At 40.7% G+C, this 144,179-nt stretch overlaps 1 protein-coding gene across 1 annotated transcript; it reads left to right on the forward strand.

Annotated features, from left to right (window-relative positions):
• The first annotated feature begins 8,063 nt into the window (after positions 1–8,063).
• TGFB2 (transforming growth factor beta 2) lies at positions 8,064–77,804 on the forward strand. Its single transcript, XM_032185834.1, is given in 9 exon segments — positions 8,064–8,797; positions 53,924–54,087; positions 71,216–71,273; positions 71,276–71,299; positions 71,302–71,346; positions 71,462–71,572; positions 74,792–74,966; positions 75,550–75,703; positions 77,568–77,804. Coding segments are annotated over 9 exon segments (1,233 nt in total). The 5' UTR covers positions 8,064–8,454; the 3' UTR covers positions 77,727–77,804.
• Positions 77,805–144,179: the final 66,375 nt, after the last annotated feature.

The raw sequence follows: 144,179 nt of genomic DNA on the forward strand, positions 1-144,179 counted from the left end.
GTGGGTGTTACTTCATGACAGAGAGACAACGAAGATTTTTCAGAACCTTCAGGCAAGATTATCCGTTTCAGGGCTCCTTACTCTGCCAGACAATGTATTAGACCTAAGTATAAATACACTTCCAGTAAAACAATTGAACAAACAAATCCAGCTCATGGGGATAATACATTGCCATTCATTGTGCAGATTTTGTTAGCAAAGGGACTCGGCCTTGCAAGACATTGAACGCCTTTCTGACATTGTCTCAGTGCAACCAGGTTAGGCCAAGACCGCCAGTACCACTGCTGTTTTCTGTTCATTAATTTTATTTTTTTTTAATTGCTGGAGCAATTACTACAATCTTGTGTGTTATTGTCTAGAATTAAAGTGAAAGTGAAATAACTTTTATGTAAAAAAGATAGTTTAAGTAAAAAGGGAAATGAGTTACCTCTGTGTCTTCCTGTAACATCAATACTGCACTTAACCAGAGACAGACCATTGTCTTTGTTTCTCATTCACTTCAGTTACTGTTGGAGCATAATGCTAGACCATCTGCCTTATGACAAATTGTTTTTTGTTTGTTTGTTTGTTTGTTTTGTACTACAGAACTAAGTTTGGTTTCTTATTCCATCAGTGCTTTGCATGCTGTCTCTGTATGCTGCTGTGTTAAGATAGTTGTCACAAAAAGTTGCCACCATTATTTGAGGTTAGTAATCAAGATGACCTGCCAAACTAGTGATAAATTTGTATGAAAGTAGTATATAATTCCTTCCCTCCTTATGCATCGTGCTGTCTACATACAGACAACTTGCAGGTGACCCACTGGATTTGGCCTCTGAAGGTCAAAGACAGGGAGCCTGTTTGAAGCCTTGGTAGTTCAGGAAGCAATGTAACGAACCATGATGCAATGAGGAGTGGCTGTGAGGGTCACCTGTGGATATGGCCTTGTGAACCAAGTGAAATGTACTGAAGTAATGTACGTACCTGCTCTGGGTGTCTTTCTGTATTCCCTTGTACATGTCACTGACTTTATACGCTTGTTATTCATGAAGGAAATTTGGCTAAAACAGTTACGGCATTTATCCATAATAACAGAGAACTTAGTGCCCCAAACTTGCTAAAGTTATAAGTGGAAAAGAGCCTTCTGTTTCATGCTTTATTCCTAATGGTTCTTCTCAATACTGGTAGGACAGTAATTGGTTAAGAGCACAATTAGTCAGAGTCCTTTATTCGAGTTGTTACTGGATCTAACAGCTGCATTATAGGCTTGTGTGCTTTTTTTTTTTTTTTTTTTTTTTAATTTACCTGTAAATGTTGTCTGAACACTCACGTCATTAACATTTGTGAGAGTAGGCATTTAGCTGTCAGCCTGTATCTGTGACAGAGAAAGTTGATGTCCAAAGGACAGATCGTCCTCTGACGTAGTTAATGGTGATACATGTAATTCTCCTGCTCTTGATACCAGTTGTTCTTAAATCTTTTCTGAACAATGCCATTCTTTCCCTTCTTAGAAGGGGTGTGTCACAAACCCCTCCTCTTGAGGTATACCTTCAGGAGGGCTGCCACATTCAGCCCTGGGCTGGCAGATGTGCATCTGTTTGAGCACTTGCCTAAATCTGATAGCCTTGATGGGTCTGTAGCACCTCAGATGGGAAAGAAAGCTGTAGTTGATGTTCTTTGCCTACTGAGGTAGCGTAAGATGCTGCAAAGTAAAGGAAGGATGTGTTATATAATGCAGGGTGGGAAAGGAGACTTCTACAATGAAAAAAATTACAAGCTAAGGTTGCCAAATTTTCCAGTATTTGGTACATTTAAAGAGCAGCCCTCAGGATAATATAAATATCTCAGCTATAGCAGAAGATAAATATGTATCTTAGAATATAAGTATCTTCTGCTATAGGGAGAAAAATATCTTCTGCTATAGGGAGAAAAATATCTTCTGCTATAGGGAGATGAATCCCAACTGAACTGAAATGGAGCCACTCAAGAATATTGTTTTCGTTGGTTTTGGTAGCCAGGCATAGAAAGCAGGTTTAAAAATGTGTGAGACTGGGAGGAGAGAGAAAGGCAATACAAAGACTTTCTCCAGAACTAGTTTTGTGAGTGCAGCAGAAAACCTTAACAGTGCATGTGTGTTGTTTTTTTTTTTTCCCCTGGGGTAATATGAAACAAAGCACTGCATTCTGTAAACTCATGGGGATTATCTCAAATGTGTGTCGCTTAAAAACATCAGGAAAAACATTTCTGAAGCTGCATAAACTCACTAAAGCTTTCTTTCTGTGTGGACTTCACCAGCAGCTTGTGAAGAAGCCAGGATTCCAGTCCCCAGGCTGTCTGGCTTTTTATGGGTTAAAATATTGCATTATTGGCTGGCCCATTTTTTGAATTTGCTGCCAATTAATCTTGCTCCATACGTAATCTTCTTAAACCTCTGTAGTGCAATGTGATGCGTATTCTAACTTGAGTTGCATAACTTTAATTTCCTGAAATAAACTCCAATTGATGCTCTGTTAGGAATACAGTATTTATAGGTATCATTTGTATGTTACTTTGTGGGGCATAACCCAAATCATCATGGAGTGGTTCAGAAATAGCAGGCAACAGCCGTAATACTGAGAAAGAGATGCAGGTCAGGGGTTCAAACACAGAGATTAAAGGGATGACTTCTACCCTACTGTCTTTACTTTGTCATGCTTGCTGTAGGTAGATGTCAAGACCCTGTGGTATATAAACCCCTGCGCTTGCATTTCTCTCTCTTTTATTTTTTATTTTTAGTTAGCAAACCTGATCATTTTCCTCTGCTGATACTTACAGTAGAAATCTTACTGACTTTAGTGGAAACAGAATTTCCTGTGGTGATTAAAACCACAGGTGCTAGGATTAAGGAAGGCCTTTTTTTTTTTTTTTTTTTGGTGGTACATACACTAAAACTGGAAAGATACAGAGAAGATTAGTGTGGTAACCCCAGGGCTGACAAGCAGATTTGGAAGAGAACATGAGAGGATCAAACTGGGAGGTATAACCATGGCGGAACTTGTCTGGCATTCATGAAATTTTTATCAAGGCTTCAGTCTTAACTAATTTGAAGATGGGAATTGGCTGTTAGAAGAAGGAAAGCCTTTGAATGCAGCACTGATGTGTGTTTGCAACCTTTTTAAAAAACAAATGTATATTTCAGGATAGGAATTTTTAGCCCATTGATAATGGTGTTGATTTCCGTAGTGTCCTGCAGTACTCTTTGGAGAGCGTGGGCAACTTTACCACCGGGGAGTTATTTTCTAGGATGTCAAATCCAAGCTCCATAAGACGGGTAATAACCATAGCAATGAAATGCAGACTAATGGTCATGTTCCTTTTTGTTTGTAGAATTCTTGGACTTTTGCAGGAGAGTTATTCTAAGGGCCAGCTATAATATCTCAGTACCTCCCATTCCTGTAAATTTTAGTAATATTGACTTGAGGTGTCTTGGGATCGGGATCCTGTCTGATGTTGTTGTTTTCGTAGTACCATTTAGATGTATTTTATTAAGGTACAGTTCTAAATACAGACTGCACACTGCCTTGTGGACATTACTGCTTACTGTAATACGGTGGTGGAGGGGGTGGCATTCCACAGGATCCCAGAAGAGCCTCCTGAATGGCTTTCTGGGCCATATCCTGTTGACAGTTCTCTTGTGGTCATTTCCACAGAGCTTACTGACTGTGTTTGTGGGAATGAGAACTTTCGTGTATGTATGTATTCCACTTTAATTTATATATATACACATACATATCAGAAACATACCTTCGATTTGCCAGTTGGCAAGTAGTTACACATGCATGTGTATATATGGATAGCAGTCTTGCGTGTTAAACAGTGTGTTATATAAAGTAGCCATTATCTTCTGGAACACGAGCGTTGCAGAAGGGGGCTGGGGCTGTGTGAAATGCAATCCTCGCGGCAGTGGGGCTGCTTGTATTAGTAAGGTCAGCAGGATTTGCTCTCAAAATTCATATAGGCATTACTGCACACAGTAATGAAATGTACAGCACAGAAGTGTGGACTTGTACTTCAGTAAAGATAATAAACAGAAAAATCTAGAGGGTTATTATGGTGTATATATTAAAATTTTCCATTATTTGTCATCTCCTTTTTGCCTTACCTTTATTAGGTGTCACCTCAGCTCTTCAAGTTGAACCTTCTTATGCGTGCTTTTATAAAAAGGAGAATTCAAAAGTTTTTGCCTAGCACCCTGCATCAGAATAGCTGAGATTCTGCATGACCACAGCAACTGCTGCTGATTTCTGTGCATGCCACAAAGAATTAATTGTGCAAGCATCCTACAGTCGTCATCAGTGTGCGAGTTTACAAAAGTCACCTCTTAACTTTTAAAAGTTATTCCTCTTCTAACAGTGTTCTTTAGTGTATAAAATGTGGCCGGCCACCTTACTTAATGACCTGGTCGTCAGCAATTTTAGAAAGATTATTGCCTTTGTATTTTGCACAGCACATTTGCGTATAACCAAAACAATCTAAAAAGAAACCACAAATTGTAAAATCCTGACCACATAATTTTTAAGTTAATAGGAAACATGAAACTTTTAAGTTTAGTGAAGTAACTTTCCAGGTGTCCCTGTTTTTCTAATAAACAGTTACTGTTTATTAAAAAAAAAATAAATCAATATATAAAAAGACGGTATTGTATTGAATTAAAAGCTCTAGAACAGATGAGTTCTGTTCTTTCCCTGTGTAAATGCTGAGGGCCAGTTCCTGCTTTCTGACTTACAAAGCTCCCACTGACAGCAGCCACACAGGGTAAGTCCATTTCATAGAGGTAGAGAGAATGGGCAAGTGCAGGGTTAGTTCAGCTTTAGTGCCTGGTAATCCCAACAGCTTTTGAAGCTAGCGGGTGCTCATTAAATACAAACTGTTTTGAAATGGATAAAAATAAAGAGTGTTTCAGGATAACACACAAAGCTGTGATTAGGATGTCTTTTGACAGCTATCTGAAACTTAAAGGTAAAAAGTGGAAGCTGAATTACCTGTGGAGGGCACGTGATTATTAAGTTCTGGTGATATTGCTCTTTGTCTAGCTTTGAAGAGCGCGTGCAGTTTGGCTTGGTAATCTCTGATAGCCTCTTCTGTGTAATGCTTCCTTTAGTGAGGTAAAGCTGTCACCCATTTAGAGGCTTGTACCCTGGGGAGGAGGAGAGACAAATACGTGCAGCGGGGAGATTTGGGAAGTGAGATCAGATAAGTCATGGTGTGTATATCATGATGTATATGTTCCAGATATTTTCCATTTGCAAAATGGAAAGTCGGTGTTTATGGACGCCAATGTGCGTTTTAATGATTTGGCGAGTAGGTAGGTGTCCTTTCCTGGGGCGAATCAGAGCAGCTCAGGCATGTGCGATGGGCCAGCTGCAGCTGTTGGGGATTTAGCTCAAGTGGCCGGGGCTTTCGTAACAGAAAAGCCAAAGCCTGTCTGTGCCGCTGCTCCCAGGAAGTCCTGCGTGGCAAAAACATCACCATGGTGATACCAGAAAGTTGTAGGGAATTCAGCTTTGTTGCAGCAGTGAGGCAAAATAGAGATCTGAACCCGGGTAAACCTGACACCCCATGTCACACTGAGAGAGTCAGAAACAGAAGCAAACAGGCCACCTCGAATGTGAACAAAACAGATGGGTTTTAAAGGGACTAGGAAAAAAAAAAAATGTTTCTGAGGAAACATTGCCAAATCAGAAGGAATCGCAGCAGCATTCAAAACCTAGTCAGCCTGGTGTGCTGTCAGCCTGGAGGCATCCCTGGTGACTTCTGCAGAGGGCTTCTGTGGAGCTTGGGCCTCCAGCACCTCTGGCTGCAGGGGGAACCCATACTGCCACAGCACCAGGCACAGCCCCATCTTCACAGTCCTACAGGCTATGGGGCTGCTTCTTGCAAAAGAGATGGCAAAGGGGTGTGTGTGTGTGTGTGTGTGTGTGTTTACTTTTCTCCAAATTTGAACAAATGCAAGAATCTGGGGGGATCTGGCAGGGCAGGAAAGTGTCGAGCATTGTCCCCAGGGCTGCTCAGAAGCCCCCAAGGCAAGCACTGGGCAGTGCATTAACAGCAGCCAAGTGTTGTTACTGGGCCATGGGGTTAGAGCAAGGTGTTTCTCCATGGGTTTTGCTGGAGCTTTTGGAGGAAATAACTCAATAAGCCTTTCCTTTAGAAGTATTTGCAGTTGAGGCACCTTGTGCTGCAGCGCTGGTTCGTCAGCTGAGCAGTGAAGTCAGCTGAGCTGTGAGATGTAACAGCTCAAGGAACTGTCCCCTTGGTTTTGTACAGGTGTGTTGCAGAAGTGAAACCAGCTGAGTCTACATGTTGAGATTGCTTATTTATTTGAGTAATTCTGGAAACGTTGCCATTCCTCTCACTGCAGCTGTGTTTTTGAGGTCAGTAGGAGTGGGACATTGACATGCACAGCAGTAAAAATGTGATGTTGTGGCCCAGACGTTTAATCTGGCCTTGCAGGAATTCATGGATTTAGGCAGAAAGCACCATTAGCTCTTGGACTGGGGACGATACAGCCTCGCAGTGACAAGTGCCATACACACCCAAGTACTTCTAAAGGATGAAGAGTAAATTTATTTCCAAAAACTGCATGTGCACAGTACTTGTAAATATATATCCTCAGCTCCTTTGTCTCTCTGCATCTCTTCCTTGCGGTTTGGCAGCATTGGCAGGACTCCTCCGTGGGGGAATCCTGCACAATGCAAGCAGCACACCGCAGCGCCGTGACCTCCCCAGCCCGTGGCTGTCATGGTTTGGAGGAAGACCTTTTCTGTGCAGATGCACCAAGAAGGAAGAGGAACGTTAATTCAGAGGGGGCTTTGGGGACAGAAGGGGTGAGGGGAAGGAAAAGGCTACCTAAACTTTTTACAAAGTAAACGCTGATCAACAGGGCTGATAAATGGGCTGTGAAAGAGCTTCGCGGCACGAAGTCGCGGGATGTGTAGTGGACCCAGGAATGATGTTTCCAGAGCCGGGTGCAGCCGTCCTCCCGAGGTCACAGCACCAGCCCCCGGCTGCCTGCACGGCCCGAGCCTGCGATGTTCGCTGCGGCCGAAGGAGGCAGCGGAAAAAACTGAATGACGGAGTCATTCCGCGGGGCTCCAGAGCTCCTGTCAAGTGCGGGCGAGGAGGTACGAGCACACCTCGGGGAAGGAGCAAACGCTGCTCGTCCCTCCCTGCCGGGCAGGGGCAGCGAACGTGCAGAGAAGGGAAGGGGCAGAGCGCGGGGGGGGGTCCCTCCGGGGCGCTCCCTGCTCTCCGCCCGGGCTCCCACCCGGCTCCGTTACTCCTCTGGAGCAGCGCTGCCGCTCGGCCCGATGTAGTACCGGGCGCAAGCAGCCTCAAAGCCTTCCCTTTTAAACAGGAGGGGGGAGAGAGCCGGGGCGGCGGGGTGCCCCCCACGGGGGGGGAGGCGGCGGCGGCGGGTGGCGGCGCCCCGGGCTGGCTCCCCGCGGCCCCACCACGTCACCCCGCGGCGGGGCGAGCGGCGGGGCGGGGCGGCCCTATAAAGGGCCCTATAAAGGGCCGTGTCCCCGCGCGGCCGCGATGCTGGCTGCCGCCACCCGTCCCCTCCTCGCCGGGAGCGCCGCGGCCGGGGGGCGCCGGGGGGGGAGCCGCCGGGGGGGGGGCAGCGGCGCGGCTCGGCCCCGGGACGCTGCTGCCGGGGAGGCGGCGGCGGCGCTGCCTGGCGGAGCGCGGCGGAAGGAGGAGGAAGAGGAGGGAGCTGCGAAAAAAGCGCAGCGGCCCGGGCGGGGGTGGGTCGGTGCATGCGGCGCGGGGCGCAGGCAGCAGCCGGCGGGAGGCGGGCGGCCGGAGCAACACCAGCAGCAGCAGCAGCAGCAGCAGCAGCAGCAGCAGCAGCAGCAGCAGCAGCAGCAGCAGCAGCACCGCTCGCTGCCGGGGCTCGGGGCTGCGCGCCGCCGGCCGCACACGTGCGCGCCTCCCCCGGTGCCGCAGCGCCCTGCCGTACCCATCACTTCTTCCCTAACTCCCTCCCTCCTTCCCTCCTCTTTTTTTTTTTTTTTTTTTTTTTTTGGTGCCTGTGTGCGTTTTCCACCCTGCTCCGCCAGCTCGCTGAGAACAGCCTCTTTTCCGACTTACGCGACTCGCGGGTTTGTTTATCGGTTTGTTCCCCCTCCCTACACCCCCGTCTTATTCTATTTTATTTTTTCGCCCCTCCGAATTTCCTCCAGTCGTAGCTCCTTTTTTGTATTATTATTGTGTTTTTTGTGATTTATTTTTTTTTTTCACTGACGCCTCCCGTGCGTTTTTCGATCGCAAGCCGTCCTTGCGGTCCGTTTTTTAACTGCATTTTGTCTGCAGATCTTCCCTTTGTTTGCACACATCCCCTTGATATTTTTTATTATTTTTCTTCCCTCCGTTGTTGTTGTTCGTTGTTAAAGTCACTCTTTTTTTGGGGGGCGCTGTATTTAAACACTTAAAATGCACTGCTATCTCCTGAGCGTGTTTCTCACCCTGGATCTGGCCACCGTGGCTCTCAGCCTGTCTACCTGCAGCACCCTCGACATGGATCAGTTTATGCGCAAGAGGATCGAGGCGATCCGGGGGCAGATCCTGAGCAAACTGAAGCTCACCAGCCCCCCGGACGAGTACCCCGAGCCCGAGGAGGTGCCCCCGGAGGTCATCTCCATCTACAACAGCACCAGGGACCTGCTGCAAGAGAAAGCCAACCACAGAGCCGCCACTTGTGAAAGGGAGAGGAGTGACGAGGAGTATTATGCCAAAGAAGTTTACAAAATAGACATGCAGCCTTTTTACCCTGAAAGTAAGTCTTCTGTGTTTGTGCATGTGTGTGTAATTTTGCCCCCGAGGCTTGGCAGTGGCCACCACCTTGAAATACCAGCCCTGTGCATCGTATTCCTCCTTTTCTGCTCCAGTTCTCAACGTCTTAGGTGGTTACTTATAGGGTTTCTTTTAGGTGAGGGGGGGATATGTATGTGGACAGTGTGGGGGGCTCAGCTACCTCCAGACTCACGGGATTTCAGATGCCCTCGAGTCACCCAGGAGCTCCGCAGGGTGCCTGCACTGCCCACCACCACCTACCTGAGCACGGCTGCCCCCCGCCTGGGATCCCGCTCCCTCCCCAGCACCGGCTCGGCTCCCCCGCAGCCCCGTGTGCAGCCTCCAAAAAGAGCCAATATCTTTCCACTGTTGTTGTTTCCCTTGGAGTGTCTGTATTGGGCAGGTTTCCATCTCTCCATAACTGAAAAGAAAAGGAGGTCTAGAAAAAAAAATAGAAAAAAAAAATCACCGCCAGCTTCCCTTCCCTTCTCTCTGCGCCCCTCTGGCACATTGTCCTGCAGATGCTGTGCAGATCAGTACTCGGAGAGGACAGAGGCACAGACATCCTCCCTCCTCTTCCAGCTGTAACTAGCCGCCCGGTTCAGTTCATGGGCGCTTTCATTTCAGGTACAGGAAAAGTTTTCCCTTCTGGTTAGCCTCGGTTCTTGGAACCTGTCTCAGCCCGTCTGCCTTTTTGCTGTTATTAACGACTTTCTGATGATCTACGCCACGTTGTGCACAGCAGAAGGGTACAAATGCTCCGTGCTGACCAAATCCACTTAGCATGATTAATAATCGTAACGACGTGCCTTTTTGTTTTGGTAGTGAAGTTTAAGTGTACAGGGGAAAAAAAAAAAAAAAAGAAGAAGAAAGAAAAAGCACTGCACTGCACTCCCTTAAAAGAATCTAGATCATCATCATAACCAGGAAAGTGAAATACCAGAAGCAGAAAATAACTCCACCATTCGCGTATCCAAAGTCGAGCCCGTAGTCTTTTCATTTCGTTCCCTTCCCTCTCTCTTCCCTCCCCCGCCACTTGATGCCCTATATACTTACTGTCTGGTTTTGAAAAGCACGTACCTCTTGCTTAAATAGATAATGCAGCCATCTTGGTAACTTTATCTTAGAGTTTCTAATTGCATTTTCTTCTATTTATTTTTAGTTTAGCAAGTTGCAGCTCTGGGGCTTGCTCTGTCTTGCATGTGAGAGTCCCAGGATGCCAGCCAAGGTATCCGAACTCTACGATCGGTGCAGCTGCCTCCCTTTCTCCCTTTATTGTTAAATGACACCATCAGGTACAGGACACCCTGGCAGTCAGAGCCATTTTATTATTGTAATTATGGCACCATCCCTAATAGCCATGATAAATACACTCCACCCTTGTTACCCTGAGGGAAGAAATACTTTTTTAAAAAAATGTCTATTTGGAGCCAAGTGGGTATGAGCAAGGAGGTGCCGTGTAATTCACAGCAATAGCGAGAACACAGAAACCGTGTCAGTTTTCTTCTAGAGCATGCAGTAGGGTTTTGCTGGTGTAAGTCAGTGCTTTTGGTTTGCGACCTACCAGGTCATGTCCCTAGCAGAGTGATGAGCACCTCAGAGCAAAGGTTAGGGAGGCCGTTAGTGGTGGAATTGACCCTGTGGCTGTCGCTGAAGGTAAAGCGCCTCAGCCCTGACCACACATCTGTCCTTTTCCCTGGCGTGAGCAAACGGCAGAGAATTGGTTGTCCAAAATACAGCCACAGACTTTCCAGAAAATTAAAATATCTGTGGTGTGTGACTTGGATGGCACTGACGAAAGAGGATCTATTTTTAAAACCTCAGCAGAGGCCAGATTTGTGCTGAAGGATCGATCGAGGTTTTGGAAGAGCAAAGGAGATTGCAGGTATCTACCAACAGAGTGCATCACAAGTTTGGGATCAGAGGGCCCTGCAGCAGCCGATCCAGTACTACTGTGCAAGTGCTGTTGCGAACATCAGAGTAAGTAGGTTAACTGTTTTTCCACTGCTCTCTAGTTATACTGGACGGAGTGAACCTTTCCAAAAAAGACAGCAAGGAAGAAATCGCTCCACCATATTTTAAAGGAAGATCTTGAAAGCGCAGGTCTGGTGGCCCTGGGTGCTTCCTGCGAGGCATTTCAGAGTGGATTTTTTTTTAACTCTGCAGCTTCTGCTGTACTTGGGGGAGAAGGGGATCAGCACGGACGCACTGGAGGTCACAAGCTGCCGGGAGGAAGGCATGGGAAAGATCAGTGGTTCAGTTCTTACCACAAGTTGTTAGCGTTCAGCAACTGACTACAACCCAAGTATTACAAATATGCTCTAATTATACTCATAGTCAGCAATATATCACTACAGATTGCTGATAGGTCTTTGTGGGGCATTTTATAAAGTTCAGACTAAATATTTTTAGCAATGAGGAGATTTAAAAGGAAAACTATAAGAGATATTGTATATACCCTAAGGCATATTTTGTCTTAAATATTATCCTTGGCCAACTGTACTGTATAAATACAGTAAATATGAATAGAACTGGCAAGGTGCCAATCTCCTGGGATGAATTTTAGTCAAGAAGGTATTTATGGGATATAAATAATACTGTGTCAACATTTAAAGAAGGGATCTGATTAGTTTTGAATTTATTCATATTAATCTTTTCACATGCTGTTAGTTTAAGACTCAAAGTAGAGTTATGCTAAGGTTTACTGATAGTTTGCACTGAGGAAGTAAGGGGGCATCTGGCATCTGGCTTGACAGTCCACTTGAGGTTAAAGACACATCTAGTATGGAAATATATGTGGAAATTCAGCAATCTGGGGACTACCAGACCCAAAGCCAACTGACAGGAAAAGCGGTGGCAGAAAAAATACTCTAAAGAGGTTGTGAAAAAACCAAAGGCTTTTGTTTGTGAAGCATGCCTGCGTGTGTTGTGCTTGCGACAATGTGGATTAGAGTCTGGAAGTTTAAATCTCTCCCAAGACTGGTTGGCAGCCAGAGGTCAAGTCATCTTAGACGTTTTGTTATTTATCAATTCCTCATTGATCATCTGGGGCCTGATACCTAACCTAATTATCGATTTGAGGTTGAATAATCATCACTGCACTGAAAATAAACAGAAATTTAATGCCAGCACAGTTATGTATTACAGATTGCATTACTAGTGCATACCTGGAACACTAAAGAAAAAGAGGCAACACGTGTATGCAGGGGGTGGAGCCCAATTCTGTAGTTTTTATTCATAGCAAGTTTTATCACAGTCAATGAATTGGTCATTATTGATGGCTTAAGCCTCAGTCATGTATATTTTCAGTGTACTGCATGGTGGGAGATGGGTCAGTCAGGACTCAGTAGCTCAAGAAATCACAGTTCTGGGCTTGGTCCTGGTTTTGCATAGATTTTGGACTGTGTTAGTATGCAGTTGCCTCCCCAGCTTCCCGCCTGAGGTTGGTGGTAGGATTTGTCATTTTGGGAGTTCAGTGCCATGAATATTGCTTTACATAGACTGTCATTCTCCTGAGCGTTTACCTAATGAAAGACAACATTATAAACTAACTGGGCACAATGACATGCTTCTACTTTATCAACAAGGACTCGATTTACGAGTAATTATATGTATGTGGGCTTCTTGTCTGCAGGGTACAAGAGCTGCTGGTTCAGGAGCAGCTCTGGCCTCCCAGCACCACCAGCATCATCACCATGACATGAACAGCTACAACTGTGCAGCTCACGTGTGTTTGCATTTAGCAGAACAGAGAACTTAATCTTGCAGGATTTCCTATGTTGTTAATGATACGGAAAGTCTTAGGAGGAGCAGTGTAGTTTAAAACCGAGCTGTGCTGACCTTACGGTAGGGCTCTGGAGCACCTCCTTGTAGGATGCCTACTGCACGTTCACCAGGCTTGCTGTCATTTGCACAAAGGACCTGAAGCAATGTGAGGGCTTCCCTGAGGAGAGACGTGGGAGGAACAGTTCCTTGTTCATGAGTGGCACTTATTACAGTCTTCCTATGTGGGGATGTAGAAAACAGGAAATTGCAGATGGCTTTAAAAAGAGGCAGGGTTATTTTCTGGACAGTAGTCATCTACGTGCTAAGGGGGATAATAAAATAACATGCTCTGGTGTGCTAACCGAGTACAGCCGAAATCAAAGGGAGCTCTCTTCTTCAACTCCCACTCGTATCAAGCAGATGGTTGGGTGCAGCGTGTGTGTTTCCTGACTGCCTTCTGAATCATCGGTTACTTACTGGGAAAGGGGGAGGTCATGGTCTGGCACGGTAAATCCACCTCACTGCATTTCTTCTGGAGGAAGAAGCCTACACCTCCAGAAATGCAAAAGACCTGTGTCCCACTACTTAGCTCTCACTACTGAAAGTTGAGAAGACCTGCAAGAAAAACGTAGAGCTGTTGTCCAAAGCTGTTGTTGCAGCCCTCCTTGTTTATCTCTAATGTCTGTTTTAAAGAGACACTTCCACCCTGTCATTTGTTGAGTGAAAAGGTTAGAAGTGTATCACTGCCCCTGCTGCCCCCAGCCCGTTGGTGGTGTGAGAGTTTTACAGTACCAGAGGCCTATCTGGAAATGTGTACTTGTCTTCTTATGCTTTGTGAAGCCCTCCCATAAATTACAGAGCTCAGGGCTGGAGATCTGCTGGGAATGCCCAGTGCTGGTGTTGCTCTTGCTGGCTCTGCTTGACTGTAGGACTGGGTAGGAACAAGCAATTGTGCAAAAACAACAGAGCACCATCTTAATCTTCATCAGCTGCCGGTTTTACCCGAAATCATCCTTGGTGCACAGCATGAGAACAATAGTGCATGACTGCATTATTTTGAAGTTGTAACTTCCAGGGTATTTCTGTGAGTGTGAGGCTCTTGCTTGCAAAATTGCTGAGCAAAAAGATGGATGAGGACTCTGGGCTATTGTCCTTAGTGAACTTCTTCCGCAAGGTGCTGAAACACATGCAGAACTTCACATGCATGAATAGACTCATTAACACTAAGGTTATATGCGTGCCTAATTAGTTTCCTGAACTGGGGCCTGGTTTACGGGGGATGAGGAAAGCCAGACAGCTCAAATCCCTCTTACTTATTTGAAATCTGTCATTTAGGCATCAGAGCCCAGTCAAGAGGATATATGGTACAAGCTTTTTCATAGAGGAAAGAAAAGGCTCTTCAGTAGCCCTGTGATCCTGAAAAGGCCTTACCCTGTTGGGCAGCTGGCCACTTCTGCCGTTGCAGGGTCTCTGCTAGGCTGCTCCTGTTCTGCAAATGAAGAGAAAAAGCCCAGCGTATCGTGACAAAACAAGTCATTAGTAAAGGTACAAGTGTTTCCGTTCCTGTTGTGAAACTACATGCTGCACGTTTTTGAGCAGGCGGCTTTTGGCTAGAGAATGATGCACTCCCCAGGTATTACTTAATGCAGTGCTGTGCTGTGGGTGTTTCAGCTGATTTGTTTAGGCTGAATTTTTTGGTTTGGTCATTTGTTTAGAGGAAGTTTGCATTTTGCCTTCCACCCCACGCTGTTGTTTGTTTATTTTTTGATCTGTGCCTAGACTGATGCCTAGCTCTCTTATTGCTATCAGTTGGCTTCCCGTAGCAGACCATCCAGAGCAGCTATGGTTCTTGAAATGCCTCCCCCATGCTTGTCTCCACTGTCCTTGCTGCTGTTTAGTGACTGCAGCTGGGTACCGAGCCATACAAGAAATACAGCTAAGGAGTGTAGAGGAGAAACTCGAACATTCGTCTGTGACAAGAGGATGAGGGGTTGAAGAAACTTAGCATGAAGTGTTATGTTTTATCTTCTTCCAGTGTGATCAGTTGTTTTAGAGTTTCTGAATGACTCATGACTTCATTTAGTACTGTGGTTCTCTGAGCTCAAATAGCACAGGGTTAGCCTTGGAGAAATGAAGTGCTAGACCTGGCTTCGTTAGATCTGTCTGGTGAGCAGGTTTTCATGTGTTTTTGGTGCTCTGCAAGTTGGTCCAGAATAGAAAAGTTTCATCTTTGGGTAGCAGAGTCAGGTTTTCTGAAGGGGACTGCACGGCAGCTCATGTATGCTGCTTGGAAAGCTCCCAGCTCCTCGTGAAGAGTGGCAGGTGGGGATGAGCTTGGTCAGCAGCACAGAGAGGCTGCTTGTTCACTATAAGGAGACAGGCACTGCTGAAATACCTCCAGTATCGCTGTATGGGTTCTCTAGCATCCATGCTTGGTTTTCAGGGGAAGCAAAACCTTGCAGCAGTCCCTGCAGCAAAGTTATGGCTCTGAGTGTTGGAGAAGACCTTTAGAACATCTCTCTGTCATTCAGGTTTTAATTTGAAAGATGAGAGAGTTTTGGTGTTATAACATGTTTTAATGCAAGAAAAACAATGCATGATATTTCAATTTCCATAGGGTGGTCTCAATTCAAGTATCACAAAGTTTCTAAAGATGTGTTGTTTTCTGTTAATCTTGGATTTATCCCTCTGTGTTTTAGCTTCTTTACACACGAAAGTTCATGCTCTTCAACCCCTGGCACACATTTTTCTTTTACTTGTCTTGTGAAAATATTTCTTTTCAAATAAGCATTATAGGTTGCATGTAAATAGAGTACTGTATTACACTTCATCAAAAGCTGTAGCATCCTTTTAGGCAAGCTGAGGGGAGGCAAAAAGGGAAATGTTGTGATATTGACCTTTTGCTTTGTTTGTTTGGCTCCTTCCCACCATATCTAACCCACGCTGCACTGACAAATACCGCATCTGTCTTGACAGGCGAGTTCACAAATAGCCATTCATTCATAACTTGGAGCTGCTGTAAGGCTCCTTATTGATTGCTTAATTTGACAGTTGTGCGTTTGAGCAGAGACTTTGAAGAAAGGACTGCAAAATGACCTTATGTTCAGTCTGACTTTGTGAAAACCAGGAGGGAGGTCTTGTGTGAAAGAGGATACTGTACTTAAGTATGTATGTGTGCATATGTGCATGTGCGCGCTCACGCGCGTGCATACATTTAAGAGCATTAAAACATCTGGTGTTGCCAAAGCCCAAATTGGAATGTTCTGGGAAGGATAATTTAATTTTTAGCTTCTGGATTCATTTCAGTGATGGTAATTTCAACACTTCCTGGGGAGAGTCTATCAGTGGTTATGTGCATCAAATGCAGCAGTAAATCTGTCATTCTTTCCATTTCAGTTTTTTGGTCTTACAACTTCGTTATTTTTCCCTGTTTGGCTGGTGTTAGTATCCAATGTTTTCCCTGGCTTCATCTCTTTTAAACCCCTGCCTTGAATTTTAAAAGGCAAGCTAAGCCTGCTGAAGTGCCTTCTATTGCTTGTTTTTGTTTACATATAGCATTTGCAATTCAGCAGCTAGCTCAGCTGAAATAGTGCTGGTAACTTACCTTTACTATAGTGATGATTGAGAGATAGCAATCAGAACATGCTGGTTTTCACTGCATGGGGAGTTGTGAGTTGATCCAACAACCCCATGGGTGGACACTGTACTTAGGAGGGTGAGGTACTAGTAGGTATTAGCAGCCCTGACTCTTTTGAAGTGGTTGGAGAGTACCTAGCAATCCCATACTTGATGAAGGTTTCTGGGCAATAATACTTAATCAGCCTGAGCCTACCACTGTGCTTCCAGATAATTTCCTATACCCCAAAATTGGTCAAAGAGTAGCCCTTGCCTATATAGGCAAGCATTGTCCAATATAATCTATAAATTGTCTTTTGGGGGATTTGGGTAAACTGTGATGAAGAACTACAGGACTGCCCAGATGTGTACTAGGAAGAATAACCCCTGCAGAACTTTTGATCTCCCAAGTGGCATATAAACACAACTCAGCAAATTTACCCTTTTTGCATGCAGTGGTGGGCTAAAATAATGGCAGAAGAGTCTGGCAGGCACAGTGTGATGAGGGTCTGGTGTTCACCGCTGGCAGGCTGCATCTCCTTGTCCCACCTCTGTTTGTTTCCAGGGGTGGTTAGCCAAGCTGGGAGATGTTAATGCTGCCCTGTGAATGTAGTGACAGAGAAGCCACTCTTTCTTCCCTTTGTATCACAGCGCCTAGCATTCACGCTTCAAGGGGTTGGTGCAGGAATCAGTCCAGTTGACTGGATCATATGACTTCATGAATACCCAGTAAGCAAAATTTATGGAGACAGGTCCACTGACACGTATGATATCAGCAGTTTGTTTCTTTATCCATATGCCTACAGGCAATGCTTCCATAGGGGATATTTGCCCTCAGGGAAGGATAAACAGTGTATTATGTTCTCCAACACGATAGGATATTTTAATCTGCCTGGAGATTTGTTGGATCCATGCAGATCCTTGGTGTTCTCATTCTTGCCCAATCTCTGAGCGATCCAGCCCAGTTTTTTTGGCTGTCATAGTTGGCTCTGGGCCTCCCTGGCAGAGCAAGGACTATATATGTCTTGTGCCAATCACTGCTCCATATCATTTTTTTTTTCCCTGATGCACGCTTTGGAAGTGAAGTAGCCACATTTCAACATTGAGGTCTGCTGAAAGATGCCTGTATGTTTCATTTGTTGTGCTTGTTATGTGTTTACCTAGCATATAATGGCAGGCTATTGCAGCAGACAGTACATACAGCTTTGGGTTTGCAAGTGAGAAACAAAGCTTTCTTGAAAATAAATCTGCTGCTCTGATCTGGTGGTGCGATAGGAACTGAGAGGCTCCCTGCCAGGATATACAATTTGGAAAGCAAGGGAGCTAAGTGAGCAGCTTAGTCTCATTTAGGATGGACTCGAACAGATTGCTGGGGGTATGAGCTGTCTCTCCCTCTTTTAATCTGGATTCCTCCATTGCAGTTTACATGTCTCCTCAATGCTAGGAGCAATGTATTTGGAAACTTCACATCCTCCTTGCAAATCGGGGAAGAAAAGAGCCCCAAAAGGATATAGAAAAAGAGATCTTTATAAAGGTGGCCAGAGGCTGAGTTACAACACTATCATGTGTCTGAAGGAACTTACCTCCTTCCAAGTTGGAGTCCTATTATTTGCCCACTTTATTGGGAGACTTAATTTTCTCTGGCTGGAAGTGTATTTGTTGAGGTAGAGTCTGGAAGGGAATCTGCCTAATGCACACTTGCCACAAGGCCAGCTATACATGTGATACAGCCAAACCTTTCCGTTTTTCTGCCTTTTGAGAGTATGTTCCCCAGATTAAGGGCCCTGGTCCAAAGCCTGCTGAAAACACTGGAAGTCTTTCCATTGACTGCAAAACTCTTTGGATCAGACATTAAGTGCTGTTCCTTTGTTTCAGAGAACAGACACATCTTTAAGATATATTGGGACACATTACTCTGCTATTCTGCATAAGGCTTTGCAAAAAAAAAAAAGACAAAAAAATTTTTTTAAATAAACACCTTAGTAGCTTATTGATAGAAGCATTTGATGGCAGATGTCATCTGGGAACAGCATGTGGCAGCAATATGGCAAGAATTGCAGAATAGAAGGCATGAGTTCATGTCCTGTACTTCCTGGGTATTCCACACCTCCCCCTATCTAAAATAAATGACCATATGACTGCAAAGGTCTTGGCAAATAAACATGCCATGATATATGTCTATCACCCTCCCCACAGTGGGTTTTTGTCTAGAAGCTCATCACTCCACATCCAGAGGCTTCTTACAAACAAGGATAAAATCAGATCTTGGCGCCCAGAGCAGGGGGGAATCTGAAGGCTGTGAATAAGAATGTGGCAAATCCCTAAGCAATGGACTGTAAAGAAAGGCCAGGCCTAAGCCAACAAGGTGTTTTTATGTTATCAATAAAATCTTGAAAGTCAGTTCTGAATAGATCCAGAGCCAGGAAAACAACTTCTGAAAGTCAATTTGCTGCATGATAAATGCTGAGTTTACAAGCTGGAAAGCCAAGTAGTTTGGGAACAAGAGCTGTGCTTATAGCATGGAAGCGCATGTGGTTTTACATGAAGCCTTTCTGACTTAGTATGTCACAAACTGCCTCATGAAATAATGAGTTAACTTCTGAGGTACTTTTTTTTTTTTTTTTTTTTACGTGGATGAAAAGTTAGAACAAATTAATTTTGAGTTGGTAAAGCCACTCCAGATTTTTCCCTGTGTTGTTGAAACCGGAATCTGCAGTGATTGTTTAGGCAAGCAGAACTGTCATTGTGGCTGGGATTTTAAGAAGCACCTAAAGGAGTTAGGAATTTCTCTCCTGCTGGTTCCTTCGTAGCCTTTTAGAATCCTAGCCTTTTATTTAAATAAACCCTGAGTCAAGTAAACCTGCTTTGCTGATTAGAAATGTCCTGAATGCTGTTTTAAATCATGTTTGTACTACATATTTTTCAAGCCTGGGAAGACTCAACAGCCTCCACAGGTCTTATAAATAAATAAATAAGAGGCAAGAGAGAAAAAGAAATAGAACTTGATATTTTATCTAAGAAAATCATGCCTATTGTGGCACTTCCTATGTCATTTTGGAGCAAGACTTCATCTCAATTTGGTGTGGCATAAAAACCACACCAAAAGGGCTTGATTCTTATTTAATATAAGGCAAATTACAGTCACAGAATGTGAAATGCCTTAGTGTAATGACAGCCAGGCCTGCAAGCAGGTTTCTGAGCGAACCTTAGTATTACCTCTCAACTGAAGTAGATGTTCCCTTCAGAGGAGACATTCTGCTTGGGATATAAAGTTCCAGGTCTGCTCATAGCTAATGAGCACTGTACTGTGCCTTAGGAAGGATGAGACTCACGTTGCTCTAGGAGGCTTTGAATGGACAATGACCAATTAAAAAGCTGGATGCTACCTTGATGGTGTTTCATTCTTCCTATGTGTGTTTTCCAGGCCATAGAATTTATCTGAATTAATTCCTTTTTAAAAGGGTCTCCAAATAACATCTGGTAGATTTTTCCAATGATTAATTATATTCATTAGGAACAAGAATCTTGGTGTTTTAAGTTGTTGAGCTATAAGTTCTAGCCTTTAATGTGGTTTAAATCCTCTCTTGCTATTTCAAAGACTACTGTCAAATTTGTGTCCATTATGTAGGCACCTGCAGGAAAAGGAAGTTTGGTGGATAGCTGGGGCTGTTGATCTGCTTGAGGGTAGGAAGTCTCTGCAGAGGGATCTGGATAGGCTACGTCAATGGGCCAAGTCCAATTGCATGCTGTTTAACAGAGCTACGTGCTGGGTGCTTCCCTTAGGTCATAGCAACCCCATGCAGTTGCATGAGGAGGAGTGGCTGGAAAGTTACCAGGCAGAAAAAGACCTAGGGGTGCTGGTCAACAGTCAGCTGAACATGATCCAGCAGTGTGCCCAGGTGGCCAAGAAGGCCAGTGTCATCTTCGCTTGTATCAGAAATAGTGTGGTCAGAAGGAATTGGGAAGTGATCAGGAAGACCAAGCAGATGAGGCCCTCTATAGATAGATAGAAGCAGCTTGTTCACAATCCCTGATTCTCATGGGGGACTTCAACCACCCCAATATCTGTTGGAGGGACAGCACAGTAGGGCATAGGCAATCCAGGAAGTTCTTGGAATGCATTGATGATAACTTTCTTCGCCAAGTGTTGGAGGAGCCAATGAGGAGAGGTGCTATGCTGGACCTAATTCTCACCAACAAGGAGGGCATGATGGGAAATGTAAAACTCAAGGGCAGTCTTCGTGGATTTTATGATCTTCAGGGCACACAACAAGCTTGTAACCTGCACTTAAGGAGAGCAGACCTTGTCCTCTTCAGGGATCTGCTTGGTAGAATACTGTAGGCCAAAGCCCTGGAGGGAAGAGGGGCCCAAGAAAGCTGATTAATATTCAAGGATCACCTCCTCCAAGCTCAGCAGCAATGCATCTCAACAAAGAGGAAGTCAGGCAGAAACACCAGGAGGCCTGCATGGATGAACAAGGAGCTCTAGGCCAAACTCAAGCAGAAGAATGAGGCCTACAGAGGGTGGAAGCAAGGACATGTAGCCTGTAAAGAAAACAAAGAAATTGTCCAAGCAATAAGGGATCGGGTTAGGAAAGTGAAGGTCCTTTTAGAAGTAAATTTGGCCAGGGACATTAAGGGCAACACAAAATGCTTCTATAGGTACATAGGTGTTAAAAGGAAGACTAGGGAAATCGTGGGCCCATGCTGAAAGGAAACAGAAGACCTGGTTACCCAGGATATGGAGAGGGCTGAGGTACTTAATGACGTTTTTGCCTCAGCCTTCACTGGCAAGTGCTCTAGCTACATAGCTCATGCCCCAGAAGGCAAATGCAGGGACTGGGGGAATGAAGAACCACCCAGTGTAGGAGGGGATCAGTTTCAAGACCTCTAAGGGACTTAAAGGTGCACGAGTCATCAAATCGTAGAATGGTTCTATGTGAGACACCTCTCACTAGACCATCTTGCTCAAAGCCCCATTCATCCTGGCCTTGAACACTTGTTGGGGCATCCACAACTTCTCCAGGCAACCTGGTCCAGTGACTCACCACCCTCATAGTAAATAATCTCTTCTTAATGTCTAATTCAAGTCTACCTTCTTTTAGTTTAAAGCCATTCCCTCTTGTCCTATCACTGCACTCCCTGAAAAGGAGTCCCTCCCCAGCTTTCTTGTAGGCCCTCTCTAGGTATTTGACCTGATGAGATATGTCCACAAGTCCTGAGGGAACTGGTGTTTTTAGTTGCTAAGTCACTGTCCATCCTATTTGACAAGTTGTGGCAGTCCAGTGAAGTTCCCACTGGAAGACGGGAAACATAACCCCCATTTTTGAAAAGGGAAAAAAGGAGGACCCAGCAAACTACAGCCCTGTCAGTCTCACCTATTTGCCATGGGGGATCATGGAGCAGATTCTCCTGGAAACTGTGATAAGTCACATGGAAAATAATGAGCTGACTGGTGACAGCCAACATGGCTTCAATGAGGGCAGATCATGCCTGACAAATCTGGTGGCCTTCTACAAGCAGGTTACAACGTTGGTAGATAGGGGAAGAGCAACTGACATAATCTACTTGGATTGTGTGAAGCATTGGACACTGTTCCAAATGATGTCTTTGTCTCTAAATTGGAGAGATGTGGATTTGACAAATGGACCACTTGGTGAATAAGGAATTGGTTGGGTGATCACACTCAAAGAGCTGTGGTGAACAACTCAATTTCCAAGTGGAGATCAATAATGAGTGGTGTTCCTCAGGGATCAGTATTGGGACCGGCACTGTTTAAAATCTTTATTGGTGAGATGGACAGTGGGATCAAGTGCACCCTCAGCAAGTTCGTGGATGACACCAAGCTGAGTGGTGCGACTGACATGCTCAAGAAAAGAGGTGCCATCCAGAGGGATGTGGACAGGCTTGAGAGGTGGACCTGTATGAACCTCATGAAGTTCAACAAGGACAACTGTGAGGCCCTGCACCTTGGTTGGGGCAATCCCAAGCACAAATACAGGCTGGGTGGAGAGTGGATTGAGGCTAGCCCTGAGGAGAAAGACCTGAGGGTGTTCGTTGATGAGAAGCTCAACATGAGCCAGGAATGTGCACTTGCAGTCCATAAAGCCAACCGTATCCTGTGCTGCACCAAATGAAGCATGGCCAGCACATCAAGGAAGATGATTTTCCCTCTCTACTCTGCTCTTCTGAAACCCCACCTGGAGCACTGTGTTCAGCTCTCAGGCCTCCAGCACAAGAAGGACATGGTCCTGTTGGAGCAAGTCCAGAGGAGGGCCACAAAGATAATCAAAGTGCTGGAGCACCTCTCCTATGAAGACAGGCTGAGAGAGTTGGGATAATTTAGCCTGGAGAAGAGAAGGCTCCAGAGAGACCTTACAGAGGCCTTCCAGTACTTGAAAGGGGCCTACAAGAAAGCTGGGGAGGGACTCTTTGTCAGGGACTGTAGGGGTAGGACAAGGAGTAATGGTTTTAAACTACACTAGAGTAGTTTTAGATTAGATACAAGGAAGAAAGTCTTTACTATGGGGTAGTGAGTCACTGAACCACGTTTCTCAGAGAAGTTGTGAATGCCCTATCCCTGGAAGTGTTCAAGGCCAGGTTGGATGGGGCTTTGATCAACCTGGTCTAGTGGGAGGTGTCCCTGCCCATGGCGGAGTGGGGTGGGGTGGGAATTAGATGATCTTTAAGGTCCCTTCCAACCCAAATCATTCTATGATGCTATGATTGTCCGTCTGTGCTTAGCAATGGTGAGACTGCACCTTGAGTATTGTGATCAGTTTTGGGCCCCTCACTACAAGAAGGATATTGAGCTGCTCAAAAAGGCAGCATAGTGCAGAGAAAGCATCCAAGCTGATGAAAGAACTAGAAGATACGTTGAGGAACAGCTGAGGGAGCTGGGACTGATTACTCCAGAGCAGAGGAGGCTGAGGGGAGACCTCATTGCTCTTTACAACTACATGAAAGGAGGTTGCAGTGAGGAGGTGTCAATCTCTTTTCTGCAACAGAATACAAGGAAACTGTCTCAAATTGTGCCAGGGGAGATTTAGTCTGGATGTTAGGAAGAATTTCTTCATGCAGAGGGTGGTCAAGCATTAGAACAGGCTGCCCAGGGAAGTGTTGGACTCCTCATCCCTGGAGGCATTTATGAGACGTGGGTATGACAGTAAGAGACGATGATGGTTGGACGTGATGATCCTGAAGGTGTTTTCCAACCTGAATGTTTCTATGATTTTGCTGTGAGCAAGCTTCTTGGCTCCTAGAAGACCCAGAAATGGGGCAGCCTTAAGCACAGTGTGGGCTGCTTTACCCAGCTACCCAGCTTTGGGTATGTTTCAGATCCTTAGAGTTTTTTTGAGCCAGTTTTTAAGTTTAATATGCTGTACTGCTTGAGACACTTCCCAGCCCCTTTGTAGTCATTCTCACAGCTCCCCTCTGAAACTCCTTTGGTCTACTCATATGCTGCTGGGATTGTGGACAACAGTATTGCAGAGTATTTCAGCAGTGATTACGCTGTAATCAAACACATTCATATTACGGTCTCTCTGTTCTTATTCATTATTCCACAATTTATACAGCTAATTTCAGTAGTAGAGCTGGGAGCTCTGCTAGGAGAAATAAAAGTGCATATTTGGCTAGTTATCCACTGGGGCCCTCCCCTCCCCAAATCTTTTCAGACATATTGACTCTCAGGATGAAATCCTCTACTCTGTAAGTATGATCTAGATTCTCTCTTCCTAGGGTTATATTTTGTTATTGATTCAACTGACATTTACATCTTCATATCTATATGTACCAAGCAATTCAACTCACTGGTATTTGTGATGTGTTATCTTCATTATTTGTCACGTCCCTGTAATTATTTCATCTGCAATTGGTTAATAATGGCTTAGTTTCCTTCCAGGTCACTGATAAAAATATTAAATAGTAGAAAACTGTAAAATGAGCCTTATGGGACCTTGTTAGAAGCCTGTCTCTCAACAGTGGTTTCCTGTCTACCATTATATTTTGAGTCTCATAAAAAAAGCGTGGCTTTGATTCCTTTACTGCATGGCCATGTTGATGTCCTGCTGTTCCTGCTTCTTAGTGAAATCATCATGTAACACCAGCTTAAATGTCTTACAGCTATGCAAGTATATTATATTAAAACACTTGTCTTATCAACAGGACTACCAGTCTCACTCACTAAGACCCTGGACCAATGGTATCTGTTTTCGTGTTGTTTATAGTCCTTCAGTTCCTATGAATTGATTCTGATTCCTGTATTTAGTCTCGGATCAATATAAAGCTGACTGTATGTGTGAGATAGTATTTATTACCCCATTTAGGCACTGTATATTAGCAAATATGTTTCTTCAAATATAATCCTTAAAATATTTTCAGGGATCTATTGAGAGACAGTTTTAATGATTCAGATAGTTCCTTGAACAGCTCCTTACAAAGCCTTTTGCAAGTTATTTGGTCTTGCTCATTTCACAATGTCTGATTGTAGTAGCTGTTGTTTTAAGATCTTTTGATTTGCTGCTGGAACAAAAAAAAAATATCTTTTCAACTTAAGGCTGCCTGTCTTTTTTATCTACAGAAGTGTATTTCATATTTCTGTGCAATTAACTTCAGCAGTTTTTATCATGTACTGAATGAATGTCATTATTAAACATCATTAGTACTTATGTAAATGTCCTCTTTAAATTTCTTGGCCATGAAGCTTTTGTGCCCACTTCATTTTGCCTTGGCTGCTCAAGGGTTGGATTCACTGGGTTAAAAACTGGCTGGGTGGCCAGGCCCAAAGAGTCGTGGTGAATGGAGTAAAATCCAGTTGGAGGCTGCTCACTAGTGGTGTCCTCCAGGGCACAGTACTAGGGCCAGTTCTTTTCAATATCATTATCAATGATCTAGATGAATGCACCCTCAGTATGTTTGCAGATGACACCAAGTTAGGCACAAGCTGCTCAAGTGTAGGAAGGTTCTGAAGAGGGATCTGGGTAGGCTGGATCTGGATAGGCTGAGACCAGCCGTATGAGGTTCAACAAGTGCCAGGTCCTCCACTTGGGGGACAACCCCAGGCAACACTACAGGCTGCAGGAAGAGTAGCTGGACAGCTGCCTGGCGGAAATGGCCCTGGGGGTACTGGTCAATGGCCAGCTGAATATGAGCCAGCAGTGTACTCAGGTGGCCAAGAAGGCCAGTGTCATCCTGGCTTGTATCAGAAATAGTGTAGTCAGCAGGAGCAGGGAGGTGATTTTCCCTCAGCTCTGATGAGGCCACACCACAAATACTGTGTTCAGTTTTTGGCCCTTCACTACAAGAAGGCCATTGAGGCCCTGGGGCATGTCCAGAGAAGGGCTACAAAGCTGGTGAAGGGCCTGGAACACAAATCCTGTGAGGAGCGGCTGGGGGAGCTAGGGTTGTTTAGCTTGGAGAAAAGAAGGCTCAGGGGAGACCTTATTGTACTTTACAATCACCTCACTACAAGGTGATTGTAGTGAAGTGACTGTAAAGTACTATTTCACTTCTACTTTAAGGCAGGGATTGGGTTCTTCTCCCAAGCACCAAGTGATAAGACAAGGCCTCAAGTTGTGCCAGGGGAGGTTGAGGTTGGATGTTAGAAGAAATTTCTTTACTGAAAGGGTTGTGTGGCATTGGAATAGGCAGCTTAGGGAAGTGGTTGAGTCACCGTCCCTGGAGGTCTTTGAGAAACACGTAGATATAGAACGTAGTTGCATAGTTTAGTGGTGGACTTGATAGTACTAGGTAAAATGTTGGACTAGATGATTTAGAGGTCTTTTCCAACCTGAATGATTCTTTGATTCTCTGATTTTCTCATTTGTTATCTGCAGTTCTTATTTTCTGACGTATAGTAGTTCTCAGCAGCTTTTACTTTTGCTTGTAATGTTGTGGGTTTTAATTTTATCTTCTTGTAGTTGCACTCAGTTTCTGTCTCAGACAGTTTTCTGACCTGAGAGGTCTTATACAATTCCACAATCAACAAATGTGGTTGAAAGGTGCCTAAAATAAGAGGTCTTTAGAAACCATCTGATCAGAGAGTTATAATACCTCATCAGGAATGACATATAAAGGCCTGACCTGACTAAATTGGATGCCATTGTACTGGTGGGAGAGTTACTTCCTACAGCTCCTAACTCTGGAGTAGGAAGTACGTGGTAATGATATATGCAGCACTCATGAAGTCAGCAGCTCTCCTCTGAAAAGAGTAATAAATTGGATGCTCCAGTTGTGAGGTTAGTTCTGTGGCAAGAAATTCTAAGTTTGGAAGACAGATAGTGTTTTCAGGTTTCTTTTTCACATTCATTAGCACGAGGTATAGGAGAGTTGTAAGTCACCAACTTGGCTAGTGACTCCATGTTGCAAAGCAGTCAGTGGAAAGGCAATCACACACTGGTTTCAAAGCCCTTAGTCTGTAAAGAACGTGTTAAAAGTAGTGTAGGTGGCAGAATGGATCATAATTCATCCCAGCAATTAGGACTTACTTAAAGGACCTTGGAATACCTATACTTAAATAATAATTGATTTTCTCTTTGAGTCTGTTCTCTTGAAGCTAAACTGAAGTCAATTCTAGCACATATCTTCAGGAGATAATCGTTTTTTGACATGTTACTCTATAAAGCAGAATAACCAGCTTTTTGAAAGTAATCTTCTGATAGCGAGGATTTTATATCATGACTTGGGGCCAGTCGTACATAAAGCTCTTCAGATAAGCTCCTAAAGGCTCTGTTCCACTGTTCTGTTTGTTCTGCAGTGTTCTGCATTGCTCCATGTCCATCTTCATCTCCATAGCACTCTCAGGCCTCAGTGAGCAGCCATAGTCTGTGAAACATTTAGGGATCTTTAGAAAAGAGCTGACTGGGAGCTGCCTAGACTAGTTTGGGTGAAAAAACAGAGATGAAAGCTAAACACCTCCATTTGGGCAGGCAGGTGTGCATTTCCTGCATCCAGTCAGCTTAGGGGCATTAATTTCTGCAGGCTGGGGAGCTCTCCTTAACGAAGGATTACCTTCTCTGAGCTTTTCTATTCCTGGTTTGTACTGAAGCAGGGTGTAAATCATTTTAATTGCAGTTATGGTTATGAAGCAGGAAAGACTGCCTGATTTTAATGTGGTTAAAAACTTTCACTTCCTTCTGTCTCTAACATTCATCTGTTACCCACTGTCTTTATCTTAATCATTTAAAGATGTGTTGTCAGTGCTTTCAGTCTGTGAATCTTGAATTCTCTGCAACACAAAAAAATGTACAGTTTTCTTTTGGCTTTCCTTCTCCATTACCCTTTTAGTTCTTGTATAATCCTTTTTTTTTTTCCATCTCTCCTCCCCTTCCCCCCCCCTTTTTTTTTTTGTTCCCCAGAGTGGAAGAGTTGGACAATCCAACCTGCTTTTCTTGAAAATGACTTGCTTTCATTTCCTCCTCTAGCCAGGGAATAGTTTGGAAACGCTGTTCCCTGGACCCTTGGCTGAGCAGGAGAAGGCAGCCAGCTGCACAGCTTGCCAGGGGAACAGGAGCGCTTCCTGGCAGAGGTGGGGCGAGAGGAACAGAGCCTGTGCCGTGGGACTCGCTTTCATCTCCTCCACTCTCTGCAAGGCAATACTGAAATCTCCTGACTGCTTTTATATCTTCCAGTTCAAATAGCTGAGCAGTGACACCCACTGTTTTATTCTTTTTTTTTTTTTTTCTTTTCCCCTTTTGTTCTTCCCCCCTCTTCCCCCCCTTTTTTTCTTTTTCTTTTTCTTTTTCTTTTTCTTTTTTTTTTTAATAAAAAGGAGCTACTTGATCTTATGAATAGTAATAGATGAAGAAATATTGGTCAGTGCTGGACAATCCAGAGCAAGTTTGTATGTATGATTTTCAATAAGGGAGGATGGGCACTCCCATGTGCCTGGTCACCATCACTATTGCCTTCAGTGAATGCCCTGTTTGTATAATCATGCACATATGATTCTTGTGTTACAAATAGGACCTAGGTCTATGCTTTATCCTGCCTCATCATATATAGGATTGGATGCATACTGTAACATTCTGATTCCTCTATGTGTTTGTATGCACATGCAGATACACATACATATGTTCTTTTTTGAAATTCTGGAGACATTTGGATGTGTTTGGTTGGTTCTGGAGCCCTGAGCGTTGCAGGATATCTGAGCCCTTTTGCTGAGGTGAAGTGCTGGACTGGAGGAGTGCTTCAGCACTGTGTTTGTATTTAGTGACCTGCAAACCAGTTGATATCAGCAACATTGCAAATCCTTTATTTCATGGATTATTCTTTGAAATGAAGTTTTGCAGATTTCTCGGTAAAACCCAACTAAACCCAATTCCTTGGTCTCCATTGTTGGGGTCTTTATCAGAAATATATGAGAGAGAAGAGTTCTCTTCTACACCTCTGGGAAGCTTTGAAGCATGTGTCCTTTTTCATGGATTCATCACAGACATGTTTTAGAAAAGGTCCTGGTGTGAAAATGACTACTATGGAGAATGCTTTCTGTGGTTTGCCTTCAGGTCTGACATACCTAAATCTGTCAGTTTTCTCTTATGTTTTTCCTAAGGCATTTCACAGAGATCTGGAGATGCCATGGATTCTCATGCTGCCTTTGTAAGTAATATATTTACCTGATTCTCTACTGGTTCAGCTTTTATTTTGAGTGAAGTCAGCAAATGATGAGAGGTTCTTGGCTTAAGCTAAAGTCACAAGTGACAGAACCATTCGTGACAAAAAGTAATTCGTCTGAGGAACCGATTGTTACACTAGCATCAATAGTGACAAAGGAAGCCTCGGTGTCACCATGAAGACGTTTTCCAAGGGGTGGGGTGGAGCTGGGGAGCAACAATTTATTTGATACATGGAAGGGGTTTTATTTACCTGTTATTGTGAAATTCTGGATATGGTGAGCTGAGCTTTACACACCTCTAGATTGGATTGATGCAATTTGTGCTCTTGAGGTTGGACTTCAAAATTGCCCATGGCTGACTTGGCCAAAAGCATCCAATACAACCCAGAGCAAAGACATCACATCTGTGCTGTGAAGACAGTGTTTTCTCAAATCAAAGTCTTTCTGGTAAGAATTCATGTTTCTGACTGGAAATTGGAAGAGCCTGGAATCCTTCTGTTTTAGAGACTTTGTTAACATCAAGTAAGTATGAGAATACCCATTTTACCTTCAGCATTGTGAAGCAGTGGTACCATTTTTGGGTACTGACAGCCAAGCAGGTAGGCACAAGCACTCTTAGTTCAAGGGCATTGGCAGCTGTGCTGGGTCATTAATAATTTTCTCATCACTTTTGACAAGGAATTTAAACTTTTATTGATGTCACCAAGGAAAAAAATGATGTGAAAAGGAGTCTTGTTCTTCTGTGACAGAAAAATGGAAAAAGAGAAAGAACTTCACTCTGTATATCCTTTCTTTTTTTTTTTTTTCTCCTCCTTCTTATTGAGAGGTGCTAAGTAAAACATCCATGGATAGGAACAGTCCAGCTGGGGAGGCTGTAACTGCCCATATTTAGTGAGTCAGGGCTCTCCACAGCTCCTGTAACAGAGATCCTTTTCTTTGCTCCCATTCTGGTCCTGCTAGTACATCAGCCAACTTTCACCCCATATTGCAGCTGCTGACAGAAAGGTTTTCTGATGTGAAGAGCCAAGGGCCAGCCACAATTTGTCCATGTATTTACAGGGATCATTTCACTCTAGTGGAAGTGCAGCCAAATATTTCTTGATAGAAACATACTGCATCCATCTAACAACACTATCCAATTGAAGCTAAGTAAAGAACGCTGTAATATTTGTGTTACGGTAGTTGCTCAAGCCACAGTGGGAGATCAGGACCCTGTTGTGAGAGGTGCAGTTGATCTTGATGTACTTTTCCCAGCCCAACAGACCTTTCCATCTAAACTGACAAGTCAGATAAAGATGCTCCATGGTATAATCAGTTACACTGCCAGGGGCATGTGTGCTCAGAAAGAGGCTTTAATATGAACTAAAATATGTCTTCACGTGATAGTGTTCATCTTCTCATGTCTGTGCTAGTCCAGCATGCTTATCTTAGGAAGCAATTGTACATCAGAAATGGAGAAACTTCATGTGCCATTCAGTGCTACTGGTTGCTTTGTTGTTGTTTCCTTTTTCAAGGCCAGTCATTAATAATGACCTTACAGCTCTAATAACTTATTTCTTAGCAGCAGCATGGTGAGTCTGAAAAGAGAAATTTAGAGTCAAGAGGATATTTTCCCAGAAGATTACAACAGTTATACTAGAGGTCAAACTTTTGGCTTCAGCTATTGGCCCATTTCATTTTAAATTTGAAATGCACATCAGGAAAAGCAGCAAGTTCAAAGTTTCGGATGAAATAATGCCAAAGACTAAGAAAGAAGCATATCATAGTAATTTTACTAAAACTTCACCATTACTCTTCATACTGAATATATTTATTTTCTAACAAGCTAACCCAAGATAATGAATCACCAGTGGAGGAAAGCAGTGTACAACATAGCATCATAATTTGGGGAATTCAAGACCAGGGATTGGAGTATTAGTCATAATTATATGCGGTGTTATTTTAAGCATGGACTTAACAGTAATACCACAGAGATTTTGCTCTTTATGTTTGCATTATTACACATTTCAAATGTTTTGGTATAAATTATTTTAACACAGGGCTTATCTCCTTATCTTAAGGAGCTGTTACAGTTTATTAGCTCTGTAGTTGCAGGACAGTTGCAGCAGGCTTCTAAACGGATTATGCAGGAAATGTTAAATGTTTAAGTTTGTCTGTATATCTGTATTTAATAGTATGTACAAGTCATTCCCACAGAAGGGGTTTTAGGAGCCTCTCCTTCACATGGGCTGCAACAGAAGCTTTCTGTGCTTGACAGCTTCAGCTCCCTGCTCAGAGCTGTTATTACCTTGCTGCACACTGGGCTAGGTTCTTGCTGGCTGGTGTGCAGCACTGTTTATGTTAGTGGAGTTGATGTATTGATCTGTGCCCTCTGGGACCTGACCTCATGACATACATTCCTGAATTACTTTGCATAAACATATCTGACGTATGTAGGTATCAATAGATGTATTCATAAAGCTTGTTCAGAAATGTAAGCTGTTTGCCAGCAGCCCGTTATCAGAGAAGAAACACATAGCTGGAGTGACTTCAAGAATCTGCTCAGCTGGTCTTGCATTAGAAGAGGTTGTAGACTACAGCCATAATATTCCAGATAGATATTTGTGCAACCTTTTCCTAAAGCCTTCCAGTTGCCACCACAGCTTCCTCATGCAACCTGTTCTAGAATTTCATTATCCTCAATGTCCAAAGGTTTTTTGTGACACCTGGCATAAATGTTCCTGGATCATTCCCCTGCTTTTTGCAGCAGCTGTTGACATAGCTGAAGGTTTTTTTATTGTGACACCTTCTGTCTTCTCTTGTTTTGGCTGAGACACCCAAATTTACTTGTTAATTTGTGTTTTATTGCTCTGCAGAACCTAGTCAGATAGATGGTTCTCAGATGCTTTCTCAGTCCAGTCTTCCAGTCTTGCAGCCTGCCTACTGTATTTTTTGTCTAGACAATATTTCCCCCATTTGCTAATGGGCATGTCAAGCGTCCAACTTACTGAAGTTAAGATAAATGTCATCTGTGGTTTCTCCACTATTTGCAAAGCTTGTTATCCAGTCCTGAAGGCATTTCAGGTTGTTTGGATGCTAATTGCTTTTGACAAGTCCATGTGAGCTGTTACTCAACTCCTTGTTTTCTTTCTTCTAGGTGCTAACAAATAGTTCATTTGAATATTTTCCCACTCTAGTTGTGTCTTTAATTCCTCATTTTCCATTTTTAATAGATAGTATGTATCCTAACCCAGCCTTTTGCTATTACATACATGAGACTATATTCCGTTTAAAGCTATATTTTCTTAAGTTTAAATTTTATCAAGTTTAATTGCTACTAGAAGCAATGAGGAACATTAAGATAGATAAGGGTTAATGTATTAATCTGTGACAGAACTTTTCAAAAATCAAGGTAAGTCAAACATACAGTGCAGGTGTCCACAGTCCTTTGCATCCAAGGGTGTGTATTGGCCCTGTTTGTAAAAGAAGGATAGCAGAATGGATGGCAGGACTGAAACTGAACTACCTTACTGTGGGTCATGTGTCTGTGCCTCCAAGCTTAGCCTAAGCATGTCTGTTTTTACACTGTGCTGCAGCCCTTGTTCACCAAATGCTCAGTTGGCTTTGTAGCTTGCTCTGCACTTGGAGAACTGAGACAGACCTCAGGAATCACTTCTGTGGAAATAGATTGCAGTGGACTGACTTAATGATCATGTAAAAGCCACTTTCCAATTTTTAAGTGTCACCATCACACTTTTTTTTTTTTTTTCTTTTAAATCAATCCAAGGCATGTTAAGTAGCATTCTTTAGTATCTGTTACTCAGGAGTTTCTACAAATTCTCGCAGAAGCCTATCAGAGGAATAAATATCAGCTCTGACCCCCCTGTCTAACATTTGCATCGCTGTTCCCTTTTTCAGATGGAATTGGGATTTAATGCCCTTTCAGAAATGGGAGCTATGAAGAGAATGGAGAAGTAAGTTAGGAGCATTTTTCTTCATCACTGTCACATCCCTGGAAGTGTTCAAGGCCAGTTTGGATGGGGCTTTGAGCAACCTGGTGTAGTGGGACATGACAGGGGGTTGAAATTAGATGATCTTTAAGGTCCCTTCCAACTAAAACCATTATATGATTCTATGATTCATGCCCCTATTTTGAAACAACCAAATGAATTGAGAGTAACTTTTTCATACTCTCTTTAAGAAAGCAAAACAGAGTGCTATCATCTTTCTGACTGAGTGCCCAACATTGGCTAGGTTTGCTATTCCAGATTATACAATTGATATTTATGAGAAACAAAATATGACAAGTTCTTCAGCCTTTGCTTTTTTGGATAGGTACTGCTTGAGTTGTATGTTACATGGCACCTGTCCCAGGTCTCCATGATAGTGGTGCTTCATATCCTCTGATTATTAATGGTTTCTGAGCACTACTTGTCGAGCGGCCTACACTTGATCCAATGGACTGTGTTACTTTGTAGACAAGCTCATCTTTCTTTTCTGTCTTTCCTCTATTCCTTTTTGTTTCAGTCTCAGTGACTCATCTACTGTATCCATGTGTCCTTCCCTCCACCCTTGGGATGGCTGACAAGGGGGAAGAGGCATTATGTGTTTGCAGTGCTTTAGGCAAGAGATGACACAGTTTAACCAGAGATGCGTTTTATCATAAGCAGGTGTTGTTCACATACTTGACAGCTTGGTGTCTGATTTTCAAAATTAATTTGCATGGTCACAAGCTAAATCCATAGCTCCCATAACTTCATGCAGTTGTGTTGTCATCACTGCAGGGGGACTGCCCTGATTTCTTTCAGCTGAGCAGAGTCTGCTTCCAGTGCACTCGCACAGCATTTCCTTTAATTCCTTCTTGAATTCAGTTGCAACGTTTTAATTTTTATAATTGGCAAATCTTGAGGGTTGATGTGTCATAGTTAATTACAAATGTTTACAGCGTGGTTCTAAGCCCTGGAGAACAGGGATTTGTAATGGATGTGTTAACACCTAGCCACAGGCTGTTTCCCACCCTTAACAACTGTGTGTGTATATAACTTCCATTTTAACTTGTGGGAGTTTTACACATTTATTTAGGGGAAAGCTTCGCCCTTGTGGAGCCTCATGTGGTATGGCTGTGATACTGGTTCAAGGAGACCATTCCAAATTCACTAGCAGTGAAGTTATTTTATACTCATTTATGTGCTGCTTTGTGCATTTCATTTGAACACTCAAATGGTGAAGTTGTGAACTTTGGTATAATTGAAGACTGTTATCTGTTAATACTACCTATTGGGTCCCTTCCAACTCAGGATATTCTACAATCTATAGTACTATTCACCATGCCATATACAGAGGCAGGGAAGCTTTTGTAGTCACCACTAACAGGAAACAAAAAAATCTCCCACAAACTTACAGGTGTTTCTGTGTGAGAAATCACTGATAATTCCTTCCTTCTAGGCAATATTGATGAGAGTTCAGCTTTATACATACTAGGGTAGGCACAACAAAGAATTTGAGGTTACAAAGAATTTGCTTGGAAAGTGGTCTCTCTCTCCACCACTGATGGTGTGTCCTTTTTCATTTAGTCTACTTGTAAATGCCAAGTATACAAGTTTTTAGAAGTTACCATTCCCACTACTTTTAGAGGCCCTGTGGGTTATTAATTTAAAACAGACAGTTAACTGCCAGATGTAGCCAGGTGAATTATGGAACCATGTCAAACCAAGTAGAAAACTACGCTGAATATCAAAGTCTAAGGAGATGCTATATTTGCATCATGTGCATTGTAAGGTAGTTTTTTGGGTTGGGTTAGGTTGAGTTGGGTTTTTTTTTGGTGGGGTGGTTCTTTTACTTCACTAGACTCTTTCTGGTCCACTCCTCCTCTTGGTATTTATCATTGAAAGGCCAGGAATGACAATATATATACATATATATGTATATATTTTTAAAAAAAGCAATGCAGCAGTTCTATAACTTCTGTTAATGAACAGGGTGGATTCCAAGGGAATGGTGTTACTGCCATAAAAAGTGCTGTCAGTTTTTGATGATTATGGGCTTCAGATGTCTCTGCATGGTTGAATTTTGACTCATTCTATTGACTTTTGTACAGATATTCAATCTTTGTTGTATTTTATCAGGACTTTGGAGTATCTTTTAGCAGGACTTTGGACCGTATCAGAATTTGGAGCCTATAGATCTTTCTCAGCTATAATTTCTGCCCATTTTACCACAGCCCTAATAGAAAGAGATGTCCAGCACTGAAAGGAAGATTCTTGATGTGATCCCAGTTAATTTCTGTAGTAGCAGACTTATCTTAACCTTTCCTTGCAGTCTGAGAGCGTATTATTTCTGCTGCAGTGTTGCAGCAAGAAATCATTTATCTGCCATATTCTACCAACTTCTGTTTTCTCCTTGCAATTCAGCCAGTATTCATCTCAGTCATTCATGCTCAGAACCTGAATATGGTTCTTCAGAAGCTTTTCCCTCTGAATATGGTTCTTCAGAAGCTTAAGTATCCTGTGTAATCTGAGCTAGCACCATGTGGAGCCCTAATTCTGTAGACGTAGGTCAGCACAGCCTTACCAGTTAGAAGCATGACTAATAATGCATATAGAGCAGAAAATTTACAACTCACTATGAAGCACCACTGTAGTTCTCATGCTTCTTTGAAGTAATGTGTTTGAAAATCATTCTTTAGGTTATTCTGAGAAGCAGTTGATACATTCCTAGTCTTTTTTTGATCTTTAAGAAATGCAGGCATTGATTCTGTAGTTGGTATCCATATTATGTATCGCAGTCATGGTGTTATATGATGCAATTTGTGGAGCTCTTTCACTGAATGTGATCTCTGTCTGGAGTCTGCGTTAGTTTTGGATCCTTCTGAACCATAAATGGTCAGAACATCTTTTTCTAATATTTAGTTGGATATAATCTTGTTAGTCTGAAATATATATTCTTTTATATTTTTGGTTTCTTCATGTGTGTGTGTGTGCATGTGTTTGCTTGCATGTATGTCTCTTTCACTAGCGAATTTTTGTCTCAAACATTTACGCATGCCCAGGAAAGCAGAAAGTAAATTGCTTGGAAATAGAAAGGAATAGAAAGGATTTTTTTTTTTTTTTTTTGGGGGGGGGGGGAGGGCGGTTAATTATTGTTCAAGGGAAGACTGAGAAAGTAAAACAGAACAAGTGAAATTTCAGTTAGAAATAAAGGGTTGAAATTAATTGAGCAAAAATCATCATTAAGAAATGCAGGCAAAAAGTCATCAGTTGTTAGGCATGGGTCCAGTTCCATTCTTATGGCAATTCTGTGAACCTGTTTGGGGGGCTGTGTTTGTACCCCTGTCACTCAGGTATCTCTGATGCAGACTTGCCTCGTGCCGCAGTTTTGTTGTAGTGATGCCTGCTTTGTGTGAGGAAGGTTTGGTTGGCATGTAATGATAGCTGCCAACTCAACAATGATAAGGGATCAGAAGCTCAGTCTTGGTGATGTGTACTTAGAAGCCAGTCCTCTGTAGATGAATCTGAAACAGGTAGCCACACTCTGAGTAACTGATAATCTTAGCGTCCATCTTGGTGAAAGACGTTTGTCTTATGCTTTGGAAAATCCAATTAGATCCATCCAGCTTTTCCATTTAGGTGCCAAAAAATTATACTAGCCTTGTAAACATGAACACTCAGCTATGAGTAGCACAGACAAAAACTGAGTGTCCATTGTGGTAGAAGCCATTTATCTCTCAATTGTCAACCTGTCACAAGGAGGAAACATGCTGTAAAGTGATGGTAATGTGTCTGTACTTCCCTCTGCTACCTTGTACGTTCCTGCAGCAGTAGTTGTCGCAGTAATCTGTACCCTTCTGTGTTCTCCTTCTTTTTCCACAACTCTCTTATTCTATTCCCAACACTAGAATGTTAAAATATAAAAGCGGCATATATTGTAACAAGAAAACTTAATCTTTTTTCAATCTGTATGTGATTTTACTCTAGACAAGGCAACTTTCCAGGTTTGCATTAACCAATATTTGAAACAGGATGGTTTTAAGACTTAGAAAGCTGTCTAGGACATCGTACTACGTTAGCCTGAAAAGTTTCAGAAAAATAATATTTAATATATATATTTCAGAAATAGCATAGTTTTTGTAAAAGCAATAATAAATACTAGTTCAAACTCTTAACAGTATTTTTTTAATGCTTTTTTTTTTTTTTTTTTTTAACTTATCACTGTTTTGAAGTGTGCTGGGGAGGATATCACTTACTCACAACAGAGTTATTAACTAACTCTCAGTGTGCTTGGTCCAGTAAAACTTGGAGACCGCAGTTTAGACCAGACAGGAAGAGGGTGGTTTTGAGTAAAAAGTAGTCTGTTGGAGTAAATCATTTCTAGTCATCAGTATTTAGAACATTTCTAGCACAGAGTTAAAAATAAAAAAATATTTAAAAAATGTTCAAATGAACCAACACGGTCTGAGAAGCATTGGTAAGATCTTACCATTAGTCAGATGTTCTTGCATAAACGTCTGTGCTGAGTATTGGCGTCTTTTTGGATTCAAAAAGGATTTTTTGGATTTTGTTTGTTTCCACTTGGTATTCTGAGAGGTAAGATCTGCACTGAGTTCAGGAGCTGCTCAGTTCCAGGTCTGGTATCAATATGGAGGGGCTGAAATGGAGCCATTGGTTAGAGATATTCTGTGTTTCTGATATGTCTAATACTGAGCTGAGTTACTTAGTACCAGTGTTGGCTTTTTCCACTGCCATCAAAATGACAGTGCTTTTGCTGAGGCTTGTCTGGAAGAGGATTTACATCCTTGCATGCCTGCAGGAGTGTAGACACCATGGCAATGCCTTGGTGGAAGGGCTGGCTGTCTCCTATTGTGCAGGCTGAAAGGACATGGTATGGGCTTTGGGTGTTTCAGTCTTTTTGTTTGTTTGTTTGTTTGGTGTGGGGGGGTTTTGTGTGTGGGAGAAAAATGGATTTGTTTCTCACTTGTATTTTGAATTCTACACACTATATTATAATTTTTCCATCCTGATCTATAAATGCTTCTTGAACAAGTTGGCACCTCTTGCTTAAAGAAGTCTTTACAATGTAGCCAGCTATAGTTCAGGGTAAGTACTGGTGTGTAGGCACGGCCAGCCATTCATTCATATGGGAGGGAAGAGTCTCTTCCTAACTCATGCTGGAAGTTAAGAATCTAATCCATGTAATTAAGCTAGTAGGAATAAATATTAAATTCAGAAGTACTCTTTCAGTTTCAGAGGGTCTTGCAGTTCTGAATGAAGCCCTTTGAAGTTAGCACTTTTCAAGACTGAGCCTGCACAGATTTAGCCCTAAATTAGCAAGTGAGAAACAGTTCAAGTTTTCCTTCCCAAGCTGTGTTATGTAATGATATTAAATAATGCTCAGTTGTAAAGAGAATTTGAACTTAATTGTTTCATTATAAATCTGTTATAATTCGTAAGCATCAGCACTATCTTTTGTGCATGAGGATGAGACCAGGTAAATACACCTTCTGTCTTCTTTAGTGTGAAAGACAGATGCTTTCAGTCTGGCTTCTCTAATTCATTGAACACTAGGACTAGTTCTATATAAGCAGGGCAGATATATGCCAGACCCTCCCTCCAGAAAAGGCCTTCAGCTGGCTCACAGTACCATTCTGTAAAGCTTGCCATAAAATGTCAGAGATTGGAATGTGTTGGTCATAGCTGTTGTACAGAAGACATTGTCGAGGGGGAATCTTTTACGAGAGGAAAAAGCTCACCAAACCACCCCTTATCTCCCTTTTCTTGTCCTTTATTTATGAAAGATGATACTAAAAATGTAAACATATATTCCAGATTGAAAGGTTTATTCAAGACACTGTACTTTTGAGGGATGCTAAAAAGGCAAGTAGCACTTGTCTCCTCCCTTACGGAGGCGTTTCTTTTAACTGTGGTCTTGATTGGTAAACATATTTCTACAGTTCTGGAATTTAATATCTTCATTTGAATTGAATAAAGCCAGTTGAATGCTGTTTGGCAGTTGGCAACAAAGTACGTATATTGAGGTGCCAAGAAGAGACTCTGCTGAGCTTCAGATGCTTTGCATTCCAGACCTGTTACCTTGTAAGTGTAATATTTACCAGATTTCAATCCGTCTGGAGATGAAGAGCAGGCCTGTGGAGGAGAAGGGAGTTAGGGAGATTTTAGATTTGAAGAAGAAAAACTTGAATGAGCTGGTACAGCATGCTAAATTCTTCTTGGGTAATTGACTTGCATGAAGGCAGTGTAAAGAGCAGTTGCTCATGGGCAGTTTATTCAGACTAAAATCAGTGTGCATGGCAGTAAAAGAAAAGCAGAAGAAGGAAGGGAAAAAAATGAAAGGCCTTCTCTAGCCATGGATGAAAAGCTCTAGAATTTGCAGGGGTTATTGTGTTTCCAAACATGAACCAGTTCTTACAAGAGTGGTTTTAACACTTTTGCTCCTGTGCATGTTTTGCTTTTGTAACCAGATGGTTTTGTCTAGTCACAATGCTTCTGTAGAGGAGACCGTGGTCTGTGGCTCAATCAGCATTTGAAATCTTGTTTACAAACAGAGCTGGTAAATGAGCAGAGATGAATGACTGGAACTCATAAGAAGTTTTAATCAAATCATAAAGTCCAAAGCCTGAGAAGAAATGAGAAAGATATGCAAAGTCAGCCAGATACTTCATATTGCAGTCCCATCTGAATGCTCTGGAGTATGATTTCAGATTCTTGTCTACAAACCGAAACACGAGGGAGAAGCTGGATCCAGTTCAGTTGGACTTTATTTGATTATGCCTCCGTGCTATTGTAGCTGAAAAAAATGCTGCAATTCCAAATATGATGTGTTACAATTGTGCAAATTCCTTAATCCGTTTTTCCATTCATTTATGTAGTAATTAAAACCATAGACCTGGAAACTATTTTCATGGGCAACTTTCATTTGCAGAAGCTTATTTCATTTCATGTATTTTGTGATTCTATACTCAATTTTACTCCCCTTCCAGAAGAGAGTGAAACTTGATGGTGAACTTCATTGTCAATCTGCATATTGGCTCAGTTTCTTACAAATTGTACATTATTGTATTGTAGAGAACATGAAAGTGAAATTGTGCTGGTTTTGATTGTTTCATTTTGTGTTTTTAAATTTCATCTCGCTGTCCTTAGAGTGCACCACAAAATGCTCTAATGAGAGAATAATCATAAGCTTAAAGAGAAAGGAAAGTTTGAAAAGGGGAAAAGGCACAGTGGTTTAAAGGAATGAAATAATGGGAGCTCTCCAAGTGAGATGAGGGAGCAAAAGTAAAAGAGTTACCATGAACTGTGATGAATAGTAGATGTGCACTTAACAACTGTGGTCATGGGAGCTGTATAAGATAGAAGAAGAGGATAGTTCAGGAGACAGCAGTTCAAAAGCGTGTTGTCTTATGTAGTGATCTGCAGCCATAAATAACATGCAGTACTTTGTGCTCCAGACGTATGACAGTAGGATGCCACCACTTCCAGGTTCTGTGTTAGCATAGGACATTGTTTATGGTATTCTCTTCATCAGTAAAGTCATCCACGATGCAGCAAAATCACTGCCCCTGCTGCGGTCTGTAGAATACTGTATTTAATTTGATTATTGTGTAAAGGATCTCTGTTAACCAACTTCCATCAGTTAAAACTGTATTATTTTCCCTTTTTAAAAAGAAAAAAAAAAAAAGGAAGACTAGATGGCTTTGTCTAGGTTGAAATTTAATCCAGGCTGAGGAGGTCTGGAGAGCATTGGTAGCAGGTGGCTGTCCATTAGCCAGCTTGAGGTGAATGGGACAAGCTCAGCCTCACAGGTAAATCTCTGCTTGCTTACAGAAAGTTGGCACTCATCTTTGTCTCTCTCACTGCAAGTTTGAACTGGAAGGCCACTGACAGCACAAGTGTGAAAAGTAACATCCACTATCATTCCTGTACAGAGGTCTCCCCTTTTTTGTTTACAGAGCTTATGTGGGTTGGGAAAGCAGTAATGAAAATTGCATTGCACATGTGAGATGCATCAAGGATTTGGTCCTGTGAGGTCTCACTCTGAGGAGTTTCATGAATGCTGGATACATATCATTCTCCCTTTCTGCTAGAGACTCTGAGGCAGGACAGCTTTAAAGCCAATGGCTGCTTAGGAGAGCTTCAGCAAGACTGTGTTAAAGTAAAGCAAATGCTTGTGTTCTTTTTCTCCAGCAGAGTAGATAGGCTTCTTCCCCTGCTCTCCTACTAAATATCTAGACTGATTTTATTGCTTATCTCATATACATTTATTTCCAGTTGGTTGAACTACCCCCTAGATGAATAGAGGTGAAATAAAACATTTCCCTAGAAAACAAGAGAAATTATAGTTAGACTATTCTGTGCTAAGGTAGAGAGACACATAAACACATCAGTATGAACGGCTTAAGTTGAATTGTGAAATAGCCTGAGAATCTCTTTTCACTGCCATTTCCTTGATTTCAACACCACTGAGTTTGTCATGTATGACGGCTTTGTGGTGGTTGTGACACTGTTGGAGAAAATTGGATTTGGGGAAAGTTGTCTTAGTAGTTATTTAAATAATTCAAAATGTTTTCCAGGTTTTGTTTTGTTTTGTTTCTTTCCAGCACAGCTTTGTTCTGCAGTGGTACATTTTTTGTAAAGAAGACTTTTGTATAGTGTTGCTTTGCCATGGCAGTGTACATGTATAATCTTGAGGATATATCCAAGGGATTTCCAGCCATCCTCTTGGATTTCATAATAATACTTGTGATTAGGAGCCCTTCCATGTAGAAAACTAAAATGCAGATGTGTATTTACAAACTTAAAGCACAGCAAAAGTCATCCAGCACTAAAGGCACAAGTTGGAGCCTGTGGTGAGTGTGTCTGCTGTAGGAGTTGCAAGCTGCACCTAACTGACATTTGGTGAATGGCCTAATTTTACAGACAGAGACATATGCTGGCTAACCACGTCTCACGTTAAAAGAAGCATTGAGTCCCCTTGCTTGGAGGTGTTAGCTGTGAAAACATTCTAACCTGATTTCTTGCACTGAAAGTTTATGCCTGTGCTTCTGTCTGAAGGTCAGGCTCAATCTCCATCCCTTCCAGCAGAGCTGCCCACTGGGGTGGGTTCCCCAGGTCCCACCTGTGAGGTGCACCATCCTTTGCCTTCTCTACCCGAGGCATAGCTCAAGGAGCCCTGCTTTCTTTACCTGTCTTATGTTCACAGTTTTTGATGGATTCTGACAGATTCAATGAAAGTATGTCTGCACAATGTATTTCTTTTAAGCATAGCTCATTAGTAAGTTGGCACTGAGATAACACTGTGAAGCCAGTTTTAATCCTGCTGGCTGGGCTGTCAGTGCAAGTGAAATTCATGAGGAAGGTGCCAAGGAGAGGAAGGATTTAGAGAGAAAACATAAAAACATATATAGCCCCTTTCTCAAACACACACCCATACCTCTAACCTTATACCTAATCTACTGTTGAGAGGAGAAGGGAAAATATTTTTGTAGATAAAAATGCCTTAAGGTTACTTGGTTTAGGAGGCACGAAGACTGCTTAGGGGTTTTCAGCCACTGCAGGTGGTTGTATAAAGCAGTACAATATACAAGTAATGCGGTTGGGCTTGAGATCGTATCTGGCCCTTCAGCCTACTCAAGGAGGGGTCTCTGGTTACAGATTACTTCTGAAGGCACCAGTTCAGTAGTGTGCAACCAGAAGAAGGTTGGGATGTGAGAAAGGAAAATGAAGGTCATTCCAATGAGGAAAGCTGTTGGTCAGTCTTGTGAATGGCAGGATATTAATCTGACCTGTTTTAAGTCACTGTAGTCATTGCAGTCATAAGCAGCTAAACAATGCATGCAACTGCAAGTTTGATCTTATTTTGCCATTGAGGAAAGTTGGTTCATATTCCCTGACGAGTTTTTTTTTTTTTTTTTTTTTTTTTTCTCCAGAGGAGATAAGAGACTGTACTTGCTTATGATTCCTAGCTGAAAGAGGAGCAGCCCTTTGTGGAGAGAGATGAAAGACACTAGGAGTATTTTTCTTACATTCCAGTGTAAGCAGAATAGCAAAGTACATACCTGAGAATTTTCCAAGTACAACACACATCTATTTACATATTTGATTTCAGTGGTGATACATGATAACCTGGGATCTCATTCAAAGGATCCTGATGGGGATTTGAAAGGAGTTCTTCTTCCTTGAACGTTCACAAAATAACTGCTGAAAGCTGAAGAACCTTTTGTTGGCAACCTAATTTCACAGAGAACAGGAGGCAGAGAAGCTGGAGATGGTTTTCTTGTGCTGAAAATCCTCTCTATGCTTACAAGTGTGGAGATAAATTCCTGACTCTTTAAAAACTGGTTTGTCGGCAACTTCAGTATGACCAAAATGTCGCTCAGATTTCAGAGGGGCTTTGGTACTTTTGTATCTTGCACTAATGCCAGTTGATGGATGCTGCAACTTCTCTACTTGTGCGTCTTCCCAGCAGAAAAGGATCTGTCAGTTCCCATTGGGAATGCGTGGTCGTGGGCCCGACATCATAGTGTAAGACCCAGGAGCTGAGGACACATCTGAGGATGTGTTTTCCCGTTATTAACGCTGTAGCGTTGCATAAGCAGCAGTGAGATTATAGTGGGGGTTATGTTCAAGAAAGAGAACCATTCTACTGTTTCTTTCCCCCATACATTTTAATCTGCCACAAGATTAAGATCTGTTTGTTGAGCAACACAGATAGCGGTATGGTTAGTATTTGCATTCCCTTTTGGCTCCTCTGCATGAGAGGAGATGTGTAAATAGGACTTCATGCAGGAGAGAACTGGGGTCAGACCTTTCAGGCTTTCTAAAATGTGTGGAGATTTGTATATGCTGAAAGATGGTCCAGAACGGAAAAATTGGTATTTGCCACTCTCCAGAATACTCCCAAGTAATTAGGTTACCCCAATTAAGCACTGCGCAACAGCTCAAAATTAAGACATGAAAATAGCTCTCTTGTAATGCGTAAGTGTTGTCTGCAATAACCAGTCCCTTCAGTTCAGCATGGAAAAGGGAAAACAAGTCAACAGCCTGGAAAGATTTAAAGTCAAGCTGAGAAGAGAGTTGGGTGAGTTCGTGTTACGGATTTTTCCTTCAGAAGATTCATTTTCAAGCAATCTTAATGGCAGAAGCATACTCAGAGCAATGTGCATCTCACGGGGACTTGCAGGTGGTCTATGTGAAGCTAGCTCACCCACATTTCCTGTTTCTTCAGTTTTTGCAAATAAGCAAATAGCTGGGTTTTTGTCATTGTTGTTGTTTTTCCAGGGGTAAGAAGAACAAGTCTGTGCTGTGTGTTGCTGCTTCATCCTCAGAGGTGCAGCTGAGAGGGGCAGAGCACAGCCTGGGACATTCTTTACACTCCTCTCCTAGAAGGGCATCGTTCACACCACGTCTGTCTTTTTGGGGGAGTTGGCTTTGTTGGTTTTTTGTTTTGTTTTGTTTTCCTAAAAGGGTCTGGACACTTTCCCCTTTCATTTTAGCTATGAATTTCAGCAACATGAACTGGCTTTTGATCCATTTCCAGCTTCAGAGGTTTTGGTCCAGGCATTTGATTCAAGGCTTAGGACTTGGTCTAACTGTGCTAAAAGTTATTACTTAAGAATTTAGTTTTATAGCAGAAATGGTCTTTGAGGCAGTTCTTACTTTCTTAAAAGCTGCAGAACAAAAGAGCCATTTCTTAGAGGAATTCAGCATTATTCACCAGAACACAGTCTTGGGACAGGAAAATTTATAAAGGATCATGACTGTGACTTGTAATTACCTCATGACTGCTTTGTGGCTGTAAAGGAACAATAACAAAAGTTTTTGAAATCCCTGTGCTGACTTACCCTAACACACATTTGAAGGCACAATATCTGTATGCCTTGCTTCCAGATATCTTCTTATAGCATTGGATAGATATTTCCTTTTTGCTCAGGACAGCCTGCATAGATACCTGACTTCATAGAATCACAGAATGGTTTGGGTTGGAAGGGACCTTAAAGATCACATATTTGCATGTCCCCTGCCATAGGCAGGGACACCTCTCTCTAGATCGGGTTGATCAAAGCCCCATCCAGCATGGCCTTGAACACTTCCAGGGATGGGGCATACACAAGTTCTCTGGGCAACCCATTCCAGTGACTTACCACCCCATAGTAAATAATTTCTTCCCCATATCTAATCTAAAACTACCCTTCTTTACTTTAAAACCATTACTGCTTGTCCTATCCCTGCAGTCCCTGACAAAGAGTCCCTCCCCAGCTGTCCTGCAGGCCCACCTTTATGTACTGGAAGGCTGCTGTAAGGTCTCCCTGGAGCCTTCTCTTCTCCAGGCTGAACAGACCCCGCTCTCTCAGCCTGCCTTCATAGGAGAGGTGTTCCAGCTCTTTGATGATATTTGTAGCCCTCCTCACTCATTCTAATAGGTCCATGTCCTTCTTGTGCTGGAGGCCCCAGAGCTGAACACAGTGCTCCAGGTGGGGTTTCCCAACAGCAGAGTAGGATGATTACTTCCCTCATCCTACTGGCCATGCTTCTTTTAATGCAGCCCACAAAATCGTTGGCCATGGGCTCACCTCTCAATCCTGTCCAGGTCCCTCTGGATGGCGTCCCTTCCCTGCAGTGTGTTGACTGTACCACACAGCATGGTGTCATCAGAAAACTTTACGAGGGTGCACTCAATCTCACTGTCCATGTCACACACCAAGGTGTTAAATAGTACCAGTCCTAATACCAGCCCCTGAGGACCACTCATTGCTGGTCTCCACCTGGACATCAAGCCATTGACCACAACTCATCCAGCCAATTCCTACCCACCCAAGTGGTCCATCTGTCAAATCCATGTCTCCAATTTAAAGACAGAGGTATCAGGACAGTGCCAAATGCTTTGTACAAGACTTACTCTGAAATAAATAGCATAGTGTGTATGGAAGAACTCTGCACTGTCATATATGTTTGTTAAGTATTTTTCTTCCGATCCTGAAACCCATTCAGATTTTTACTTATTTATTTATTTATTTATTTATTTATTTTCCTGTAAATGAACAACTGTGGAGGGCAGGGGAAGTACAATGCAGTCTGACTCTGAAAAGGATTATTCTATCAGCATCACTTTTTCTTGTTGACTGTGCTCAGACAATGCATTTTTTCAGTGAGGTATTTGTTTATTAATGATCCAGTCAGTTGCAGGGTAAGGAGAAAACACGGGAGCCAATCACACTGACAACCACTGTGAAGCAGTTGGGTGAAGGCAGGAGATGATACTCCGTATTAAAAGATTCACGGGAGATTTTTCTGACTTCAGCTTTTTAATTAGTTTGGTTTCTCTGGGTAGCCCAGTGGCCTGCCCTCCAATCCTGCAGCTATGTTCCTGATTTTTTTAATTATTCTTATTTTCTACATACGTGGCTATACCCCAGCTCACAGAGAGTGACAGATACCTTTTGCTGTATGTTTTTAGGTGAAGAGAGCCAAGGAACAGGCAAGATTTAAGGTCAATGTTCTCTGTATGTCTCAGCAACCACAACTGGAGTTTGCAGGCCAAAACAGATCCAGCTCCGTTTCTATGTCAAAACCCAAAGCTAATTTTCAAAAGAAGTTTGTAGGAACAGTTTGGACATCTGAAAATCAGTCCAGAAACATGCAATTGCAACATCTCATTCTAGGGACATTCGGGGGGGGAAAAAAAAAAAAAAAAAAAGATGCCTCAAAGTGCTGGTTGCTGAACACTTGAAAATCTGTATTTAAGGTCTGGCTTAAAGTACAAAATGTGTTAATGCATTTCTGCTTTCTGCATGTTAGCATTCGTAGCAGAGTCTGGGAGGAGAAGCTGGGTCTTTCTGTGCTAGCATGGGGCCACACTGACTCAGTGTCCCCTTGCAGCCAGCAACACCTCCATCATTGACGAGAATGACTGCATGGACTCTCTATGAGGCTTTTGGTCATCTTTTCAGATGAAGTGCAATGCACCTGCAATTTTTCTCTTTGGTATTAAATTTAACTCCCCTTTGCATTTTGGCTGATGGAGTAAATCTTAGTGTGTTTTAAAAGAGTAGCTAGTGGTGCAACAGTGGTATGTATGTCACAAAGTCTGGTAATCACTTTGTTCCAAACCTGTGTCCATACAGATGTTCAGTGGTGTATACTTTGTGGACATGTGAAGTTTGACAGAGACTGCATAGGCAGAAAAAAATAAAAAGTACATTTGTGCTATGTAAGTGCTGCCAGGCATCTTTGCTGTGAGCACCTTGGAGTCTGCTAATGACATTTATTGAGCCCTCATAGCTAGTTTATGGCATAATAATTACGTGTATGTATTCCCTGCTGAATATCAGGAGCTTAATGAGTCTTCATTACAAAGAAATAAAAAATTAGCTAGTACACAGTAAGATATATAGCTGATATATGTAGTAGGAAGTTACTAAAATAAGAAAACATCTTCAGTGTTGGCTTCTGTTAGCAGAACTGCTGAAAGAAAGTCCTGTTTAAATAGCTACAGCAGGAGTCCCTGTGGGAATAAGGTTGTTTTTTGTTTATTTATTTGTTTGTTTGTTTTTCCTCCAAGGGAATTACCTCAGGACTCTGAAGTCCATTGTCTTAGTGAAGGCACACTGAGGCTTCCCCATTTGACTGGGATGACAGGTCTAGCAGTCAGTATTGGTGGTAAAAGAGGGAAGTGGCTTCAGATTTCAGGCTTTTGTTGTTCTGACCTTTAAAATGACCATTCAGCGATTGGAATTCAGCTGTTCTCATTCTGTCTGTTTTCCTGATGAACCTATCTCTGTCATCCTTTGCCTATGCCTGTCCATCTCTCTTGCTAAGTGTTGGCTCTCCAAGTGCACCGAGAGTGAACATGTTGGGTAATGTGAAATCCCGACTCATCCACAGCCTTGGATAAATTACATATCTCGGGATCATTCAATGGAAGATGCCTAGCTACCAGTTGTTAGTATGGGATCTTCACTCGGAACAGGTGCAATAACAGAATGTGTATGTCATGCCTTGCGTCTCACTGTGGATGCACGCATACCCTGCTCTGACAGAAAAGCTGCTGCAGTGCCATACAGGCAACAGTTTTATTCACTGTGTTCCTAGCAGTTTAATTCCAACACAGTATTCCTCCTGGACTTGAAAACAAACAGTTGCTGATAAATACAAATACTAGCTTGTTGAAGGTAAAGGCAGCTTTGAGGAGCAAAACTCGGAATATAGAAGTAAATATGGAGTTAGCCATGGGGACTATGCAGCATCTCAGATGCTGCTTTTGTGCCATGTGGCTTCAAAGCCTTGCTGCAAGTTGCCCTTCCCTTCAAGCAGCTCTGAGCATGCTGCTTCACTTACTGTGTTGGAATATCCCTGAAGGCAGTCCAGCCCCAGTTGTGATAGTCACCTGTGCATTAGTCAGAGAACAAAATTCACAAAGGGGAAAGAAGGAGATCATGTTATGCAGAGTGGCTGCTACTTGTTGGGGGAGGGGGAGGGGGTAAAGGAAAATGAGAGGGAAGAGAAAGCGAAGGGAAAGGAAAGGAAAGGAAAGGAAAGGAAAGGAAAGGAAAGGAAAGGAAAGGAAAGGAAAAGAAAGGAAAGGAAAGGAAAGGAAAGGAAAGGAAAGGAAAGGAAAGGAAAGGAAAGGAAAGGAAAGGAAAGGAAAGGAAAGGAAAGGAAAGGAAAGGAAAGGAAAGGAAAGGAAAGGAAAGGAAAGGAAAGGAAAGGAAAGGAAAGGAAAGGAAAGGAAAGGAAAGGAAAAGAAAAAGAAAAAAGAAAAGAAAAGAAAGGAGAAGAGAAGAGAAGAGAAGAGAAGAGAAGAGAAGAGAAGAGAAGAGAAGAGAAGAGAAGAGAAGAGAAGAGAAGAGAAGAGAAGAGAAGAGAAGAGAAGAGAAGAGAAGAGAAGAGAAGAGAAAAAAGAAAAGAAAAAGATATGCTATCAGTAAGCTGAAATCTGAACAGCCTAACTGGTCCTAATAGTTGGAGGGTTTAGGGAAGCCTGCCAGAGTGTGGAAAGCATAACAACTGCATTTAATAACAATCAAGCAACTCTTATAAATATTTGCATGTGCTGCTTCAAAGCCTACTACATGGTCATTCATGTTCTGCAGTCAGAAAGAAGAGGAAGGAAAAAAAGAGGGCAAGATAAAAAGGGCACTCCATGTTTTGTAGCTGCTGTAATAAGGAGTGGGCAGAGCACCAGAAAGAAAAGAAAAAGGGAAAAGAAACCCTCCAAAGTTTAATAAACACAAAAGGGAATAAAAATAAATCTTTGGAGCATTTATTGCAAGCCCTTGATGGAAGGATTGGATTGAAGCTCTCAGCCTTTCCAGTGTGGGCGTATGTGCGAAGTCGGCCTGTCTGGCCTCCTCCAATGAGAAGAGAAAAGTTGTTTACATTTCCTATCTTGGGCTGTGCAAATAATTAATTCTTTTCTTTTGTTTGTTTGTTTCAATAGCAGAAATGAAAATTCAGAGGGAAAAAAAAAAAGTGTTTGGATACAATTGGATTTAGGACTTTCCTCACCAGACAGCAAGCCCTGCTCTCAGAGGAGCTGTGTCAGAGCATTTTGTTTCCTTCAAATGTCAGTACACGCTGTACTTGTGAGGAAAGCCATGGAAACAGAAGCCTCAGTTCATATGACACAACTGTCAAAGGCAAAAGTGTCATCCTGTTATTCAGGAGGTCCCCAACTTGGGGAGTACCTTGAGGATGAAACAACCTCCTTCAGTGCCCACTTTTGGCTTGAGGGAGCTTGAACCCATCTCGCTGTCCTCCCAGGAGCAATGCCTAGAGGTCTGCCTGCTATTTTGAATGGTCATTAAGAAGATGTGAGCAGTCTTTTCTGTTGATGCTTGTCCACCCTGCATCAATAGAGCTATGTTGCTGCCTTGCCTGTTCAGTACTTTGGGATAGGTCTCCTGCACCCCCGTCATTGGAGCAGGGCTGCTTTCTGTCCTGGTTGCTGGCACAGGAGGTTAGAGGATGCCAGATGTTGAACAGTCAGTAAGAAGCCCAGAAACCACAGTTTAAGCCCTTATGCATTTAAACATTCACAGACCAGAATACTTTCTAACCTGGCAGTTTGGACTGTCCTGTGTAAAGCGGCTGATGGAATTTCAGCTCAAAGGAAAAAAAAAAAAAAGGAGTATAAAAAGAATAAAAAAGCTAAACCCACGATGCTCATTGTTAAGCACACAGAGCTATTGGTCTAAAGGTAGAAGGAGGGATGCTGTCTTTGCCTTCTCCAACTGTGCTTTATAACTCATCTCAGCCTTACTGAGACGGACGTGATTATGATTATTATAGGTGGAAGTATTAATTTTTGGGTGGGTTGAATTAATGAATAATTGAAAGGTGACAAAAATGGAATCTTTCACTGCATTCACTATTCCTTTCTCTCCAAACCAAAATAAAACTGTGTTTTCCTAGCTACAGAAAACATATTGATTTGATTCCACTAATTAATGATAATTGTTCAAAGAATACTTCAGGAGTCTGGTCTGCAACAGTATTACAGTGTTTGCAGACTTAACTTGCTCAGGGTTATCCTGGAGTCTACTGGAGTCACTGGGCAAAAATCAGAGGGGAGTCTAGAGGTATCCAACTGAGACTGCATTGATACAACTGTCAGGTTAAGGTAGAGTTACAGAGATATAAATTGCAGCATCTGAGATCACTTAAAGGCTAACCCAAACCCTTGTAAACTCTATAGGGCTCTTCCCCTTCCCTTACAGAGAGTTGCAAATCTCAATTCGCTGTCCTAATGTTGATGAATTTTCATGTAACCCCCAATTCTGCAGTCAGCCATTCTTTCACAGAGGAAGGGCTCCAGCTAGCAAAAAGCCATTTTTTTAAATTTTATTTTTAGCTATCCATGAATAATGCCTTTTCCTGAGTTGAGTTGACTTCCCATGGATATGGGAAATGATAATGGGAAATAAACCATACTTATGTTTATTTTATTTTGTTTTATTTTATTTTATTTTATTTTATTTTATTTTATTTTATTTTATTTTATTTTATTTTTTATTTTATTTTATTTTATTTTTTTTTTTGCAAAGTATAAAACTGTTTCATGAGAGAGATGTAATTTCTTTAAGATAAGATTTAATTCTTCTCCATTGTTGATGTCCTATGTCTGCTTTCCAACAGAAGGTAAATACTCATTCACTGTGTATGCAAATGCACATACTGAAACACAAAAGCATGCACGCTGAGAGAGTATTCCTTCTCTATCTGTTACTGTTTTCCATATATATGATAGAGAAAAAATAAAAATGGAGAGGTGGTTTAGGAAAATCATTTCAGATGCATATTCATAGATTTATAATATATTGTATCTAAAATAGAGACGTGGAAAAGAAAGGCTACAAGCAAAGTCCAAGAAAGTTCTAGAAATAAGTTAGAAGCTAAATATAAATCAAGCAGACAGTTAAATAGGACTTTTGAATCTGAAATAAAGTCAAGATGGACAGTGTTTGTCCGTGCCAGGGCAAGTGGCTGTCTGCTAGTTCGGCTTGTCCACAGGGAATGAAATTGTAGGCTGATGCCTCAAATAAATGACAGGGAAGGACAACTTACAACTCATCCTGGAAGCATCAATCTTATATATACATGTTATTATGCCAAATTATATTCCTAGTAGGATTAGGTTTGGCTGAGGAACAAGTAGTAGTCTTGGAGTTTCCTATAGCAGAAAAATAAATTCAAGAGATTATTTCCCTCTTAAGTGAGGATGTAACCTCTGAACCAAGTAGCTTTCTTAGGAATTTTCAAAATCTATCAAAATTAAGATCATCATTACATAAAGTTAAGCTTTTCTCAGAAGACTTTCATGTATTTCTCCTTCAGTGAGAAAACAAACATTGAGAGAGACGAGCACTTCTGTATTACTCAGGGTAAAGAGGAGCAATTCTGGTGTGGGGGTAATTCATATCCCTTTTGATTTGAGTTCTCATTATAAGTTTGTAGCTGGTAGGTCACAATACTGATCACAATGCTTTGGGTTTATTGTGGAACACTGCTGATGTGAAGATTTGAGAACTTTCTTTTCCTAATTATGTGGGACCACAATGAAGTCTGGGGCTTGGGCTTCCTGTTTATATTTATATCTCTTCCACATTTTACATACTGGTGGTCTTCTTTGGGAAGTACTCTTTCAGAGCATTTTTTAATCATTTTGAGAACTCATCATCTCTCACTTGTAATGCATCTATAGTCAAAGCCTAGATTCTACCTTTCTCTGTAAGATTTTCTCATCTCTATTTTTAGGAGTTTTTACATCTTTCCATTACAAAAATGGTTTTGGCTGAATTATCTAGAGGAAGAGTATTTGTGAATATTATAAAGAGAATACACTTACTTTATTCCTTCTGTGACTGAATGGTACTTGGTATTTATGCCGTAGTCATTTTGAGCCTTTAAAGAGTTACTTGAAGAGATACAAGCTGGATGTTACACGTGTAACTGAGCATCAAGTCTGCTAAACGTGTTGCCTTGCAGTTTGGGGCTGCTGCGTTGATCAGAAGTTCTGATAGTGGCAGCAAGTCTATAAACATTAAACTTTTGTGAGCTGGTCCTTAGCTATTATTGTGTCTCATTAATGTGAATAGGTATCATTAATGATTTATTCCAACTGTCTTTAATAATTAGTAGCTAGAAGTAAAGATAAATGTCCTGGATTTATGTTCTCCAATCTCTGTGCTGTGTTATGTATATACATCTGTGAAGAATTATGTATCTTCCAGAAGAAAGTCCTTTACTCCTTTAGTAGATAGATGGATGGATGGCCTGGATGGGTGGAGAGCTGGGACACATAGACAAGCGTGAAACCTCAACAGGATTTCTGACCTTCATGGGAGCTTAATTGCTCACCTCTCTAATGTGCAGGCTGTTGTCTCCTGTCACTGTCTGACAAATCCTGAACTATGTAGCTAGTGAGAAAATTTAATATTTTATAATTATTATCTGAAGTGTTTCTGCTGGTGTTGCCCCAAGGGAGCCTGTGAAGTTTGCTTCCTCCTCTGAAAATCCTCCCCCCTGCCACGATGCAGTTTTCATCTTTCTTCTGTTTCTTTGTACGTTTCAAAATGTAAGAGAAGAGGAAACCTTTCCCTCAGCTTGAATGGAGATTTTATCAGGGCCTTTGAGTCATTTCGACTCATCCCTGAATTTGGCTCGCTATGCCCACTCTGCAATTTGAAGAAAGTCTTGCCAAACAACAGGGTGTGGAGAATGTCACACATACAGAGTATGTTCAGAGTTTTCTGCACATGGTTTTCTGTTTGTGCTCTTGGCCAGAATTATGTGGAACAGCCTCAGATGATCACTGAACCCTTCAGGGTAATCCAAATTGTGCAAAAGTAGTTTGCTGCTTAACCTCAGTCAGGGTTTACAGCTGGGAAGGAGGAAGAGATTATTTTGAAACCTAAACTGATACTTTTGATACCATTAATGAAGACTTGATTCCACTTTTCTGTTATTTGTTTTTTATTTTTATTTTTTAAATCTTTTTTTTTTTTATTGCTTTCCCCCTAAAATATAGTGAGGGGTGCTTTTATTTATGACTTTTACTGCTTGCAAATGGTCAATATTCATGTAATTCTGTTTATGTCTACTGCCTGCATGTCTTTTACTTCCCTTTCTTCTTCCTCTTCTATTTTTGCCTTTGCTACAATCAGAATGAGTATTTTATTCCAATAAAAATCCTTAATAGCTAAATAGGAAACAAAACTTGAAGCTGACTAATTTATACTCCATGCCCTAGGGGGAAATGGGTTTTAGAAAGTATACATATCAAATGATTTCCTGTTACTTGTCTTCTTAGTAGATCTCTGTGAACTCTGTGCAAGTCTGAAGGCATTTGCCAGATAACAAATGTTCTGATTTTTTTCCAATTTAGAAGCATCCAAGATTTTCCACCAGTAAGTGGAAAGAATGGGGTTAAACACATGCCCTGAAATAGAGTTGGATGCTTGTTAATCTCTATTAATCTGCTATTCCTATAATCAAACACATGTGGGATTGTTTAATTTATTAAATTGTTAAATTGTTAATAGCTGAGGTTGTCTTGCATTGCATTGTATGAAACAATGTATTATATCATTTGAAAAAATACATAAACAATCGCACTGCGTTATTTCAGATGCCATCCCACCAAGCTATTACAGCCTTTACTTCCGAATCGTGAGATTTGATGTCTCAGCGATGGAGAAGAATGCCTCCAACTTGGTGAAGGCCGAGTTCAGGGTCTTCCGCCTGCAGAACTCAAAGGCGCGGGTCTCGGAGCAGCGGATAGAGCTGTACCAGGTAAGGCTCTGGCTATTACTGCCTTCTTTCAAAGGTAGCTTTTTTGCCATGACTGTGCTAGAAAGAACTTCATTCAAAGTCATATGAAGCTGAAATACACATACTTTTCTAGAAAGTGCGCTTCAGGACTCTATCATTCTGCATATAGTGACAGAGGAGGCATATGGAAGCTTCGTGTTGATGATTTGCTGTAAGTGACAGAACAAGGCACCAAGCAAGGAGTTCTGAGGGTCTCTCTCTCCCAACACCTGATCTGCACTGTAGGTTACATAGAAGAAATCAAATTGCTGTCTCTGGCCTGTGTTCAGGATAAGCCTATTAACTGTTCCTTGCAGAAATGTCATCGTTAATAACTGAGTTTCAAGTCATTGCAGTTTCAGAACTCAAAGCAAGTCAGTGGAAAATTCCTTTATTTAGGAAAGAGGAAGAAAATGACCCAGTGACTGTTTTACTCTGGGGTGTTGATAAGATTTTTTCTTTTTTTTCTGTTTTCAAATTGCACCCTGCACTTCAACCAGTGACATGAGATGATTTATAAACTTGGTCAGATGGTATTGTCACTGAAGAAGCAAATTCAGTCTTGCATAGAAGCCATCACAACCCCACAAAACATCCTCTGTGTGTGAACAAGCTCAAGCAGAGGCTCCTCTACCTAGGTAATGAGTCAGCTTGCACACATGCTAAACCAATTAAGGTCAACTGCATAGAGTCTGTGCATATGTTTGTGGAACTATTTTCTAGAGCATATTTCGTGTAAAACATAGTTCATCTCACCAACAAAACCAACAGCAAAAAAGGAATCAACTCCCTGCAGTTTTATACTGGCTAAAACTGACAGTTGTTCTACCAACATGGGATTTGCTCAGCTGAAAACCCTGCTAGGGAAGAAGTCATCGTGTTAAATAAAGTGTGTTGAACCCTTCTTTGGCTCTGTTTTTGCTGCCCTCATTTGCTGCACCTGAGCACAGCCACGAGTTTGCAGCACAGTAAAGCCTGGGTCTGATCCTGTGGGTGCAAATTTGAGTTAGTTATTTCCCTCACTTTCAAAGTTCACATTTTTCTGCCTGGTCTGCTCAAGTGTGAACAAAGCTTGTAGCAGATGCAATTTCTGCATAAGCCAGCCTTAGAGACTGATAGCAGGAAAAGATGCACTAGATTTTTAAAACATGATTTAAACAGGAGAGAAATGTGATTCCCCATTGAATGGGGTTAGGTCTGCAGGTGGTCACCAGGTGCTTGCTGTCAAGACTGCAACCTGGCTGTGTGCCTTTCCAAGAAAAGACTGGCAGAAAAATTGACTAAATAACATGTCACTTGTTAAAAGAGAAAGCTAACAGAAATCTTTGAAAGTCAGTGGTGTCCTTGGTGTGTAAGAGCCACACAAAATTATGCTTCATGTCCCCATGCTGTTGCCACACCAACCTGTCAAAATGATCATATGTTCTGACTTGACCTCACTATTCAGACATCCTAAATGGAGGTAATGGCATCCCTGTGCTTTCTGAGAGCTATTAATCAGTTACCTGGAAGGAATACAGTTGAGATTACCTGAGCTCAGCTCATTGCACCTCTATGTTTGAGGAATGCAGGATGCAAAAAGTTCAGCAGAGGTAGGGAAGAAAGGGCCTTTACTTGGCTGGGAATTCGGATTGTGACAAAAAACAGCTGGTGCTCATTTGAGAGAGGCTGACTCCAGCAAGTCTGTGCCCATGGAAATGGCTGACACCTGCACCTAGGGCAGGTACCTCGGTCTTGTAGATAAATATATAGCTGGTGAGTAAGGCAGTCTTTTTTTTTTTTTTTTTTTTTTTTTTTTTGAGGCTGGGTGGGACATACTGATTGAAGTGTTGGGTGAGTAATGAGGTGCTGGTTATTGTAGGATTAGAGCTTTTCTATAACCAAGAATTAGGCTTGCCAGAGGCGGTGAGCTGTGAGTGTGTTTGTGCCAGGTGTATGCTAGGCATGATACTTGTTCCTTCTCCTGCAGAGAAACAAGCTGTTCCTGGAGCATTTCCCTGTAGAGAATGTATCAAAATGATGACAGCTGCCTGCTAGTGCTTCTCTCTTCTTTACTCCTTATAAGCTCCTCTCGTCTTTTCCTTCCTCTACTCCTCCACCCCTACTCTGCCCTTTGGTCATATTTACCGCTTCTTGCAGTCTTTTATGCAGTGCTCCCCAAAAGCTTGTATGCAGGTATTACCTTAGCTCTACGATGACTGGTCTGTACTGCCTGGGTTTCTTATCATTGGCTCTGCTGCAGGAATATCGGAATCCCTAAATACTCCTACGCTTAATCTCCATCACAGTGTTTGAGACTGCACAGTGTTCAACAACAAGCAAATAGAAGGAGAAGTTGGAGAGGAGGGTGTGTAGTAGGACAATGCTATTGAAGCATCCTAAAACTAAAAATGTCACCTTTAGAGAGTAAAACAAGGAGCTGAAAGTAGGGAAGGATGACTAGGAGGCATTGGGGCCATGGTACTGCTAGAGGAGCTTCAGGGTTGTGTAGTGATAGGGATGTCAAACAGCGGGGGAAGAAACAAACGTGAGGGGTAAGAGAGAATGAGGAAGATGTGCATTTAATTGGAAGTGGAAGAGGCAAATATATTCTGTAGGGGCTGGAAAGTTTCACAGGTATATTTGCTTGAAGCTTGGAAAGCCATGCATAGAGAGAGAGCCTCACAAAAGAGATTGCTGGTAGGTTTGGCAAATATATCTGCTCCTCCTCCTCCATGCATAAGCACTGCTTCCTATCTTGTGAGATAGTGCTGGGCTTGCCAGGGCTGTTGTGCCCAGAAGCAACAATGTGTTTTTTTTTGTTTGTTTGTTTGTTTGTTTGTTTTTTGTCTTGCATAAGCAATGTTTAATTACTAGCTTTTTTTTTTTTTTTTTTTTTTCTTCCCTCTCTCTTTCTTTCTTTCCTCCCACCAAGTTTCGGGTTGCCTACTGTTCTAAGTGTTTTGCTTTGCCGAGGAGATCTTCTTGATGAGGGTTTTTCAAATTCCTTTCATACCTGTAGTTTCAGGGAATGGTTGTTGCTGCGTCTTCTCCTCTTTCTCAGTCAAGCAGGAAGAGAGGGGCAAAAGTCTCCTGGGGAGAGGAAAAGCTCTCTTGCTGTGATTCAGTGGGAAAGAGGGCACCCCTGACCACAGGCAGGTCTAGAGCAATCCACTTTTGTCCAGTGGCAGTTTAGTAGCAGCGTACACACCAGTGATGCAGAAAGGACAATACTGCTCTGAAGGACTATTTTAGGAACAGTGAGACAGACATGTAGGGAACATAGAAAAAACAAGCAAGCAGAATATAAATATTTTGTTTCTCCTCCTGATTCTTTCTTTGTGTGGTCCCCTGACCTTACAGATCTACGATCTACCCTTAAAATGAGAAAGAAATGCAAGACTGCACCTTTTCAGCTAATCTTTCCTCCGGCTCCACTTGGCTCATTTTTCCAAACCACATCAGAGAAGGACGCAGTGTTTTGCTGCAGCCCTTGTTTGCACTGACTCCAGGAAGGCAGTCTGGGGCTGCTTGGCATGGTGACCCAGAGCCGTGGCCCCTTGTGCCTAGCCCCAGAGCAGGAACAGCAGGATCCTGTACCCACCCGCAGTGGCAAGGTCAGAACAGAGAGGATGCTGATACATTTGTTTTGTGAGCAAGTGGTTGTTTATCCACTGGCCAAGCCAGCTGCACCTGGGCAGTAGGTCCTGGAGATGAATTTTTCTGGAGGTGCCCTGGACACATCCTGCCACTCAGGTTCATGGACCCTGCTGAGCTGGGCAGCTCCCCGGCCACATGTTCATGGTTCTTCTGTGGTGTTTGCAGGCTTTGAAGTCTAAACTGGTTTCTCAGGTAGCCTCACTGACGGCAGGGGAGTGTATGCAGGGAATTAATGGGACTGAAGTTAAGTCCCTTTGCAAAGTCCCATGCAGTGCTGGTTTTCCTCTGTTCAACTCATGCCTCTGCTCTCAGGATGCTCGGCAAGGCTCAGAGCACGGTGAAACGTGCTGCATCTTGCTGCCTGCTTTCAAATAGTCTTCTGGAGCCAGGGGGGGGAGTGGTAATCCCTGAGAGCAGAAACAGTTTCTTTAATGTCTTTTTTCACCCAAAATACTTCTCTGAGTATTTGAGGATTAGTCGGTCACGTCTGTGCGTTCCTGTGCAGATGGGAAATGCAGTACACATATTAAGTAGTTTTAAGATAGGGAAAAAAAAAATAAAGCTCATAGAAGTGGGAGCTAAGCTTCTTTCATAACGCTGGTATAAAATCTTCTGTCTTTTCTTGGCTCTAGTTAAGTGAAGCCATAAAGAATTAAGTTATTTAAAGGCACTATCTTTTCTGTTATTTCTTCTGCCTGAAAGTGAGGGTTAATCCACTCATGGTGCTGCTCAGCTAGCAGCATGTTGGAGAGTGGGAAGCTGGAGGGAAGGAGGGGAAGCAGCATAGCCTCAGGGGCAGCCAGTGCTCTCCTATGCTTCTCCACTGTATTATGGTTTCGTGATGCGCTTCTTAATGTGCACCAAGACTTCAGAAAATATTAAGGGGATAGAGTACTCTTGGGGAAGGGAGAAAGAGTAATATTAAATAAAAAAAGCTTTAGCATCCTCCAGTGGCCCTTGCTATGTTTTTAAAGATTTATGCCAAATGCAGGCTTTATTGGAATTTGATCAGATAAAGCTTGGTTGTTATGGGAATGTCTTTGTTCATCAGTTTTCTTGCCTGCTTTGAAGACTTCATCACATCTTTTTTTTATTAAGGTGCTTCTGTATTTATAAATAGAGTCCCTGCACCCTTCAGAAAAAAAGCTTGCCTTTTATGAATAAGCATTCCAAAAAATAAATAGCACCATAGCAAAGCTGGACAAGTGAAAACCCTTGCGGGGCAAAAAGTAGTTGTTCAGGGAGCATTGTGGTATTGTTTTTGAGGTAGTTTTATTATGTACAGACGGTCAAACAATAACAAGTAATAATTGCTTCCTATGGAAGCAGTGCCATGTTTTCGTAACACATCATAAAGCATCACAAAAATGCAGCTAAAGCACGGGATTTTAGCATTGTTGTTATCTGATTATCTGCGCATGTGGGTAGCTTGTGGTTGGTGGATGAAGGGATGTACTGCATGAAGTGTCCAAGCAAATAAATGTACAACACCAGGCTAAAGCCCGGGGGGACACTGTGTTATGACAAGCAAGCAAGTGGGAGCAGACCTTTGGTCTTTCTATGTTGGGGATGGTCCCATCCATGCCAAGGGCTCCTGTGGCACTCACATGGGGTCTAGGAAGAAGTGAATACCCTCCACACAGTGTCTAACCTGTTTTCTTTAAGGATCTCTCTCCTTGCTTGGAGGTATAAGAAGGAAGATGCTGTGGAACATATTACCCCACTATGAGTCAGATTTAAATTTAAACCACAATCAGTCTTTCAAATGCTTTCAGTTCAGACAGTGTTTTGTCTTGTTTTTCGGTTAGGAAATATGTTTAAAGTGAGCTGCTATAGATTTGGGCCAGATCTCAGCAGTGCAAATCTGAGGCAATTTACACTGGCTGCAGTAGAGCTACTCTAGATTGATCTAAGTATAATCAAGAGCAGAGGGGCCCTGCTTGCTATTTCCCCCCCCTCCCCCCCCCCCAAAAAAAAAAAAAAAAAAGTGCTGTCTCTAGTGCCATGGAACAAAATCCCAGGAAGCAGGGTTTGTGGCACTCAGCTGGCATGGGACACCTGTGCTACACACATCACCTGGGGCATTTGATTCCAATTGGCTGCTGTTGCTGCAACCCACAACTGAAGTATTTGGGTCCCACAATTTATGTATTGCTGTCCTGAAACAAAATTCTTGCAATATGAAAGGTTATGGTTAAATGGCAAATGTGCAGTGCTCTTCGTTGTGCCAAACTCAGTGTATACTGTGGATCTAATAACTTTTGGCTCTACCAGTCCTCCCTGGCCCCCCACCAACTGAAGACCAGAGGATCAGAGGAAATTGACTTGCAGCATATTTCAGTCAAATTGCTGCTTTCTCTTTGTTACAGAATCCTTTTTTTTTTTTTTCTTGTTTTTCTGAGTAGTGTATCCCCTACAAAATACTCTACAATGTCTCAAATGTAGCAAGTACTTTTGGCAAATAATCTGAGCATGATTGAAAGGAAGTATTTACTGGTGCATCATATTCTTTGCCATTTGAGACTTATCTTGGATGCAGCCAGCTCTTGCCAGAACAGAGTAGTTACTGAAGACAACTTGAAGTATGTAATACCCCATTAGCTACTGGCATGAGCTGGTGCATACTCCCAACTTGACCTAACAGTAGTGTAGGGCGCTGAGCTGATAGATTTATTACAGTTTGTGGTGTGTGTATATTATGGGGAAAGTAGGAATGTAGGACACAGGTCAGAGATAAGCCTCTGAATTTGGGTTCTTGCTCTTTGGGTTGCAATCTGGCAGGGAAACCAGATTCATGTTAGGCTGAGACACGCACAAGTTTGAACCAAACACTGCAGCTTGATAGTTACTGGGCTGGTGAATATCATATTGGTGCTAAGAGGCCCATTGTAGGTAAGGTGCTGAGGAAAGCTGGGGAGCTTTGTTGTCAGACAGTTCACCTGAGGGCTAGCTAGTGAACAGAAATGGCTGCAAGAAATGAGAAAGGGCAACTCTTGGGTCCGGAAAAAAGAAAACGGTGCTATAGAGCCTTTTCCAACTTAAGAGCAAATGACATGCCCACAGCAAAGAGACCCCAGAAACAATTCCATATCACTCATGTGATGAGACAGCAAAAGGACTCTGGGCTTCCTTATGCCCTGCTTCCTTGTCCAGTAATGAAGAAAAGCTGTGGAGGAGACGTAAAGGAAAATAATGTGCAGCTTTGTAGGAGAGAAGCCTGTATGAAGAATAGATGAGGGGAGAAAATGGAGGATGGAAGTGGTTTGGATGGAAGTTTCTGGTGGGAAGAGAAAATTATAAGAATGATGGAAGAAGAACAAGGCAAGAAGAAGGGAAGAAAGAAGAGTGACTTGTGAAAGAAGACAGCATCTTAGAAAAAACAGTAAGTCCAAATATTAAAGCAGCAGATGAACTTTAACGCAAAAATTTTGTGATGAAATGCATATGAACATGAAGTATAGCTATCAGAGACAGGACAGATGAAGGGGTTGGAAGACCTGAGCTTAGAAGGGAGATGAACACAGGAGTACCCTGCAAGGACGTAGGGAACTTGGCTAGGAGACAGGAGAACCCTCTCTGTTTTTGTTGACTTTGGCTCCTCTTTGTTGATATTTTAATAAAACATAAAGTGCCTTTGGCAAGTTAAAGCTAAATGCTAGATAAGTTTACAGGATTTCTTGTTTCGCTTTATTTTATGTAAAATCTTTTTTTAGGAGCTGTCTTAAAATCTTCTAAACAGCAGGAAATTGCAGTCAATATTTCAAAATCTTCCAGAAGAAGGACCCCAGACCCTCCGTTCTTGTTTATCACTTACACAACACAGAGTCTCCCTGCCTGCTTAAATGTAAATCAAGCAGAGCAGCCGCAGGGGGCCCCAGCAAGCACTGCAGATATATCTTTGGCAATGGGAGGAAGGCCCTGCTTGGGGAACGAATGGAGAGGAAATCCCTTCTCAGACTCCATCCTCTTCCATGAGGCTCATTCCCTCACCACAGTGATGCAATTAGTCAGCCACAGTGAATCCCTGACATACATCATTTCCCTTCCTTTTCTGACCTGCTTTAGCTGCTCATCTCTTTACCCCCTTGCACTTCACCTTCTTTTACCTTTAAGCGAGTAGCAGCTGACACTGTAAGGGAATCCTGCTGCAGCTGTAGTTTATCCAGATATAAAAGGGATTGGGTTATGTGTGCAATATGTTCTTTTTATTTGCAAGTTTGCATGAAGAACGTGTCTGGCAAGTTCTGAGCAGATGGATCGTAGAGCTATGGCTTTATTTTTTTATTTTTTTATTTTTTTTTTTGACTCTGGCAAGTACTCCATACCTTTGTATTTTGGCAGGAACTCTGCATCTCATATACTAGTCTCTAAAGACTCTGCCCTCGTTTTGAGCCTGATTTGGAGACCTTTGCAAGTAATGGAAAGGCTTCCACTGATAAGCAAGGGGGCTGTAAACCCCTTTTAGCTGCATCACACTGAAAGCAGAATCTGAATTACTCTTCTGCAAAAGCGGTTATGAAAATAGTGTAAGTTTACATCGAATTTTTGAAAAAAAAATACACAGTTGGTTTCTTGCACTAGTGATGAGAAGAAAAAAACTAAGATTATGATAGCTGGTAGATTCCCAATTAACTGGCAAAATGTGTTATATGGAGGTTTTGGTGCTTTACAACATATGTTTCCACATATGAGTAAGAAACTGGATAGGGAGATTGTAGTGGTTTGCAGTAGAATTAAAGGTTTGCTTATCCTGGTGTCCAAGACCTTGAACTCAACAAGGGAGTGAGAAAGGACTGAGAATTAGCATTGCCATTTTTTTAACTTTAAGCTTCACAAGGGGCTGGATGAAGTCCATGAGAGCTGTCTGAGGAGACCTTTGAAATCTGGACTGAGGCAGCAAATTATTCTTTCAGCAGAGTGAATAGTATGTAAGAATTTGGAAACCACAAGCAGCTGCATATGCAGACCTTGGGAATCCAGTCATCATGCTGCACGGGATTAGGCTGGAGTCCCCTGCAGTATTCTGCTAGTCCAGAAGAGATTATTTTAGATGGCAGTTTTCAGCCACGATGTTCTGCATAACAGAATTTATCTCTGCTCTGATGTTAACCATTATTAGCACATCATTTACCACTGGATCTCATTGTTTGGACTTATTTACTTTGAGCTCACAAGTACATGTCAGGTTATTTCCATTATTGTAAAAGGCCCTTGAAGTTCCAATGGAAACCATGGATAATGATGATAAGTAAGAGAAAGATTAGTGAGTCTGCCAAGATGTTGTAATACAAGAACATCACAGAAGTCTGAAATGACAGGAGAGAAGGGAAGGAAGGAAGTTATCAGGGAGCCAACGGCATCTGGAGGGAGGAGATCAGACAGTCCAGAATAAATTGGGAGGAAAACCAGATTAATAGCAGGTTTTTACAAGATAATACCCTCTTTACTGTTCCTTGGTGATGGCAGATCTCATGCTGTCTGACATCTGTGACCACCCAAAGTACCAGGGCAACATAGCAGACACAATAGATATTTTTAAGTGACATACAATCTTATTATTGTTTTGAAAGTTCATCAACTTGTTTTAAGAAACCAGAAGTCACCAAAAATATTTTCAAACAGTTGCTGAATGTAATTCTCAAACCTAGCTATAAAATGCCCTTGCTGCTGATGCTTGACCTTTGATTTGTGAGTAGGGTTTTCTTGGCTGCAGCGGGTATATGCAATTGATGTATCAGTCTGTGTATCATCACAGCTGGATCACATTCATCTTTGCTTGTTTGCTTGGTTTCGGTGAGGTGATGAATTTATTAGTCAAAACTGTTCCACTATAAATTATACTTAATTGTAATTTTCCTATTCTTTTGCATCTGCTTGTGGTAGTTATGGGGGAATAGGAGTAGCTACTGGCCAGGCCATCAAACTTGAAATAAACTAAGCAAGTTGCTGTTGTGGAGTTATTTGAAAGAACCAGCTTGTGTTTCTGTTGAACTTTTTCCTTTTATGTGTGTAATGAGTCATGAAGACAGGCTCCTCTGGTGTCTGTTCTGAGCAGTTATTGTTTAAAACACATACACTAATGTGCTCATTGAGTTATCCCCTACTTTAGCTCTGTATATAAATGAGAACAGGAGTAGGCAAAGGAAAATCTGAGCAAAGTGATTGCTTTTCTATTAACGGAGTCCTGGGTTTTGGAGGTTTTCTGGTTTTGAACTGATGTAATTACACTGACACCAAACACTGGTACTCTGCTGAGATCAGCCTCTGATATGCCTCATTTTTAAAGAAGCCATGTTTCTATGAATTTTAAAAACATTCTGCTTTGTTTGTTATCATGAATTATAGTGTTCTCAGTATACTTTGCAGTTTATAAAATACAGCCTAAGACAATCCCTGTCCTTATTTATATACTCAGAACTGTGTGATAGGAGGATAAATGTATGCATATGAGTAAACAGTTTTTATCCTCCAGTATTTTAGTGAAGATTTCAGCTACATGATACTTTTTTATTTTTAGTGTATCAGTTTATGCTCTCCAGTTGGTTGAAAAACAAGCAGAGCAGTTGGCAGAAGTACTGTAGATGTCACTCTTTTTTGGAAACATGTTTGTGATTCTTCTGCAGCCAGTTTATGACAAAATTAAGCCATTTCACCACTGAATCGCTGGTCATGGTGATTTGGGATATGTTTCCAAGGTAGCATCCGGGTCCAGCCTCCTCTAACAAATGAGGAGGATTGCCGATAAATCCTTGCCAGCAGATCAGAGCCTCCCTTTGAGGACTGGGCAGAACAGCCCAGAACCAATGCAGAGCAAAAGATTTCAGTGGGATTTATAAAATACCAGAAATCTGGCAGGTCTCACATGAGGGTGGCATGTAAAGGCTGTCATCACTGAGATCTCCAACAGGGCTTCCTAAACATGTCCCTGTACAAGTAAGAGCAATACTTTGTATCTGTCTGGCTACTTCATAAAACCTTTCCTGCGATTACGTGCATTTTTCATATAGTCACTATTTTCTTTGTGCTGCTGGCAGTAGCTGCATGTATTTGATATCTTGAGATCCTTCATGGGGATTCGTAAGATATTTTTTTCCTTTTTTTTTTTTTTTTTTTTTTAAATGGTCAGTATAGAAATATTCTGTGTTCAGTTTTGGGGCCCCTCACTACAAGAAGGACACTGAGGTGCTGGAGCATGCTCAAAGAAGGGCAACAAAGCTGGTGAAGGGTCTAGAAAACAAGTCTTATGAGGAGCAGCTGAGGGAACTGGGATGAAGGCTCAGGGGAGACCTTATTGTACTTTACAATTACCTTAAAAGAAGTTGTAGTGAGGTAGGCATTGGGCTCTTCTCCCAAGCACGAAATGATAGGACAAGGGGAAATGGTCTCACGTTGTGCCAGGGGAGGTTCAGGTTAGGAGAAACTTTTTTACTGAAAGGGTTGTACAGAATTGGAATGGGCTGCCCAGGGAAGTGGTTGAGTTACCATTCCTTGAGGTCTTCAGGAAACATGTAGATGTAGAACTTAGTGGTGTGGTTGGATTTGCCAGTACTGGGTAAAAGGTTGGACTAGATGATTTAGAGGTCTTTTCCAACCTGAATGAAAAAAAAAAAAAGGCAAGGGGAAGGTTAGCAGTGCACATAGAATGACAGCTAGAAGGCAAGGCTCAAGTATGCACAGTACTGTGTCAAGTAGAGATTGATGAAGAGTTTTGACTAAGTATACGCTTTCATGTGAAAGGGAGGAATTATGTACAAAAAGAGGGTAGATAAAAACAAATTGTTTTTAAAATTTACAGCAGTGCTACTGAATGAAAATTATTCTGCGTACTGGGCTAGAAGTCTGCTGGATAACCTTTTTGTTACCTATCTATCTATTCAGCTAATCCTCACATAATGTGATTGTATGTTCTTTAATAGAAAAGGCAATGTTCCTTAATACCTTTGAAGGGGACTAAATGAAGATATATATGTGGCAGAACATCCCTATGTCTAGAAGCTTGAGAGATTTTGTCCAACCTGAATTTTCAGATTGTTAGTCTTGAGCTTTCACTCATGCACATGTGAAGGTGTGCATGCTTGTACCTACATGCATGCAGTTTTTGTGCATTGTCAGCTACTCGTGCATGCGCTGAAAACTGAGGGGAGTAAGGTGGTATGTGTGAAAATCTCTTAATCATGCAAGTGATTGAATTTGTCACTTCTACATGTGGGTAAAGATGCACAATACTCCCCCAACCCCCAGAAACCTGAACAATCCAGGTCATGATCCACAGACATATCAAACTTCTGCCTCTTTAAGAGGGAGTGTTTGGATGAGGTGCTAGAAGGAAATGAGTAAAGATTGAACTAAAAGTTTAATTCTGTCTTCTTTCTCTCTGGTGTTTTTTTTTTTTTTTTTTTTTTTTTTTTTTTTTCCCTTGTCTTATGTTAATATATGTGAACTGAATATGCGAACTGAAAACTGTTGGACAGAGGTTTTCACCTTTCAGGCCGCCTGCAGATCCAAGTTGTGCAACAACATTTTTTGTAGTGTTAGATGTGGTTGCAATGGGCTAAGCATAAAAGCAAGACAATGTTTATAGGCAAAGCAATGTTTACAGATGAAGGTAATATCTTCTAAGACCTATCAGTATAGTTGGAAGAAGCAGATGAACTTTAAAGCACAGAAGCCACAAGGCATAGGAAAAACTTTTCTTTTTTTGCAACTAAGATAGCTCATCTAATAGGAAGAAATTATTGGAAATACCAAAAGAGAAGTTTTTCAGTGGGAATGGGCTTGAATGGTGCATTAGGAGAAAAGGACTGATGAAGGTATGACCAGAAAGGCAGTACAAACTACAAAAAAACAAACCAGAGAGGGGGGAAGATGGCATTGAGAGCCTAAAATACTATATCATATAATAATTTCTGGAAGGCTCACTTGAAGACTGTATTGTAGCTATAAACTTTGCTAGTTTCCTTCAAAGACACCATTTTAATTACTACTGTGCATCATGTTGCTGCTTCAGCATGTATGGAGTTGAAATGCAGTGCAGGAAAAGTGCATTTCATCAGAAAGAGTTATTCATCTGGTGGGTTTGGCGGAGGAAACAGACTGATGGGTCTAGGATTTTATCATCCATTTGCTCTGTGTTACAACTACTATTTCTGCACTTGCAAGGATAAGTGCAGAAAAAAAAAGGAAAAATTTGGAACAGTGCGGCTAGATCATTTTTGCTTGAGATCGAAGTAGACCTGCTAATTTCATTGTGTGTGGTACTCATCACATTGAACAGCTTTTTGCTTAAGAATTATGAGTGTCTGCTTAATACATTATGCCAATTGTGGAAATTACTTATGATATACTTAGTTTGTGACTTTTTAGCTCCATCTTCATTCTTTTTTTTTTTTCCATGAATATGTTGCATAAATCACATGGAAAGGAGCCTTTCTTTCAGATACCCTAGATACTTCCAGGTAGATTATATCTGGCTCTTGTAACCATACTGTCCATCGTGTTCTACAGCTTTGAAACCTGCAAACACTTTTCTTATCATTCAGTTCATAGGTCAGGATGAATGTTCTTTGTACTGTTAAATATGTGTGGTAATGATCTCTTGTACTTTTACAAATGTCTTTCATGCCAGATACATGTTGCCAATCCCTCACTTTGTCTTTTCATAGGAGTGAGACTGGAATAAAGACATTATCTTTTGGATACCAAGGCACAACCAAGTCTTCAAAACACATCTAAGACCAATTATAGTTAACATCAAGAGATTACTTTTGGCATGTTGCTTACTTTTAGATCCTTACATCACTGCCAAAACTGTGAGGTATGCAGTTTCTGGAGTCTGTGGAAAGATATGACTGTGCAGAAAGGACAAGAAATTATCCAAGTTCTTGAGTCTTATTTGCTCTCCCCCTCCCTCCCTCCCCCCCACCCCAGCACATCTCTGCGGAATGACAGCTGCATTACGTCCTCAGAAACACTTGAGTTGACCTGATAAAGACCAAAGAGAAGGCAAAGTTATATTTGTGCTTCTCTGGGACTTTCCCAGCATTGATTGCAGATTCTCTCATCTCTGGCACTTCTGAGCAATGGTAGTCCCCTTGCTGCTGCCAGACTCTCTGTAAACAGTTGTTCAAACACTTTGAAGGCTGCCTCATAAAAAGGAGTCTTAGTGTTGAATGTTTGAGTGCCCTGAATTTCTACTGGAGACCTTAACATCCCCTACAAGTGACATTTGGTAATTTTCTGGATTGAGACCAACACCTTCCCATGTCTTTCTGCTTCTTTTGTCCTGCTGTAAATGTTTTGTGTGTAAATCAGAAAGAAGGCACAGAGCTTATCCTACTGCTGTTTTTCTCATAATTCAAAGATTATTGTAGGAGCTGTGCTGCTTACCTGTAAAAGGTACAGCACTCCCTTGAAATAAAGAGGGAATCTCTACATGTTGGATAGAATGAGGGCTTTTCAAGCAAGCTTTTCTGTTTCATTAAGAAAAGCCTAATTTTATTATGATGACATAATTTCACACCTCTTCTGAAATATTTTTCTTCATATATATATAATGTGGTTTCATCACTGATTTATACCAGCAGTTTGCTAGGTATCAGGCTGTCCTGTGCTGAGAAAATAGGAGGAAATAGTGACACATGTCTGTCAGTTACTCTTTAACCATCCAAGTCCATTACCAATGGAGTAAGAACTCAAAACAATACACGAACTCAAACTGCTGGTATGCCAGAAGTTACGAAGTGATGTTATCATGTGGTATGTTGATTGGAGTCAACTTAACATTGCATGGCATTCCAGCTTCCTGCATCACAAAACTATCAACATAGTTTAATAGTTTAATAACTGGGAAACCAGAAACCTGTTAGCAGCCAAAAGCCCAGTTGTTTTCAGAAGCAAGGTAAATAATAGCGGCCTTTGCTTGTTTATGGAAAAGCAGTCACTGAAGTTCTTTAGATACAAAGAAGAATGTGAGCATTTGTGGTGGTTTTACGGTGAGGGTTAGCTAATTTTCCACACAACTGCTGTCTCACTCCCCCTACTCAAAGGAAAAGGGGGAGAAAATAAAATGAAAAGTGCTCAAGGGTTGAGATAAGGACAGGAAGATCACTCACCAATTATCATCATGGGCAAAACAGACTCACATAAGGAGATTAATATAATTTATTTCCCATTACTAGCAGAGTGGAACAGTAAGAAACTAAAAGCAAACTAAAAACACCTTCTCTCCCCATCCACTCTTTTGTGTCCTCCCCACAAGTAGCAAAGGGGAACCAGGAATGGGGGCTGCGGTCAGTCCCTGACACTTTGTCTCCACTGCTCCTTCATGGTCACTCTCTGCCCCTGCTCCATGTAGGGTCCCTCCCACGAGATACGTCCTTCCCGAACTGATCCTGAGGGGGCTGCCCACAGGCAGCAGCTCTTCAAGCACTGCTCCCACATGGCTCCGTACCATGGGGTCCATCCCCCCAGGAGCAAACTGCTCCAGCACGGGTTCCCTATGGGTGGGTGACAGCTGCCCCCAGATCCCCTGCTCCTGCATGGGCTCCTCTCCACGGGCTGCAGCTCCAGCCCAGGGCCTGCTCCTGCGGGGGCTCTCCATGGGCTGCAGCCTCCTCCAGGCCATGTCCACCTGCTCTACCGGGGGCTCCTCCATGGGCTGCAGCATGGAGATCTGCTCCATGTGGCACCCATGGGCTGCAGGGGGACAGCCTGCTCCACCAGGGGCCTCTCCACAGGCTGCAGGGGAACTGCTGCTGTGCACCTGGAGCACCTCCTGCTGCACTGATCTTGGGGCCTGCAGGGCTGCTTCTCACTCCTTGCTCTCACAGCTGCTGTTGTGCAGCAGATTCCTTTCCCCCCCCTTTTCTTAAATATTTCTCACAAAGGTGCAAACAACATTGCTTATTGGCTAGGCTCTTTGGCTCAGCCGTGGGTCCCTTCGGAGCTGGCTGAAACTGGCCCTTATCTAACCTGGGGCAGCCTCTGGGCTATTTTCAGAGGCCACCATTGCAGCCCCTGCTACCAAAACCTTACTGCATAAACCCAATACAGCACTTGAAATTCCAGGCATACACTGCTCTGTCTTGAGGTGGAGTTGAGTTTTTTTTGTTTGTTTGTTTGTTTTGTTTAGTTAATTTTTATTTCATGCTCAGTAGCAAGCTTTACTGAAACTTTTGACACAAATAAAAACACAGCTAGCATCCAGGTTGGGGCAGAAGTGAAACTGTCTGTTGCACAGATCATTGTGTGGCCACAATTCAAACCTGCATGCCCTCAGATTACCTGTATGGACAGTATTTTTTTTCTCTTCAATGTGTAACCTGTACCAAAAGTCAAAAGGAAGGCTTATGGGTAAGCAATATAATATCTTCCTTCAAAGTGCTGACTGTATTGTACAGGCTCCACTTCAGCATTTGATGTCACAGAATTACAGACAGGGTGAGGTTGGCAGGGACCTCTGGAGGTCATCTGGTTGAATCCCTGCCTTGCTCAAGCAGGGACACTTAATGAAGATTGCCCAGGACCACGTCCAGGTGCCTTTTGAAGATCTCCAAGGAGGTGGACTCCGCAATCTCGGCAACCTGAGTCAGTTCTCCATCAAGCTCACAGTAAAACAATGCTTTCTTATGTTTAGATAGAATCTCTTGTGTTCTAGTGTGTGCCCATTGCCTCTTGTCATGGCATTGGACACCACTGAAAAGAACCTGGTACTGTCATCTTTGCGTCCTCCGCTCAGGCACTTGTACCATTGGTAATACAAGGTACAAAGATCCCCCCCATACCTCCTCTTATCCAGGCTGAACAGTCCCAGCTCTCTCAGCCTCTCCTCATAGTAGAGGTGCAAGAGACCTTTTATCATCTTGGTGCCCCTCCATTGGATATGCTCTAGCCAGTGTAAGTGTTACTAATGACGGTGAAACAGCTTCCAGTTATTGTGATCCCCAAGAATGTGTGTTACAGGACAAGTTTTCAGTGTAGTCCTCCTGTGTGAATTCTCTTAGGAAGGAATATGTGATGGCATGTTTTGCATGAGGGTGTAAAATGATTTCCTTGGGGTGTTTTTATATCACCTTCCTCTCCCAGCGCTCCCGAAGAAGATAGTAAAGTAGGGAGCAAATATGAGAATGCGCTACTTGGTCTTGAAAGTCAATTATCATTTGCAGCACTATCCTAAGGGAAATGAGATGTGAAAAAGACCTCCCTAGTCAAGCACTTTTACTGAAATAGTCAAATTACTGAATCTCTGGTGTTGTTGCCATTGAAGTTGACCATAAAGATTCTGCAGAAACTAAGAAATACTGTGTTATCTTTCAGTTTCAAAACACACCTAGCTGTGCCTAAATGTACATCTATTGCATAGAGGTTTGAAATGTAATAGTAGAAAAAACTATTTTATAACGTCGATGGTCCATTTTAATAAAAATCTGATAAATGTTAACTTGTAGACAAACATATGTATTGTTTCTTGCAGGTTCTAAAATCCAAAGAATTATCATCACCAGGACAGCGCTACATTGACAGCAAAGTAGTTAAACAAGAGCTGAAGGAGAATGGTTGTCTTTGATGTCACTGAGGCTGTGCATGAATGGCTCCATCATAGAGGTGACAACCAGTGTTTTGCCTTCATTCCTGCCCCACGTCCTCATCCATTAACTCATCAGTATTTCAGGCTCATTCCACATGTAAAACCAATTCCACTTACTTTCATGTTTTGCAGACAGGAACCTTGGATTTAAGATAAGCTTACATTGCCCGTGCTGCACCTTCGTGCCTTCCAATAATTATATCATCCCAAATAAAAGTGAGGAGCTTGAAGCAAGATTTGCAGGTAACAAATTAAAAAAATATGTTTTAAAATGTGGTGGTACTTACTAATTGAGGAGGGAAACGAGCTTATTGCCTCTCTAAAATGGAATTACGATTATTGAAAATTTACACATTTGAGAATCTTGATTCTCAGTAGGTAGAAAATGGCATTGAAGGCACAAGGGTAAAACTATAACAGCTGAACTATTCTAAAACTAGATGGAATGAATAAGAAGCCATCTCATTCCATGCTTGCAGCTTTGATGTCCTTAAATATCTATATTACAGTTTGCAGCATGTGTGCTTGAAATATGTACATACAGTTTGAATGTAAGAAAGACTTATGCACAGTAGACCATCTGCTGTTGGGTAATCATGAGAAAACTTATTGAATGCTTTCAATATAAACCCTTTGACTGCTGTCCATCCTAGCACTGTAACAGTTCAGGCTTCAATAGAGAAGATTACTGGGCATTTGAATCAGGATGTTATTTGGCAGACATAAATTGCTTGCAGTAGATGTGTGTGAACATGGTGCATATTATGAGTGTATTAGAGAAAACGATACTTGTTATGGCAAATTTCCAAAGTATACATAAGGTAACGGTTGGTTTGCTTACAGTGGCAGCTTCCTCATGTAGAAAGTGTCCCAGTCTTTGTAAATACCCATAAACACACTTAGAATATATCACACACACAGAATCACACACAGAATTTCTAGGTTGGAAGAGACCTCAAGATCATCGAATCCAACCTCTGACCTAACGCTAGCAGTCCCCACTAAACCATATCCCTAAGCTCTACATCTAAACGTCTTTTGAAGACTTCCAGGGATGGTGACTCCACCACTTCCCTGGGCAGCCTGTTCCAATGCCTCACAACCCTTTCAGTAAAGAAGTTCTTCCTAACATCTAACCTAAAACTCCCCTGGCTCAACTTAAGCCCATTCCCCCTCGTCCTGTCACCAGGCACGTGGGAGAACAGACCAACCCCCACCTCACTACAGCCTCCTTTAAGGTACCTGTAGAGAGCGATAAGGTCGCCCCTGAGCCTCCTCTTCTCCAGGCTGAACAAGCCCAGCTCCCTCAGCCGCTCCTCGTAGGACTTGTTCTCCAGGCCCCTCACCAGCTTCGTCGCCCTTCTCTGCACCTGCTCAAGCACCTCAATGTCCTTCTTGTAGCGAGGGGCCCAAAACTGAACACAGTACTCGAGGTGCGGCCTCACCAGAGCTGAGTACAGGGGGACGATCACCTCCCTAGCCCTGCTGGTCACACTGTTCCTGATACAAGCCAGGATGCCGTTGGCCTTCTTGGCCACCTGAGCACACTGCTGGCTCATATTCAGCCGACTATCCACCATCACTCCCAGGTCCTTCTCTGCCTGGCAGCTCTCCAACCATTCCTCTCCCAGCCTGTAGCTCTGCTTGGGGTTATTGCGCCCCAGGTGCAGGACCCGGCACTTGGCCTTGTTGAACTTCATGCAGTTGACCTCAGCCCATCGGTGCAGCCTATCCAGATCCTCCTGCAGAGCCTTCCTACCCTCAAGCAGATCGACACACGCACCTAACTTGGTGTCATAAATATATTAATATATCATAAATATATTAATATTACAAATATTTCAATAATATTTAAATTACTCTGAGCAATGCTATCAGTTGCTTCAGAAAGAACTAATCAGTAGGTGCCAGAATTGAATAAATGTGTTGCAATGCTTTAGTGCCAGTGAAATGTGGCATGAAGTAACAGAAATGGCATGCCTGTATAATCTCCCACATCCAGTAGTGAAAGGTTGAGTCTCAGGTGAAGTCAGTGGAACTACATTAGTTAACGTTGAGTATTTCTATACATCTACTCACCATCATTAGCACATGCAATTTATTGTTACTTATATATGTAAATTATTTACATAAATGATTGTTAAAAAATTAAAGATTGGATTGAATTGATATTAAAAAATAGTGTGTAGTAAGGGTTATGGATATATGTGCTTATGGACAGTAGACAAAGTGATAGAGTAAGTATAAACTTCCTTGTGATTTTAAGCCATTCAAATTTCATTTTCTAATGGGGAAATTTTATTTAATTAATGATGCTATTGTTATCATTAATCAGTACATATTAAAGTGAAGTCATATTTGAACCAAACCGAATTTTGTTTATCCAGTTTTCATGTATTCAAATATGTCATGATTTGGTTCATTTGTTTTACAGGGATTTGGTTATATTCCTCATCAAGTATTACATTTATTTAACCATTGTTTCACTGCATTGAAATTTTTATTCTAATTAAATATATATATGCACTGTACCTATGAATTAAACCATTGTGTGTATTTAAAAAAAATGTTAGTATGAGATTTGATTACTGTAATTTTGAATGTTAAAAAACAAAACAAAACAAAAAACTTTAGATAGTATTATCTGGTAGAGGAGATTAATTTTTGAAAGGTTTTATGAACAGGCAAAACGTGAGCTATATTGACTCCTGGTAAAGACTAATACCAGGGGTTCTTTTGCCCATCCTACTGCCACGATAAGAAGCTAGTAATGTGACTAGTATAGAAAACACAAAATGTGAGGTCATTGATTTCTGATCTAAGAATAAATGTTTTGATCAACGTCTTTGCCATGTCCACATAAAAGTAGGAGTTAGAATAATAGATTTCCTTGGAAGAATTAGCAGAATTAATTAAACTGGCAATGAGAGACAAAGACTTTATAAGCACTAGAAAGACATAAATGTGATGGAGAAAACTAATGGGATGAAAGTAAGCAGTGGGAAATGCAGGTGTCCAGAGCAACTTTATTGGTGTTGCAAGGTTTTAAATGGTGCGTAGCTGTTAAAAGATGGGAATACTGCCCTAAGTGAAGTGACAAAAGCGTCACTGCTTAGGGCATTTGAAACTAGTTTAAGCAATGTAGATAGAGCAGCTGAAGTGAGCAACCCCATATGTCTTCTCCATTATTCATTTTGGCATGAATGGCAAATGTAAATGGTAAATGTACTGAAATGCTGTTAAATGGCTGTGAGTGTGGGAGGGGTGATAGGATAGATGTGTTAGAGTTGTGTATATAGGTGGGATCTCAAATTGGAATTTACCTCCACTTCCCCAGTAAACATTCTCAGCTGACACCACCATTGCCCAGTTTCTGAGGGATTTTTTTTTAAAGAGATGGTTTATTTAATTTGTGAAGAAAAAAGCAACACAATGTTTATCACCAAAATGTATTTTTTGAAGGTATTGATGACTACACATATTCCAGTGGTGATGTGAAAGCTTTAAAGTCCAATAGGAAAAAATACAGTGGGAAGACCCCACATCTTCTGCTAATGTTGTTACCCTCCTACAGACTTGAGTCGCAACAGCCCAGTCGGCGGAAGAAGCGTGCTCTAGATGCTGCCTATTGTTTTAGGTAACTATGCATCTATATTTAGTATATTTACACAGGTATGCCAGCCTGTGAGCTGTAATGCAGTTCCTTATCATGTAAGAATATGTTTCTTTATTGTAGGCATTTTTACAAAGTGTGACCCCTCGTTCACAGACCTTCAGTTTCCATGCCCAGTGGGTATCTGCCTAATGTGCTCCACTCATTGTGTGGAGACAATGGCCAATGAGGCAGGTTAGGACCTTAGAAAGCAGAGACTGGGTTCCATCAGGGAGAATTCTCAGGCCCATCAGCACCATAATTACATCCAAATGATCACATCCACTGTGCTCACCTACTGAGAGAGGAGACTTAGTAGGACCTGGAGAACAGTACATTAATGAACCTCCAGGCTAACCATTAGCTTGATATAAGCAAGTCCTGCCCTCTCTAAGCATCTGATTTCATTTATACTATAAGCTTCAATGGATGTGATTTAGTTTTGAATTTCTGGGACTCGGACTTGCCTGCCTGTAAAGAATTATTCAGGGGCAAGCAACTGGATTATTTTTATTCCCTATGTTGTCTTTGTTATGGCCAATGCATTTGTCTGTATTTTATTTTCCAGGAATGTGCAGGATAATTGCTGCCTGCGTCCACTTTATATTGACTTCAAGAGGGATCTTGGCTGGAAATGGATTCATGAACCTAAAGGATATCATGCTAATTTCTGTGCAGGAGCCTGCCCATATTTATGGAGCTCAGATACTCAGCACAGCAGAGTAAGTACAACTGTTTGGTAATTTTAAGCTTCTATTTTATAACCAAAGGGTGATACATGTTTCTAGGACTGTCATCAGTGCCAACCCCCAAAGCTTCCATTTATTATCTCAGTAACTGAGGCAATATGGTCTTATACTGACCTGCATGCTAAAGTTGAAGCAGAAGTCCTGTATCAGGACTGCAGAGATTTTTTTTTTTTTTTTTTTTTTTTTTGTGGTTATCAGCATGATGTATGGACATATCAAATACTCTCTGTGACTGTGTGCATGGTGTAGCTTTGGAAGACTGCCTGAAATGGGACCTGGCATTGAAGAGCATGAGTGGAAGGTGGCAATGAGTTCCCTCAGCAGAGGCACCAAGGGAGGCACAATTAGAGTGATAATGGCTATGAGTCTTACCACTTGATTATCACCTACTTTATGACCTGCCTCATTCATTTGCTATTGTTACTGATAATCTACCATGCTGAATTTCATGATAATGTATGGATAGCTATATTTCTTCAAAATATGTATTCATTCTTGTACACTGAAAATTTATTTGTGAAGGAAGGATCTTGTGTCTGGAATGATTATGAACTAATAGGTGTATGGGATGGGATCATTTATTTTAGGGATTGTACTTAGTATTTTAGCCAACTGTTTTAGGATGAGTAGTGTTCTGCTATTATGTGCTCATTCTTCTCAACTATCAATAAAAATATCTAGACAATAAATACAAGAAGCAGACATTTGCATCACAGTTGTCATAAAGTAAGAATTTCCTGCTCAGGTCCATACTAAGGATGATATCTCACCTTTTCCAAGCCTTCTTTAAAATAACAGATCAGTGTCAGCCAGCAGTGAGCACTCTTCCTGTCCAAGGGGCAGCTTGTTTTCCTTTTGGTCTGTAAAGGCACAATAGTGAGTTCTTCTGAGCATATGGACCCAAGTGTAGGTAACTTGTATAGCTGTTGCTGGCTGTGGCATTGTAGTACTAGCAATGTCAGCTGGCAGTAGTAAATATATTTCAATAAGGTATGTATGTTCCTGCGCTGGTGTGGAGTAGTAGTGTACACAGTTTGGAGCAGCACTTGTTTTTAAAGGAAAGAGGAAGAATAACTGTCATGGTCACAAATATGTGGTTTGGAAAGTTACCCAAAGAGTCAGAGGTTGCTTAATAAAGTAGTTAGTGTTGTTGCTGCCCTGAACAGGTCTTCTGTCTCTCTAAGCTGTAAATGTTGTGTTGAAGCTCTAGGAAAAGGTCACTTAGTGTTTAGCTAACACATTAATGGCATCCTCGGAAATACCTATGCATCATCAGCGGGTAACCCTGCATACTTCCCTTGCAGAGAACCATACACATGAATCCAACATGAAATAAAGCACCAGTGCTACTAACTTCACCACAGCTGATTTTCAGTTGGAGAAACTGCAGATGGAGTCACGATTCTCGCAGGGTGGCATTAGTGGATTTACTGAAAAATAGCAAGGGAGGAGAAGCAGAGCAATACTTTTGTGCTGAAAGGCTCTCCTCTCCTGTAATGATAAATGGTAATCTGAAGACAGAGATGGTTTCTTTCTTACCTATCAGTACAACATGTGTGTTGCTTTAAAGGGCTATTCTTTCAAGTAAGTCTCCAAGCATGTATGTGTTACAAGATTCAAGACTGTGAGGATAAAATGTTAGGAAACTCAGACAGATTGTGACACCAGTTTAAAATGGAGAAGCATGCAAAAATATTCAAATATAGGCATCTTCCTACTGATTTCATTAGGCATTGTCCCAGGCGTTGTAGGAGGAAGTGATGCAGAAAGGAATTTGCTTTGCAGTCAGACAGGCAGAGGTAGCTGCCTTAATCTCTTATTTCCTTTCTCCTTCTAGGTACTCAGCTTGTATAACACAATAAATCCAGAAGCTTCTGCCTCTCCATGCTGTGTGTCCCAGGATTTAGAACCTCTCACCATCCTCTACTACATTGGCAAAACACCCAAAATTGAACAACTGTCCAACATGATCGTAAAATCTTGCAAATGCAGCTAAAGGATTCCCCAGAAGCAACGTGATGTGTGTGTATTAAAAAAAAATAATCAAGGAAAAAGGATAGAGAGAATGAGAAGGAAGGAAGGAAAAATGAAAACCCAGGTTCAACAGTGTTAAAGGAAAAAAAAAAGAAGAAAAAAGCGGTACTAGTCTGAACTGTTTGAAAGTGTTTTTTTTGTTGTTGTTTTGTTTTTTTTTTGTTGTTGTTGTTTTGTTTTTTTAAAACTGGCATCTGAAGCAAAACATTGAAGGCCTTTATCTTACATTTCACCTACACATAGCGTGAGATAGACAAGAAGCAAGTTAAAGAAAAAAAAAACCTTTTAAAAAATAAACACTGGAAGAAATTTGTTAGTGTACTATGTGAAAGGAAAAAAACAGGAAAATCCCATGAAGTGGAGTTGCTGTATCTGTCCCGTGCCTTACTTGATCTCTCTGTATTGTTATACAATAGGCATCCTACCCATTCCTCTTAGTTGTAGAGTTAACAGTGCATTATTTATTTGTGTGTAAAAACTATCAAATGGACATTTCCATATTGCCATTGGAAAAAAGAAAACCAGCAAATGTGGACAAAATGGAGACCAAATAAGCTGCCAGAAATACATATAAAGCCTAAAGGAACACAAGCTCAAAAGATTCTGAGAAGTAATGGTTAGTCTAGTTGGATTTAAGTAGAAATCAGTTACTACATTATTGAGAAACTCTGCCTTTAAAATACCTTATTTTTCATGCCAGCTGCCTAGAGAGGCTTCTTGTAAGGTCTCAAACCCTTGTTTTAAATACTGAATAACTTACTAATAAAGGACACTCTGTTTCAGTCTCAAAGACAAGTCTATAAGATTTTTTTTTTAACTGTAAATGATTTTAAATGTCAATTTAGTAAACCAGTGAAATATTTAACATGTACTGGTCTAATCTTCAGACCTTAATATGATGCTGTATAGCTATGCTATGGGATTTTTTTTGTTCTTTTGGTATATGTAACCATACCTAGAGTATTACAATAGGTGGGTAGTAAAAGCCAGCTTAATTGGAAACATATCTGTAGATCTCTATTTGTAAACTATTAAAAAATTAAGTACTTTATGTGTAATGTGTAAATTTTCACCATATTTTTGTACTCTGTAATACTGTCAGCTCTCATGAGTTTGAATTTGAATTTGGGGCTCTTTTTGATCACTCAGAATCATGTGTTTCCCTCTAGCTGGCCAGTATGAGTAGAGTCCCTATATTTTGACTTGCACTACAAATACATGTTTTATAATAATTGCTATACATGTGCTTTGTATATTGTTCATCATTATGACATAAGCTACCTGACTCCATTTGGTTTTTGTTTTATAAAAAGGATGGATTAAAGCGCTCTTTCCTCCCCTCCTTCTCTCCCTCCTCGCCCATCCCCATTTTTATTTTTTCTTTTGGCGTTAGACATTCAAACAGATGGGCAGGGAGCGAGGCATTGCAAGAAGAGACGTCCCAGCCTGGCTGAGGCAAGGCAAAGCCTTGCGGAGGGTGACAGTGGATGTGCAGAAGGCTGGTACAAAGCATCTGCCTCAGTGATGCCCTTGCATGGGGCATGAGTGGGAGCAGTCCGTGTTGAGCTCATACGCAGCAGGGATTTTCCCTGCTGTTAGTCCGTGGGATTAATCCTGCTCCCACCACAGGTAACAGAGGCTTGCCTTTAACTTCTGCAGAGGCACAGCAGAATTTGCAGGGTCAGACCCTTGATTTTGTGAGTTTTTAAACTGAGTTCAAATTAAAACTTTTTATTATTTTTATTTTTAAAGGGAAAAAGTAATATGGGGTCGCTATGGCTTTGTTGTTGTTACACATTTGAATATTGTAGAGGGAGTTGAAAAAACATCCATAACATGCAACTCATTTTTTAAAAAGTGTAAATTGGCAAAAAAAGAAATCCTGAAGGTGATGCGTTCAGTTCATTTCACATGATGAAGGGTTTTGCATGGCAAAGCTTGAAAACTGTTAGAATGACATTTTCTGTCATTGACCTGAGCAGTGTCAGGAGCGTGCTCCTGAGCTTTATCTTGTCAGCTCCAGTTTTGAGATGTGCAATTTCTTTGACTTCAGCAGAACACTGATGCAAAGCTGAAGTACCGCAACGGCTTGCACCCGCCGCTCCTTGGGACTTCAGTAGAGCCTATGCTTATTGCCTAGATGGACACATAGCCCCACAGATGATCTAATCTCACCCACTGACTCAGCACTGAGGAGGAGGTACGTTAGGCTTCTGATTTATTTAGTGAGTTGAGATGAACAAGTGAAAAATCTGTCCCGCTAACACTTGCTTGAGCCAGATTTACTCCAATGAGAAGATGCACTGAACTCAGTGAAACTCCTCAGGGTAGTAAATACTCTGGATTTTGCTGTATACAGCAACAAAATTAGTTTTATCAGGTTCAGTATGAGACCTATATTTTTGTTGGACAGGAAGGGAGACAAAGATGAATACATTTCAAAAAACTTAAAAACATTTTTTTTGTAATTCCCTGCTATGGGAATGTAAATCAAAGTGGATTTGAAGCTTTGAAAAAGTGGAATACATGATAATGTACTTGTCCAACTGTACTCACTATTGCGCTGGACGCAGCTGAAGATTTTGGTTTGGGTTTGGAATTTTTTTCTCTAAATTTAAATATAAAGCCTTAGTTCTGTAGAGCATTACCCCAAGATCAGATACTTTTTTTTTTTTTACTTTTTTTTTTTTTACTTTTTTTTTTTCCTCAAAATGCACTGATAGTATTTGAAATACTCCTGTTATAAAGCTCCTACAACTTTCCCCCCCCTCCCTCTGGTTTATTAGGCATGTATTCCCTGTAATTGCCAAGAATGTTAAACCCGATCCTACAATGTGCAGAACTCAAGGGTGAAATTCCCCTCTACATGGTGGGGTAATGTGAGGCCAAATACCACTCAGGTCTGATGTAGATCCCCCACCGCCATTGAATGATGTTTTAGATGGGACTGCAATGGTTCAGAGACTGTCTGCCAGAGGCCTTACCAAAATGAGATAGTTGCCACTGTCTCAGCAAAGTCCCTGAGCACTGGTGATGCCCAGCACCTGGCAGAAAATCTTCAGCACCCTGAAAGGTCTGACCCGAAGGAGCTGTGTGGAGCCAGGGTAAGGGGCAGGGAGGCGGGAGGGGGTGGGTCTTAGCACTTAGCTGGGTGGGTTAGGACAGCATTTTTTATGTGTTTAGTGACAATACAATTGTATGGTTGGCATGGTTTAAAGGAAAAACAAAAAAAAAAAGGAACTTAAAGGACAGCTGTGTTGTACTTTGGTGATCGATTACTCTGTATTTTAACACATTGTATGTCTGTTTTTGTGGTGCTCTAGTGGTAAATAAATTATTTCAATTATATGCTGGTGTTGTTTATATGACAGTGTTCTTCTGGCATAGGTAATTCCTCAGCTCAGGCTCAGCTTAATTGGTGCCGAGTGCTTTTTGTGTGAGGGACCTTGACATGGTCTGGCACAGGTGAGGTGAAGAGCAACCATCCAGGATGAGAGTGGATCATGCCTGCCCTGAGGATTCCTTTCCCCTCAGCAACTGCTGTATGTGCTTTGGTCTACAGACAAGAAGTGGCTTCTGAGCCAGTGCTCAGAGCAGCAGCACTGTCCTATGTGTGCACAAGACAGCTGCTGCCCCAGGCAGAACCGGTGTCACCCCACAGCCTCACTGTGCCTGATCCTTCACCAGAACCATGCCCAGGCACTAAGGTGCCCCTCTGCATGGTTGTTATTGTAAGCACCGGTTACAGTGGCTTTTCTCTTTGGCAGTAGGTCTCAAAGTATGCCCATAGTGATGCAGGAGTTGAGAAAGCCATCTGACTGCATCCTGTGATGATGGTCCCACAATACCGTGTCCTTCATTAAAACTCAGTGAAACTGTTGATTTTGTACATTGGACAAAAGAAACTACAATGAAATGAGATGGTGTATTGGAGGAAGGGCAACAGAAAAATTGGAACAAGGCAAATTCTGGCTTCATGCAAGGAAAATATTTTTACACTAGAAGTGGCCAAGCCCTGGAACAGGTTGCATGACATCCCCATCCTTGGAGATGCTCAAAACCATCTGGGCCTCCAGGCAGCCTGCTCCTGCTGTGCCTGCTCTGAGCAGGAGGTTTGGTTGGAGACCCTGGAGACCCCTGCTCACCCCTGTGAATCTAAGAAGAGTTGAGGTCTAACCCAATCATTAGTCTGCTAGCTAATTCTGGTAGTCAGAAGTCGCCACATAACCATGTTGAAGAGCTTGGTTTGTTTGTTTGTTTTGCTGTTGTCTTATTTTGTTGTTTGTTTGACAAGAAATAACATTCCATAGTACATTGTAAGTTTCTCTCCATGCACTCTGCAATACCCAATTGCATTATCTAAGCAAATAAAAGAGAGCATGGTGTTGCAGCTTTTCTTTACTAGATCTTTAGGAGCTCTAGTCTCCTAAATAAATTAAACTGATGGGAGGAAGGGCTGCAGGACTGGTTCATGACTTTTGAAGTTGATAAAATCATGTGACAGTGCTTTCAGAAGATGGACTGATGACAAGAATAGCTGAAGAACTTCTCTTCCTGGTGTTTTCTCTGGGATCTCGGGTGCATAGCATTTCTTGGCATGAAATAAAGGATATGTTTATGCCAGATTGTTTAGTGTTATTGTGATAAATTACAACAAATGGACCCTGTGGTCTATGAATATGTGTTTAAGAATGCAACTTGGGATGAGCATTAAAACAATCTAAGGGGCCATTTCACCACAGCTATGCTCCAGTTTTACAGTGGTCTGTCTTAGTTGATGTCAGTGAGTTTATACTAGCATAAAACTGTGGTCCTGCAAAAATTGTCAGATATTAATTTTCATTCTATTTTTAGTTACTGGGTTTGTGTGTTTTTGATATAAATGTAATTGCCAGCTCCACTCTTATCAAAGGTAGTGCTCGCACAATTTATACTGGTGAGAATACTCTGCAACTCTGACTGCTCCGTTTCTGAAGTCAGTGAATAACAGCAGCGTTTGTGGATGAATGTTGATTGGAACTTTTAGATAGGAAAGTAGCTGTGAGGCCTATAATTAAAGAGGAACAAAGTGAGAGGACAGAGTGTGCTAAGAGAGATTTTATAGTGTGGGACTGAAAATATGGAAGCTATCCCACGACAGTAAGATTTATGCAGAATATTGTGATGCTGGGTTTGTCTTTTCCCTTCACTAACACAGACTCTCCAGACTGTATCACTGAAGCCCTTGCTACACTACTTGAATCAAATTGTGGTTAATGAATGTGGAATATTCAATATAGGAAAAACCTAAAGCATGTAAATGTCTTGAAAACCAGCTTTTAGGCCAAAATCTGCCTCTTAGATCAGACAGAATAGATTCTATGAGGAGCCATGAGTTCTGGAAGAAAATAAACCAAGAGGTTATGTAATTATATGTGGTTATAAAGTAGATGTGAAGTAATGTAGTTGGCTTGTCAGTGGGTATGGGTGTAACAGTAATTTCTTCATCTGTATAAAAATAAAATTAAATGGAACAGAAAGCTGATGAGAACTTCCAATCAAATTTGATATGCTCATTTAATGAAGTAACCTGCTGGAATCTAAAACAGACCCCCTGGGGTATAAAGCTTTCTTAAAACATATGGTGGTCCAAGAAATAAATATTTCCTTTGAATGGGGTGTTTTAGTGCCAAACCGAAATGATAGTAGGAATGGAGGAAGGGTCAGTGGTCAGTGATCTTTGGTCTCAGCACTCTCTGCACATACTGTAGGCTAGTCCCAGTTAAAAGATGCATGCGGTTCATATGGAAAACTTTTGCTGTAAGAAAGGGAATGAGGTAGATTCAAATGGCAAATGGGAATTGAGTCTCTTTTTGTTCTATGAATATACCACAGGTATAGAAAGCAGTTCTTGTATACTATTCCATCAAGCTAATTAGAGGTTGATCAACTCAAAATGTTAACATGTGAGTCCACATTTTACCGAAGTCAAAAATCAAGTATTTGGAGTTCCGATGTTCAAGTCTGGAACACTATTCCAAAATTCAGTTAGGTCCAATCCCCGCAACATTTTTTTAACCAAACTTTAATTACCAGATTCTCATCTATGTGTAAGGCTTTAACCTCAAGGTGCCAGAGTTTTTTAAACTTGAATAGCTCTTAGCCAGGTGCAAGGTACAACATTCACAGGAGTGTTGTATTTTTCCCAAACACAAAGATGTACAAATCTAATTGCCACTTGCAGTAATAGCAGTCAGAGACAGTCAAAATGTTGCTACAGATTGAGTTAATTTCCACAGAACTGGTAGTGGGATACCAGACCTTAGGTCACTTCATTCTTCAGTGATTAAAAGACCAGCAGTATGGGACAAAGTGATTTTTTTTTTATTTTATTTTTTTGCCATCTGATGGAACCCATGTGAAACAGATCAATGGCTTCATTCCAGTTCCTAGTATAAACTTGTTGGCTGTCTCCAAGGATATGCAGACTAATTTCATCCATCAAAAGCAGAAAATATCTTTATCCGGAAAAACCTGCTTTTTTTTTTCTTTGGAAAAATGTAAATACAAAAGACAAAATATGCAGCAGTTCATGGGCAAGTTATACATTCCTCTGCAGTGTGTAACCTGTTCTCCAAGAGGTGGTCTGGATCAATTTATGAACATTTGGGAGTGAAAGCTGGATTTAGAGAGATTCTGAAATACATTGTTTCCTCCACTTCTTCTGCAAAATGTTCAGTTACAAAAAGCCAAAGGATTGTAAATGAGAAGAATATGATCTGTTGTTCCCTCCTCCCCCCCCCCCCCCCATATCCAGCTATGATGTGCGCAACACGGGAGGTGAATCACTGCAAATCTTGGGTCTCAAATAAAGACAGTTGATGCATGCAGAGCCAGGTCACAGAAAGCAGACCAGGAAAGATGAATACAACAGAAGGATTATGTCATCATAAAGTATATGCCCCAAATAAAGACACAGGAAAAGTGTACTGGTTTTTGCTGTACTTTTGGCTTTGGCTATGGTTCCACACCACAAAAGGCTGATCCCATTTCCCATCCTTTGTCTTGGAATAGAGTCATCTTTATGGAGGTAGAAATTTACCTGGAAATAACAAAGTCACTGATACATTTTGAGATATTTATCAGCTGGGAGACATAATTTAAATGAGCTGTTAACAAGACCTTAATTATTTTTTCAAGTAGCTAAGCACTCCTAATGGCTTTTTTGACCTCAGTATCGTGTTTTAGTATCAAAAGTACCTCCACTGCTTTGTGACAACAGATTATGTCTATCAGGTAGTTGAAATACCACTGAGTACTAAAGGACTAAACTGGAGACCTCATGTGCTAAAACCATGGGTTTCTCTAGTGCCAGGTTCCTTCAAGCAGCCTAGTAACACGTCCAAAGCAGTGCTCAAACACACTGTCAGCAGTGGTTAATGTAAGTAATGCATGTAAGTAATGCATGTGTGTCGTGTCCCCGGTCTCAGCGAGGCTCTCAGGAATGCATCCAGACAGCTATCTCACTGACCAGGCCTCCTTCCCCCCAGAAAGCAGTGTAGGAGGAATCAGTGACTTGCTCATCCTGAAGGGAAATCTATCCTCAGAAGCTGATGAGTTTGTATATGCAAAAATATGTATCACAGGTTGCAGATATGAAAACCACATCTGCACACCTGCAAGCAAGAATGCACATAACAAGAAAGGCAAGAATCAATTCACACTTGATCCATTTGTGTGGATCCATAGATTAAAGCAGTGCATATAAATTTAGAGCCTTCTTAAAATTTGCATAGTACTGCAATGTTTGTACAACTTTTTCTGTATTATTAAGTCTCTCCTCTATTTGCTAAGTATCTTTGTACTGTCTGGACTGCTTCACTAGTTATATTCTTAGCAGTCTTACTGTATGGCCCCAGGGAGGAAAAAGGAAATTTCAGAGACTGTTTCACTTCTGGGTTATTCCAGCAATAGCAGGTTGTTCTTGTGACTTGGGTTGCTGAATACAGGAAATGACTTTTGGAGGAAACTGAGTTGATTCAACTGGTCTTATTCCCAGCTCTCTTACATTATCTTTACTCTCACACAACTGTTTCAATAGGAGACAAGCCAGGATTTAATGTCGTTTGTACAAGAATTAGGCTCAGTTTATCATTTCACTTGTAGTTTCACATAAGCATGTGTGTTTGTAAAAAGTGAATGTTGATTGCCACAACAGTTTACATTAAAGCATCTGTATTACACATATGATTTTATATTTGAAATCTAGAAAAACAAGAACATGATAATTTTCCAAAGGAGGAAATTGATCCTATGGTCACTTAAATAGGTACATTTTGCAAGGTGTTTCTGCCATCCAATAGTACTGAAAATAATGCACTTTCATATTGGATTCAATTCCTCTGTTGAATTTATTGCATGTGTATATTATACTACTATAGCTAGGGGAAAATATCTTTTTCAGTTGCTTATACCTTTCTCAAGTCATTTTCAGGCTGAACTTTTGATATTGGATTTCAGCCCAGAGATGTATTTATCTACAAAGTTTTATCAGACTTTGTTGAGAAATCTTTGACTTCTGAGAGAACAGGTAAGCATATTTGCCTTACACTCTCCAATCAGAAGTGCTATGCATTCATAGCCCAGCTTGAAAGCCGAACTCTAAATTGTTGGGTTCATACAGTCAGATTAGTGTATCAGTTTTCACTTCAAACATGAAAATAAGTTTACAATGTTCCTGACCATAAAGCAATGCTTGAAACCACGAGCTGTGTTGAATTAGCATGGTGACATCTACTTGAATCTGCACAATAACTGGAACAAACCACTGAGTGAAGCTGTGTTCCTTGCATATCTTCAATTAAGAATGTGCTCAGTGCCTCCAGCATTCAATAAAAAAAAAAAAATCTCCCAAGTGAAACAGTTGTTGTCTTTTTTCCTTTGGTACTTAAGAAACAAGAATAAAAGCTTCAGGTTTTCAGGTTCTTGTTGAGAAAAAGAAATATCTAATCTAAGCTGTTGTCAGTCTTGACAATATTCTCTCCAGAAATTAAAAAGTATATGTCTGCAGCATGAACAGGTCCACCTCTATGTGTTTCCTAATGGAAAGTCCCTCTGGAAACAGACCAGTCCCCTTTTCTCTGTGAGAAGAGGGTCAAGCACCTCAGTGCCAATGATCTTCACCACCTAATGGGAAGGGAAGGCAGACACCTCTAAAGAAGTCCTTAGCTGTGTTTCTCACTTCCAAGTGGCCTTTTACTAATTTAGCAGTGAGCAGTGGCAAACTTACAAAAGAATAAAGCTATGATAGCCCACTGAGATAAGGTAGATCTCAGCAGAATACAAACTGAGTTCAGACATGTCTTGAAGTTCAACCACTGCCTGACTTAGGAAAAAATCTAAGCATGAGGGAATCTTATTCAGCAAAAAAATGACCACAAAGAACAAGAACTGTAAACTGCATCTCCAGAGATGAAAAGGCAGGATGAGAGGTTTTAATTCCAAACAAAGACCTGCATAGAAAAGTGCAAGAACAATGACTATCTCTGTCAAGGCACTTAAAAAAATGATGACACATCTCTAGACTGGCCAGGCACGGCGTGGGAGTAACTTCACTGCAGTCTAGTTCAAGCTTTGTCATGAACTTGGGTTATTTACTTGTATGCTCCTGTCTCTGAATCTTGATATATTTCTCTGTTTTTTTTTTTTTTTGTTTGTTTGTTTGTTTTTTTTCAAGAGTTATCTGTCACAGAATATATTGGTTTGTATAAAGGGATGAAAAGTAACAAATACCCAAATAAAAATTAAAGGTCAATCAGACTCTTTTTGTGTGAATCACCATTATATCCATATTTCCTGCTGGAATAATTGCAAGATTTGTTTATAAGACTGTGTTTCTTCTGCTTTATTCCAAATCTAGTTACTTACTAGATGTTGCACACTCAGCATTTCTGTATTAAAACAATTCCTAATCTGTACCAACAAATTTTCTGTTTGCCAGTTCCCATCTGTTCCTTCCACACACCTACTGGAGAAGGAGAAAACAATGGCCTTTAATTTCTACTGAAAAAAAACAACACAGATACACTGGAAGCATTATGGCAGCAGTCCTGGAAATACTGTAATGCACAAGAAGCAGTGAGATACACTACTAAAAGCTCTGTCATTGTGTTTAGCCTCTGCTTAAAGACAACTGCTTCCAGAGGCTGACAAATCTGATTCTTACGTCCTGTCTTCTTGAGATTTGGCTGTATCGATACCATGGATACATGTTGTTGATTTTCTTGTATGTTATGTGGACATTGCTTGGAAAGGAACATGTAGTTGAACATACTCCATCAATTCTCCATAAGAACATTGATAGCTCGGAGACATACATGTAGCCTTGAGTAATGTGTGTTGGCTTGAAGCTAGGTTTCTCAAAGTGATAGAAGCCTCCCAATCTCCTGTGCTTGGAGCCCTGTTCAACAACATGTTTCTTGGGTTCCTGGTCACAGTCACCTCTTCACAAGTCTGCCTGCCAGAAGTCAGACAGACCCCTGAAGGCACCTTTCATGATGGAAACAGATTGGGAAAGCCAGAAAACTCTTAGATCTTTTTATAGACTTGGCAGCCTAACTATATTCATGGTAAAGGAATACTCTTACGAATGGAAGGAACCATATGCAGTGAACAAGTGGGGCAGAACTATTCTTGTCTTGAAAACCAGAGAAGATATCTCTGCAGAGACCATATGAAAGAGATTTGTTAAAGAGGGGACAAAAATGTTAGCTCCAAATAAATCATACAGTTGACACTGCTGAAAAGCCATTGCATTTGCACCATTCAATTAACATCTTGTTTGTTTGATCATTTCATTGTTGTTTTTGTAAGATAAAACCTGATGAATTCACTCTTCAAATCCAGTGCTGGCTCCCTGCTTAAATGAGAAATATTGTGTTTTTATGTTGCTAGTTTAATGCAGCAAGCAAACAGAGATCAAAGTATCTTGAGAACTACATTTAATTATAATCGCTGCCACAAATGCCAGAGCAAGATGTGGCTCTTTCATAAAAGAAAACACAGTAAAACAACATTATGCAGTTTACAAATTCCATCAAACCACTGTACAAATAAACAATGCTACTGAATCACACAACAAATCATCTTACAATTAGGCCACACAAGACCATCTGGTTTACAAACCAGCCTACGAGCCAAAGAGGAAAACTTTGAAGATAAATATTGCCATATGTGGAAGCCCAGGAAAAATATTACTTACTAGCACGGAGCATCATTTTGAAATGTAATTCTCTGTGGAATTGAAGATTTCTTAGTAAGGCTAATATGTTTTGCAAGAAACTTCACAAAATGGAAGCAGAAGGTGTTAAAGATAGGCTTAGAGACTGTGAAATAATTAAAGCACTTTTGAAGCAGTTGGATTTAGCCCATCTGCTGGTTGAAGACAGAAGTTAATTTGGAAGTTTAACATTTTCTCTGTCTGGGACATTTGTCTAGTTGCATAAGGGAAATATCTTGTTGTTTCTCACTAAAAGTTATTGATAATGGTAAAATGTAGTAATTCAGTCTGCAAGAGCTTGTGAAGGCTAAAATGGAATGATTTTATAATTTTATTGTTCCTTATTATATCAATGTTCAGAGGTTCCTAGCATGCTGATAGAGAGCTTCACTAAACTTCAGGACTAAAAGCAAGATCTACCAACACAGATATTTAAGACATCTCTTTTCAAGCCATATAATGGTTGTACGGTTCAATAAAACTGAATTCAGCATTTTCTGAAAATCAAGGTATCATAAGACACCTAAAAATAAACAATAACAATCAAAATGTCTAAAACCATTTTTCAAAGATTTTTTTTTCCAAAGTCAGTGGTAAGTTTCTTTTTTATATCAATGATACTGGTTGAGGTCGTAAAGTGCAATGATTCAATGGTCAAAAAGGGAAGATGTAAGAAAAGCAGCAAAACATAAAAAGCATAAAAACAAAATCAGTGCTTACCATCCAAACAACTGTTGATTGAAATAAGAAATACAGAAGTGTTTAATTTGTTTGAAATTTACAGTCTCTGTGCAGTTCAGCTGATTTGTTTGCAATTGGTTTTGCTTTATTCCATGAAAGACCATGCAACATGTGAAGAGGGTTTATCTTTCATGCTTTAAAACAAACAAGCGAAAAAAGATGAAATATTTAAAAGTATAGTTTAAGACATTTATAGCATGCTAAAAAACCTTTTAAACTATATTGGTTTATATGCATTATATAGGGTATAAAATTGCTTGTAAGCTTGTAATTGACATCTCTAACTCATTAAATGTTTTCTTTCTGTCACAGGTATTTCTCATAAAGTTGATCAAAAGCTTGGATTCTCCAGAAAATGGCTCATATGTTAAGAATAACTCATAAGTGCTGAAGTCACAGTTTTATTCTTGCAGAAATGCTAATGAAATCTGTACTCTTGGTACTGAGATTTCAGAGGTGGTTTTAGGCAATGTTTTAACAAACTAAGAATATACCATTACAAATGCTGTCCCCCCCCCCATTTCAGCCTCAAGCCATGTATAAATATTCCTACTGTTTTCCTCCTTTGACTTTTTTTCTCATCTGTTATGTCCCTTTTGTTTCATTTCACTGAGACATGAAGTAACACGACTGTAACACATCACAACCATAAACCATCCTGATGTACATTGAGCCTTCAAGGTGGTTCTCCATTTGCTGCTGTAGTTCAGTCCAGAGGTTTCACGGAAGGTCTGATGTACATCACTGCAAATCTGAGTCAGTCCTTGATAAACCAGAACACGAAACAAAAGTGTTATTTGCCCAACTTTGGGTGGTACTAACTTCAGGACACCAGAACCTTGTAGTTCATGATGCATTCACAAGGTGCTGCATAGCACAGGAAACACTACCATGTATTGTTATCTCTAGAGAATACCTGTACTTGCATCTCACTCCCTGAAATTTCTCTAAAGGTTTCTTAGATCGCAAGGTGGAAAACATGCTGTTCTGAAACCCAGTGTAGAACAAGAGATTCTGTTCTCATACCCGTTGGCTGATTTCTTACTCACATTGAGGTACAGACCATGCATGTGCAGACTATTTGGACTGGGTGGCCAGTGCAGAATGGGGTATCTCTCTCTTTAGTACCACTGGGCTGCAGTTTTCAATTCAATTCAATTACAATTTCAAGATTCAATTGTTGATATATAAAGGTCTGTCATCTTTCACCATATAGGGATCCCAGCAAAAGCTGTGGAGGAAACTGAGAGAAAGTTCCTCACTTAATAGTGAGGAAATGAGGCTTTCTTTTCAGATGATGTTGATCTCAGGCTTCTTTGACAGAGCTGCACCATTTTATCCTAGCCGAGGATTTTCCCATAGCTAAGCATCAGCAGTACCCCTGAGATGGCTTAAAACACACATGAGTCACAGAAAGGAGACTTTAGGAAGGGAAATTTGGAAGGGGTGTGCCAAGGCAGGGCAGGACAGGGCAGGGTAGGGCACAGCAGTGCAAGACAGGCAGGCAGGAAGTGTCCAGCACTGAGAAAGCAGGGCACCTCTGCCTGTGTATGTTATTGCTGTGTTTCTTGCCCTGCTGCCTCCTATTTCCCAGTATTTCCACCACAGAGCAGGCCTCAGAAGTGGCCACCCCAGCCCTTAGCAGGCAGACAAACAGAGAGAAGTCTTCTGCTGAGTGCTATATTTTGGCTGAAATGTGAGCAAGAGATGAAATCTCTCCTGTCTCTGCAGAGGCCTGTCTCTGTGCTGCGCATGTTGAACGGCACTGACTCATGGTGAAAGACATCATCGACTCCCTGCTTGCCAGGATCCCAGAGGGGATTCCCAGCCACCTCACTCATGCACAATGCTGCTGGCATTCGGTAGCTTGCCCAGCATTACTTATTTATTTGATTTACCTCTATTTTGTCTGGAAAAGACTTATCTGTTTTTCCTCCCAGACTCAGGTCTTTCTTTCAGCTCCTGCCAGATCCTGGAGCCATGTGTTTCAGAAGCCTCTTTGGAGGAAGGGCCAGCCCACGTGCCTCGAGTGGCAGGATGTGGGATAGGGTTCCGCCATGCAAAGGAGTCTGCGGCTGGGCTGCAGGGGTGGCCTCGGCAAGACCACCAGTGGAAAATGTGACTTTTGGCCACCTGCGGAGGCTGTGGGGTCACAGCGTCGCACTGAGCTGTGGCTTCAGCCCTGGGACATGCATCCAGCAGGGCTCACAGCGTGGCCGTGATAGCAAGGACAGGTGGAATGGAAAGAAGTGAAAGAGTGGTGTCGCTGGGAAGCTTCTCTGGGGATAAATGTCACCCTCAGCACCCTGCATACCATTACAGAAACCCCCTTCCCTCTGGCTGCAAGGGGCAGGCGTCATCCCCGCTGTGGGGTGGCCCAGCCCGGTGGGGTCCTGCAGCAGGGCCTGGCCAGGCAGCGCGGAGCAGAGCAGTGCCCCTCATCTGATGCTGCTTTCACACCACGCATAACACAGAGAGACGGGGAAAGGGAGAGGGGCAGCGGGAGAAATGCACACCATCTGCATCAAACAGTGCCCAGAAAGCCCAGCTGTCTGAGTCCCACTGGCCTCTCTCCAGGCAGGTATTTGTTACATAGATTTGACTTTTTAAACACGATAGAAATGAGATCGGTGAGTTTAATATGTTTTTCTTTTTGTGAGATGAGGGGGCAGAAGGGAGGGGAATAGCATTTACCTCATAATTTCCCCTTCTCTTCCCCCCTCTGTGTAAGCCACATTATTCTTTCTGCAAAGGTACTTGGGGAAACTTGCTAAAATTTTCCCTCATGCTTGAAATTTACTTACCCTGGGTAACAGGAAATGTGGAGTCTTGTGATGTAGATTGTTATACCAGATGGTAATCTTAGCACATGCTATTTGTGTAGATCGGTGGTGCAAGTGAGTCATCATTTGTAGTTGACCTTCACTGCTGTGAAAATGCTTCTTTCAACAATAACAATAACAATAACAAACAATGTTTTGGTGTTGTTTGGGGCAGCCCAGACTGAGAATAGCTGTGTGCTCTGTGGCTAGAGAAGATGGGCTTGTGCTCCCCATGGGGCATGGTTACAATGCGTCAGGAGCAGGATCCAAAACCCATTACGAGTCTTTCCATCAGCTCCACTGAGCACTGGATCAGTCCCAGGTTGTGTTGCATCACATTTCTGTACAGCCTCCTGACGTTCCTCTCCCTGCACTCCTCCGTTCGCAGAGAACATTTGCCCATTTTGTCCTGCACAGGAGGCGATGCAGCCACGTGATCATCCCTAAATGATGGGATGGGTTTGCTGCTCTTTCCAGTCCCTGTGTTACACTGAATGTAAGAAAGTGGAAGACAGTGAGATGTAATACACTTGAACTGCTTTATTTTTGCAATTTTTGCACCTGGAGAACTTTTACCTGAGTCAGGTAGCAAAAATCCCTGGTATTTTAATGAGGGGCATCAGCTTGCACTGGAGACTCCTTCAACACTTGTGCCAGCTCAAACTCATGATCTATTTCCATTGTCCCCATGTAATTTTCAGGGATAAATATGAGCACAGGTTCCTGCCATGGCAAATCTGCAGGTTGAAGCCTGGATCCTGCAAGGACTTTGTTTTGGTCAGGGTTGAGGCTGTGAATTGAAATTACAGTTGTTACTAGTAATGCTACTGCAGTCCTGCAGAAATCCAGACACATTATTTGACTCCACTGTTTCCTGCAGCAACAAATTCCACACTGTGAAGAAGCATTCCTTTCATTTTCCCTGTACTATGGATTTAATACAAAGATTCATATTTTCTCTGTGCAAATTAAAATACTGGATGCTCACAGAAAGGGATTTCTGGTCCCTGTAACTATCAATAACTCAGCCCTTACTAGCTGTCATATCTTTCCTAAGCCATCTCTATGGTCATTTCAGTACTTTATCCTAGGAAAAAGGGTAAGAGTTTCAGACCAAGTTACCTATTGTGCTGAGAAAGTTGCCTAATGAAATAAATAAATCATTTCAGTAAGGAGAACTCAGAAGCCTATCGTATGTCAAACGTTTCTAAAACAATTACAACTCTCATCTGATAGAGTGAATATCATACTGGCAATTAGATCAAGAATGGCTGATTAAATTCCTTAGGCTTCCCAAATCACAACGCTAGTATTTGTTTCAAAGACCTTATAATTGCTTTATTTAAAAGGCTGTTATTCAATACTCTCCTCTAACTCTAAATTGCTCCTGATGTCAACTCAGGGTACATGAAATTCTGTCTGCAGCATATGATATAGCAGATCAGTGAATATGGCCTTCATGGCAGCAAGTACATCACTTTCTGTGTGCTAATCTTCTCTTTGAAAATCAGAGTAGGTGGATTTCATAGACAAAGCAGTAAGTCTGATCAAAGACTATGAAATCAGTGGAAAAACTTCCATCTTCCATGGATGTTAATGGACTTTGGATCAGGTCCTTTGTGACCAATTTTGCTGGATCACTGTCACAGTAAAAATGCCTATTTTCTAATGCTGTAATGTACTTACCTCCCAACCAGGGGAGTACAAGTGACACATGCATTCATCTTAACCTATCTTACATTTTTCAGCTGTTTTGATGTCATTAGATGAGAAGATCTGACAAAGGAAGAACTAGCTGCAAAGAAAAAAAAAAAAAAAAGACTTTGAAGAGCTATTAAATTATAGATTTCTTCAGTGTCTTGTTTAAGAGCTTTTCTTATTTGTTACACTGTCCTGCTGGTAGCAGTGATAAAGTGTTTTAAAACTGAAAGCTATTTTCTTGCTCTCACATCCAATATATGTAACCCTTCTAAAGACAAAAATAATTCCTGGTGTTTGAAAAAGTTGCTTTTGGTGCCAAAGCAGACAGAAAACGTCTATGCTCCTGTAGCAATGCAAGGGGAATAAAGCTGTTTCTAAGGGGATAAATGTCTCTCTAATTTCCTATTCCCTGTTACTTTGGTTACTGTTACTTTTAAACATTCCTAGCATTTTGCACATAATAAAAAAATGGCAAAATCCCTGTTCATTTCTAGACACTATTTTCAAACCACAGCTGCTTGTGTAGAAAAAGCACCAAACACCAAAGTTCATCCTACTCCAGTATCCAAAGTTCATCCTACTCCAGTACACCTGTCCTAGGTGGTGCTCTTGCCACTCTGCTTGTTGAAGGAAAGAGATATAGGAAAAGAGAAAAGTGGTAAAATACAAGCAAGCATGAGGACTTGAAAAGCATACTTGAAAACCATTCAGGACAAGGGGGAATAGTTTTAAACTAAAAGAGGGAAGATTTAGATTAGATATTAGGAGGAAAATCTTCACTGAGGGAGGTGAGGCACTGGCACAGGTTGCCCAGAGAACTTGTGGATGCCCCATCCCTGGAGGTATTCAAGGCCAGGTTAGATGAGGCCCTGAATAACCTGATGTAGAGGGTGGCATCCCTGCCTATGGCAGGGGGTTGGAAATAAATGATCTTTAAGGTCCCTTCCAACCCAAGCCATTCTATGGTTCTGTGATACTGATAAAACTCAGAGATCTGCCCACTGTCTTTGGTCTTATGATCACAGTCAACTGTATTTCTTCTTTCTGTAGTTTATTCCATGATCTGGATGCTACATATGGTCATGCTAGGACATTACATATAGTTCTCAGCTATTGATAGTGCATAAATATGACTGCCACAGGAGCTGTTCTTGCAAGGTACAGTACTAATGAGTTTGGTTCTGATGAAGATAGAAACAATGAATTATAGCCTGTCTCTTGTCCCATCTATCAAGCAAATCATCATCTGTTCCCTTTTATTGCCACTGTTTCCTCCAAAACTGCTACTCAAGAGAAGCAAACAGCAGGCAGCCCCACTCACCATCCTGCTACCAGAGCCACAAAACAGTATGGCCACAACAGGATCCTCATTCTTTGTATGCTGCTGCATTAGGTTGTATTATGATGTAGCAGTCAGCAATTGGTTAAATCATAAGTTTAATAATACCACCATATGTTTTGCTATAGAGTTGCAAAACCATTTTTTTTTTTTTTTGCTGATTATGTATTGTGTTAGTGATTCCAAAGTGCTGGGCATCAGTACTCTCTGCAGTTCGGTATGGTACAACCTATTGGGCAGAAAGACTACTAGTACGAACATATCATTCTGAAAGCTTTGGTTGCTGTGCAGTTACTTGTGTTTATTTTATTAAGGAGTCTATTTCAGCTGCATACTTAATTGTGCTAAAGAGAAGAGCACTCCATCCACTGTGGCATGATCTGGGTTTGGTTCCATCAAGCAAGCTACAGATAATGAAGGAACGTAAAGCTCCAATTTTCTACTTGCTTGAAACCTTTTTTTGTTTTTCTGCAGGACTGGATGAAAGGTAGCTGCCACCCACAGTTTTTAGCCTGAAACACTAGGTGGACAATGAAACATGAAGCTGAATGGGATTATCAACACACAACTTGACCTGCCTGTTAGAGGGCTTTGCTTGCACCCTCCCAGCACAAAGCCAGGCTGGGTTGGTTCAGGGCCTTGGGACTATCACCATGGCTTCATGTTTGGTTCCTCAAGGGCTCTTTCCAATTATTCTTTTCACCATCTGCATGAGAGTGGGCTGGCATCTGCCTTTTTGTAGGCCATGCAGTGCAGGAGTTTACAGAGCATCTAAAATATTTCCTTTCCACAAGGTTTGCCCATGAGTGGCCCTAGTTTTGTGTCTTGTAAGATAGACTACAAAAGATTTCATTGCACTTTTAAAGCTTATGAAAGTGACAAGAGTTGCCACCACTGTTTCTGCTGTTTCTGAAAACATTTTAGTTTTCATTTAAGAGTATATCTATCTTTGCACTGTGGCTTTTTTCTCTTCCATTAAAAACAACAACAACAAAAACAACAACAACAAAAAACCCACAACTATAATGAAGTTCATTATTTATTTTCCTCCAAGCATTACATAAAGTAGCATCCCTGGCTGAAGTATCTACAAATATGGCAGTCTCTGATGTTCCTCATTTGTCTGTCATTAGTAATATCCTTTAGTAACCTCTGGCTAAGGCATTTTTCAGATATGCAGTTCTTCTGGTAACTTATTTACTCAGGACAGTTTAATTCAGAGGCAACATCTGGATTTCAATGAAGCCAGTCTTACAGCTTAGCTGACTGAGGTACCACAAAGGTCAAGTGAACTGCCTGCGGTGATACTTTCGTTCCCACTGAACTTAGGACCTTCCTGCCTCCACAACACAGTGTTGTAACTGCTAGACTTTCTCCTCCTCAAAAATCATATTCCCCAGGATGATCTTCTTTCCTCAGACCCTAGTTATATCCTTCCGTTTTCTTGTTCACTTTAGGCCAATTTTATCTGATCATGTATCAGCCCTGCAGGACGATCTTAAAAACACTGCTTGACCTCTAGCTATGGTTTCTGCATTTACTTCCAAATCATACTTCAGTGAGAAACTTTTATTGTTTTGTTCAGACCACAAACAAGGCTCAAAAGTGTCCGTGAAGCCCATGAAAAATGGTTTTCTGTTCTCACAAATGTCTGAGATGCACAGATATTTCATCATCTGTGACTGTCTTGTGAAATCATGTCTTATTAAGAGGTTTTTGAAGCCATAAAAATCCATACAAAATAAACTGTATTGTCTTCAGCTATTGTTTCTGCACTAATTAAACATCTCTCTGAACAACCAGATTCAGGATCGTGTAAACTCCATAATAAACTTGTAATGAAAGAAATATTCAAAGCCTCAGTGATTAATGAGCAGATGTTAACAGGCAGTGCAAGCTTATGGGAAACCATTTCTAATAGTGATGTCAACAGAGAACAATTCACAGACATAATTACTAAAAATTATCAGAGACTTCCTTGTCAAGTATTTTGTATGTTTATAAAGCTGTTGGTGACTCACTTTAAGCAGTCTGGGAGACTTATTTGATTTGGAATCGGGGTTTTATTATAGCTTAGCTGTTATGTAATAGTTTACTCAGACTAAATGGTCAGCTATTCTCCATGTCAACATCATCCTTATGTGTGCACTGAGGTTCCTTATAAGTCTCTCAGCAAATCATATCTAACTACTTTTCCATACTTTCAACCTTGGAATACAGTCCTCATTAAAGCTGAATACTAGAGCAGCCCTTTGCTTAATTACCCATTAGATTGCCTGCCATCCACCATAAAGTTCAGCCGCTGCAGTACTAGCCACCTTGCTCAGTTGAGTTCGCTGTGTCATGAGGAGCAGATCTCTCTAACACGCGCGCAGCCTCAGTAAATTTTGCCAATGTTTGTTTTAGAGGTAATTCATAGCACACAGAACACTGCCATTTATGCCAGGCAGGTGCATTCACACATTTCCTAGGCTATAGCACAAACTGCAATTAATGTTGTCTGTCTCTCCAGTGTCATTACTGCTCAAGCAAAGTAATCTGGATGTAATTTTCACACTGGCACTAAAACAGCGTTTTCAGTGATTCCACAAGTTTCTCTTTCAAGGCATTCCAGTACAATCAGCTCTAGAACTACCCATCTTTTTCTTTGATTGCTGACTGTCATTCCTTCAGACAAACTCCAAAGCTGTATTTGGGATTTTATGAAAGACAAGCACAGCTATTCCCTGTTCCAGACTCTTCTCTGGGAGACTTCAGGCATTTTACATAGCTGAGCTGTAGCTGGTATTTGTAGAAAGCACTGAGATCTTTGTATGTCAGTACAGAGTGTTTGATTTCTGTGTTTCATGCCACCGTAGTGACAAGCCATGGCAGATGAATAATGGACCACTCTGCCCACCAATATATATTTAGATGTACACTACCAAAACACGTGTGGCATCACTAGCAACCCATAATAATTTTGGGTTGCCACTCTGAGAGCTCTCTGTAGGGGACTATTAGTACTCTTTTGCATACTTTCATATTTTCTCATCTGTAATGTTTTTTAGATTAAGTTTGAATTATCAACTGCTGTCAAGCCTGTACATAATTTCCTGGAGATTATTTTACTACAAAGCACAAGAATGTATCAGTACCAATATGTTTGCGAAGAACCTCTTACTCTGACTGTAATCTCTTTGGGGCAGGAATATCCTGTGTTTGTTGTATGTGTAGCCAATGCCTGATATACCAGCAAAACTGTTTCTAGTGCAGATGATGCCCTGGAGCACAACCTCAGCCCACAGGAAGCTACAAAAAAAGCTGTTAGAAAAGACATTTTCCTAGTTATGGCATTAGTACTCATAGCAGTACTAGTACTGTAGATGTCAGGGTACTCAGCTGATACAACAGAGTATGTATGACATCTATGCAGAGATGCCAGAGTTTGTTCCACTCCCATTTGGTACACAGAGCCTGTTGAATTAGCCCACCTAAGAGAAGAAATGCCTGAAGGAGTTTGGCTTCTAAGGTCCCTAGAAGTCAATCTGAGCTGTTGTGTCTAAAACCTGCTTTCAAACTCTAGTATCTTTCTGACAGTAGGACTGTGCAAAGAGCTTCTGTGGATGGAGCTTTTATGGCACTCCATCTTTTCAGAAGGTGACTTAAACTTTTTAACCAAGAAGTAGTGGGCAGAGTGCTGTCCTCATGTGTATGAGTAAATCGTGACTCCTCTGATATCAAGACACCTGATCTTGTACTTTTCCCTTGCTCTTTCCCACTTCTACTACAGTGTAGCTCTGGTCTTGGGAAGGTCTTTTCTACTGAAGGATATTTTGGAAAGCAACTGTAAAATTAGAGAGTTTCTAATGACTTTGGGGACCTCCACTGCTGCAGGACTTACCCAAATCAAGGCTTTTTGAGGGGTGGTTTTAAAACTGTGGGCTGTAAAGAGCCACTTAGATGCTTCTCTGCTGAGCTCTGGCAAGCACTTCTTTTGGCCATAGCAGACAAGTTGGCCATGAGTAGCTTACTCTGAGTCCACTGAGGGCTTCACTCTAGCACCTGTAAAGGAAGGCTTCTTGGTGCAGCACAGAGAGAGGTCACTCTTTGCTGCTAGGAGGCATTTGGTGCCTGCTGTGAATCCTCACACCAGCAATGCAGCTATGAAGTGAAGGTCCTGTTTGAAAAGGCCCTTCTCCTGTGTCCAATGACACTAGGCACACCTGTTTGCATAGACATCTCCAGAAAACCTTAAAGGGAGGGCAAAGAGTATCAGTTTGCTCTGAGCTTAGCCTTTTTCCATTTTTCTTGTTGTGCAGATTAGTAATGAGCAGATTTTCCCCAGCTGCCTGTCTTGGTGCATGGCACTCATCACGCTGTGAAGACCAGGAGAGGAGGGGGAGGAGGTGACACTGGACCACTCAGTCCCCATGTCCTCCCTGGCTCTGGACTGCAGCCTTTTCCCACGTGCTGGGGAGAAGGTTTCTGCCCAAGCCATGACACACAAAGTAGTTGCTGTCCCTCTTTGTCTGCAGGTGGTTTGCTTCGGTCTGGTGGCACGCCTGACAGCCTTCTGGGCTTGCATCTACATTTAATGCCATATTTCTGAAAATACATCATATTATGGAATAGTGGAGACATGCTACAGCTTTTTTTTCTTCGCAACTGCTTTTGTAATGTTAGTGGGGAGCTGTTCATCCGAAGAACAGCTATCCTGGAAAACAGAGTAGTGTCAGTGTTGGCTGTCAACCTGGAAAAACTAGCACAGCACAGAGAAAGTCTGACCCCTTTTTCCTTCTCATCAGCACATAGCGGCTGCAGAGTCTTATGAGGGCGTCCAGAAGTGTCGGTGTTGCGTAAAGTGGTGCCTCCAAAATGTGAATAAATAGATATAAATGATAAAATTTACAAGCCTGGGAGTCCCTCTGCCTCTTGCCACTGTGTCCTGTGTTCAGAGCTGCCTTCCCTAGGCTCGCAGGAGATGCATGTCTGTAAGATGTGCCCTGCAATTGCAGCAGCAAAACAGAAGCGCTCCAGTGGTGAAACTCACTCTTTGTGGTGGTGGTCCATGCACCATTAACCCCTGCTTCAAACATCCCAGAGTTGAGCTGAGTGGGAATTTAGCAGTGCCTGGAGTGCAGCAGGAGTCCCACTCATTAGATGGGAAGGAGCATGTTAGCCAGTCTGAAGTGGATTCTGCAGGAGAGGTGACCCAGCTGGGCAGCCTCAGGGCTTAACGTGCTCAGTTCTGTGTCCTTCCATGGCAATGCAGTCCCAAGGGATGGAAAATTTGAAATGGACAAGAGTGTTTAAAGGGTAAAAAGTTATTTTAAGTACACAGTGTTTTGTAAACTATTTAAGTATCTAAGCCATACTCATTTATGCATGACCGAGCAAGGTACAGAAGCCTGTATTTAAGCATGCAGACACTCTAATCAACCTCAGCAATGCTACTACATGCTTAGAATTGAGTATCATCATGAAATGGGTTCCTCAATTCGTGCTTTTATCTGGCTTTGTAAACCCATCTCTTCACCACTGAATTGCATGTGAGTCATTTAATTCAACCTGAGCCTCAAATCAGCAAGCTTAAGTCTTTTGAATAGTAATTATCATCTTCAATAGACCTTTCAATTACGAAAAGGTTCTGCTTCTTTATAGAAAGGCATAAACAAAATGCTATTTGCTAAATTGCAACAGCAGAAACATTTAGAGGTATAAAAGAGGTGGAGAGAATGACTCATGTATATATAGCTCTGAACACTGTACTTTTTGAAGCTACTTCTGAATAAGAAGGTTAAAATTGTTATGAAACCAATGAGATTTAGGGCTTTTTTAATTTGGAAATTTTAAAGTAACCCCCTGTTATATATTTAAATATATGTATTTTAATCTTTAGAGGCATATTAGATAAACATTAGAAAGACCTTTTATAAAAGTAATATTCACATTTTTAAAAGTTATTTTAAATTGTTATTTATCAGTGAAATTTTGAATTGTGGTGTGCTCTAAGTGTGTGCATATGCAAAAAGAACAGTCATAAAATAACATTTTAAATACAAAAAACTGAACAGCTGGTACTTTCCCACAGTGTTTCTGTTACTTTTATAAGATATACATGGAGGAGAAATAACTGGTGTGGTAACCAAGTGGTTAGAAAGCAGATCCAGTAAATAAACTGTGTTTTGGAGTGTTTGCATGTAGCTGGAGACTAGGGAGCAGAGGAGGGAGGTTCTCTCGGCATACAGGCCGCTTGAACTTTGTTGAAGAGAAAAGCTTTGAGGGTATCCTGTGCCACAGAAAGAAATGTGTGTCAGAGCTGTATGTGTCTGTGTATTTATGTGGTGTGTGTGGGTGAGAGAGAGGGTCCTGGAAGCAGAGACTAAATGAGGGATGTGGTCCTGGAAAGAGAAAACTAGAGAAAGGCCAAAGAGCATTGCTGAGCTGGATCCAGCCCTGGGACATCACTCCAGCCAAGGAAGCTGTGAGTTAGAGTTTTTTTTTACATGTACATTTTTATTACATTCTGAGTAATTTCCCACAACATTCCACATTTTTAAACCTTTTCAGAAGGGGAAAGGGAGGGAGGCTTGAGAAACATCAGAACATTTTTTTTAATTTTTTTTTTTTTTTTTTTTTGAGAAATTTCCAGATCTCTTAAAAGCATAAAGGTTCCTTACCCATACTGAAAAAGCTTTGATGACATAACCAAATAGACTATGAAGGAGCAGCAGCTGCTCAGAGAGAAGTAAACCATAGGGGGCAGATCCTCAGTGGGCAAACTCTGGTGAAATCAGAGGCAGTGCCTGATTGTCCATGGTGGTGAATAAAGGATACGAATCCTCTTTCTTCTGCAGGGCATTTTGTCTGCGCTGCTGCAGGTGAGACGAGAGGGGGTGCAGAGCACGTGCCTCACTTTGGGGGAGCCTGGGGCCAGCTGAATCGCTGGCACCTCACAGCGAGCAAGTGGTGGAGGCAAGAATAAGGCACATCCTCCTGTTTTGAGTGCAGGGCCGGCATAGAGATTTGGGTGAACCCTTGCAAACTCCTCCATCATGCCCAAGTAGGCAAGGTAAAGCTGTTTGCAAAGATCACATAAGCAATGGCCTCTTCTGCATTAAGTTGTGGTCGTTTTTGTCACCTCTGATGGCTGCTGTTTTTATTTGTCATTGCTATGGCTTGTTTTTAATTTTTTTCTTACTGTTTTCACTTCTCAGAAGAGCTGGGAAATGGTTACAGCCTGGGGGTGATGATGGCAAAACTCACTAAATAATTTCTGAGTACTGTGGGAGATACATCCTCCCATCATAACATTTTTATGGCAAGTTTAATGTTCAGCTCATCTGGAATAAGCTGTGAGAGCCACACTACAGGAAGCTGTCAGAGTTACTGACGATTTTTTATTCTCTTTGGAGAAGATGAAAACACAGGCTTCTGTCCTCAGTGGATTTCCGTGATTTGTGAAGCACTGAAAGAGATCGGATTTCTGCAGAAAAGGAATATCCAATGGGTAACTATTTGTTGCCAATTCCAGTTCAAACATAAGCCTTCTTATACAAATAGTTCATGGCAGAGCAAGAGGTATTAAGAGGGATGTGAGCTGTAACCAGAGCAGAGGGAATGCTAATATTTTGTCCGGACTGGGGTTTAGGAGGTGGGTTTATTACTGTTTAGAATAAGAATCGAGAAATTCTGGAACAGCACTGTGCTTTATTTTTGTTCTGTTGTGAAATTCCATCCTTACAGCACAGCTCTGTCTTTCTGCCCATGCAGGAAAACCGTTTTCTTTTCCAAATGGGCTGGACTGTGCATTTATATGCTACCCCACGTTGTGGCACTGCAAAACCGTACCAATCCGGGAAGCGGCCATGCAAAGCTACACCGCCCCACCCTTCGGAAACAAACTGCTGGTGGGGGGAAGGTGGAGAGGAATTTACTACTTCTTTTTAAGTGGTGCAGCCACTCTCTTCTGCCACACGGAGCACAGGAGGGGTGGAGACATGCTTCTACACCCCCTCCAGCCCCCCCTTCCCCGCCTCCTCTCCAAAGAGTTGCTCCTGTGTTCCCTTGAGCAAAGAGGCTGTGATTCTTGCAGACTTCATGTCAGCTACACAGGTCAGGGGGAAGTCATTACTTCCTCCTCCCACACTGCTCAGTCATGTTAGGTTAGGACAAGACTTTGCAAGACATTTCCCAATATTTGCAATATAGCTTATTATAGATCTTTTCCCATAAAGTAAAGAAGGAAATGGAAATGGGCCATAAACCTTAAAATTCTGGAAAACGAGGCTGCTTGGTTGATAGGTAACGATGTATCAAAGTACATTACATAGGGAAATTGAATAATTTGTGGTTATGGCTCTGATCTGAGGATGGGGAACTCATATTCTGTTGTTGACCATACCCAGACTCCTTCTCACTTAGGCTGCGAAGACGCTCTCTTTCTTTGATGTTGTTATTACCCTTACATTTCAACAACTTCCTTGCACTTAGCTTCCTTTGTTGGTAAATTTGAAAACCTTCAAAAAAAAAGGGCCTTTCTTTCCCCACCTGGTAAGGACAAGTGGGAGAAGGCTTTTCTGTAGCAGGAAAGTATTTTCTGCCTTTGCTGTAAAGCACTCTGAGACAGTGAATAAAAGACAAAGTAGAACATTGCATAAGCCCTCACCATTGCTGTAAGGCTTCATTTATCAAATGCGGATAGCAGTAAGTAGTAGCACAAAAGTGATAGGGCTAACATTGGGATCTAAGCTATCATGTCAGGAAAAGGAGAAAGGAAAAGAGAAAAGTAGGCAGGCTACTAGAAACATTATTGAGCCTTCTATCCCAACCCTGTTTCTCTTAGATAATTATGTTCCCGGTTTTTATTGTAGAATCTGTATTTTATCTGTCTTTCACTTTTAACTGTCTTTCACTACTCACTGGGATGGAGTGAGTAAGGATGGGTGGCCATCCCCATAAGGATGGCCACCCAAAAGAAAAGCACACTGCACTCAGCTAGGGCAACACGGGCTGTCTGCTGTGGAAAGGGAATTTAATTGGCATCATGATCACTGGTGACTCTTTCACCTTAACAATATAGACACCATCTTATCAGTCAATAAACATTTATAAGCCTTGGGAATTTCACTACTTATCTGCTCTAGCCTTAGGAAAGTATTGAAAGCCAAACAGACTTTATTGTCTGCTAGCCTAAATTTCCCTCTCTAAGATTTTTTTTCCCTCATCCTACACTGCCATATTACAGGAAAATTTTGGGGTTCTGACATGGCAGCAGAGAGCAGACAGTTAAACAACCATCTGGCTGCAGAGCATCACAAGTGGCAGTGCCTTCACTGAAGGAGTTCACATCAAAATCTTGCTTTCTCTCCTTTTTATTATTATGGTTTTTTTTTCTTTTTTCCCTCCCATGAGTGAGATACTCCAAAGCCAACTACACTTAGAGCTCGTTCCTATTGATACCACTGCATACCTTTCCAAAGCCTTCCAATTATAAACATTTGCTTGGGGACATTTCTGTACATCACTCACACCTTTCCATTTGGGATACTCTGTCTTTCCCAGGTTATAAAGATTGTGTGTGTTGATGTTGTTGTAAAATGCCTTGAGGAGCTAGATGCCATATCTGATGGTATGCTCTTGCACGGCACTGCAGCAGACTGAACTAAGCTCCAATAATAAGCAGTGACACTAACATAAATATTTGTGGTTATGCTTTCCATTTTTTCCTTATAGGAAAGAAGTTAAAATTTTGAATACTTCAGTGATGTGATCAGGGACAGTAGTGGGAAAGAATTTCTTCAAAACTTGAATTGTGATCAACATAAGGAAGGAAGATCTGAAAGAGCAGAAAATATTTTTGTTAATCAGGATATGGCACTTTCCAACATCTGGACGTCAAACACTTGTTTTGAATTCAATACTATTAACATGTGTCACTTAAATGATTTTTTTCCTTCAAAGCTGATTGGGTGGTTACAATTTTTGGCAAGGGCTTTTCAGGCTGTTGCTTACATTACCTGACCCATGGTCTGTTTGTCTTATGATCTCTGTGGGAAAAAAAAAAAAAACAAGAGAACTCCAGCCCCTTCCATTGCCACCCCCCAACACAAATCCCTGAAAATAGATCACAACCCAGAAAAAGTTCTAGGATTGAGTCTCATCCTCCCAGTGAACCATTTTGACCAGAGGGTAAACTCATGGGATTTCTGCTGCTTTTGCCTATGATATCATGTAACACCAAATGAAAAAGTATCTGATTCTTCTGAATATCAAAGAGACATGATTAAACAGAATATAACAGCCTGGGAATGTAGGAAAGAAGTTTGAATAAAAGGTCAGAGAAAGATCAGGCATCAGCTCTCGCTTTCTGCAAAATGATAAAACTAACAGGGAGTGACTCAGCTTCCCCTGATCAAAAAATCTCCTTTCTTTGCAATGTAACAACATAGCTGGTGTCCTTGAAAACCAGACTGAAACATCAACACCACTAGAAAATGCCAATATCCCAGAATGCCTTCCCTATCCTAGGCATCACTGATATTTCAGTGGGTTTTATTCACTCTGACTGCCCAAAAGAGAGGGTTGCATGAGTAAAAGGAAAAAAAAATAAATGTGTGGACTGTGAGCTCGTGTGTGAACAAATATTTTGTTTCAAAATTTGAAACTATTTTAACTATTTCAGCAGCAAATTGAGTGACAGTAATATAAACTAGAACAAACAAACAAACAAACAAACAACAAAAAAACAATAATAATAATAAAAAGTAACAAAAGTGTGGCTTTGGAGGAATGAATCAAAATGAGCCTAACAAAGAGTAACTCTTCCAAACTGAAGCTTGGTGTCTAATTTTTTGCTGAATAACTTGTTTTGAAGAATAAGAGACTTTTGCTCTTGCCAGGTCCCTGCAGCTAGATTTTATGGCTACAATGAACAAGTGTGCATCTGTGTAAACTGCTCTTTAATTTTCTTTTTACATCATATTTACACTGCTCAGACAGAAAAGCTGCTGAATGTTTAATTAGCCCTCCCATGGCTCTGAAAACATTTGAATTTCCATGCAGCATGAAAAGCTTGGCGAACAAATAAAGGCTACAGTCGCTAGATGCTCCAAAGGTGGTGAGATGTTTAAAGTGCACCAGTTGTATTTGGTTTGGTTTGGGATGGGGCTCAGGGCGGATCATGTGTGCTGGGTGCTGGATACCACAGCCCTCACATGCTGCCACACGGTTACCCAACCTGTGGTGTGGGTAGGCTGCTTTGGGACTCTCCTTAGCTTCCACAAAATGACACCAAGGCATAGGAACAGCAGCAGCTTGGTCTGCTTGAGGGACATTTCACCAGCCTTTGTCATCTGCTGGAAAGTCTCATTCTAAATGTTTTCAGAAATTTGACAGAGAAGAAGAAGAAATCAAGTCATTGAACAAGTGAAAGCTTTCTATGGAATCATTGTTTTTAATATAATTTCATAGACTCATAGAATCAATGAGGGTGGAAGACACCTCAGGAAGTCCTTCAGTACAACCTCATTTTGCACCCAGTGTGGAGCTGGTAAAAACCTGCAGCTGCAGGGTATCTCTTCTCTCTGTTTATTCATAGGAACATACAACTGTGCAAACATCCTAACGCTGGGCTGTCAATTCATTTCAGCCAGAATCCACCCCTGGGGATTGTTTGGCCTCTGCACTGACTATATCAACACAGTTGCTACTTAACAGAGAACCGTACCACTGGAACTGTATTGCAAGGGATGATCTAATGCAACCGCTGCATGGAGGCACAACCAGGAATCTTAATGCTATGTGCACTTGCTGATGTTTGCAATGTAGACATTTGTCCCCAAAGACCTAAACTGAAACCATGAATGGAGCTGTGGCTTTTTGTAATGTTCCTGCAACTTTTATAGCTTAGATTGTAATCTGACAATGAGTGATTGCCCTTAATTTGTACTCAGCATCTTCTAAAGAGCTGAAGTGGTCTTGGGTCTTGGGATTAGAGATAAAAGGGAAAGAATAAAATTGGGGCACAGCAAGAAATTATGCTCAGGGACTTGAGAGATTTCTTAAAAAAAAAAAAGATGAAAATTTATTACATTAAAGTTCAAGAGAAAGCTAGAAAAAGTATGGCACAAAAAAAAAAAAAAAAAAAAAAAAAGGAAGTTGGAGGTGAAAACACTAAGACACGTACTGACTGAAAAACAAGATTGTTCCCAGTGTTTCTTTGAACAAAGAAACAGATAATTAGAAGAACACGGAGGAGATTGTACTGCAGAGGATATTTGGCAATTCCACGTGTGATGTGTTGTAAAGGCTAGTTTTTATCTGAAAAAAAAACACAGCCCAAAGAACACCACAAAACCAGAAATCTTCTGAAACGCTGCCTGCTCCTACCCCCACTTTCATTTAAGTTATAATTTTAGTAGTTTGAGCCCTGAAAAGTTAATATATTTACTTTACATTATTCTAGCTGAATTCTGGTTTAAGGTCAGTTTATGGACTTTGCCATCTTGTGGCATGGTGCTGCACTGCGACCATTCTTCCTGCTTTGCCATCTGCAGATGCAGCAGCTTTAAAACAATGTGCTTTTATAGAGGTCTCAGTCTTGACTGGTTCTTTCTACAAACTTCATTTTTTCCTGTGTTTAAGGCTTCATCTAAGTTCTGTTTCTCTTTTCAGTTCCCCAGTTCTCAGCAGAAAGCCGTGCAGTTCCCTGTCTGGACCTTTGAGCGAGATGGACAGAAGTTTTATCTCCAAGCCACTTTCTAGCCTGACCCCTTGCACATTTACTACTTGCACAGGCACAGTCTCCACACTGTTCTTCTTGAAACTGTAGTTGGATTTGAAAAGCCTTTCCAGTTCATCATAGTCTTCATTCCATCTTAGAAACTGCTTTGATAATGCTAAGCCATTTTTATAGTCTGCAATAGGCAGTTGTACAAACCAAGTTCCTGCTGTCCTTCTTTTATGTTCGCCTGCCTGTCCTTCCCAGGGCAATTACTTTTTATCAGGGGATACTCAGACAGAGGCAACAGATCTCAGAATCCCACAGACTCTATAGGGAACTGCTATACTTTTGCCATGCTTTTTATTGCAGCAGTCCACATGCAAGAGCCAAGTCCCACAGTTACACAGGTGTTCCTATTTTTTCTATTCTAAACATTGGGCACGTATGCTATTAATGACATACCATTGTACTTAAAGGTGCTGGGAAATGATTGATGTATAAAAGTGACTACTGTGAGATCCAAGTTTACTGGCTTTCAGTAAGCTGGTTAGGAGAACTCAGGTGTCTTGCAGTAATTCTGCCTGAGAGATCTTCCTTAATGAGAGGTCTCAGCAGAAGACAACAGAGGCTTTGCTATCTTTCAGTTCTGCTTGGACTTTTCCAATCCTAGCAATAGCTGAGCTTTGAGACACCAGGATCCTTCAGTCTCCTCTTTGCCAGAATGATGATTAATTCTAATATTAGTTCTAATAGAACTTGGAGGTCAGTCAAAAGATATCTTGCTAACTGGTTTATCTAAGACTGGCCAGCTGTGGCTGTTCTCTCTACTTGATAAGCCTGAAATCCAGTGACGAAGAACCTGAGTGTAACACGTCTGCAGAGAGGTAGTAGTCCTGTGGAAGAGGATTGCAGTAATGAGTTTATAATTTCTTCTCCCAGTTGTACTGTGAGGAAAAAAATATTCTTCAGATGCCTCAGTCTACAGACCTGGTTGGAAAAAGATGCAACAGAAGGAAAATGAAATAGATAAGTATAAACTTGTGAAAGAAAGAAAGAAAGAGAGAGGGAGGAAAGAAGGAAGGCAGGAAGGCAGGCAGGAAGGCAGGAAGAGAAAGAAAAAGAAGGAAGGAAGGAAGGAAGGAAGGAAGGAAGGAAGGAAGGAAGGAAGGAAGGAAGGAAGGAAGGAAGGAAAGGAAGGAAGGAAAGAAAGGAAGGAAGGAAAAGTTTCTGATGTTAAAGTTATTTTTGTTGTTGTTGCTTTGTTGTGGTTGGTTTTAAACAGAAAAACAAAGGATCAGTTGAAACCATGACTAAGGAATAGATTCTTTGAATCTCTCTAAGATTATTTTTTGTTTCAAGATACTTCTGGTACCTGAATTTTGTGCATCTGTGTGTCTCCTTAGAAAGCTTGGCTTTCTTCTTCTCTTCTTCTTCTTCTTCTTTTTTTTTTTTTTTTTCTTTTTTCTTTTTTTCTTTTTTTTTCTTTTTTTTTTTTTTTTTTCTTTTAAATTAATTAATCTATTTTTTGACTGTTATTATAAATTCTAGCTTTGTTGAGTTTGCTGTCCTCCTCAGGAAAGAAAAAAGGTTGTGGCATTGAATAAGAATAGCATTTTTAGGTTAAAATGTGCAATGCAAAAGTAAGGCACTGAAATACCAACTTTCTCTTGCCAGTACCTAGCACACTGCAAGCTCTGTGGTAGATGAAGAGACCAGAGCATTATGGTGGGGAGGAGGTGCGCAGACTGCAAGTGTAATGAAGAGCTGATGCTCTAAGCCTGCCCAAGTAAAAAGCCTGGCTCTAGAAGGACTTTAGGTTCACTTCCATCACACCAGGAACTTCATTCTAACCCACAAGGACTCAGAGTGCCTATATACTCATCTAGGATGTTCCCTACAGCCTGTACCCTTTCCCCTTCTATCTAGAAGTGCAAGCATCTAACATACAGTGGCTGCATAAAGCAACTGCATAGACTGCAACAAGCTGGAAAAGTGCATGAAGTAGCTGTTCTGTGCATAGAAGGGGAGAGGATTCCTACTGTCTAATGCTCTCCAAATTCATTTACTTGGTTGTTTTGTTTTGTTTTTCACAGTGTCTGTAATTCTTTGCTTGTAGAGAAGACTACTTGAGCTAGGGACAATGAGTGTGGGAAATGATGAAATATATCCATTCTCACTCAAGTTTACCACAGACTCTCTACAAGACACAGCTGCTTGGTAATACATGCTAGAAGACTGAATCATAACACATGAAACAAACAAAACAAAACAAAAAGGAAGAAAAAGAAACGAGTGGCTACAAACTGTGAAAGACTCAGAGATGGAAAAAAAGGCTAACAAAAGGAAAATAAAGGAAAATAGACACCATGTTAAAAACTGGTTTCCTTTCAGAGTTTTGACTAAAATCTGGGCCCAACAATGAGTACACCACATCAGAGACCCTTTTCACCTTGCCCAAAGTGATGAGCTCATATTTGCAGATTGTCTAATACGTTGTTTTTATGCCAAAAGTATCAGATTTACACTGAAGTAACAAATTGTTACAATGTGAGAAGAGGTTATGGACAAAGTACAAATCTGTGGGATGCTTTAACCATCCATGATTGTGTCTGTTTGGGTAATAGAAAAGAGCTGATACGAAGAGCCTCCTAACAAGAGGAAAGATACAATGTTACAGTTACTTTAATTCTCTGATAATTCAAGGTATTTCATTAATACAGAATAACTATACACGTATCTAAAATTGCCTTTGGCAATCCCGTGTACTTTGTGGAGTTCCTTGTTTTAATCAGAAGTAAACATAGAGCTTAGGGATATGGTTTAGTGGGGACTGTTAGTGTTAAGGTCAGAGGTTGGACTCGATGATCTTGAGGTCTCTTCCAACCTAGAAATTCTGTGTTCTGTGATTCTGTGATAGTTTTGAATGTTCTTTTGAATTTAGGGAAAAAATGTACTGGGTACCTTCTTCTGAAATGAAGATTTGCCTCTTCTGCTCCTTTGTTAGTTGAAGCACTGAAGACATGCTCCCATAACACAGCTGCTGCCTCCTTTGCAGGCAGGAGTGTATGAGGCACACACTCATAAAGGTATATCTGTTTTCCCTTCCCATCCTACTTGTTTAATTCTCTGGTCCTCTGCTAGAGCTTATCACAGTGAAATATAAATGAGCATTTGGGCTTAAATAAAGACCTATTTGGTTGTTTCAAAATAGACCAGCTTTTAGTAGCTCCTATTTGAAATTTGGGATTCACTGCCTCCATGTATCTTTAGTAACTACCTAAGAACAAGAGTTGCCTATTGAGTCTCTAAGGAACCCTTTGAACAATTTAAGAATATATTTTAAGTTTGAACTGTGACATGATATGCTCTATCCTTTTCTTCTACCTTGGCAAGCATGGTAAACATTTTAGAGAAAATGGAATTAATTGTCTCAGCATCTGTTTCTGAAATACTTTTTGCTATATTGTTGGGTGTTTTTAAAGACACTACTTCCTTGTGTACTGAAACTCCTTCCTTCCCCTATTTTATTTTAACTACTAATTGGAGATGATTGCTCTAAGTACATGAACACCAGACTTACTTTCTTCATTTTATGGTTTGAAAAAGCCATCTCTAATCCTGTCTCAGAAAAACTTAAAAGACCATTCTTTGGTTCTGAGAGTTTAGATACTGGAAAAAAAAGTTGAAACCAATGCTCCTTCCATTCTCTGTCTTTTTTTTTTTCTTTTTTTTTTTTTTTTTTTTTCCTTGCTCTCTTTTATTCTTGATATCTTATTGAACAGGAAAAGGAGGAGAAAAAAATGCAGAAAAGTCTCAAAGCCATGAGGTACAAATCCTCTTTCCATATTCTTTCCCTGTTTCCATTCCCCTTGGGTCCTTGTAGGCAAAGATAAAATATCTTGGATGGCCAAAAAAGTGTCTGTGCTTGATTTTACTGAAAGGGAGAATATGAGACAAAACAGACTCCAGTGTGGCTGCCATTTAAATTAGCTATAGAAAAGTGTGATGACAGTCTTAGCTAATTAATAAATCATTATTACAATTTCATATATTAAAATTCTGACTACAATGAAAACCCCACATCTCTCTGAGAATACTACACAAGCCAAATACTGCTTTGTTATAAGTCATTCACCAGATGATTTCCTTCTGTTAACAATATTGTTCAGAAGACAATTTAAAGCCTCAGAGGAAAAAATATATATTTCTACAGTTCTCCCATAAAGAGCAGAAATTGGGAAGATTTCCTGAATTAGGTTCTTTGCTGCAGGTTCAGAAGGTTTTATTTATTTATATTTATTTATTTATTATTATTATTATTTATTTATTTTTCTCAGCTGGATTGACTTCTGAGCAGTTTAAAGAGAGCATTGACTATAGTTACTAATTTTTCATATTAAGCACTAGATACTTGCCTTAAGGAATTAGGGATATATGCATGGTACTCCTCATTTTCTCTTAATGAAACAGCCACATCACCCCACTTTTAGTGACTTTTCTGTTATAGAACCTCTTTCCTCTGTTTTCCCATGTGCTTCCCTCTCACTCTCCAGTAAGATCCCAAGGCATTTTGTCCGGCTTGGAGGAGGTTTTCTGAGGTGGGAAAGGTTTTGGACTGAGCTGGACATCTCCAGAATATGAATTAATTGTTCCTAATGATAAATTTGATGTTGTGTAAATCAGAAAAAAAAAAAAAAAGAAGAAGAAGAGGAAAAAGGAGGAAAAAAATGAGAGGAGAGGAGAGGAGAGGAGAGGAGAGGAGAGGAGAGGAGGAGAGGAGGGAGAGAGGAGAGGAGAGGAGAGGAGAGGAGAGGGAGGAGAGGAGAGGAGAGGAGAGGAGAGGGAGGAGAGGAGAGGAGAGGAGAGGAGAGGAGAGGAGAGGAGAGGAGAGGAGAGAAAAATGTGCTTTGGGGTCCATTGGAAGTATTTCATGTAACTTGGAATTAGGTATTCTAATGAAGTTTCATCTTCTTAACATTTAAACATGTAATATTTTAATGAAAAGTAAAACCAACCAAACAAAAAAAAACCTCTGTTAAAAATTTTCTGAATGAAATGTTTTGGAATCTTCACAATTCTGCTCACTAATTTATGTTGTTAAAACTGTCTCTCAACAAGAACATGAATCTGAAGGTGTTTTTGAATCCCCTCAAACTTGATATTTATTCCTTTTCTGTTGTGCACACTGCTGTCTTTAAACAAGCTGCTGAAGGCCAGAAGATATTTTCAAGGTTCTAAGTGAGCAAAATACTTTTATTCTTAAAATACTCCATTGAATTGGAATTGCAAAATGTGATTTTGTGCCAGATACCAAATAGTAAAGAAAAGTTAATAATTCTGACTTCCTGGAAAAGTGAATTAGGTTGTGCTATGCTGCATGCTGTTCTGGCTAGATTACTCCTGATACCTGAGATAATTCAATTAAATCTATCTTGATTATCTCCAAGGTCTGTCAAGCAAAAATATGTTAGGAGCAGGCTCCTGGAACACTTTGGAATTCTTCCACTTAAAATTAGTACTCTAAAACTGGTGTGCAGTAGCTTCTCTGAGGAAAACTTGCCCAAGTTTCTAAAGTCTTTGGGTAAAGTTTCAAAGAACAGGGCACCATATGTATCTAATATTATTTGCTGAAATACAAATATATCACTGCTGTGGCACTCAGCACTTCGATCACAGCTCCCTATAATAATACGCCAGGAGGCAGTGGAGGCAAGAAGCCCTTTCAAAAACACATTTCATCCTTAATCCTGACCCTCCCAGCCTTCCTCTTCATTGCCCCAGCTGCTCAAGTTGTAGCCTCAACATAGAATGTTTGGATAATTGTTAGCTGAATGCTCTCAAACAGTTTTATAATATCAGGATAATAAATTTGCCAACACTTAGAGAGTTTTCCAAACAAACTTTTTTCAGGATAACACAAAGGTCTTGAGGATTAGCAGCAAAACAACTGATATATTCTAAAAGAGAAATCTATGTTGTTGGAAATTTGTTGGGGAAGAAAAGAAGATGTTTCCACTAGACTCTCATATACAGAACAAATTGAACTGCAAAATTCTTTCTGGTCACAATAAGGCCTGTATCATAAAGTCACTGGAAATGATGTCCAAACAAAAATAAACGATTACTGTTTTGTTCTGTCAATAATAAAATGGCATCACATGAGTTATTATCAACATGTAAACTTATCCACGCGATGCCTCTGCTTTTGTTCTCACATAGTCCCTGGCTGCATAGACTCCACTGTTCCTCTGGGATAAAGCAGCAAAGGCACAATCTTTGCACTTTTTTCACCTATTAAAATAAATAATACATATAGACATTTTTTCTTTTTCTTTTTTTCCCCATCAGAACATGACTGGCTTCTGTTCTTTAACCCTGGACAAGAAACCCGGGAATACCCACACTTTACTCCTTTGCATGGAAAAGGGACTCTATATTCAAATGTACGTTCACACGTATGATGATGATTTCATATGAGGGCAATTTAAACTGTAGAGCCCTCCTCATTCTCAGGTGGTATGCATGCAGGCAGATTGTATGCCAATGATTTCTTTACCAAGAAGAAAACTTTAGATCATCTGTCTCCAAGAGAGAATACTGCAAACTGACAATATTAAATTTCTTTAAGAGGTGAAACAAAATACATGGGCTTACAGAAGGATTAGAAAATTATACCCCAGATGGAAAATTTTATGGGAAAAGAAAAAATTGTATGAGTGAAATAACAGTGTCATAAAAATAAATAACAGGAAATACGGTAATTTATGTGATAGAGAAAATTGTCACTTTCAGAATTGCCAGAAAGTCAACAGCATTTCACCTATTTGACTTCAGAAATGAACTTAGACCTCAAAGGCTTAAAAATATATGAAGAGTACTGCAATGAAATAAGAACTCATGAACCCATTAGGGATTTACAGAGAAGAAACAATCTGTACAAAAAAGGGTTTGTAGAAATTGGGAATGCATGTAATCAGAATTTAACTTATTCCTGGAAAGTGATTTAGAATATGCCAAAAAAATTAAATTCCATTCTGCAAGATGAGCAACTAATGGGACTCCTAATTTAGAAAACATCACAATTCAGAAATGGCCTTTAAGCCTATTTAACCTTAAGCATATGTTGAAAAACAGTTGAATTCATCTGGAGATGGAAATTAAACACAGAAAACAAAAGCAAGCCGATGATGCCTACTCAGTATTTTGCATTACTAATACTTTATGTTTCTAGAGTTCCCTCCATCTCATGAGAAAAAAGTGTTTCACAAATATTGATGAACAACTGCTGCTCTGATAGTAGTTTCCATCTAAGAGGCAGGAGAGCTGCAAAAGGAGGAGCAGGGGTGCAAACTGCTGAGGCAGAGGAAGTGCAGCAACCTCCTCCCTGCTGTAATGGATGTGGAGCAAAGAAGCCACCTCACATTAAATGACCTTGCAAGGGCCAGTAATTGTTACCCACCCTTAGACCATAAGAATGAATCTACCCCTGCTAATTTCCATTTTAAGTGCAGAGGAATGCTGTGGTCATACTGATACTGCTCTGTAGACACTGCTGGCAAGTGACAGCATAACATTTAACGGCAATTACTGCATGTATAGAAACGATATTTGCCACTGGGAAGCAGTTGTAGGAATGCTGCTCATGCTTTCACAGTTGCTTTAAGGTCTATTAGAAACTGCATTTTCCCATTTTTATCCTGACATTTGTGTAATTTTAGCTTCTATATTTTGGCAAATACAGCCCTATATTTTTGGCTCACCCCTAAGTTATCTGAAGCAGAGCAGTGTGATTCCAGGCAGAAGAAGGCAGAATTGTCTCAGAATAACAAGCAGATTTTTTTTTTAATGCAGTGCAAATGGTTCATACATTATTTTTGCATGAATCAGACATTTATTTTCTAAAGAGAGACGGGGTGGGGGGAGGAGGGCAAAATCTTAAATCCTCTCATAGTTCATTGCTGAATATCAGCTTCTAGCAACAAGCCAGTGTATGCTAGGCTTCTTGGTTATTGTGCTGTTGGAGATTAGCTGTTTTGAGTCATGAGGGTGTGTTACCTCACCCCAATTACAGAGCTCCAGTGGAAATGGTAAAAACAGGCAGCATGAAGGAAGAAAGGGAACTTTTCTAGCATTCACGGGACATTCACATGAGCTGCATGGGCAGGATGATATCACACAGTTGCCAAGAACTGAAAGCCAGTAGTAGAAAATGAACAATTATGAAATAAAAGGAGCCCTACAACTGCTAGAAGATGAAGACTGGCTTGCTTTTGTGCTATGACCTTTCTTTGTATTGTACTTTCAACTGCAGAGCTTTACAGACGAGATGGCACCAACTAAACCTAAAAAATGACTAACTGCCAAGATAATTCAAAGAGTAATGAGGTTACAACAACAGAAAAGACACAAAGAAAACTGATGCCAGTTATCTCTTCACAGAGCTCAGCACAAAAGAATCAAATGCTTAGTATTTAAAATGAATGGGTCTACAATCTGAGATCACGACTCTGCTTATCAGGACATGCTGATGTGCTGATTATGCAGAAGTCACATGGTGGAGCATTTGCTCATGCTTAATTTTGTAAAATTTATGCTTTGTTGCGACTCACTGTATCAGTCATACTGAAGGGAGAAAACTTGTTGTTTGCAGAGAACTATTTGAATTAAACATTTGAAATAAAAGGAATGTCAGCAATAAGTTCAGCTTTCTAAAAAGATAACCCTTGAGACACAGTTGTGACTTGGACTGAAAAACCACAGGGGTAAGAAAAATTAGGAAATCTCCTTATGACGCTGCATGTGTTAAGCAGGCCTTGGACCGAGATTGCTGGGAGCGGACTGCTCCTCACAGCAGATGTGCAAGAAGGTCAGAGAATGGGTGTAGACTTGGCTCCCACCCAGCCTCTGGCTGATCCTAGAAAGGTCAAGACCTACTAGTGGATGCTGATATTACAGGACCACCATTATGGAGCAGAAAAAGATCTGCACATGCCAATGGCATCTCAGAGAAATGTCCCTTTTGCTTGCATCCCTAGGGATCCCAGTTCACATACACTATTATAGCTGTCGTAGCTGTTGCAGTTTAGTTCTAATGGTTTTGTCCTGTCCCTGGCTGAAAATTGATGCAGCTTAATCCCCATCTGTATTGCACTGTTTCTTACTCTCACTTATTTACATGGATTCTCATGATACTGACACTCTTTCCAGGTGCTTGGAATGATGGTATTGCACGAAAGTCTTTGCTTCAAAGGACTGCAGGACTGTATTATATTCCTATTTGCATAACCCACAGGATATACAGGACACCATGGCATTGACTAAGGTTGTGGATCATAAGAATGAAGTATCTTATGGGGTTACAGTTAGGAACACCTCTTGCAATATAAGCGTCTCTGAAATAAACCTTAGTTTCTCCATCTTCTCTTGGAGCTCTTCTGCGTACACTTGACCAGGTGATGAGGCAGACAGGAACCTGTCTCCTCATCCGTTCTTTGCATGGCTTTGTATACCCTAACCCTAACTCTTTTGTTATGCTGTTGTGATGAAATTTTATAGTAATAGCATTCTCTGTTCCTTACCAGCCTACTCATTGTCTTGAGCTCTGTTTCATGCCTATTACACAGTACATACACAGCTTCTGAGCTGAGTATTTTTGGGAGGCACATGAAGATGAATTGTCTGAAAATGTCATTTTAGAAACTCAAAAACATGGTATCAAATGCAACAAACCCAAACATATTATTAGCATACAGAGAAAAGTCCATATAATTTCCTTGCTGATCTCATGACTTTTTGAACTAAACTGATCATTTTCAAATTTTAAAGTTGAAAGTGTACCCAGGCATTTTCTCCCCTGGGCTTTTCCCCTGGGTGCTTCATACAAGAACAAATTCAATACATACTTTAGAGTACCAAGCTTTCAAATATGAAGTGGAAAAGAAGGAAAAAGAGAAGCTAGTGAAAATTCCTCTCTCTACCCTTCATTACCAACTTGACCAGCACTCTTCACAACCCTTACATTTGAGCCTTACATTTGAGCATCCCTTCTTCAGTGGAATGATTGAATCAGAGGTGGAAAAACAACACTAGCCCATCAAGCAAGCACCATACTTTCCCTGAATGGTTTTTCCCCTAATTGTATGACAACTTCAAGTCAGCAGTTTAGTATGTCCGGTGTCCTAAAAAAAAGAAAAAAAGCCATGCAAAATAATACTATTTAACAACATAACAACATACAGCCTAAACCACCTAATCCATAGATAGCCTTGTCTGAGGAGATGACAGGTTTAAGTGAGGAGTCTTGTTGCATGTGCACACTGCTCCTTGAGGATCCATCACTTTCATTTAAAAGGTACATTGTGGTTGGCTTGATCCTTCCAACATGCGTTATTTTTCTGTATCTTTTGCTGTAGTAGTTATACTAATGCTTTGGGAGCAAATTGCTTTTCCATGTTTTATATTATAAACACTTGTTTGGGTCTGGTTCTGTGAGGTACTGTGTAGTTTCTAAAGCCAATTAAAACCATGATAATGGAAAGCATGCTGCATCTCACAGATGTGCAGTGCTATTGCAGGACTGGCCCCCTTGTGAAGAGAGCGTGTATACTCTGAATGCAGAGCTCATACCAATGACTTTGTAGCTGCAGTACACCAGCTTAACAGAGCATAAAGGAGTAGCAATTTGTTCTGTTGGGAACCACAGTCAAATGCTATAGATTTTTATTTATTTGTCTACGCGTGGATTAGTTGCAGTCTCTTTCTTAAAAACAGCAAGGAAAACAGTTGTGTCTCAGCATTTGCAATGGTCATAAAATGTGCCTTTAAAACTCAGGAATTTACTATAGTCATAAGGTACTATCTTCCTCATTTTCTATTTATTTTCAATATACTGATATTTCAATATACTGATATATTGATATATATGAATTTCAATATACTGATATATTGATATATATATCAATATACCGATCGGATACTGCATTTTACTATTCATTAAATTGTTATCTTTTAGTAATGTTTAAGCAAGGCTTTAATCTCCTTATCAGCACCATATGTGTGTGCATTCACATCTCAGTGTTTGTAGTGGCAGTGAACAGGCAAATGTATTTGCTTTGATACATGGACAAACATCTTTTCTGTTTCACACTAGGTAATGCATATGTTAGGCTACCCATTTGCAGTTACTGAAGCATGTATGTGAAAACCAAGGCCTTTTTGCTCTGTGAAAGCCTTTACATTCTCCCTAAACAAACATATCATTACTTACTATGTATTGCACATTTAAGAGTCAGTTAAAATTAGACCCAAAGGAAGTAGGTACAATTTCATGGTACTCCATGTATTGGTGGCTTTAGTCCTGTGGCTACTCTGGATCCTGTAATTAAAAAGTAAGCATTCGAGAAAGAAAGCACTTTGCAAAAGTCTTGTTAAGTAATTTGTAAATAGCTCTGTGCTGGTTTGTCCTTGTTTGGGGTAGCTTTTGAAGAGGCCATACATCAAAAGAATATTTTGAGGTTCATGGGACTTAACTAATGTTATAGAAAAGTCCCTGTTCTGCTACTTTGTACTTCTGTTTGGACTTGTAGTATCTCCATGAGGAAAAGACATTTTTTCTTTCACCAATACCCCTTATATTTTACAACTCTCGTCACCATGAAACAACAAGACTTACTTGGGCTTACAGTTCCAGCAAAGAAAGCTAAGAGCCACCTGGGGAAGCAGTTAGCTGTATTGAAAATAAACTAAAACCATTATTTGAATGGCTTTTTGAGGAATCACTCTTTCTGTTTGGGAGCCAAAAGACAAGATGAAAACAACAACAACAACCAAACAGGACAATGGCTGGCAGCTACAGTAACTTGGTTATGGTGTGAACCTTTGCAAAGGTAGTAGATAAGCAGATACTAATTACTAAAAAGAGACACAATGCTTTTTATGCCTGATAAATAGTGGTTGCCAGACTGAGACTAGTAGTAAATAACAATGGTAGACGTGAATAGAAATTTATCCACTAAGCACTAAATATTCACTTACATTAATTTTTACATGAAAATGAAGGGTAAACTTTAATGTAGGTGAACAGATGCAGAGAAACGATGTTGGCCAAGTTGTGCCACAATGAATCTTACTCTGTGCTAATCCATGAGACCTTTATCTTCCAAGAAAGGAGTGTAGATATGTGTTTTGGTTAAAGTCAAGGCACAGAAATTTTTGAGTTTTTATACATGTTAATAATTTTGAAGATTTTTGCTTCAAGAAAAGGTTAAAGTACATAAATGACTGGGGAACTGTAGCCAAATATATATATATATATATATACATATATATGTATATTCAGTGAGTCTGGGGTTTAAGAGAAACATTTTACACTGTTTTCTTGCCAACTCCAGAATGAGTTTTGGTTCTGGTAGTAATGCTCTCTATATATATTAAATATACACAGACTCCCTGCTGCCATCACATAGCATGTGGTTTATTCAAATCTAAAACTGACAAGTGTCAGTATGCACCTTTGTATTACATTCCATGTGATGGGCGCCAGTTAGCTGGACAACTGTTGTGTCTGTGTCTGATGTGGCTTTAGTTCACACAGATAGAAGTAAACAATACCCAAGGCAAACTGCAGAGACTAAGCTTCCACTGAGTCTTCTTTAATCTTCAGCCAGTTGGACAGTTTGGGAGAACTTCAAGAATCCATACTCTATGTGAAAGGGAATCCCATACCCTCCTTTCTTCTTTTTTTTTTTTTTTTTTTTTTCCAAGTCATCACAGTCTGGTCTTTAGGACATCATCTCTCTCTCTCTCTCTCTCTCTCCCTCTCTCTCTTTTTGTTTGTTTGTTTGTTTGTTTTGTGTGTGTGTGCATCTCTAGGTTTCATCAGTCATCAGCACTTATAGCATATGTATCCACATTGGAAAAATATGTGGTAGGAATTCAACATTCAGTAAAAATACATTTCAACTAATTCATGACAGTTTGTAAAGCTAAGTTTTAGCCTCCTCTCAAGGCAAGGTGTCAGTCCTATATTCATTTCCAGTTCAGTTGCATTCCAGTGGTGGACAGCACAATCTGTCCATAAGCACAAAGCTTACCATAGATGTATCCCAGGAGAATGACATTTTTGTCCTGTGCTGCAGGACCACAATGTATGTTCAAGGTCTGTGATGGTGTGTCTCTAAACAGTAGCCAGAATTCAGTATCAATACTCATTGCAGTCAAATCCTTTAGCTGTATTATTAAGGTTTCATCCAGAAAGAAATTTCTCATCAAATTAATGTTAGATATCTGCAAAATATGGATTGCATGCATGTGAGTAGATTGGCTTCTCTATCCATAATATAACTTAATATTTATGCTTGCATATCCATGTGAGTGTAATCTTTGATCTAGGGGTGGCATTCTGTATCCAAACTTGAAGTACAAATATTATTAATTTTTTCTGTTAAGTCATTTATGACTATCTGACTTTAAAGAAAAACCAACAAGATTCTGATTTAAAAAAGTAATATCCATAACTCCTCCTCCCCCTCCTCCCCCCCCCCCCCCCCCCCATATTGCATTTCATGTTGCCAGGCTCTCTGTCAAATAGATCGTTTTGCAAGTTCTAAACACCTAACAGCTAATATGTAACATATTCTAAGTACAAAAACAACATACGCAAAGAACTCCAGCTGACTCTGCCAGGCAACTTAAGAATTGGAATTCTTGCTAAGGATATAGAGAAAAACTTTGCAAGTAACATTTAATAAATTATTGGCTTGTTCTATTAACCCTGTATTTGTTATTTGTTTGAAGTAGGTAAGCTAATGGTTCATATAGTTCTCTCTAAATGGTAACATAAGTATTTTTTCTCATGAAGATTCATGTCGTCAAATTATTTTACACATTACTGGACTATTTTAGGTACTAAGGAGTCTATTTAAAGTGAAGAAGTGTCTGACAGCTATCTGCATCCTGTAAAACAAAACTGCATTTTGTAGGGAGTGAAGTGGCCAACAGCCAGAGCAGCTGGTTAGCCGGGGAGGGACTGGCTGGTTCAGGGACTTGTCTGGGAGGGCAGGAGGAAGGTACTGCAGGAAGGTATGTCTGTCAATGACTCATGAAGTTATATTCACCTCCCAGAGTTATTGATGAATGACTGCCAGAGCAGTATTAGGGCACACTACAAGGCTAGAGACTTATGTTCAAGATGCAGAAGACCAGATCCTGACCAATAGCTGTTAATATGAGCCCTCCACATACTTCAGAAAAATAAGAGTAGCAATCCTGTCTTTGCTCCATTTTGTGTATTTAAGTATTGCCTATATAATATTACCCTGAAGCATAATACTTCCTTCTGTCTCAAAATATTGTATCCATTGCTTTGAGCTTTTAAACAACATAAAAATTCAGAGACAGGTGTCTAAGGAGTTAAAGGAATCACACATTTCTGCTTGACCATTTGTCTAACTAGAGAGCCACAATTGCTTTTGCAACCCACATAGTGGAGATATGACCATATGTGTAGAGGGAGAGAGAGATTCATAGTTGTTAGGGATGAAGATGATGTAGATTTAGATGTGCATATAAGCACTGATAAACAAACCTAGCCAGAATTCAGAGCTAGATAGCCAGGGTCATTGTCCATGGTTGTGTAGAGTCAGACATGCCTTGTGTCTGCTTAACCTTGTATCTGCTATGATGATAAGAATCAGGCCTTCAAGTTTATTAAAAATATTTTCAAAACTCTACCAATAAAATTTAAAAGTCTTTAGTCAATTAATAAAATTATGGCTCTACAGGGTCTATAATAACTGCACTGTAGACCAAAGGCATTTCACAGTAATATATGCAATAGAATTTGAATTCTTTTGCTTCACAAATTAAGTGTCTTGACTAAATGGGAATTTCAGAAACTGGTGACAATATGGGCCTCAAAACCTATTGTGGAACCTTTCTGGTTGTGTCCTGCAGGGTAAAGCTGATGCACAACCCCCTTCCTGCAACACTGTAAATCAGTCTTTAGAAATTTCTATATAGAGAGGGTTTTTTTAAATCTTCAAGTTCATTTTTCTTTTCTAAACAAAGTTCTCAATGTAAACACATCAGGTAGATTTCTTCTGTTCAAAATTTCCAAAAAGACATATATGAACATGACCTCTCTCTGATAGAACTACACTTTGGTCCAGCACTGGTTACCTTCATCGAAATCCATCCTCCTAGGCCAAAATGATTTTCACTGGGAACTGCTGTACCACTGCAAGTTTTCCAGGTGAGGAATTTCCAGCAATGCACAGTTTTGCTAATTTGTAGTGGATTTTTTTGTTTTCCAGAAGGTGGAACTGAGAAGAGATTATGACATTCTTGTTACAATACAGAGGACAAATCCTGTAGCCTACCATATACAAGTTCATTTCCTCTTTCAGCAGTCAATAAACCTCAGACAGTGTATACATATTGGATAAGAGAATAACACTTTATGGCTGCAAATGAAATTTGACGCTATATCTTAAAAACAAAATTGTCTAATTGGTGCCAAATGTGCTTGTTAATGTGTATCTAATTTTACCTGATTTGTCTATGTATGATTCACTGCCTAACACGATTATCTTTTCTTACCTAAGGCATCCTATTTTATCTGATTATCTGGCAGCAGTAACCTTTTATCTCCTGAGGTACTGGCACATGACACAAGTTGTTCTTGCATTGTATTAACGTGTAAAATACATGTCTGTCCTGTCTTGGAAGTGCAGCTGCAAGAGGCAAAGCAGAGCCCCTGACAAGAACCTGTCATACACGAGTGTGCACTACACCATGTTGTCTGCTGTGGAAGTCACAGTCTACTTCAGGAGTGTTTTTCCTCATCTACAAAACTCTTAATGGGCTAAATTTCTGTGACTGCTTCCTACCTACACCTGCTAAACTTGTCCAGGATTCCTGGTGATGGACCTCAGTTCTGACTGGTGGGAGCCACTACATTTGCTGCAGAATGGGAGGCTCCCAGCAGCCCCAGCAGATCATGTCAGCAGGACCCTCTGAGATGTTACTTCACTGGAGTGGTGGGTGCTGAAGTTCAGTGACTGCCCTTGAACATACCCCAGGACTTTAACTCTGTTCCTGAAATGGTGCTGCCACACCAGGGCCAGATGAGGATTTGGTAAGAGGTGCAGAATAACTGCAGATAACTGGGCATAAAAAGTATTTTAATGACTACTGCTTCGCTACAAAATAGCTGTGAACTACTGAACCAGCTTATGCTGCTTCTCCTGCTTAAGCAGATATATCTCTAAACAGTTGTGAAGGAGCCAGCTAGTGGCATTCACTTAGGAAAAAAATAAAATCTTAAGGTACTGCGAGGAGAACAACAACTCGCTGAAGCTGTTCTGCATCTACCTGAGCTCCAAAAAGAAAGAGTTGTTGAAAGGATGGTCTCAAGCCTCAGGCAAAAGGAAGTAGCTGCTAAGGGTAGCACCTGGATATAGCTTGACCAAGAAGACAGGGCTATGTATGTAATAAGCATGTATGTGTGTCTCTCAGACTCTGTAGTTTCTGTGCACAAGTGAGCATGTGGATGTGGATGGGGAGCAGAAATGTCTGTTGAAAGAGGACAGGGAGGGTGACTGAGCATTCCTTGCTTCTATCCCAATGGATGAGCTCCCCTGAGATTGCTGCCCCTGTACCAGCTTTTTCTCTTTACCCACACTCCCTTCACCTCGTCTCCATCTAGGCATCATTTCATTGCCTTTCTTCTCCCATTCTTTCTTTGACCTGTGGGATGGATAGGATGCCCAGGCAGAAAGGTGATGTGTAGGAAGTGACGGTGTGTCAGGGATAGTGGTAGGACACAGGACAAGGTAGAGGCCATGAACAGTGAGAAGCTGAGGCTGAAGATCCTGTGCTCCAGACTCATGGAGAAAAAGGAGGAAATCTGAGAAGGATAGAGCTCTCTCACAATCCTTTGGAACTACCACATCCCCACATGCCTGTGTGGACCATAGCTGTCTTAGTATCTTCACTTCTGACCGTCTCCTCCCCGGGCTGCCAACACAAACCTACCGCCTTCATGGAACTGAGAAACTGGATCATCCTTACTTATCACATGATTTGCATTTGATAGATATGCATGCATTAAAAATATCATGAATAACACTATAATTTTCTGCTCATTCATCTCTAAGCCGTTCTTAGTCGCTACTACATGCAGCCATGAGGTTTATATTTTGGCCATAGTCTCTCATCTCCAGAAGTCTTGTACTAGCTGTTAGCATATAGGAACACAATTTAATCCTTTAAACAATCTGTAAGTCCTTTAGTAACCCTTGTCCCTGTCTATAATTAAGACTTTTCCAGAACACTTCCAGGGACACAGTGTAGTGAGGTATTGCATACTGCCTGCACTAAGGCCAGAGCTGTTCTTTTTTTTTTTTTTTTTTTTTTTTTTATTGAGTCATTATGTAAAGAGTAAGTAATATAATATGCTAGCAGAAATTACCACCACTGTCTTCCCACACTTGTTAAAAACATAGACTTGCCAAATACATTTGGTTTCAGCATTAGTTCAGAAAATTCACTATAGTTTTGTATGCAATTTTTCTGAAACACATGCAGTCTCAATTTCACCTAGAGAAGTGAGAAATGCAATCCTTCCTTGCACCTGGAAGTGATCTCTCTTTCTGTTCCAACAGTTATAGTATTCCAGCTATACTGGTAATTACAATTGTTAGTGTTGTCATGCTTTCTTAAGATCCCATTTAGTAGAAAGCAATCATAAAACAATATTAAACATGCCATCATTAATTATGCTTACTCTTTAGCCAATTGTGCTGTCATCCAATTGACATGTTAGAAGAAATTTGAGGACCTTTGACAAGCACGAAGTGTCATATAATCAGACATATGTGGGCACTCAGTACTGAAAGAAATAATGCCAGATGTATGTTTGCAAAACAGTATGACTCATGATTACTGAAATCTGTGTGATGGAAAAAAAATTAATGCTTTTTAACCATTTTGATATTATTTTCCATTGTAACATTGAACTTCTTTCATGGCTTTGACATAGGGGATCTTTCTGTTTGCACTTTCTCAGTTCTTTTCTTTCAGGTCGAAAGCATCACATCATGGACTCTATCATTCCAACTGGCAAATACTTTTCAGGCACAATGGGATTCAGTTTGATATCCCTTTGAGATGGCAGATAAGATCTATATGCCATCTTGCAGATTTTGAATGTCAATAATATTGTGGTATTTATCCAGCTCACAGCTTTACAGACAAATGTCACAGGTTATTCACTCAAGTGACCTAGATACCTGAGTATCTTGACCCATAAGGAATTGGCTGGATGGCTGCACTCAAATCATTACAGTCAATGCCTCGATGTACAGGCAGAGACCAGTGACTTCTGTATTAGGACTGGCACTGTTTAACATCTTTGTCAGTGAAACGGACAGTGGAATTGAGTGCACACTCACCAAGTTTGTGCATGACAACAAGTTGAGTGGTGTGGTCAACACACTGGAAGGAAGGGATGCCATCCATAAGGACCTTGACAGGCTCAAGAGGTGGGCCCATGTGATCAATGTGCAATTCAGGAAGGCCAAGTGCAAGGTCCTGCATCTTGGTTGGAGCAATCCCAAGCACAAATACGGGCTGGGCAAAGAATGGGTTAAGAACAGCCCTGCAGAGAGTAACCCGTGTGTGCTGATGGATGAAAAACTGAACATGAGTTGGCAATGTGCACTTGCAGCCCAGAAAGCCAACTGTACGCTGGGCTGCACCAAAAGAAGCACGGCCAGTAAGCCAAGGGAAGTGATCTTCCTCCTTTGCTCTATTCTTGTGAGATCCCACCTGGAATACTGGGTTCAGCTCTGGGGTCCCCAGCACAAGAAGGACATGGACCTATTAAAATGAGTCCAGAAGAGGGTCAAGAAGATAATCAGAGGGCTGGAGCATCTCTCCTGTAAAGACAGGCTGAGAGAGTTGGGGATATTCAGCCCGGAGAAAAGAAGGCTCCATGGGAGACCTTACAGTGGCCTTCCAGTACCTAAAGGGGGCCTACAAGAAAACTGGGAAGGGATGTTTGTCAGGGACTGTAGGAATAGGACAAGGAGCAATGGCTTTAAACTAAAAGAGAGTAGATTTGGATTAGATATGTGGAAGAAATTCTTTACTGTGGGGTGGTGAGGCACTGGACCAGGTTGCCTAGAGAAGTTGTGGATGCCCGATCCCTGGAAGTATTCAAGGACACGTTGGATGTGGCTTTGGACAACCTGGTCTGGTGGGAGGTGTCCCTGCCTGTGGCAGAGAGATTGGAACTAGATAATCTTTAATGTCCCTTCCAACCCAAATCATTCTATGATTCTGTGATTTATATCTCTCTGGCAAACATTCTATACAAAAAGAGATTAATTTCTTGGGCACTCACCCACATGCACCATTGTCCTTTTGGATGGGAACAGGGAATGTATTTTTTCCGTGCAGAGGAGTTTTCCCTCTTCTGCTAGCTAGTTTGCTATACCTACTGTTGAATGCCTTACTTTCCAGAGTGTCAGGTTTGTTTTATTTTATGGCTGAGCCTGTCTAAATAATTGTCTCTATGGAGACAAAAAAAAATCTGAGTGGACACATGCCTGGGCCACCTGCTCTGGCTGACCCTACCTGAGCTGGGGGTAGGTTAGTTGGCCTCAGAGGTTCCTTCCAGCCCCAGTGATTCTTTGATTCTGTGAAATGGAAGCCAGTATAAATTTTCCTACCATACACAAATGATATTTATATTTCTCACACTTCAGATTATTCTTATAACTGACTTAGAAGAAAATAGAAAACAGCATTTAGCACTTTCCTGAAGATTTGCAATCTCACTCAAGCACTTAGTGACATTGATGATGTTGACATCATGTATGTTTGAAGAATATTACAGTTATTTTTGGCTCACAACTCTGCTCCTTTGTTTTTACCCTCATTTCCACTCCATGAGTATAAAACAGAAACTGTCTTAACATTCTGCATGAGCAACTATAATACCTTATAGCAATGTGACTGAGCAGATTTTAGCATAGTTAGGGCTTTCCAGGAAATATATGTTTTTTTTTTTCTTTTTTTTCTTTTCCTTTTTCTTTTTCTTTTTCTTTTTCTTTTTCTTTTTCTTTTTCTTTTTCTTTTTCTTTTTCTTTTTCTTTTTCTTTTTCTTTTTCTTTTTTTTTTTTTTTTTTTCTGCTTAGAATGGGGTGTATTGTGCAAGGTACCCTATCCACCCACCTGCTATTCTCACCTCTGCACTGTTGGCATGAATACCTGAGAATTAATATTTACTTCAGGTTTAGAAAGAGGGAGTCCAGGGCTGTAGATCATTCTGCCTGGCATTCAAATTGTATGTAATGCATCCCTTGGAATGTCTTGCTTAAATGCGTACAAGTATCTGGAGACTTGAAGCCTAGGGCCCTATTGTCCAAGTATACATAGTGTGAAGTTAAATACCTCTTTGTTTAGCTATTAGTTTCTTCTCAGCTGCTGCAATAACATCTGTTCCAGGCTGCAAGCCTCTCCAGCATACAGAAATAGCTTTCCACATCCCCATCTTCTCAGTGCTTCTCCTTACAATCAGAAACAGAAACCCTTCTGAAAAACAAATATTAATTCTTTATATTACAGCAGTGAAAAAAATACATAGGTGTTTTCAAAACACTGGAAAAGACAGTGATGAAAAGAATATATATTGTCCAAGAAAAGAAACAAAACTGTGAGAGGAAAGGGTTGTAACATGGAAACTGAGTAGTAAGGGTAAGCACACGCCTTACTAGTTAGAAAATTGTTTGTTGTTAATTAAAGAGATGTCACTAAGCTCTTTTCCTGTTATGGAACAAGTTTTAAGGCTCATGGTGACTGCAGGCAATTAGATGTCAGAAGCTTTAATACCATGGTGGAAGGCAGTTTCTGCCACAAAACTCGTAAGCAAACTCATAAGCAAACCTGCTACCCCACAGGTGAAGAGGCTTGGCCAGTAAAATATAGTAGGTCTTGCCAGACTTAGAACTGACACACCTGCTGTTTGTAGACATGCCCACCGCATTTTTACTTTTTTTTTTTTTTTTTTTTTTTTACATTTTTTTCACCTATCATGGGTGATAGAGGATCCAGCTTGCTACAATACAGATTTTAAATCCACATAAACACTCATGACTTTTGACTCATGGTCCTTTCTGCATTTGTTCCAAAGACTCCTGAGTACTAGTTCCCTTTCTTGTTTTTATACTACAGTAAATGTACATCAACTTTAGGACATGTTTTCACCAGCTGTACAGAAACTTATTTTCCTAAGTAAATCCTGAGAAGCAGACTTCTGCATTCACAATTAATCTTTTGTCATTTATTATTAGCACTATATTAAACTTATAAGAAAATTCTAAGCTTTACTCATAGTGTACTTAATTTGGCTGCTATCTAATGTGTCCTTATTTTAGGATATATTCAGACAGAGAAAGCTTCAAGAAAGTTCAATTTGTATGCATATCATCAAATATTTTCTGTAAGCATACATGCTGGTCTCCATAAACTTCACCTCAAAGTAAAATATACTTTGAATATAAGTGATTTTCCTTTTTTTCATTAGTCAACACAAAATTCCTCTAGAAAATTAGTAGATGGTGATATCTATGTAATCAGTATATCAACTTTTATCATAACAGTATTTCTTCTGTCAACTTGAAGTGTTAATGAAACTTCTTGAAAATCATTTAAGTAAAATGTGATAAAAGAAGGAAATGTCTGACAGTAGAAACGTAAGATTTGCTTGTATACAAATCAAAATGTATCATAAAACAGCCACCGAAACATTTTTCCAATTGTCTGTAAAAGGAGAACTCTGAAGACCTACAGCAGGAATATAGATGCATGCTCTGGGGACATTTCTGGCTTTCAGATTCTTGCTTTTCTGCTGCCAAACACCAAAGCCAAACATATTGTTAAGGCTTTAAGACACATTTTCATCCATAAAATATCTTATAAAATAGATCCCCAAAACATTGAATGTCTGCCAAAATGTCAATTATTTTTTTATGTCCTCATTGAACAATGAAGTATTTATGTTAATAAAGGCTTGCTGTCATAAATGAGTATTATGGAAACCACCATTCACAGTTTTTAATTAGCAGTAAGCACTGTAATTAAAGATGAGGAGATCCTACTCTCTTCCATCTTTAAGTTCTCTAGTCAAATAACAGTGCTCTGAAAAAAAAAAATCAAAAAAAAAAAAAATCACAGATATATTGCAGCAGGAAGGTATGTCACTTCTTCTGATTGCAGTTTTTCCAACATTATTTAAAAGTAATTGACATTATCCTGTTGCATGTTCAGAGTCTAATCTGGTCTCATAACACTGTAATTGCAACTAAGCACAGTTAGGAAAGATGCCAGTCCTGTGCTGAATTTTCACATCCAGACTTTGAAAGTATATGCTATTGGGTTAATTTAAACTGTTCTTTCATGCTCAAAGGTATCATTGGCTTACAGGCTGAAGGCTAGCATTGTAAAATTTCCTTGCATGCAAAAACGGCAAGTTAGAGCTTTAACATTAACAAGTACTCATTTCCAGCATCTCAAGTTTAACACATGGAGAAGCTTTATTCTGTAGCACAGAGAGCTAACTGATATTTTGTTACCACTCCTGACCTGGTAATGGAAGTTGAGGCAAGGCCTGGTACTGAAGCTTGCTTTGAAAGCAAACAGTGTTCCAGATTACTATTTCCTAGTTTGGATTTAAATTTGATCCACTTGCAACTGATGTTGAGCATAGCAGATAACCTCCTGCATGTCTAACTTATATTTGGTTATTTAAGGTGAGATTTTCAAATTAGCCAGGTACTGAAATAACTCTTCTCCCACTGAAGTCAATGCCAAAACTAGAAGAATTTGTAAAAATCCCACCCTTACTAGTCTTTGAACTGTCTGGTGAAGAAACTGGAAGCCAGATGTTATGTTTATGCTGCCACTCAGAAAATGCACTGGCTTTTAATTTTTTTCTCTGTGAGCTTGACATCCTCAACCTGGCTCCCTGTTGAAACTGCTATGCTCCAGCAGGTGCAAAGTATGCGCTTTCAGCTGAAGACCCCTAGGACAATTATTGCATCCCTCCTCCTCCTCTGGATACTGAGGATTTGGAATGGCATCAGACATTCTATAAACAAGGGTGGCCTCTACTGTGAAAATATAGAGTCTGAGTTTGACGTCAATTGACAGACAAACAGGTACAAAAGGATGGCTACAAAGGAGAGATGAGGAGAAAGAGTGAAGAGAAGATTGTACAGCAATTTGCCTAAGCAAACCTCTGTAATGACACATGAATTTCCTAGTGAAGAAGGTTATTTCCTTTCAGTCTAGCCTTCCTTTTATCTATTTTTCTCCCATGTGATATCAGAAACAATACTTTTTATATCTCTAAATGCTGTGAAGTGGCTATAGATTTCAGTAAAACTATTCCAAAATACAATGGCCTTCTTGGAAAAGGACAGAGTGAAATGTGTGTTATAAAGACAGAAGGGGCCAGACATCACTTGTTAAGCATATGTGTTGAGAAGAATGAAATGAAGACTTGGATGCATAGAGAAGTATCAGGGTATCTGCTCCTCCAGTACGATGCACTCAAACACGTAAATCATTGCTGAATGCCTCACACTTTTGCAGCCCATGGATTCCACAAGGGTGAGAACATAAGAGAGCCTTGCAGACATTCTTGTGAGGTAACTCTGATTTGGGCTAGGAAACTATCTGGTTTTGACTTCAGGAATTTTTAGTAATACTAACAGCACTTTTGACTAAGTGTTGCCCATGGTGAGTTCACCTCACCAGGAAAAATAAGTGCCCTACAGCAAGGTAAATATGTCCACACAGAGCATCAGTATCTTTGCCAAGCTGAAGACCTTGATACAATCAGGTCTGCGTGGGACTGGATCTCTCTGTCACCTTCCAAAGGTGGTAGGTAGCTGAAATCATGATTTGGAATCAGACCCATCTCCTTAGACACAGATGCTAAGGTGACTATCTCTCATGGGATCAGAGCAGATTTAATAGCAGGTCTTCATGGTCCAGGCACTCTGCCCCACCTCACGTGCGCCACCACTGTGCAACAGAGTCGTGCCACCACCTGAGTGTTCCTGGAGAGGACCTCTGCTGGCTGCTGCCAGCCTTGGCCCTGGCCCATCTCTCCCTGCCGTGCCTCTGCAGAGGGCTCAGGAAGCAGCTGTGGTGCATCTGCCAGCTTTGTGGAAGTGTAGTTTCCTGGCCAGGGACACGCCCTACGAGCCATATCCGAGCCGATCCCATTTGCCTCATGCAGTGCAAGCAGCGCACTGTAAACCTGGCCAGTCAGAGGATCTCTTCCAGCACACGTTAGCAGCAGCACATGTAAAGGCACATTGTTACAATAAAATGCACCAGTCAGCTCCTTGGTGGGCAGATCTACAGTGATTTACACTACACTGAGTGTCTCATCCATTGAGTCGATATATTTAACGGACACAGCTGTGGGAACAGCAATGTTATATGTGGACTCATGTACCTATAAGTGCTCATCTGTTTGCAAAGTTCAGGGCTATGCAAGAGCTAAGTGCTGCTCCCTGCAACACTATATGTATTAGATACTCAAACATGATAATGATGGGAACAGATGGGGAAATATATAGATAGAATTGGAACCAAGTTGGAGGGCTGCCTCTCACAGCAACACACCAGAAAGGAGAAAAAAAAATAGCAAAAGAAACAGAAAATATCCTTCTTGCTTTAAAGAAATCACAACTTGTTTTAATTTCATTGTTAATACTCTCATTCTCTATATACGCTTTAAAAATGAATAAATGCTTTAGGAACATAAATCTCACACTGTCTGCTGAAATGGCAAAGCTAGTTGCAGCCAAAGTAAAATTTCAAGATTTCCACTTTGAAGTGGAACTTGGAGTTAATGGGTTGGGCATGCCCTGATACATGACACACAGCAACATACCTTGGTTGAATCATAGAAGTTAGAGATGGAAAAGTCCTATTAGGTCATCTTTTCCATCTCCCTGCCAATGCAGGATTATTCTCTGCCAATTCAGGATTATTCTCGAATGTTTTCTAGTCTAGTTTTAAATGACTCAGGCTGTGGGGCTTCCACCACTTCCCCTGGGAGGCTATTCCACAGGCTAATAGACTTTGCTGTTAGGAAAATTTTCCTGATATGCAGCCTGAATTTACTTTGTTCCATTGCATCCTAGTTCTCCTTGTTATAAGTGTATTACACTACCCTAGGTAATTTGTCTCCCTGCTTGGTGTTTATGACTTTCAAATACTTTGAGATGGCTTCAAAATCCACCTTAGGATGGATTTGAAGTAGCATTATACACTACTGCTGTCATGCTTAATATATATGTAACATCAATTATATGATCATATTTAAAACATACTCGTATTTTCACCATCATGCTGTGAGATCCTCCAACAAGGAACACATATTGCACCGTTTAGTAAACCTGAACTTGCCTCCTGCTGCTTGAAAGCAATTGTTCCCTAAATGATTGAAAAGCACCTACAGCTTGAAAAATGCCTGAAGCTACTCAAACATGCCATGCTGACTTTCATCTGAGAAATCACAATACATGATGGGTTAAATTAACATGAGTACTTTCAGTATTGCCTTTTCTGTACATTTTCCAGGTGAATATTTTAGAGTGAGCAGCTAACAGGGAGGTGAGGGAGCTCACTAAGGATGGGAAAAGAGGGAGCAAAGGCAAATCAATCTGCATGTGTGGTCTGCACTTCAGAAAGGAAAGAAGACCCTGGTTTAGATGAATTTGGGTTAAAAAAAAATCATGCATCCTTGAAGCTGTCAGGACACAGCATGGGCCAGCTCCTTGGGGCTCAGGTGCTGGGATTGGCAGGATCCCCATGGGGTTCTCCCCAGCCAGGGTTCTCCCACCTCCTCCACCAGGGAACAAGGATGGATGGGGTTGTGACCAATCAAGGCTCTCTTCATAGCCTACTGGGAAATGTGTTAAGAGATGAGTATGTTTTAATATCCCCATTGTTTAATATCCCCATACATTTAACATCCCCTCCCCATCTGTTCTGATACCCTCAGAGGGATGCAAATGAAGTACTGATCCCTAAAAACCATAGCTCTTTAACACCTGCTGGCCATAGTGTGTACTTCAGTCCCAGAGAACTGCATGTGTCTGTGTGATGGCCGGGGTGGCTACATGACTTATAGCTGACCTCTTCCACTAACTTCTTTTCTATAGAGTTGTGACCATGAAGGAAATTATGAGAAAATCTTGACCTTCACTGATAGAGATGCAGAGATATATTATGAGCAAAATTTCCAAGGCTGTTTTTCAGGAAAATCTTGTTTTCTAATCTTTGTTGCTACAGGGATGACTGGCATTCATGGGACAAAGACGCTGAGACCCCAGACACCATCCATTCATACTTTAAACATTCCCCCACTCTGTTCTAAATTTACTACTCAGTTCAGAGTCATATGACTTAAGCAGAACTTATTTAGTCACAAGATAATGACAGTATTTTAAAATATGTAAAAGTCAACAGGATTAGGGGTTATATTTAATGGGAAAACTTCATAAGATTCACAGTTCTACCACAGTCTTTCAGCTTTACTACACACATGCACACATTTGCTTACTCATGCACATCAACAGTTTTCAAGCAAAAAGCTTCTTAACACATTGTATTAAGAACAAGAAGTGAAAAAACAAATGACATATTTCTTTAGATGTCAATCATCAAAATTTCCATGAGATATTGTTTCAGGAGCAGGCAAAAAAAAATGTTAAAAAAAATCAGAGACTTTGAGAAGTGTCATAGTTCAGCACACAAACTTGCACGCATGGAACATCTGCTGTGTGATTTCTGCTAGCTGTTCCATGGAGGTCAATAACTCACCAACACTGTCTCTTTACATTTTTTGTATGTGTGCTCAATGCCAATAAAACATGTACAGATCGTTTATATGTTTCCAGCACTTTTGGAGCATCTGTCCTAGGACCATTGGACTATCTGTTTCATCAAGAGCATTTGAGGTACAGCATATTCACTGTGAAAACCACGTCACCTTTCCTGGAGGCTTACCTTGCATCTTGTTAAAGACCAAGTAGGCATTAAAAAGAAACAAAGAAACAACAACAACAAAAAATAAAACACACACACAAAACAAAAACCAAACCAAACCAAACCAAAACAAAAAAACAAAAACCCTACTACCTAGTTCTTTATGAAAATCAAAATGACCAGAGTAAAAGGTATTTGCTGTGTTGAATTGAAGGACAGGTAAGAAGATCTAGACCCACGTTATACCATTACCCCTGAACTGCAAGTGGCAGCAAACAGCTGCAATAAGCTTTGAGAAGATCAGCTCATTGCAGGTATCAGAGTGCATCAGGGTGAGTGCATCCTCACTAGCTCCCAGATGGATGAAGAATTAAAAACCTGAAAATATACATAAATGTAATTTTCAGCTTTCTAAAAATGTCATTGCTGTTTTGACTTATATTTTTTCATTGTTGTTGTTGAATTCAAACCTGAACTTGAACATCAGACCAGGTAATTTGCAGCTTCATTGTCTGGCAGATGAACTGTCTAAAGTCCCCTTGGTATGGCAGCAATAAGTATTACACCCCACAGAGTCCAGCAGAGTGCAAGAGCACTGATCAGCAGCTGTCTCTGTATTCCATCTTCATTTATTTTATTGTTTATCATACACTCAACAATTTCTAGCCTCTTTAGGGAGCTCAGAGTTGACACAGTAGATTTCCTGTTATTTTTAATAGCAATAGTAGGAATTACCTCAAGCAGGGCATTTTGGATTAGGCACTCACATTCCTAAAGTCAACAGCTTTTGGAGGATGGTATAATCTAAACAGACAATACCTTTGGGAAACATAACCATTTTAACACCGAAGGACTGAGGTACAGAACAATTACCTTCCCTTTGGAAACACTTTTAGACATATCCTTAACAGCATATTACTAAGGAATGAGTTCATTGGCTAAGCACTGATGATTCACGGGAATGCAAAAGAACCACATTTGTTTTGTGGGAATCAGGTTAAAACTGGGAGATATTCTTTTCTCTCCTTTATTAGTATATAAATGCATGTAATTATTTTATTCCTTTAAGTCAAAGAATATGTATAGCATTGTTTTGAAATACAGAATGAAGGATGTAGCACAAATTATTTCAAGTTATTATGTATGCATGATATGAATAACAGCTAAGTTAAAGTTGCTTTGGACATAAACCCTTCTAGTTCCCTTATTCCTTTGATTAAACTTTAAAGCACATCAACATATATTATAGAGATTAATACAGCTACAAAGACATTGGGGTACCCTATTTTTTATTCAGACTGATTTTTTTAAATATAGCAACCATATATTCTTAATATTTAATGCACATATGGCAATGTGGCCAGACCACGCAAAGTTATGGAGTTCGAAGGGGAAACATCTGGCCCTTCATCGCCCTGTGCCATCTCCCCCAGTGCAAGGGGTGACACAGCTTCTGCAGCACTGCATCACCTCCTCCATGGGACACCTGGGCAAAAGGGATAAGGAAGCTGAAACACCAGGTAATGCTGGGTTATGCTGTGGTGGTGGGGCCAGTGTAGGCCGAAATAGGGCTCTTCTAGCACATTAAGCATCTTTTCTGGCATGCTAGGTGAACAACAACTGACAATGAGTTGCTTCAGTCTTTAAGGATGGTCTAGAAATTATAGAGAAATTTAATTTTCCCAGCACTGCAAGAGCCACCACTGAGTCAAACACTGCAGGTACAGGAGGAAAGCAGCACAAGTAATAGATGAGAAAGTGGCCCACATAGTGCAACGCCAGATTCTAATACCCTTACTCATAGTCAGTAGCATTCTGCTTCATAAGCTGTCCCTTGCGGCGCTTCTAGTTCTGTTCTCAGAGGAAGATTTTATTAAGTCAGAGTATCACTGGATGATCTTAGTGTTGAAGACTTAAATTAGGCAATCACTGAAAATCCAAGGACCATTAAGGGGGAGAAGGCCAGATCTTGTGTTTCTGTTTTCTTCAATGAAATGTGGTTTAGAGCCTTTAGGGACACTTGATGCATTTTTACTGATTGGTGTGAGAAGCCAGCTGAACTGAGTCCCTCCCGCCAGTGCAGCAGTAGAGCTGAAGGAGCAGAGCTGGGAAGACTTTGCAATTGCTTGTTCAGTGAAAAGAACAGATACTAAAAGGTGCAATTAAAGGGAAAACATCTAATGTCAAACCAATTAAACTCTTAGGCATCCCTAATGACTGCATTAAAAACACTACTATTCAGTGCAAAAACACATGGTACTAGATTAAGTGCTGGGCACTCACATTTCAAATGATGCTAGTAATCTGGATTTCTCATTATAGAATTTGTGCCAGAATAAGCCTCTTGCCAAAGATGATTTAACTATTCACAGTGTCAAACTGACCTTGTAGCTCACAGAAAGACAGTATTAATTGCAATATCATTGCTTTTCATGAAAAACTAAAAACTGTGCAGTGTTTCAAAATACAAAGTCAAATTATAACTAAAATCTTCTCTATTGCCAGCTGTATTTAGAAGTACAATATAAATCAAAATATAAATATAAAGTATAAATAAAAATCTATCATATAATAAATCTGTAATTTCTTTTTCCCTTTAAGTGAAAGATGCTTCCCTGACAGCAAGGTAGGCTTGTTCAGAGGAAGGATGTACCTTCCTGGTGCTTTCTGCAGTTCTGCTTCCTCAGCACTCAATTACAATACAAACATTTGTTTTTCTTATCAGTTCTGAGCTGGAGCAAGTGAGATCTTAACAAGACTTTTAAAGTGACAGATGGTTGTAACGATAAAAGTGCAATGATGACAGACTTAAAAAAAGATGATAGGAAGATAAAACAGTCCTATTTTCATTATTTTGTTTCATTTTATTGTATGTAAGAATAAAACAAAATAGTGTTTCACTCTTGAACGAGACAACAAAGTGCAATAGGTATAGGTAAATATGTACCTTAGATCAATAGGTGTTTACAAAATGTAAATATTTAAAAAATCATTATTTATCACAGTAATGATATATGTTAAACCTGCATCTTTAAAAATTGTCATAAAAACACTATATAAATAATATTCTAGAGATGGTAGTAGAAATAACTTGTATACCCTCATTAAATGATATAAAAAAAAAAAAAAAGATTTAATATTATTCCATCTTCTTGTTTATAGTTTCCTTCCTATATGCTGCTAGACTGTGTGCTATGACTATTCTTTAAAAGTTTGCAAAATGTTATGGAAATAGTTTGATATTTATAGCTTACGATTAATGCTGTATTTGCTCATGGAACTCAATTGATGCAAATTCTCCATCATTAGGACATAGCTTATATTGCTTGCACAGAGTTTAAATAACAAGGTATAATAACTGTTATAATAACTGTTTTTAAGTTTAATATCAAGTTGAATTTGAATTTTCAATCCTGCAAATAATAAAACACATTTCATACTGCTTGTTTCCTCTGCAGACATCAGTAGCTCCTATAAAGTACAATATGGCATTTTGGTATATAAATGCAGTTTCTGCTCCAGATTCTGTTCTGAGATGATCCTACACAAGCTAGTGACTTCAGCGGTAGAGAATATGGATAGAAAATCTATCAGTGATAAAGCCTATGATCCTTGAAAAGCAAGAGAGATTCTTGGATACTTTCTATACAGGTAGCTCATGCAAACAGTGAAGGTAACTAAACCACAAGAGTTGTTAACAGAAAAACCTCTCAGGTGACCTACTATGTTCATTCAGGATTTTCCATCCTTTACAAAAATAATAATAATGACAGCAATAATAAATGTATTTTTTCTAGAATGCTAAGAATACAGATAGTGTTTTGCAAGTACGTCTTGACCGAGCCATGACTACAATATGTGTCCTTGGCATGCTGGTTGAAATGACACAAGTTTTTCTCCACAGGAGTGCCTGCCCTTTGCCAAATGTCATTCTGCAAAGTGCAGAGAAGAAAGATGTGGGTGCTGTGTTTGAACTCCTCTCTGCTCCTCTCCGCTGTCTGGAGACATACCCTGCTTTCTGACAGAAGTTTCTACACCCAGAACAGAGGTCTGAGAGAACTAAAAAAAGTACAACCAACCTGGAAAAATTCAGTCTGAAAGTAAAAATTACTAATGAATACACTTACTAGCCACTACGGGCTAGACAGTGGTGTTAGCTAGCAGATAGTGGGCTTTGCTAGCCACTGCTCCAGGCAGCTGCTTCTGCAGTCTGCATAGTAGGGCTGGTCCTGCAGGCACATCAGTAAGGGAAACAGTGCCAACTACAAGTACTGCATATATTTGCAATGAAGTTATTCTACCACCTACCATTTCCTATTGATACTTTCTTCTTTACTCCAAATGTTATTCAGCATGTGATGAAAGACAAAATTGTGATGGCCAAATGGAGCCAAATCCATTTTGAGGGGAAGCATGAGTAAAGAGAAGGCAAAATGTAACACATGGGGTGTGAAACAGAGAGAGGCGAATGACTGGCAGATCCCAGAGTGGGGAGTTACCAGCTACTGGTTAGTTAACCTTGCCCTAAATTTGGGTTTAAACAGCCACAAAATAAGTCAAGGAGTAGATATTATTGTTGTTCCTATTTTATTTGTTTAGTTATTTATTTTCACTGTATAGCATCGTATTTTATAGATTTTTCCATCAGCATGCCTTTAAGCAAGGTGTTCTCTTCGTCCTGTGTTGGTGCAAGATTCTGAACCTGTAGAATTACTATTATTTCTCCTCTAAATACACCAAAGAAGGTGAGAGGTGAGACAGATGCAAAAAAGATAATATTTAATGCAGGTATGTCTGTAGTAAGTGAGTTGTATTCTACTGCAAATGTAGAATGCAATGTATTATGTAAAAATATAAATATATAAATGTAAAATGTTACCTCTTAGTTTATGAGTTCATCTGAGATTAGAAACTGACCATTCTTGAATCACCCATACAGGGGGGTCTGCACATAACATTACTGTTTATGATTTTTATTCTTTCTTGCCTGCTTTATTATTATCTTTATCATTATCATTATTAATGTTGATGAGTAGAAAAGATAACTTACAACTATATTACTTTAAGCAAATGAATTGATGCAAAAGGCTTCTAGAGCTATTCATCCTCAATCAAACCTACGAAATGTTGCAGATTGCCCAATTTATTTCATTATATTCTCCACTTTTCCGTTACAATGCAAAATATGTTCTCTGTTGCTATCCCTACAAGAAAGACAGGGATGTCCTAAATTAAGTCCAGGGCATGGCCATCAAGATGGTCACAGGTCAGAGCAAATAATGTATAAGGAAAGGCTGAGAACTGCATTCATTCACTCTTAAAGAAGGGACAATTGAGTATCTTGTGCTTTTCAGCTGTGTAATGGGAGGATACAGACAAGGTGGAAGTCAACTCTTCTCAGGGGAGTGCTACAACAGGTGGAGAGTCAATGGTCACAAACTGCAACAAGAGAAATTCTAACTAGATAGCTATAGTGGTCATTGCTAGTAAAAATAATGCTTGGTACAATTCATGGGTAAAAGTAAATGACTAGATATTAAAATTATTCCATATTTTGATGGTTAAACTCTGTTGAAAGCCAGTTTGGCCACAAACAAAGTTACACTTAAACACCGATTTTCATATTTGTTTTCTTGACACCACTGTAGATGTGGTCTAGGAATCCAGTGGAGAGTAAGAAAAATAACAACTGTTTTTTATTAAGAGCAAGAGATTAAATCAATTCATTGGACCTGAAATTGCATGAGTAGGTGAGGCAATATTCCAGTTCATCTTAGTTCCAAAATACGCCTTCTCACACTGAAGCTCCACAGCAGGATATGAAATCACAAACATCACATCATCAGAACAAATGCTCATTGCAAGATCATGAAAGCAGGACACCATAAATCAACAGCTCCTGAGAGCTGCTGGGTTTGGACTTTTCTAAAGACAAATGAAATTTTGTATGGCTTGTCATTGTAAAATGAACTCAAAATCAAGAAAACAAAAATATAGCCATACAGAAACTGTAATTTAATAAGTAGAGTTGGCTAAAAAACAAAAAGTCCCCCCCCAAATGCTCCTGCAAATGGGCCTTGATTCAATAAAATACTGAATCATAAGCTTAACTTTAAGTGTAATTCCATCTGAATTCTACAAAGAATTTTAGAACTTGATTAAACTAAGTAACTATGTATGTTGCTGTACTCAAGACATCAAGTGTTTAATTAACCCACTTCAGCCTCAGTGACATTTCTCTGTGTGCTTACTTGCAATGTACATTCGCACAAGGGTATCTCTAGCCACACTAAAAAGGCTTCAAAAATTACAGAAGTGAATATTTGTATCAACTATACTTTACATATTTTAATAAAGGTGGATATATTTATGCAGCACACTTAGGATAATAAAAAAATGCAATGCCTCCCAGCAGCCTAGTAGCAACAGATTTTAATTTCAAGTAAAACTGATTAAAATAGAAAAAATAATAAAAGTATTTCATTACTTAAACATTAAAGTGTGTTTGAGAAATGTGATGTGCTGTTGGATAGCCATCAGCATAAAACACAGACTAATGTAAGCAGAAGGTATTCTGCTGTGAAACAATTTGCTTTGCTCTTGCCATCATTTATTTCTGCCAACATGACTGGTTGCTTGGCATTACTTCATGTTGTATAGATTTTAAGTGGAAGGTGCCAAACTCTTCTTATTTTAGCATTATTAGTGTTATTGCCATTCTTCTTTTGTTGTTTATGGTTTTGTTGTTGGTTTCAAACCACTTGATGCTGGGTGTGGTAAGCAGAAGCCCTCACCCTGGGAAAGAGAGTTCTCCACATCCCTGCAGTTTCCAGAAGTGGTTGTTATTCCTTTTCCCCTGGTCGCATGAGGACCATTCTGCTGCCTGAGCACTCATGATCACTATGCACTGCATCGGGACGCTATCCTGGACAACCCAATTCCTGCTTGGCTCCACTTCATCGCTTGTTGTTGTTTGTGTTGCTTAGGGTACCAAGTCATTTCTGCTGCTGCTTCTTCTTGCCTGTGCTTCTCTCAGTTCTGCTACTACCCCCTGCTGTAATCTTGTACATATAAACTGAATGAATTGTTCCTAGATGAGCCAAATAAGCATGCTGGCAAGCATACAGGGCACTATTTCCATAGGAACATCCTCTGTAAACTGAAACCACCTAAAAACCACCAAAATTTTTTTTTCACCTATTCTGACACATAAACTCAATTATTAGCAGAGAGACACAAGCAAAGAAAAAGTCCTTGGAATAAGGGATTTTGGATTAAATAGAGCTGTCTTCAGAGTGTCAGCTGGTAATGAATCCTCAAATCCTGAAGAGTTTATCTGAAAATGTACAGTTGGAAAGGAGAGAAGATGAGAACATATGCAGCTTTGCATAGCTGTTTATTTCTAATTCATATGAATATTTTTATATGGGTAGGTGCCCCTGAAACTCACCATTCGCCTTCAATGTCCTGCTTAATTTTAAACAGTCTGCATAAAACAAACAAACAAATAAAGCATAGGCAACAAATTGGCCCTGATTTCATTAGAATCTGTCAATATATACTGGGTGAAGTTCAGGGCTTAAATTTCTTTGCTGTTTCTTATTACCACGTCTATGAGTAGACGGTGAAGCAGCCCAGCTCTCCAGAAACCTAGGGATAATGGATAGTGTTTCAGTGGGATATAATCCCTCTTTGAGTTTTCAAGTGTAGAAAAGGATTGCTGCACCAATTTTTTTTTTTTTAGAATGTGGAGGATTCCTGGTTTTGTATGTAGGGAAAACACATCAAAAGAAATGTCTGTTGATACTAATGGAAAAATTCTCACTGATTTCAGTATTCAGTATTTTTTTTTTTCAATAAGTTCACATTAAGCTAGAATCAAAGAAATAGCTACAGCATTGCAAAGCCATTTGTACAAATTATACTCTAACAGACTGGGGAGTTAAAAAGATACCTACTGCTGCATTCTAGGGAAAGCTCCAAGAATTTTTTGAAGAACCTTTTGCTTGGTTATAATCAGAGAGAAAAGCTATCAACCAGAATGGATAAATTTAAATCGCACTAGTCTTCTCCTAGTATCTTGTTTCATTCTTTCTTTAGCTTCTTCTAGTTCACTCTCTACAGTTGAGAAAAAGGTCCAGTAGAGAATCATTAGCTTCACATGCTTGTAGATAACGTGTCACTTCAGTTTTACAAGATATTCATGAGTGAAACCAGATTGTGATTTCTGAATATTCCCCAAAACCAAAACAACAAACCAAACCAAAACAAACCAGCCAAACAAAAAATCCTACAAAGCTTTGTTTGCACATTCCTTCTGGGTCCATTTTCTTTCCATCAGTGTTTGTTTTTTTTTTTTTCTTCTGTTTTAGGACTTCTCAGGTTGATGTTTCATAAAAAGATTAGGTGATCGCACCTGAATTTAGATAAAATGCATAAAAAAAAAACACTTTTCCTCATCTTTTAGGATAATTTCTTTTTTGTACAAGTCGGCATAATATTTATTGTCTAGATGCTTGAGCAACCTGAGCATAAACTCACTTCTGTTTATCAACATCTTTCTGGGCCAGGGAGGCCCCAGCTGGACACACTCATCTAGATAGTGTTCTTCCTTGAATATGTCCAGAGCTGTGATGTCAATGGGTTGCTGCCTGCTAACCATCTGTGTGTGTGGGTATGGTCTCTGAAGATTAGTTTTTCTGCTTGACTTTAAAAGTTATGATCAGCTACGATGTTTTTGAATGCATGTACAGTTTTAATGGTACTGCATTCCT

This window comes from Aythya fuligula, chromosome 3 (assembly GCF_009819795.1).
Source record: "Aythya fuligula isolate bAytFul2 chromosome 3, bAytFul2.pri, whole genome shotgun sequence".
Classification (NCBI taxonomy): domain Eukaryota; kingdom Metazoa; phylum Chordata; class Aves; order Anseriformes; family Anatidae; genus Aythya; species Aythya fuligula.